This window comes from Danio aesculapii, chromosome 19 (assembly GCF_903798145.1).
Source record: "Danio aesculapii chromosome 19, fDanAes4.1, whole genome shotgun sequence".
NCBI classification, from domain to species: domain Eukaryota; kingdom Metazoa; phylum Chordata; class Actinopteri; order Cypriniformes; family Danionidae; genus Danio; species Danio aesculapii.
In genome coordinates this window covers 32,635,446-32,779,624 of record NC_079453.1, presented here as the reverse complement: position 1 = coordinate 32,779,624, position 144,179 = coordinate 32,635,446, and the positions used below count along the sequence as shown (strand labels likewise).

Sequence of the window (144,179 nt, the reverse complement as noted above, 5' to 3'; positions counted from 1 at the left end):
TTTTTTTTGTTAATTTATGAAAACACACTTAAAACACAATTTTCCTGCTCTATAAAAGACTTTAAAGTTTAGTGTTAATGCTAAATACTTTAATTCATCAATGCCTTCATTTACTGTGTTTAACCCCTACAAAAAATGTACATTCAATAAAATACTTGGCTGTAACCAAAAAATAAATAAAAAATTTTATGGATAATATTTATAAATATTTAATAATTACTTTAACTATAGTCTTTCATTACGTTCAATAAACTGGAACACCTACTTTGCAAATATACCAAATATTGGTTGTTAATCTAGTCAGTGACACAAACCGCTACTGTAATCAGGTGTTCAATGTTCATTTCCAGCACTCCTAAACCATAGATATCAGTAACAGTGACTCACTGTCAGCCAAATTAACACAGTCCGTCAAGTGGATGACGTGTTGCAAAGCATTCAGCTAGTATAAAGACATCTGCTCATAACCATCATAGTCATCACCATCACAAAAAAAATACATCAAAAGAACAATTAATTTACATATGAATCATCCAGTGAATAGATTATGCAAACTGAACGCATAATAGTCAAATGTTCCAACAACAACAAAAAAAGATCAACCAGTTCAAATCAAAAACTATACTAGCCTATATTTATTTATATATCTCAAATCTAATTTAAAATGAGCATATGTAATCTTTTAAAATGTGACTTATGGACAACAAAAAAACTGAATAAGGTATTGCTTTCGAATCAGTCTAAAGGGAAAGAGCCAATTTTAGGTGACCAAACCAAATCATTTACATAAAATTCAAATGTAATCAAAAATCACTTATAGAAGCCAAGAAAACTTTACAATAAGGTTTCATTTGTTAATGTTAATGTATTGACATGAACTAAGTATGAACAGTACTTGAGCAGCATTCATTAATCATAGTTCAACATTTACTAATGCATTATAAACATCCAAATTCACGCTTGATAACATTAGTTAATGCATCATGAGTGAACTTGTACAACTTTATTTTCACTAACTAATGTTAACCAATATGAACAAATACTGTAATAAATATTGTATTGTTCATTGTTTGATCATGTTAATAAATACCTTACCTAACATTAACTAATACAATCTTATTGTAAAGTGTGTGAAAATCCCAGTAGATCAGCAGTTTCTGAAATACTCAGACAAGCCCATCTGGCACCAACAACCACGCCACGTTCAAAATCGATTAAATCACCTTTCTTCCACATTTTGATGCTCGGTTTGAACTGCAGCAGATCATCTCGATCATGTCTACATGCCTAAATGCCTAAGCTGCTGCCATGTGATTGGCTGATTAGAAATTTGCGTTAACGAGCAGTTGAACAGGTGTACCTAATAAAGTGGCCGGTAAGTGAATATAATGTGTGCCACCATGTTTAAAGTTAAAACTGGGTTAGTAATAATTCATCCAATTCTGAGTAAAGCTAAAGGAGACGGCAGATGCCGTGGTAGGCATGTATCGCTGTTCATTACTGTCCTCTGTCATTGTCAAAGGTTACAGTTTCTTTCTCATGTGTGTCAGCTAATTAAAAATGTATTATGTTGGCAATGCAAAGAGTCTGAAGGTAATATTTCAACGTACACAAAGACCTGTCTCTACCCTTGATCTTTCGTGAGGAGCAGTTGCGTTTGATTTAAATCTGGCTCTGAGCAGGAGGTCTTAATTGTTTAAGCCCGGTAAATCTGGATAAAGCCACCTGGATGTCCCTTAAAGATTAACAGCCAGCTCAATGCAATTAAACAGAGACGTCCGTGTGCTTGGTGGCCTTTTACTGGGGTAAAAATAAAATAATGCATGTTTGTTTCTACTCAAAACTCACTATAATTTAAAGCACTAAAGCATCAATTTACACAACACGTCTGCCCTCAATATTAATTTGACCAACTGGCATTCTGAGTGTGATATGAATATAATAGGAAGGAACTGGGGCATTACACGGTTTGTGATTTTTTTTTTTGTGGCTTAACTATGTTCAGAGTCTTTTTAGGCACTGCTGTTGGCAAAGTAAAATCCTGAAGCTCGAGCTTTTTTCACTTCATGGTCGCTCAAATTGAGGTTTCTCCCATCGGTGAGAGAATTTAAAACGAGGAATGGATTTAGAGTTTGAATGCTTGTGAAAATCTCATTCAACTCATACAGTAGTTCAGGTTAGAGCTGCACAATACAGTGCATCTGGAAAGTATTCATTGCGCTTCACTTTTTCCACATTTTGTTACAGCCTTATTCCAAAATGGATTAAATTTATTTATTTCCTCAAAATTCTACACACAATACAAATTTTTTTAATTGTTGCAAATTTATTAAAAAAAAAAAAGCTGAAAAAAAAAAAAAAAAAAAAAAAAAAAAAAAAAAAAATCACATGTACATAAGTATTCACAGCCTTTGCCGTGAAGCTATAAATTAAGCTCAGGTACATTCTGTTTCCACTGATCATTCTTAAGATGTTTCAGCAGCTTAATTGGAGTTCATCTGGGGTAAATTCAGTTGATTGGACATTATTTGAAAAGGCATATATCTGGCTATATAAGGTCCCAGCGCATGTCAAAGCACAAACCAAGCATGAAGACAAAGGAATTGTCTGTAGACCTCCAAAACAGGATTGTCTCAAGAAACAAAGCTGGAGAAGGTTACAGAAAAATTTCTGCTGCTCTGAAAGCTCCAATGAGCACAGTGGCCTCCATCATCCATAAGTGGAAGATGTTTGGAACCACCAGGACTCTTCCAAGAGCTGGCAGGCTATCTAAGCTGAGTGATCGGGGGAGAAGGGCCTTAGTCAGGGAGCTGATTAATAACCTGATGGTCACTCTGTCTGAGCTCCAGCATTCTTCTGTGGAGAGAGAAGTACCTTACAGAAGGACAACCATCTGTGCAGCAATCCACCAATCAGGCCTGTATGGTAGAGTGGCCAGACAGAAGCCACTCCACAGCTAGAATTTGCCAAAATGGCACCTAAAGGACTCTCAGACCATAAGAAACAAAATTCTCTGGTCTAATGAGACTAAAATTGAACTCTTTAGAGTGAATGCCAGGCGTTATGTTTGGAGAAAACAAGGGACCGCTCATCACCAAGCTAATACCATCCCTACAGTGAAGCATGTTGGTGGCAGCATCATGCTGAGGGGATGTTTTTCAGCAGCAGGAACTGGAAGACTAGTCAGGATAGAGGGAAAGATGAATGCATCCATGCATAGAGACATCCTGAATGAAAAGCTGCTTCAGAGTGCTCTTGACCTCAGACTGGGGCGATGGTTCATCTTCCAGCAGGATAATGACTCAAAGTAATTTCAATGGAGTGGCTTCACAAAAACTCAGTGAATGTCCTTGAGTGGCCCAGCCAGAGCCCAGACCTAAATCCCATTGAACGTCGCTGGAGAGATCTGAAAATGGCTGTACACCATCGCTTCCTTTCCAACCTGACAGAGCTTGAGACGTTCTGCAAAGAGGAATGGGCAAAAATTCCCAACGACAGGTGTGCCAAGCTTGTGGCATCATATTCAAAAAGATTTGAGGCTGTAATTGCTGCCAAAGGTGCATCAACAAAGTATTGAGCAAAGGCTGTGGATACTTATGTACGTGTGATTTTTCAGATTTTGTTTTTTTTTTATAAATTTGCAACAACTTCAAAAAATCTTTTTTTTTCACATTGTCATTATGGGGTATTGTGTGTAGAATTTTGAGGAAATAAATGAATTTAATCCATTTCAGAATAAGGCTGTAACATAAAAAAAATGTGGAAAAGTGAAGCGCTATGAATACTTTCCAGATGCACTGTGCATCATTTCAACATTGATATCGCAATGTGTGCATCTCAGATCAATGTCGAGTCAAGATTATGGTTGACCAGGAACCACAGCTCAGAACATGTCATTAGTGGAGTCATTCATTGCAAAGTTTAACCATAATCAAGAGAAAGTTTATAATTGTATGTGTTTTAGGGCCTGTGACTGTGTGAGCATTTTAAACAAGTGTGACTTTAACAACGAATAACTGTATTTATTTATTTAATGATGATGAAGAAGATAATACAGTATTATTTTACATTTGATTATTCAATTTATTTACCTGAATACAAGTTACTTACCCTAACTGTTAGACTATATAACTGTTAAACAAAGCGCTGTTTATTTAATTTGTATTTTTTTCACTTTTGAATTTATGTGCTTGTGATTTGTTTGCTATATTTTATGCAGCACGCCTACAAAATCAACTAAACAATGAAAAATGACAAGTTAATTCTGATAAAAAATATTTAATTAATCTGGTGAAATTGTATTTATAGTGCATGTCACAGAAAAATCTACATATCTCAATGTCCTTTCTTTTTTTAAATATCATGCTGGCTTAATTCAGGTTATGTAAAAAGAATGTTTTGATATTAGACATTTCTTGATAATTCCAAAGCTAGGATATTTAGCTATATTCCGGTTTGGTTCATAGCTTATAACACTTTAATAAAGGCTTATATATATATATATTTTTTTTTTTTTTTTTTTTTTTGACTATAAATATGATTTTAAAAAAGTCCCATGGGACAAAACAGATGAGAAAAGTACTTGTTTAAAAAAAAATGTAAAGCAAAATTAACAAATTTAAAAAAACAAACACCGTAAAACCTGTTTTACATTAGCTTGTTGAAACTTCTTTAGGTAAAAAAAAATAACTAAAATGTAACAAATGACTAACTTAAAAAAAACTGACAAATAGACAGATAACAACAACATAAAGTGACAAAACTAAATCATAAAATTTTCATAATTCATGGGTGAAATTATAAAAACAAACTTAATTAAAAATATTAATAAAAATTGCAATCATATATCACACACACAAATAATAAAGACGGAATAATAACAGTGTTGACATTATGAATGACCGAAACACACTTACCGAGAAGACCGCGTTCTGCAGACCGAAGGGGATCGGCGTGAGTCTCGCTAAGGCCACAATTTTGAGTCCACTTCCACCCTCCACCACCCGGATAACAGCGCTCAGCTGCTCACTGCTCCCGATCTTACTCAAAACCCAGTTCGTCAGCAACCGCTTGCACACCACATGTGCAATAAAAGTCCCGATCAAAACCCCAACCATCACCAGTCCCATGCCCAACACAAACCCATACAAATAGCCCGCGGCCACGTTGAGCACAATATACCCCCATCCGCAGGGGAAGGAGACGGTGATCAAGCCCACAATGAAGAGCATGGCTCCCACGAGACTGTCCAAACTCTCCACCCACAGCAGCACATCCTTCAGGTACTGGCGTACCAGAGCCACTGACGAGAAGCACACGGCGGTCAGGACGCACGCCAGCAGGGCACTTTTAAAGCAACAGGTGGTAATGCAACACGGGTGTCTGAATTCGGGGGTGAAGGACGAGGCGGGCTCGGTCAAGCCCGCGGGGTCCGCATCTGTTTTGCCTCCGTTCGCTCTCTCGTCAAACACGTTACAGATCAAGATGTCGATCTTGTCGCAGTCAAGCGAGTCCGGGGTCCTCTGGAGCCAGCGGCTCAGCTGGATGTGCCCCTTCCCCGCGGCGTGCTTCAGGGCTTTCAGCACACCCTGCACTGGCCCCAAGCTCCACATATTCACCCCTTCTTCATATGACTTAACCCGACTGATCGATCGGACGTCCAGTCCAAAACGCTGACCCTCGATTCCACACGTAGCAACCCTGAATTCCCTGAATAGTCCCAAACAGATTTACAGTGCACTAGTTTATCTGGGAAAAACCGATGTGGAGTCGTGCCACTTCAAGGACTTGAGATGCAAGCGTGTCGGCTGTGGTTCACTTCTGAACGCCATGCTCTCCTTCCCAACATCTGACGAGTGAAATCCCTTCAAGCGTGTTCAGATTGCTCCTGTCACCGGCGGATAAATCACACACACTCACACACACGCTCAACTTTCCCGAGCTCACTGCAGTGCTCCCATTCAGGCTCCGGTCCAAAGTCCCGCCGCTCGTCCGCCTCAGCGTGTCACATCTCGTGGGCCGGAGGACGACGACTGTGAAAGTGTCGTATTGACGGTCGGTGTCTTTGCTGGACGGATTTGTTTACATTCGCACCGCAAGCTCTTGCCCACATCGGTAAGGGATGTTTACGCCAAGCGTTATTCATGCCAGTGTTTGTTTCCCAGTATTCTGTGCGACGTCATCACGTGATCTCACAGGAGAGTATCGCGATAACACCACACAGGAGCGCACTTGCAGTTCAGAGGGACATGATTAAATCAAAATATTTTACTCATGGATTTATTGATCGTTTGTAATATGTCGTATGATAGTTTAATCAAATATAGCCTACACACACTCTTAAAAATTAAGCTTCTTTATCGTCATTGGTTGTTCCATGAAAAACCATTAATATTAATTTCACTCGAGGCTTTTTTGTGTAAATTTTTTCTTTTTTTTAATTATTAAAATGGTTATTACACTAACAAAAATGGTTCTTTTAAAAATATTTTCTTAAAGTTTCTTTTACAAACTAAAAATAGTTTGATACATTGCTGCAAATCACAGTGGCACAGTGGGTAGCGCTCTCGCCTCACAGCAAGAAGGTTGCTGGTTCGATCCTCAGCTGGGTCAGTAAGCATTTCTGTGTGGAGTTTGCATGTTCTCCCCGTGTTGGTGTGGGTGCCCCCCCACAAGTCCAAAGACATGCGGTACAGGTGAATTGGGTAAGCTAAATTGTCTGTAATGTAAGTGTACGAATGTTTCCCAGTGATTTGCAGCTGGAAGGGCATCTGCTGTGTAAAACATATGCTGGATAAGTTGGCGATTCATTCCGCTGTGGTATTAATAAAGGGACTAAGCTGAAAAGAAAATGAATGAATGAGCATTGCTGCAAAATAAATAGGCCTGAAAACATTTTGGAATTGGACCCTTTATTTTATTTTAGTGTAAATAAGAAACTGATATTAAAACATTTCTTAAAAATATATTTTTTTAAAAACTTTGGTTTTAAAGGAAACTAATGGTCCCTGTGTGTCTCTAATGACAATTTGCTGCCTTCAATTTGTTAAATATAAAAAATCCTAACGGAATATGTTCATACAAGAAACGATTAAAATTATCTTGTTTTTAAAGGTCAAACATCATTTTTTAAAACATTTTAGCAGGGCTGGAATAATAACTGTTGTATTGTATGATGTTATCATACTTAGAGGCCAAGTACAAATGTTTATGAATGGCACTCTCTTTTTTTCTTATGCTGTAAATTTTATTAATGTGAACAACATTTTAACCTATTTAAGCCCACCGGCAAACTATTATTGCCAAAGTTCATATTTGCATTTTCCTTGTATAAGTATATATATATATTTTTTTTACATGTTATCTATGTTTAATTTCTCCATAACATGAAAGCAAACAATCAAATAAAAGCTTTCAAGAAATAAAAAAATGAAATTGACTTTCTTCCTGTCACATGAGGCTTTCTACTTCCAACATTACCAACCATAATAAAGGCAATCCCAAATACCCCCCCCCCCCCAAATAACGGCAATTTTCATTTAAGTTTTTTTTTTTCATGAAGGTCTTTAGAATCACACAAACGAAACAGATTTTTCAAGAGATCTATGGTTATTGTATATTCTGGCAACAGTCCGGCAAGTAGTTTGTGTGGGGAATTAGGGAATACTGTGTTAATAAGTCCATAAACCAAGGATATTGGTCTTGTTGTATGTTGTTGTTTTGTTTTTTTTCATAACAACCCACCTGGGTGGCACAGTGGCTCAGTGGGTAGCACTGTCACCTCACAGCAAGAAGGTCATTGGTTCTAGTCCTGGCTGGGTCAATTGGAGATTCTGTGTGGAAGTTACATGTTCTCTCTGTGTTCACATGGGTTTCCTCAGGGTTCTCCGTTTCCCCCACAGTTCAAAGACATGCGCTACACACTGAAAAAAAAAAGATTTCTGCAATATTGTTGCAAACAATTCATATGGGTTGAATTTAAGCAAACAAATTAAATTGAGCAATGTTTAAATTCAGCCCAAATAAATTGTTTACAACCACCTAACTTAAAACAAATTTGTAAATGCAAGGAATCATCTTTGAATCATTTTGAATCAACAGGTAAAAGAAAACAATAGAAGAAAACATATTAAAACAAAGACCAAAAAGATGTGTCTTTAAAGGCTTTATAAAAAGTTCAACTGAACTTATAGGTGAATGGAATAAGCTAAATTGGCTGTAGTGTATGCATGTGTGTGAATGCAAGAGTGTATGGGTGTTTCCCAGTGTATGGGTGGAAGGGCATCCGCTGCTTAAAACATATGCTAGATAAGTTGGCGGTTCATTTCGCTGTGGCGACCCCAAACTAATAAAGGGACTAAGCTGAAAAGAAAATGAATAAATGAATGAACATTCCTAAAAGAAAACTTAACCCTTAAACATCTTTACTGTAAAGTAGACTTTTTGATACACAATTTGATGCACAGAAAAATCCCCAGAGTAAAATTAACTTCTCAGAGAGTATTTGGTTTCACTCCCAAAGGAAGTTAAAATAACACTGGAGCAGGTTTAAAGTGCCGATTGAAAAGTAATGATAAAATGACTGAAGAAAAACACAAAACTACAACTGATTTCAGTCACAGTGTTAAGGCCCTGCTATTCACAAGTAGTTTCAAACGGCAGCTTTTTTTTACATTATTTGTCCACATAAAAAGGCAGTATTGGGTCACACAAACCAGTTTTTGAAAACTCTTGTCAAGGTGAAGATTTTCAAAAGTTGAAATGGAGGTGAAACTTTCTTTAATTTACAAAAATACCTGCATGTGGACATGGCCTTAAATGAACAACTAAAACAAAACACAATAAATCTCTCAAAATCTCAGCAAATCAGGATCATAAAACAACTTTACGAAGAACTTGAACTTTTTAAAAGCATTTAAAAACGCATCTTTTTGGTCAAGCTTTAAATTAACAGTATTTCTGTATTTGGATTTTTAACTTGTTTTAATATGTTTTAACATGTTTTCATTTATTGTTATGTCTTCTTTTACTTGTTTTCTCTTATTGTAAAGCCCTTTGTGACTCAATGTATGGGAAAGGTGCTATATAAAGAAACCTTTACTTACTTACTTTACATACTTACAAAAGCCCTTTGTGAGATTTTCTGAAAATACCCGTTTTGTTAGATGTCCCCATTGTGGAGAGCAGTACTTGCTTTACTTGGGCTCTTTGACTCAGTTTTTATGTTCATTGTCTTGATGACTGTTGTAACTTTGTGTGGGACAAAATACTCTCTACTCTGAGGATTTTGGTTGTGTAGAGAAAAAGAAATTAAAATTGTTTCATTATTTTTTAAATATCTGTATTAATTCAGTCTTTTGTGTTTGAGTGGGTTTCCTTCGGGTGCTCCAGTTTCCCCTACAGTCCAAATGCATGCTCTATAGGTGAATTGGGTAAGCTAAATTGTCCGTAGTGTATGTGAGTGAATGAGAGTGTATGGATGTTTACCAGTGATGGGTTGCAGCTGGAAGGGCATCTGCTGCGTAAAACATATGCTGGATAAGTTCGCGGTTCATTCCGCTGTGGCGACCGCAGATTAATAAAGGGACTAAGCTGAAAACAAAATGAATGAATGAATGAATTGAGTCTTTATGTCAAATGTTCTCCTCCTGTTCAAATTTTATTGAAGGGTGCATACAACATATAACATAACACAACATAACTATAATTGCAGCATATTCAAATTTGATTAAAAAAATTATAATAATTTGGTTTTATGGATGTTAAAGCTTTATTATTAGGATTGTGGAAGCACATTTCTGCCACAAAGATTTATGCTTTGGTAAATCATCAGGAAATAAAATCATAATTATAACATTCAAAATCTATCTAAATATTAAAAACATTGTGACAGTAACAATGGACATGCTTTCTTTGGACATGTTTTTTCATCACATTGAAATGAATGTCATAATTATAAAGAAAAATATTACAATTATGACAAATGATTTAATTCTATAATGAAAATAACATTTTTATTTTATTATGCCTAATTTATCAAATCTAATAGCTGGCATAATGATATTCTAATTTTGACTTTTGAATGTCCTTTTAATCTAATGGTGCATTAGTTCAAGAACTTTGTCAAGACAGTACATTCAGCCTTCACAAAGACACAGTGCATGCTGTTTCTTGTGCACTGATATAACGACAACAGGAAATCCGCTCTGATATATAGCTTCAGAATCGGATTTAAGTCAAAGCTTACTTAAACTCCAATGTTACCTAGATCACGCTTTTAAATGAGGAAATAAATATATAGTTTGCTTTGTAAATCTACTAAAACACTGGAAGGTTGACATATCTCACTTTTCCCTTATAGCATTAGATAAACCTATTCATACAACAGTTCTGTCTGGTTCTCGAATCTGATTGGCTGATAGCAGTGTGATATTCTGCAATATCAGAACTCCTACAGCCTCCTCACCCTTCTGTATTACTCAGCCCAAATAGAGTGACAGCAGATTAATAAACTCTCTACAGTTTGACAAATATTGTAGCTGTTGGACAGCATAATGTACTTTAGAGTCTTTTTTAGCCTAGAAGGTAGGTGTTTAGATTTCAACTATGCAGTTTATTTATAAGGATAGTGCCTATTTTAAATATATATAATTTCTGAGATACATCGCCATCCACAAGTTTTAAACTACAGCTGATCAAATTCTTATAAAACTGGTGAGTGCCTTTCTATGTCGATCTCTCTTTTTTGTATGTTGTAGTGCTGTATTTATACTATAGTAATTGTAGTGTATTGAGTGTGAGCTGACTGGAATGTATGTATTTTGTGTTGTGCTGCGTCCCAATTCGCATACTATCCGTCCTTAATAGTATTTGAAAGTAGAATGTCCCAAATCGTTGTATGTTGAAAAAAGTATGCCAAGGGTTCCCGTATGGTTTACTATTTCCGATAAAAACTCGAAGTGTAGAAGCGTCCATACTCTAACCGCTGATATTGCCCACAATACATTGCGTGTAGGACGTGAATTCAATTTAGAACTACAAACGCGGGTGAAAAGGATAAACAAACTACAAACATTATGGATGCGCGAGACCAACTGTCAAGTAGAGAGGCTTTGGTAAAGATGTTTGTATGACTGTTAATTAATATCTAGCCCACTGGAACATGTTTTAATAGCATTTTCTGTGTTATATTTCATCTGCAACAACAATCCTGTACTTATATAAAGACGTGTTTGGACATTAACGTCTGAATGCAGAATTATCCAAACACCTGAGGAGATTTCTCTGCATGAAAGACTCGTGAATGGGAGATTCTCCCCTGCTGCTGCTGCTGCTTCTCAAATAAGGTAGGAAATTAAACATTAAAAGAAATGTGGATGATGTGTGGATGATTGACAGGGCTCGTAACTAAGCAACACAACGATCTGTTAACGAGGAAGTAGTATGTCCCAAAAGCTTGCATACTCTTCTGTTACACACTCAAAAGTGTATACTTTTCCTTCACACAAAAAAGTACATACTTTTACGGTGTAGTATAAGTATGTGAATTGAGACGCAGCATTGGCTAGTCTTTGTGTAATCCTGAGTTACTTTTTGGTTGGCCATCTGCAGTGTTGCCAACTTAGCAATTTTGTCGCTAGATTTAGCAACTTTTCATACTACCCTAGCAACTTTTTTTTTTCAAAAAGCACCTAGCAACAAATTTAGCAATTTTTAACATACATTTGGCTACTTTTAGCAATTTTTAAAAAGTGACTCAAAAGAGCAGTGGCTGCAGGCTTCACTCAGTAGAGTTAATTGCTAGCTCAGATTGTTTTTTATAACTGTTAATTTACTGATATTTGTTAGCATGTATAATTGTTGGTAATTTAGGTAGCAATAAATTCCAGTAGTGCTATAACTGCTGTCATTTTCACAAATGTGCTAATTTCACAAGTTAAAAAGAGTAAGTACACAAGCTGTGATTGATTAAAAGATTGTAACGGTTCATTATCAGTGTTATATTTGAAAATAAAAGATTCTTATAAAAAAGTGTTTGCATTACTTTTACAAATAGTCAACTATATTTTTCATACAAATCTAAATGGACATATTTGAAATAATGTTTTTGCTGAGATAGCCAGTCAATTTGAGATAACATTAATTATTTTGTAAATTACATAAAGATGTAGTTTTAAGTTGCGATTACGCAATGACATCATCACGTGAAGTAATATGTTAATAAGAACCTATTTATTGTGCATCTGGATGTAATGTTTTAATACAATATAATACACGGCGCCTCAGAGAATAAAAACATGATGGGCTTAAGCTTGTCAGATACTACATGATGATGTCACTGATAGGCAAATTAGTGCGTGACGTCATCTGGCAACATTTAGCTACTTTTCGGGCAGGCTTTAGCTACTTTTCATTGGAAATAGTTGGCAACACTGGCCATCTGTTTGTCTCTAATGAGTCTCCTGTTTTCATTACTGCATACTAGTTCAGTAAACAGAATGAAAGAAGAAATGTCCGCATGTGTTTAGTGTATTTCCTTATTGTAAACACAACAGTAATCTGGTAGTCATTGAGCTGCTTTAGGTTTTTTTAAATATTACATTTTTTTAAAAATATTTAAATATTGTGATCTCCCGATTGCAACAGAGAAATACTGGGAAATCCCTGTAGACTGATGGCATTTCATGGTGTTCAGCCTTATAATTTTAAAATGTCAGCAAAATTGCCTGTTTTGTCATCACTTTAGACATTACACTGGAGAATCATTCAAATACTATCTCTAAAGTGACGTTGGTGAAGTAGCAACAGCTTCTGCTGTTCTGACGTCAGCTACAGATGTGAATGAGTGGCAGAAGAAAGTAGTTCCTCAAACAAAAGTATTTTGAGACTGTGTTTGATTTTCGTCTTTTATATACACGATTATGCTACTGAATTGTTGTATAAATGCAATATCACACACTTAGCAGTGCGATGTGGTTGAATATCGTCACTGGTGGGACACTAAGCACGCCTCCCACCAGTGCCGATATCTAGCCACATTGCACTGCTACTCGTGTAATATTGCTCATATATCAATATAAAGAAATAAAATAAAATTGATTCAACTAAATTATTAAAAAGATGCTAAAATCTATCAATTTCCAATATAATCCCAAGCCATGAAGTCTCATTCAATTTCATTTTTGAAGGACATTTGACACTCTTTACTATCAAAACAGATCGTTCCCTGTTGGAATGTTGCCACACAAGCCTTTGTAGTATATTTCACAATGAAGACTAACAAAGAAATCAAACATAAGATAAAATTTGTACTTCGCACACCAGAATGACCCATAACACTTCAGAGATGAAGATATACTGAGTGGAGCATTAAGGAGGCTTTAGACTTTACACTGTTTTCATGAATTCTGGGGAAAATATTGTTGATCTGGAATATGAAAATAACTCGAAAGATCAGGATTGCATCATAACCATTCAAGCAGTCATTAGACCTTTCAAATGTTTCATTACAGATCGTCTGCGAGATTTAGAGAACAAGACAATATCTGGCTTTGTGCATGAATGTAGAATGCTGACTCATCCAAACTCATATGCACTCAAGGGTAATGTGTTTGTTTTCTTTACAACAGATCATGTGTTTTTGTGCACTGGCTTTGGTCAAGGGGTTTCTGAATGGCAGCTTAGTCATAAACCACACATTTGTTTAATGTGGATGGGCCACCAAGTTGCCTATTTACATGCATGTTGGTTTTTGTGGGTGTGTACATTTGCTCGTTTTACATTTAGTCATTAAGAATGGACTTTTATCCAAAGTGACAGTAAACATGAGAAGAACAAAGCAACCAAAACAACAAACAGGGAACAATCAGGGATGGGCAGTATTTATGATTCATGTGTTTCAAATACATATTTCAAATACAAAATAGTATTTTGCAATTTGTATTTGATAGAGTTTATAAAAATGGCTTAATATTTTGTATCAAATTACTTTAGTGTCTTGTATTTTTGTAGTTTCAAAATACTGTAAAATACTTTGTAAGAAGTATTATATTATACGATGAAATCACAAAATGCTTTTTCAGTTATTTGCCTAAGCTTGAGATCAGAACAGAAAATGTATTTATTTTTAAAAAGGTGCATGGAGTATGGATGGAAATTATGCTTACAGAAAGTAACAACCATTAAAAACAGAATGCCGAGCAATGCTAAGACCTTAAATATATCATATATGTATAGTGTACAACTCAGCATCTTTGCTTAAGGAATGAGATGGGGAAAAAAATCTCAGTCCTGAAGAACAGGACGTGGACCCCTTAGAACATCAGTCTGAGTGCTGTAGGTGGAAATTCAGAAGAACTTCAGAAATATAAAACATCAAAATATGGTGTACTGGTGTTTTTTTAAGAGGGTAAACCAAGACTCTTCCAGAAGAACTGAAAAACTCTTGGGAGAATGAGTTCACTGTACAAATAATCGATGGATTGCTGATTTTGATGGCAAAAAAATAAGAAACAACATTGTTTTATTTCAGCTAGAATAAAAGCAGTTTAAAAAATTTTTAAATCCATTTTAAGGTGAAAATTATTAGCCCCTTTAAGCTAATTTGTTTTTCAATAGTCTGCAGAATAAACCATGGTTTTCCAATAACCTGCCAAGTTAACCTAATTAGCCTAGTTAAGTCTTTAAATGTCACTAAGCTGTATAGAAGTGTCTTTAAAAATATCTAGTAAAATATTATTTACTGTCATCATGGCAAAGATAAAATAAATCAGTTATTAGAAATGAGTTATTAAAACTATTATGTTTAGAAATGTGTTGATAAAAGAAATATTTTCTCTGTTAAACAGAAATTGGGGAAAAAAAAATCAGGGGGGCTAATAAATCTGACTTCAACTGTATATACTCTTCATATAGGCCTGTTACCTATTTAAAATATAAGACTGTTAAGAGGTTGAATAATCATTGAACAAAGATAATGGCAATATTACTGGTTGTATATATACATCTTTCAAAACTTACCCCTACAGGTGAATGTGAAGTGGCAGAGAAAAGTTGTTGTTATCAAACTTTGTTTACTTCACAGAGTCTGTTAAATGGTGACTATATGCCTATTAATGGAAGGTCTGGAAGAAATTTCATGCTCCATTTTAAAAGTGTTTTGTAGTTTTATTTTAATACACTTAAAATTGGTGTATTTGGTATTTTATTTTAAAATACATTTCAATGTATTTTTGCCCATCCCTGGGATTAATATGCATTATGCATATCTATGTCAGTCTTAAGTCTTGGTCTTATACAGCATTTGTTTTAATAATAAGAAAAACATAAGGACACAGATGTGTGTGTAGTACTGAAAAAATATTCTTTAGATGTTTTTTGGATGAGGCTAAAGACTTACTTGCTTGGAACGAGTTGGGCAAGTTATTCCACCAGCAGTGAACAGTGAAAGATCAGTGAAAGTATTTTTGTGCCTTTTGGGCGAAGGCAAGTCCTTGAGAGTGCATAAATCTGAAGTTGTGTGGTATTTGCAGAGATGGGCAGAATTTATGATACAAGTACAGTATTTCAAATACGTATTTTAAATACAAAATAGTCTTTTGTAATTTGTATTTGATAAAGTTTATGAACATTGGTTTATTTTGTATCAAAATACTTTAGTGTCTTGTATTTTGTATTTTTAAAATACTGTAAAATACTTTGTAAAAAGTCTACATGATGACTTCATAAAAATCCAATCTCTGACTGGTGCTTTCTCAGGTATTTTCCAAGGCTTGAGATCAGAACACAAAATTGATTAATAGTGAAGAAGGTGGCTAATGCTTGGAGTATGGATGTAAAATATGCAACACGCATAAAGAAAATAACAGACAAATGATATGGGTAGGTTTGGGAGCAAGTTCGTAATCATTGAAAATAATATACTGTATGCTAAGACCAGTGTTGTGCAAGTTACTTCCAAACTGTAATACATTACAGATTACTTATTACTGTGATTTAAAAGTAATCCCTTACCTTACAATATTACTGTCTCAAAATTGTAATATGTTACATTACTCTTATATTACTTTTTAGTAACTTTCACCAAAATAACTACAGAATTAGAACTTAACATTCTAAAATGACTAAATGTACTGCAGAGCATTTTACATCCAGTAGAAAGCGATATTGATGTAGCAGAATGACGGCGACCTATCCAGGCTACTAACAATATAGTATATATTTGGCAACGTGAAGGCTCAAGACAATGCAAGAAAGGATAAGAGCCAGAATCACAAATGATCAAAGTCTGTTGAAAGTAAGTGATTATCTGGCAATATCTGTGAATAGCTTGCCTATTTTCATATTAGACACAACAGGCCTATATGTAAACTCCAATGCCATGACCAGATGCATTTTTTTCTTAATCTTGCCATTATTCTATTCACTTTAAATTCAGGTTCACAACACAAAACTGTCATGCACAAAGTGAGCATGATGAACATAGCTTTCTCAATATAATGCTCGTGCACCGATTTCCTTTGTGGACAAAACTGCTTGTGAGCTCTCAAATATACGCTGCTCGCGTGCAAATTTTCTCATGCTCTCTCAAATATGCACTGCTCACACACAAAATTTCTTGTGCGCTCACAGTACACTACTCGCTCAGTGAGATTATATGCAGACTCACAATTTGTGTCTTGTGTTCCCTCTTCCTTTCATGCTTTTTGATATAATTTATATTGGTACACTATTTATTAACAATAACCAAAATACTAAAATAGACTTACATATAAAATGTTTAATCTAATCCACTTTAACCTTTTTTGTTGTTTGTTATATGATGAAATATTTCCAATTTCAAACACTTAAGACACAGAGAAAAGAAGTTGAATGCAAAGAATACATTTTTAAAAAACATTTATTAAACATCCAAAAGGTGCACCATACTAATCAAATAAAACAACATTTAAGCAAAAATATAACGAATGCAAGCAGAAATGTAACCGATAAAAATAGGGGAAAACTTGATGAGGTATTATAGCCTACTGAACTATTCACTCCTCAAATAAATCTCACTATCAATCCCATTTTATCATGGCAACTAAAATAAATTGAACACGTCTCTGTTGTCTTCCACGTTGCTGATGAGATTGTGGAGGACATTTTCCCTGTCATGTACAGTGTTTTGAACAGTTCTACGGTAAAGTACTTCAATTAATCAGTTGTGCTAATACTAGTTGCTATGGTAACACAAGCGTAATATAAACAAATTACCCAGTGCTGTATTTTTTTTTTACAATATAGGGTATACTATACTACAATTCACCACACTTTACTGTAGTAAAACTACACTTTGTATTTCATTTTATCAGTTCACTATTCTTAATACTACAGTATGCTAAAGCATTCATTAACAAATTGTAAATAATACTAGCCTAAAACATAGGCAGTATATCTAACACTCAAAAACACAAGTATTTATTATAGAATTTATCATAACCTTTTAGTGTTTCGTGTATTGCTAATAAATACTGTAGCAATATATAAACCATATCAACATTCTTGGGATAACCAATTGAACAGGAGGATCTCTGGAGAGCAAAAGCACGAAAAGAAGAGGAAACATGAGGCACAAAATGTGAGTCTGCATCATCTGACGGAGCCAGAGCAGATCATTCGCACATGAGCAGCCGTGTTTTGAGTGCGCGCGACTGCGAAAAAAAAATTGCGGTCGAGTTGTCCACGAACAGAGAATTACATGAATGCGCTCTTGTAAAACTGCGCTTACGACTGTTGTCAGTGAAATAACGCCATATGCACATACGTCCATCTCGCGAATGTACTGTCTTCTGCTCATCTATTTTGCCACTCTTCCGCTGCACGTCAGGGCTTGACCTTACTGTGAACCGGGCTGAGCCAATAGCCTCGGACCTCGAGCTCAGAGGCTGAAATCATTCCGCGTTCAAAGTAAAAAAGTTCCAATAGCTAGAGGCATATTAATGACAACACGCGCATATATTCACTAAGCACGAACAGAAAATAGAACTTACTTGCGGTATTTTTTATTTGGTAATGTCTTGCGGGCGAAAAGTTTGTTGTAACGCACGCGTTACTAAACATGTACCGAGTAAAATATTACTGAAAATGTATAAGTAATGCCTTACACTACTGCGTTACTGGAAAATGTAATACATTACTGTAATACATTACTTTTGTAACGCATTACTCCCAACACTGGCTAAGACCAGTAATATTTAATGGCAGTATAGTGTACAATGCATAAGCTTTGTTTAAGAAATGAGATGGAATAAAATATCCTGTCCCAAAACAGAAATATGGAGCCCACAGTACATAATCCTTCTCAGTCTTAGTGCTGCGGGTGGAAATGCAGAGGAAGTTTAGAAATAGAAAACATAAAGATTGGGTACTGGTGTTCACTAAGGAGGTAAACTGAGACTCTTCCAGTTAAAAAAGAACTCTTGGCAAAGTGAGTAAACTGCACAAATAATAATAGTTTTGGATGGATTGCTTATGTAGATGAAAAGAAAATAAGACAAACAACATTAAAATAAGTCCTACAGTGGTGATTCCTATATTTATTGGCTGGTTCAAATGCCAGTTGATCTGCAGGTGCTCTGTACAGTTCATGAAGAGGGAACATGTCTGTCTATGAAGAGTTTATTTGCAAAAACTGATAACTCCATTTTTAGAGGTATAATGTTTTATGTTGTGCATTGATGAGTACAACAGCAAAAAAAATAAAATAAAATAAAATAAAAACATGATTTATGGTTTTCAGAAATCATGTTTTTACATTAAGTATTTAAGATTTCAATTGCAAAAAAACTAAATAAAAAAAAAATTATGTGAGCAAAAAATTTAAATAACCTCTTCATATATGACCCTTTTAAAATAGAAGACTGTTAAGAGCTGGTGTTAATTTCACTGGCCACCCAATGGATGGAAACACAATGAAGAGATATACAGTAGTACTATATTCTGTATATATTCTAGATACTATATATATATATATATATATTTGCTCATTTTCTGCATTTCATGGTTTTTACCGTGATTAAAGAGATCATCTTCAAGAGAGGACTTTCTGTATGAAATTTGTACAAAATGTATACTAAAATGAAAGAAACAACGGTCTATGAATACCTACTCATGTACAGGAGTAGAGGTGAATGAGGTGGCAGAGTAGCTGATTTAAACTTGCTGAGAAAAAAAAATGTTGCTGTCAAACTTAGTGAACTGTTTACTTTGGCCTATTGATGGAAGGTTTGAGAATAAATTTCATGCTCCCTTGTAAAAGTATTTTGTAGTATTTTCAAAATACAGTATTTTATTTTGATACTTGTTTTGGCTGCTGTATTTTGTAGTTTATTTTGATACATGTAAAATTGAGGTTTAATAGAAATATATTTCAATGTATTTTTTCCCATCCTTGGTTATATGGGAGTGCAGACTGCAGAGCCATTGGTTGTTTTGTAGGCAAACATGAATTTGATGAGAGCGACTATTGCCAGGGAGAGCACATGGATGAACTGAGGTGTGATGTGTGCTTTTTTTCAGCTCATTAAGGACCATTCTCACTGCTGTATTTTGAGAGTCGGATAATGGCTAAGGAGGAGTTGTGATGAAGTGTTAAATTGGCTAAATTTACAAACAGATCAAAGTGACAGTCCAGCAAAAGAGATAATAGGCAGGCTCAGATGTTAGAAGCTGCAACCATATACAGTTTTAGGAAAAGCAATGGTTCTGAATTACCAACACCATCTCACGGCAAATCGTAACTTTTTGATTTAGTGGCTAATTCATATGAATTCGTACGATATAATTTGTACAATTTAGTACAGATATGAAATGTAGATGTAGAAGAGAAGTGCTCCAATCACTGACAATTGAGGCACCCCATTAGCTGAATGATGGGATCCCTCCCGTATAGACCTGTCTGTTTGTTAAGACCTGGTCCACTGAGGTGCCCTTTGTGTTGAGGGTTGACAGGATAATCTTAGTGTGTTAAAAACCTATATGTACATCAAACAAGATGAGTCTTTATGGTAATAGTGAGTATGATTACTTATAATGATCTTGTGTTAATTAGATCACTTAGTATATTTTAAAAAGGCATGGTATAGGCAAATGTCCAAAGAATCGAGAAACCTGGTGCAGATGCAAACTGAGCTGCATCCAATGCTTTTTTTTTATACGGTCACATATACCCTTTATTTATTTATTTTTTATTTTTTTGTTGTATAACAACAATAGCATACAAAAAATTAGGAATACAATGCTTAGAATTTTCTTTTTACATTAAAGGGACAAATCAGTAGAGGAAAAAAAAAATTACAGGGGATATATAAATTACAAAAAAATTGCATAAGAAAAGGATTCCAAAATTGCATACATCCTTACAGCTTTTTTCTTTTTAATGTCTTTTAGTATTTCGATATAATGTTTAAGATGAATTTTAAACAAATAAATGTTGGGCTCATCATTGGACCATTTTTGTTTGTGTACATGGTACTTCCATTATATTATCAATAAATTAATAAACAAATTTTGCTCCAAAGTTTTGTTATTATTATTGTATACAAAATATCTTTATAAGAAAACTGAATTTTTTATTTTGTTAATTTAAATATAAGATATTCAACATCAATCCAAAACATTTGGGTATATATGCATTCAAAAAACAGGTGTTTTATCGATTCCTCCTCTAATTCACAAAAAGTGCACACAGATTTCATGTCTCTAAAAACATTTTTAACATGTTTCACTGGATAAATTAAATGAATTAGTTTATAAGTCACTTCTTTAACTTTATTGGTGAGACAGTATTTAGGTTCCAAACTTTTTTCCACTCAATCATCTCATATAAGGAATTCCAAAAAGGTTTGCATTTAGGCAACAATGTGGTTCTGCATAACTTTTTAATGTAATAGTTATTAAATTTATTGTCTTTAATTTTCTCACCATTGATACTTAACTGATTAGTATGTAAAAGATTTAATTTAGAAGATAAATCAAGGATGAGAGCTGAACAAGTCCACTAGGAATTGCATGAAATACCATTGCAAACTCTTTAGCAGTTACAGAGATCTTGTAATAATTGAGAAATTCAAAATAATTAAAAGGTTTTCCATTACTTTTGAATAACTGTCTCAACAAACTAATATAGTTATTGTACCAATTTCTATAAAATAAGGATTTATTTTTAAAGGTTAAACATTTGTTGTTCCATATTACTGATTTATGTGGAGAAAAATTATGCTTCTAAATAAGCATCCATAGTAAGCATACCTGTTTATGAAAAGAAGAAAGTTTTATAGGCACCTTGTTAATATCAAAATTACACCTTAAAAACATTCTATACCCCCTATTCTATACCCCCCCCCCCCACCTGGTCAAAAACTAATTTAGGGATGATGCTCCCAATTTGGCCTTTAGAATTCAGCTAATTCTTAATCTATTTGTTTTTAAATACACAATTAGAAGTGGTGAGGTCAAGAACATCGAGAGCACTATCTTCAAATGAATTGCACAATATCATCTTTTTTAAATAATGTGGTATGTTCCTCCATATAAAATTTAACAATAATGTATCCACCTCTTTTATAACTGATTGTGGAACATCTAATGCAAGAGATGTATATACTAAACGTGACAAACCTTTCATTTTTGGCTAATAATATTCTTCCTTTAATTGACAGATCTCTCATTAACCATCAGTTTAATTTTTGTTTAATGCACCCACCTATACCCTTTTTTTTTTTTTTTTTTTTTTTTTTTATTAACTTCAAGAAACTGTATAATATAACTTAAAATACAGTAAAAGATAACAGTTCTTTTACACAATAATCACATTAGATGCACAAGATAAAGAACAAAACCAAAATACAATACATAAAATAAACAAATAAAATTAAATAAATACAAAAAAAATTTAAAAGACAGTGCAATAAAAGAAAATAACTATTCAAGTAGCAAGAAAGATCTCATCATATTTGCTCAAGAGAGAAGCACATTTCTTATTTTCAATTAATCTAAGCGATTTAATTAAGTGTTCTATTTCACATAGGAAGTCTATAAAGATTGGATTTTTTTTAAGGAACCTCTGTTTGTGAAAGTAAAATTTCCCAACAAGTATAAAAAAGTTCACAGTGGCTTCTAACGACTTGTTTTGGTTTTCAAAATAACAAATAACATCCTTAAGGTGTAAATTACCACTCATATTAACCTTGGAAAAACAATATGAACTTAAATCATTCCAAAACAGTGATGACACGTTACAAGAAAAAAATAAATGACAAATGTCTTCACGCTCATTCTTACAAAATGTGCAACTATCAGTAACATCACAAAATTTGGATAAAAGTGCATTACATGGGTAAATATTATGCAGAATTTTAAAGTGCACCTCTTTCATTTTATTAGGAATACAGAATTTATATGGTAATAACCATGTTTTTCTCCATTGAATATTAACAATTATGGAACCCCAAAAAAACTTTCCTCTAGGAGTAATTGCATTATGTGACTGGGACACTTGACGTATGAACTTATTATTGCATTCTTTAGTAAGAATAGATTTTCCTCCTAGGTATAACTGTGATAATTGTTTGGAACTTGTCTCATAACTAAGAGCTGCTTTCATCAAACATAGTAATCCACTAGGTATAGCCTTTATAATTGACTTAAATTCCATGTATCGAACAGGGAATTGATTAATGTTTATAAAACTCTCATAAGTTAAAAGATCCCCGTTACAATCAAAAAGATCAGAAACAAAAATAATGTTTTTGTTAAACCATTTATCCCAGAAAAAAGATTTATTATTCATCTTAATGTCTACATTATTCCATAAAATGGTTTTGTGGGGTGAGAAATTGTGGCTGTAAGTCAGTTTCCAGGCTAATAGAGCTTGTTGATGGAATTTAGCTAATTTAATAGGCAATTTACCAACAGAGTAATTGCATTTCATTAAAAAAGAAAGGCCACCAATCTTTTTAAATATATTATTAGGAATAAAATACCACATAGAGTCTGAGCTAAGCAAACATCTCTTTAGCCAATTGATTTTAAATGTATTATTGGTGTCATCAAAATTTAGGACTTCAAGCCCCCCCTCACTCCTTTTATTTGATAACACATGTTTCTTCAATTTGTGAGGTTTATTATTCCAAATAAAGTCAAGAAAAACTTTATCAATTTTTTTAGAGGTGTGATTATCTACTGCTAAAGATAATGCGGGGTACACAAATCTAGATAATCCATCTGTTTTGGTTAAGAAGACTCTGCCTAGAATTGATAAATCTCTTTGGAGCCAACTGTTAAAAATATATTTTACTTTAGATAATCTTGTTGAAAAATTCAGAAACTGTCTGCTAATTAGATTTTTTGTTATATTAATTCCTAAGTATTTTACTTCATTTTTGATTGGTATATTTTCAATTTTTGCATCTAAGGTGTCGTACAAGCAAATAATTTCACACTTTAATAAGTTTAGCTTGAGTCCAGAAGCATCAGAGAATGCATTAATAATGGTTAAAACTGGAGACACTTGATGTTTATCCTTTAAAAATAGTGTAGTGTCATCTGCTAATTGTGATATGCGAATCTCTCTGTTAAAGATATTAATACCAACCAAATTATTATTGTGTAGAATATCTATAGATAGAATTTCTACAACAAATAAAAATAAGAATGGGCTCAAGGGACAGCCCTGTCGTATACCACGGAGCACAGGAAATCTTGGTGAAGTACATGAATTTAAAATTACACAGCTATTAATATCTTTGTACAACATTTGTACCATATTAAGAAATTTTAAGGGGAATCCGAAGGCTTTCAAAGAGTCTATAAGGAATTCGTGCTTTACGGTGTCGAAAGCCTTGTAAAAATCGAGAAATAAGATAATAGCATCAGAATCAATTTCATTTTTATAATCAATTAGATCCAGCACCAATCGAGTATTACAACTAATATGACGTCCTTTTATAAATCCAGTCTGTGTTTCATTTATAATATAATGTAAATGTTGTTTTAATCTTTTGGCAAATATGGAAGCAAGTAATTTATAATCAAAATTTAGAAGAGTAATAGGACGCCAATTGTCAATAATAGTTGGGTCTTTGTCTGGTTTGGGAATGAGAGATATCACGCCTTGTTTCATAGTGGGGGTCATTGATCCATTTTCTACACACTCTTGAAGCATTAAAAGAAAGGGTTGCTCCAAAAATTCCCAAAAATGTATAAAAAATTCTAATGTTAGGCCATCAGAGCCAGGCGACTTCCCTTTTTTCATTAATTTCATTGCATCCCTAATTTCATTTAATGAAAGTGGAGCTTCACATAATATTTTAAACTCATTGCTTATCTGAGGTATGTAGTTTTCTATTTGTTGTATGTAAGATCTATTTTGGCTTGCCTGAGAGTCAAGTGAATATAGGTTTCTATAAAATTTTGAAATAAAATTTCCAATTTCTTCAGGATTTTTAGATAAGGAATTATTTATTTGTAGAGCAGAAATACTCTTTCTTTTAAAATTTCTTTTCTCAAGTGAGAAAAAGAAACTTGTATTTTTCTCTCCCTGCTCAATCCACTTTGCTCTGGATCTAACGAAAGCACCTTTAACAATTTCTATATACAACTGGTCTAATTCTAATTGACAGGATTTTAACTGAGTAATTTCTTGAACAGTGAGATTTTCTTTTCTAATCAAGGCATTTATATTATTTAATAAATTAGCTTCTTTACTGGCATTAACCACTCTTAAGGCTTTAGATCGGTTTATAGCTAGGGCTCTAGCTTTAAATTTAAAATAGTCCCAACTAGCAGCATGTGACTTACTCACACTTTTTGAAAATATTTCAATAGCTAAATATTTAATCTGATTATTAAAAATTCTATCGTTTAACAAATTATTATTCAATTTCCAGTAACCACGTAAGGTATTCTCCTTACGATTCGTTTGCAAAACTAGTCTAATTACTAAATGATCAGAAAAAGGAGCATACTGGTGACTTACATCAAATACAAATTGTAACAACTGTTGAGAAATAAGGAAAAAATCTATTCTAGATTTATAAGTTTGTAGATTATTACTCCAAGTATATTCCTTCACATCAGGATGAAAATGTCGCCAAGCATCTGTTATTTGAAGATAATCACACAAAGTATAAATAATGTCATTACTGTGACTCATTTTGGGGGGATATCGGTCAGATGAATTATCTAAAACCTCATTAAAGTCTCCAGCAAATATAACAAAGGCCTGTTGATATTTATTCTTTAAAGCTTCAATTTTTATCTGTAATAGTGAAATAAGAGCTTTGTTGACAGAAGTTAAATTGTGGCCATATATATTAACTATTATAAAGACTGCGTTATCAAGTTTAGTGACAAGAATAACCCATCTACCCTCTGTAGAGGCCAGAGATTCAACAATATCTCCTTTAAATTTATTAATGAGAGTGATAACACCCGCTGAATGATTAGACCCATGACTAAAATAGGCCTTATCACCCCACTGTGATTTCCAAAAACGTACATCATTCTCACAAGAATGGGTTTCTTGTAGAAGTATTAAGTCAGCATTCATTTTCCTACAATATAAAAATAAAGCTTTTCTTTTAGTAAGATCTCTCAAGCCACGGGTATTTAACGAAATAATACTCAAAGAGTTAAACTCAAAGTTTTGCATTTTCATATATAAAAAAGAATAACTAGAAACAGAGATTAAAAAAAAAAAAAAAAATACAATAAAGTTGAATGCAAGTAGAACAAAATTAACAATGCTCACTTCTTGAACTTACCGCTGTAAACGAGTAACGGCAAAGAGGAGGATAAAGCTAACATGAACCTTAGCCAGTGGTACAATTACTTATTTAGGGACAAATTACATATAAAATATAGTCGTAACAGTCAATAGGGAAAAAGAAAAGTCTCGGAAATAACGTTAGATATTCTTCAATTGGAGATTGCTTAGATAACTCAAAAGTTACGTTCGGCTACATTCCGTGAGATTTTTAGGAGATAAGTTCAAGCTTTTTTCCAGCAACAAAAGCAAAGGGGCCATTCCACGAAACCTTTTTGCCTTCCTCACGAGCCTTCTTGACTAAAGGCCATAATTTTGCTCTAGCATCCACATCCTGTTTGATTAACGCCTCCTTGATGCGAATTTTGTTTTCCGCAAGATAGCGAGAGTCTTTTGCAGCTCGCCATACAATGTCCCTGTACGTACGCATAGTAAAACGCATCACGATGTTACGAGGTGCTCCGTCAGATCTCCTTAGCCCCAGGCGGTGAGCCACATCAATTACATCTTCCATCTTCTCTTGTATACCAGGAACCACCTGTTTCAGGATGCTGATCGTCACGCTTCTTGTGTCTTCTCCGTCGCGCTCTGGAACCCCTTGTAACTTGAGATTCCATCGCCTGGAGTAGCGCTGCATTTCGTCAAAGTTTTCTTTAAGGCGTAGGTTTTCTGCCTGCAATACTTTATTCTCCTTCTCAATTTGAGCTATTCTTAGGCCATGCGACTTGATCTCTTCACTCATGTGGGAGACTTTTTCAGACAATTTATCTAGTTTTCCACAGGAGACTGCGACCGTGTTATCAATGGAAATCACCTTGTCGTGCGTTTCATCCATTTTAGCGGTTAGCCTCTGAATCGCGTCAAGGAGTGTAGATAAGGAGATTTCATCCGTACCTTTTGACCTCGTAGGATTCTTTGATGGAGTAGAACAAATAGGCTTTGCAAAAACCTCTTCATTGGCACCAATTTCTGTCTCAAGATCTATGTTCTCCATGTTTGCAGACTCCATGCCCCTTTCTTCCACGAGGTATCCAGCCAATATAGCACTTTCCTGGAGGGACTGATTCTTTCTTTTTTTCCCCATTGTCACGTCAGAGAATAAATAATGTCCGTGAAAAAATTTCAAGAACAATAAAACTATCAAAATTTAGGACATTACATGCTAAATAACTGTTTTGTTAACTTTAAAACTCCTCGTAGTACCTAAGCGCTAAAAACCATGACCATTCACTCCGCTGCCATCTTGGCTCCCCCACCCACCTATACCCACCATTAACCCTACCCCTCACAGTGACGTCACTAGCTCTATTGAGTGCATTGTGTCTGACATTGCATCACTGAGATATGCAGTCTCAGCTTGCATCATCAATGCTGCATCCACATACTGTTGGAAGAATCAGCTAATCACAATGTTTCTGTTAGTGCTATGTTTTACCACAAGACGTCGCTGTTACCTAACATTTGATTCAAGGAGAGATGTCTGTGTCTCGAGGCGTCCTATCATTAAATAGATCATTAAAAATCATGACAGGAATGTAGAAATAATTTTTAAAATAATTAAGTGTACTTTTCTCTGTATGAAATGCTGCGTGAACAGTCCTAAACTCAGGAAAACATTAGGAAATAGTTCACGCAAATGAAAATAATCACTATTTACTAACACTAAAGGGGTTTAACAAGAATTTCTTTATTCTGATGAACACAAAAGAAGATACTTTGAAGAAAGCTGGAAATCGGCAACCATTTACATCAATGCAAATACATTGGAAGTCGGTGGTTATAGGTTTCCAGCTTTCTTCAAAAGAGCTTATTTTGTGTTTAACCTAAGAAAGAAAGTCAAACAGGTTTGGAACAACTGAAGGGTGAGTACGATATGATTTTTACTTTTCAGAGCTATCATTTTAAAAATACTGTTAAAGTAAATTAATATACATTAGCATAATTCTCAAAATGTTGTGTACAAACAGTTTATTTTTCATTTCATGCAAAAAAAGGAGGAAAATCACATTTAGAACGACATGAGGTTGATAAACACAACAAAATAACCTATTATTATTGTTGTTGGGGTGAATTATTATGCTTTAAACTTTCACCTGTTACACTTTATTTATAATGACCTGATGGCTTCTGTATCAAAACGGCTACTGTTTGGGTAGGTTTTCCATTATTACATAATAACAGACATGAAGAGCAAAAATATCCGCATGGTGAGAGACATAACAGAAATCGCCGCAGGTATAGAGGATAATGATGACAAGCTCTGATAGCGGAGCACAAAGCGAATGTCATTGGCGCACAGCTCAGCATCAGAGACCTGTGGCTCATCACTGGAGTACAGCGGGAGATTCCTTTCACGCGCATTACAGCGACACACAGCAGAACGCGCGCTCCTTCTGTCCGCACGCATTAAGTGCTTTTCTGTCAGAAGGGAAAGTTAAAGAGTTATTTATCACTAGGATTGACCATGGATTGCTCTGAAGAGGTGCAGTCACTCTCGGATGAAGCCAGCACTCCCATCGAGTTAAAGAAAGGAATGTCAATATTTTTGGACGTGAGTATTTTTAAGTAACTATTTTTAATATATTTTTGTGCTGAATAAATGCATGGAACGATAAAAGGAAAATGGAGACCTGAAAGAACCTGTTGACTGATTCACAATGATGTAGGATATCGACTGATATAATCTTCATTGCTCTAATATATTCTTATTTATATTGTTTTGATATTCTGTAATTTGCCTTTTATAATATGCTTAACGTTAATTATTACATTTGCTTTTTTTATTGCATTGATGTTTTATATTTGCCTACTAGGTTAAAAATAAAATAAAAATAAGTTTAACTATATATATATATATATATATATATATATATATATATATATATATATATATATATATATATATATATATATATTCAGTCAAATATGTCAAATACAGGTTTTAAAATTGTATTTTTAAATTAATTTATTTTTCAGCAAAATAGTGACTCTTATACCTTTTTGTACCAAGGACTTTGCAGAAGACATCAACTAAAATGTCATTCAGTGTGACAAACGATCACTTTAGTCACATTAAAACGAGACCATTTCAGAATATATTACAATATTTAAGGATCACAGTTCTGCAAAATACTAATCAAATGTAATTTTATATCTTTGTATTTTGCCAGTATCATTAAAAGTTGTAGTATTTCTCAGTAATGCATTTTTAATAATTTCAAATCCAACAATATTTAGTATAATAATTTCTTCTTTTATATATATTCAATATACATATTGTATAGATTAGAACGGCATTTTATGATATTTCATTTTCACAGAATGTTTTTCAAAACATTAGACACTACATTATAGCTCTTATGCACAGCAACATAATTGTGTGTATTTAGTTTGATTAAGTATATGAATGGGAAGGGCATCTATCACATAAAACACATGCCAGAGTAACTGGTGGGTCATTCCGCTGTGGCAACCCCTCATAAATCAGGGACTAACCTGAAGGAAAGCGAGTGAGTGATGTATATTTGAATGTGCAAATGTTTAAAGTCTCACTCATTCAATATAAAGAAATGTTACAGAATTCAGTGGCTGTAATTTTAGGTATTGATCTTGAAGTATTCAGGTGATTTGAGACTTACATTCTTCATAGCCTTAAGCATAGGCTTATGTAATGCACCATGACTCATATTGCATTGCGTATTTGCAGTCATCATGCATAGTATTAATTAATATAATGTTAATTAGTCATTATGCATATTGCCAATTAAACACATTAACATTATTTGTTCTCTTTTCTGCTTTAAACGGATTCAGATCCTCTTCAACCACAAAGCCATGCTGGCTTAAAGGCTGATTGTAACTGCGGTTTTAGTTGCTAATTAAATTGTAGTAAGGTGTCTAAAGAGCTTCCGCTGGGATCAGAGGTGTGTATTGTTAATTATCATACTGGAATGAGGAAGCACTAGTCCCTGACAGATCGGTGGCATAGTTTTTCACTCCTCTAAGGAGGAAGCTAAATTCAGCCTAGACTTGGCATGCCTAGCAGCGGACCACATTTAAAGTGTGAATATTCTTGCTGTGAAATGGGACTTTATTTAACAGACCGCTGCGGCGTGCTTGGGTTTTCAAAGTCAACACAGCATCATCACGTTTTCTTTCATCTCTGCTCTTTTTAGGACTCGACCTAAATAATTTACACTGCTAGAGTCCCTTTACATGATCAGCTGAGCATTTTTTTCTATGCCCAGAGTCTGTGAATTGATATTGTCCTGTTTTCTTTTAGATATTGAGAAGAGCTGACAAAAATGGTAAGCATTGTCTTCCTGGCTTTTAAAGTTCACCTGTAGTTCACCTGTATAATTAACCTTTTGGTATGGATTAGTGCATGTTACGACACCATGTTTGAATGGGTGTCCATTCTCAGGCTTTGCTGGTACTCAGTTGTCATGGAAACACTAGACTTGCCATACGTTTCCTAATGATAGTCAATATTTTAGTAGAGCGATACTAAACAAATGTCACTGTGCTCCAACTAATTCAATTGAGGCAACCACAGACTTTTAAAAATAGCCTTCATTTACATATTGTTTTCTATATGTTAAAGCTCAGTTATATTGTTTTTAAGAATCTGGTTTTCTAAACACTAATTTCATCCAATTAACTCAATACTTGAGAAAGCCCAGACATTTTGGAGCTATTCTTTATATATTTAATCTAGATTTAAAGGATGTTCCTAAATATTCTTAACAGAATTGTACGTTTGTGCCTGACTGGTGTGAATTTTTTTACATTTTCCTTAAATTATGTTTTTAATTAACCATAGTTTTACAAAACACAAAAAGTCATTAAACTATGCTAACCACATAACCACATGGTTTTGTCAACGCAATCTCACAGCAATTTGTAACTTTCTTGATTTAGTGGCTATAATTTAAATGAATTTGTATGATTTCAGGCTTACATTTTAATATGATTGGCTCATCCTCAATGAGGGGTATGTTTAGGGGTGGGCTTTGGGGAAATCGTATAAATGTGTACAAATTAGCCACTTTGTAATTGAGTGCGTACACAAAGGTAAAGTTCCAAATGCAGCTTTTATTGAAGCATAGGGATGGTCAGACAGGCAGGAGTCAACAGAAGCAAACAGTACAACATGGGTAATCCAGTAGAGAAATCCATAAAGACAGGCAATGGTCAGGGCAGGCAGAAAACACTTAAAAATTCCCAAAACAATCCAAAATCAAAACAAAGGTAAATACCAAAAACAAGAACTGAGAAAATGCTGAGTGATGCACACTAACAGTGAATAAGTTTACATGAACACCAATAATCCGATTTTAACAATATTCTGATTAAGAGACTACCATGTAAACTGCGATTTTTGATTAATTTAATTCGATTAAACTCATAATCGAATTAAACAGAAATCGGATTTTAAGACATGTGGAGTATGTCAATTTTAGTCGCATTATCGAAGTGCGGTACAGACATGTAAACACTGCAATCAAACTATTACCGTCATGTAGGATTTTCACAGCATTTTGCAACAGGATGGTCTATGCACACACAGCTGTTTGACACTATTCTCTGCACCTACCGAGTCAATGAAGGACCACAGACACCGGCATCGTGAAATTCAGTATCAAAATCCATTAAAACAACACTTTTCCGGCAGTTCATACTCACATCCAATATCTCGTTTGTCACGGGGGCATGTATGAAATGTTCCTGAATGAAAGTGAAAGTGCCGATCTGCAGGTAAAGTAGACAAATTAAAAATGAAACACCTGAAATTACGGCTGGAAGGGCATCTACTGCGTAAAACATATGCTGGATAAGTTGGCGGTTCATTCCGCTGTGGCAACCCCTGATTTAGGGATGGCTAACGTGAAACTGATGTTTCGACACAGTGTCTAGATCCCGAAGCGCAAGTGTTTTGAAACACTGCAGCGAAGCATGATTTGAAACACCCAGCTCACGTGACTAAAGTGTTTCGAAACACCAGGGTTCGTGACTAAAGTTTTCATTCGAATGTCAGACGAATGTTAAAACAAAACATATTACAAGAACAGAGCATTTAAAAACTATATATTATATAGTATAACTATAAACTATGTAGTCTATATAGCTGCATCACGCTGGATTTGAACCCATTATCTCTGCATGCTAGTCTGGAACTCTCACCGCTCCACTACATCATTTGAAACTTCAATGCAAGGTATAATTCCTCAGTTTCTTTACTGAAGCTGTTTCAGAGCAATACATAAAAAATGCCCACTAGGTGTCACTGTAGAGACGGGTTTCGAAACGTTTAGAAGCTTCAACACATTTGCTTTGACTGTTTCAGTGTTTCATGAAGCCTCACTTTGCCCACCACTACCCTGAATAATAAAGGGACTAAGCTGAAAAGAAAATGAATGAATGGATAAACATTTAAAATAGGATCATGAAAGGAAGATTCAAAAAGCAACTCGTGTTAACACCTTAATCATATTATTGTCTTATTCAGATTAGGGCAAATAATTAGATTACTGATGTCCATGTAAACGTAGTCAGTGATACAAGACTGAGCAAAGATGTGTTGAAGGTAAGGTGTAGTCCTGTTAGTCAGTCCTCATGAGATTCAGCTGTGTGATTGTAAACAGTGGTGAACTGGAACTGGTGTGTGTGAAGTGCATGATGGAATACGTAGTTCAGTTCAGTGGCAGATGTGATGTGTAGAGTGCTCTCTAGTGTGCCTGGTGGGCAGTTAACTTGGTGACTGCGATTTTTTTCAACCATTGTGACGCTTTTTCAGAGTAGTCCTTGTGGTTTTGCTGCACTCTAAAAAATGCTGGGTTTTTTAACCCAATGATGGGTCAAATTAGCCTGATCTCACAAGGAAACATAGTTTTGTCAGTTTAGTGGCTAAATGAGAGTTCAGTCGTATGGAAATGTACGATTTTAAAAAGGTTGCATGGCACCCAACCCCACCCCCAAACCCAACTCTCATTAGGGGATAAGCAAATTATACTAAACTGTACAAATGAGATCATATGAATTCTTACAAATTAGCCACTAAATCAAAAAGTTACAAATTGCCGTGAGATGGTGTTGGTCAAATTCAACAGTTAGGTTGAATATGTGATTTTAATGTATTTCCTAGCTCTTACCATGAATAACTATAGAAAACTACGTAAATAACACACTTTAAAAACTGCTGGGTTATTTTAACCCAACATTGGATTTGATATGTAATATAGAGTGGGCAGAGTGTGCTCATAATGTTGCTATCCATGGTAATTGTTGTAAAACGGTGGTTATACAAATGCTCATCATTACACCAGAACCATGGTTCATTTTTGTAAGTGCTTCAAAATTCTGCGTATTGAAACACAAATGTAAATTAAAATGAAATGCTCTAATATATGCATGTTTTTAATATATGCTAACAGTGTTCAGTGCAGATCCGCTACTCATATTGTCTTCATTCTAAAGCTTTTTCATTGCATTTTATTTCATGTCCTATAAAGCACACCACATGCAGCAGTATTTATTCTATTTTAAGTAAAGCCTGGCATGACTCACCTGCCACTGTTTGTTTAAAAACCTCTGGGCGTCTGCATCGACTAACACAAGCCCTGAGCTCTGTCGTAAACATTATCTTTCACCATCTGTGTGTGTGTGTTTCCACCAAATACCTGATATCTAATATGCATAATCTAAACTAGATGATTAATCTAAACTAGATGAACTTCTCATTTGTCTCTATTAAATGGGAAATACTTTTTTTCAAGGCAAACCTTTTAACCACATTTTCCTCTCAAAAGATGATGGGAAGCTGTCCTTCGATGAGTTCAAGGCTTATTTCTCAGACGGTGTTCTGTCAGGAGATGAATTAAAGGAGCTTTTCCATACGATCGACACTCATAACACAGAGTAAGTATTTCTTTTCATGATCCACATAAATATATGCAGGACAAAGACACAAGTTTGGGTTCCATTTTGACATTTTGAAGGTCTCTGTAGGTAAAATAATGTTTCTTGTTTTGAATCCAAAACAACTGCAAAATGAAACAAGTTCATGGTCATATAATAAGTTTTGAATGCTCTGAAGTCAGAAATCAAATAGCTGGAACGTTGTGGCCACATCCACATCACTTGCAGCAATATCCATGTTCAATACTCTGACATAATCACAGCGGTAATATCATTGTTTCGGCTGAAGTGCTGTAGTTGAGACAAAATTATTTGTCTAGTCGACAAAGATCTGGGTCCAGTTGTACCAGCTGCATGTGCAGAAATTGCCAATCTGATTAAGAGCATATAGTATGCTTCATCTTTTTTTTATTACTTTATTTTAGAATGTTTAATACCATATATATATATATATATATATATATATATATATATATATATATATATATATATATATATATATATATATATATATATATATATATATATATATATATATATATATATATATATATATATATATATATATATATATGGTTATATAACTTATATAACTTATATAGCTTATATAACTTAGGGTATATAACTTAAACTGAGGTCACTGGATTGTTCTTGAGATATAAATTTATCAAATGAATTAAGAAATTGCCCTCAAGTAGCCAAAATCTTTCTTTTGGAGCTAATAAAAATGTGTCTCTCCATCTGAATAACTGATATCATGTCAGAAATCCAGTTCTGCAATGAGTGGCATAAAGGTAATTTTCAATTGTTAAGCAGCAGTCTTTCAGCCATGACCATGCCTCTCAATACAGACTCGCATTGTTTGAGGGAAAGAAGATATTTTCTAAGAAGCCAAATGGCAAGTTCGGCATCTGATAGAAAAGGTCTACTATAAGTCTTGGAGTACCGGTCAAATATGCTTGCCCATAATTATTTAGTAAGGGACAGAGCCATAAGGCGTGAGCAACCATCTCCTCTGCCATCTTGCACTTTTTAAGTGTACATTAGGGTCTTTTTACAGTGTCTAAATGACTTATTTTCTTCAAATGAGTCTGTTGGCATATGAGTATAATCGAATACACAGTCTTTGTGGAAACACTTTAGTTTAGGTCACAATTCATGCTATTAACAAACCATTAACTAACTACTAATAAACGACTAATTTGCTGTTTATTAGTTAGTAAGGTAGAATTTGGGTTTAGGTTTTGGGTAGGATTAGGGATCTAGAATAAGATCATACTTTATTACTACTAATGAACAGTTAATATCTTAATAATAGGCAGGTAATAAGCCATTACTTAATAGCATGAATTGTGACCTAAACTAAAGGGTTACCGTCTTTGTAACTGTTTTAAATGAGAAGAAAACATTTTCTTGCCTATAAATTCTGCTCACAAAATGGCATTTTTACAGTTTTACTAATGCTATTGTTGTCAAAATATGAATGTTTTCAGGCCCCCAAAATACCACCGTTGTGTGAGTTAGCAGATAAAATGCAGGAAAAATGGTTAGTTTATGGTTGAAAACAATGTTACTTTACATAGAACTTACTAGCATGGTATGATTGTAGGGGCGCCACTAGCCGATTTGGGACAAAAGTGAGGAGGGGGTTGTTGCGTGGGTGCTGGGATCTCTAATAGCAGCTTTGGGGAGCCCAAAAGTGTGTGGGCCCTTAGAATTTCCCAAAATTCTGTAGAAATTACCTAATCAGATGATGACTTCAAAAGGGTTTCCCATTTTTGTGTGCCATAAATATTAGACATTTAGCCAACAGTCCATGGCCTTGTACCAATAGATCTAGGTCATGCTAAGACTTTTATAGCACCATCTAGAACCACATTTTTATATGTGTAGCGATTTTATACTGGACTCTGATGTGACTAGTCAATTCCTTGGGTTAATTACATCTAAAAGAAGCTTTTATTGCTAACCTTTTCATAGTTCCTAGATCTATTGGTCAAGTACTTTGTTTTATGGGCATGTTTGCACCTTATAAACTGCCTGGTAATTATTTTAGATAAAGGAACACTTTATTTATAGCGTTCTATAATGGAACAGGAAAAAAATGATTCTCATTTTTATTTTTGTGTGCCGTTGTGACTATACAACAGCAGCCATGCAAGAGTCTGACTTTATCAAGCAAAGCCTTCACCCAGCATCCTCTCTGTCCTGATGATGTCATTCCAGCGTCTGCTATATGAGTAACATCTACCGAGGGCGAGGGTGCGCCGTCTCTCAAACATCAGCGACTCTTGTCAAACTGATGCTTATCATGCTTCTGGCTTGTTAGACACAGACACATCAATGCTGGTTTGTTGATGTGCATGTTTGTGTGAGAGCGATAAAGACGTTTGGGTTCTTCTTCTTTACCCAACTTAAATCATCACCCTTGTTAAATATGAGCAAAGAAGGCTGTGGAATAACTAAGAAATTCCTAGTTGACATGAATCAGCCTAGAAAAAGACATTTTTATGTATTTATCACTGTTGGTATGATGGTTTGAAGGAGAAAAGTTCAATAATCACAGCTGGAGAATTGCGAATAAAAAGGGATGGTTCATCAAAAATCAGAATTCTGTCATCATTTACTCACCCTCCAGTGATTCCAAACCTTTTAAAGCTTATTTCTTCTGTTAAATACAAAATTAGATATTTTGAAGAATTTTGAAAATTATTGACATTCATAGTAGGAAAAACAAATACTATGGAAGTCAACATGTTTCAAACATTTTTAATGTTTTTTTTTGTGTGTTTAACTGAAGAAAGAGTCTTTGTAACAAGAGAAACGTGAGTAAATAATGGCAGAATTGTGATTTTTGGGTGAACTGGTTCTTTAAATTGGGTCTTGAGGTAAAAAAGTGTCCAAAAATACAATCCGACATTACCTACATCATAACAAATTATTTGGGTTTAAAGAAAAAACTCTCTATTCTATTTAAAACAAACACACATTTGTTACCTATACTCAGCAAAGGTCAAAAAGTTTGCTCATATTTTTCAAGGGTGTCAATATTAATAGAGAGCAATGAAATGGGTTTTAAATAAGGCATGGCGTGCCAACAGGCATTTTTTAAAGTTTGTTTTAAAATTTTATAGAATAGTTTACTGAAAATGAAAATTGATTATAGAGCTATGGAAACAATTATGGGATATATGATTTAAAGCTATGCGTTTAAGTGAAACATGATGTTTGTTCTATAATCTGCTGATGACATTTCATCCAAATTAAAAATCAAATGTAATTTAAGGCATTTTTACAGCATAAAATAAAAAAGTTGCTTGTTTTCGGACATGTTTTTATTTAATTTTATACAATGGTATTTTTTTACTTCACAAATAAAATTACTATTTGATGAATAACTAATAAATTAATATTTGATAAATAACTATTTAGTCTCAACAAACAAAAACATTTATTCTGACTAAGTGTCATTAAAAAAATAAATTAAAAAATCTCAAAATGTCATGTTGAAATTTTAAAGAAATGTCATTTGGCTTTTGTAATGTAAAATATACATATATTAACACTTGTGCACTGTTCAAAGATTCAGTTCAGGATGAAAACATCCACTGAATTAAACTGCTGTAAAAATGCATCATGATAGTATTTTGTTTTCAAATATTTTGGCATAAATCTGTCAATCAACCTTAGCCCTGATCAAACCTGCTAAATTATTTAGAAAATTACAGGATTTTAACTTTTTAATTGCCAAATTCATAAATGATGTCACTGATTTGGTGGAAAAAACACACACAAAATGATGTATTTTCATTATAAAAAGTAATTGCGTACTATATTTTTTCACCTTTTATGACAGTCTTGTAAATGTGAACAATTAGTAACAAAATTGATTTTGATGCATTGTTGGATTTTAATTTTTTCTCCCTAATTTACTGTTGGTGGCTGATTTTGCCCCATTGATTTCCATTATAACCACATTTGATGGTGCATAAAAACACACAGTCTTCTGAGTCTCAATCTGAGATGCTTATTTTGATTTTCTCAGAGATAACAAGGTAAGTGCGCAAAGGTCACTCTCACACACTCACAGACACACATTTGCTATATTATGCTATAAAATCCAGAAACCTGTTTTTTTTTTGCACAGGCCTATATAAAGGGTTAATGGTGCCAACGATCAACAGTCAAAATTACCACATTTACCTCTTCCCAACAGGGAAAACCAACAACTATCAAAAAAGGCATGATTACATGGTGTCATGGTTTTGCAATCAAAACATTGTGGTTATAATGGAAGTCAATGGGGCAACACCCACCAAGAGTAAATTAAGGAGAAAAAAAAATTAATTAATCGAAAACAATGCATCATAGGCAATGTTGTTTCACATGTCCAAGACTTAGATAAAAGGTAAAAAAATCCAGTCCACAATTACTTTTTACATTGAAAATACGTCATTTTGTGTGTGTTTTTTCCACCAAATCAGTGACATCATTTATGAATTTGGCAATTAAAGAGTTAAAATTCTGTAATTTTCTAAGCAATTTAGTAGTTTTGATCAGGATTGTGGTTGATTTACAGATTTATGCAAACAAATTTGAAAAACATATTTATCTGATGCATTTTTTACAGCAGTTTAAGTCAGTGGATCTTTTCATCCTGAACACAACAAACAGGTAGTAAATTTGCCCAGAGTGTATTGACTTTTTTTTTTTTTAGTATTTTCTCAAAATGAAGTTTATTTATAAACTAATTTCGAGAGGATCACACTCTTATGATTGACACGGCTGGGCTAACGTATAATCAGACGTTTCCTAACATAGTATGAATAACCAAAGCATCTTACTTTATTTATCTTCGTCTTTGAAGAATCCCCCCTTCCACCCTCTCTCCTCCTCTCTTTCCTCTAAAGGGCAGCACGGTTTTCCCCAGGTTCTCCGGTTTCCTCCCACTGTCCAAACATGAGACATAAGTAAACTGACTAAACCAAATGACTGCACCATAGTCGAATTCCACCAGCAGCATACCCTCATAGCAATCCTTTCGCAGAGGAAGGGGGAGGGGGTTCTCGAGATCTACCTGAGCTCAAACTCCCCTCTCGCCCCGCAAATTGGAGGGAGCCCCGGGCTCGAGGATCTTATGAGCTCAGGGCTCTCTCCCGGGACAGCATGCCAAACAAGCTTTATTACCAATCATCAGATTGATAGAAGTGCGAACTCTTGAAATATGTGTCAAAATAAGATTTCTCACCAAGAATCATTCTGCTAGCTGAAACACAGAAAAAGTTTTGGCCAAATTAATACTCAAAATCAATCCAGAGTGGATGAACACATCCCCAACAGCACAGGGTTACCATTTTTTCCTCAAACCCATACCTAATAAATCCAAAGAAATTGATAATTATCAAGATTTCTATAATTTGTTGTATATAATCCAGTATTTAGCAATGCGTGTATGGTGTGACTGTTGCAGTGCAGCTGTAGCGAGTCGGTCTAGCGTGTGTTATATGGAGTAGATGGTGATCTTGCTTTCACCTCCTCACCGAATGATTTCATGTCACTTAAGTCATCTTGGTTTCCTAGCAGCAGCTCTCCTGGCTGCTACTCACTCCCTTTGTAGTAGGTGTTTGATGAGAATGGGCTTCTGATTTTATTTTGCATTTATTGTGCGGCTGGTGCAGATTTGGTTTGATGTAATATTTCAAAGCCAAAATCGCTTTAATGTGCTAACATAATGGTCGGCTCTTCCCCTGAGCACAACCATAATATTGGTTTGGGTTAAACATCAATTATTCATTATGAAAGATAGCGATGATTAAAGTGTAATCCTGATACTTTCCTCATAAAATAACTCTCTGCTTGTCATGCAATGCTTTTTATATGAAGTACAATAGCTGACTTGTTGCTTGAAGAAGGGTTTAATGTAATTTTCAAAGCATTAGAGGCACAAATCATATTATTCTAACCTGATATAAAAGGACATAACATTTCTGTATCCTTATCGTATTTTGGAATTATTTGTAGAACAGATATTTTGTTGACTGATTATATAATGCTATGTAACAGCATCATTTTCTATCTATTATCCTACAAGGAAAAATAAACAGTCCTTAAAATGGTGACACAAGAAGTTATATGATTTGCACTGTTATTATAACACGACAGAAAGAAAAGTAATATATTTTAGTTTGTATTGTGCTAAATGGATTTATCATGCTTTGTTATTCACTATTTAACTATTTAATCTTGTTACCAAACTTCCTATAAGAAAAAGAAATGATACAAATTTATAATTTAAGAGTAATTTCTGCCCATTAAAAGTAAAATTTTCCCTATTGTTTTGAGTAAAATGTTAATTTGTGTTTAATTTTATAATACTAATAAATAATTTTTAATAAATTAATAACATATCTTTGAGAATACTTCAACTTTAAAATGTTTGTTATTTTTAAATAATTAATTTTGTATTATGTATTCACAGTATTGTTTATCATAAATTACAAAATTAGGGTTTTTACAATAAACCTTTTATATAAGAAATTATACTTCAACTTGAATTGAATGTTTTATTATTTATAATAATTGCATATTTAAATTTCTATAAATATTGAACAAATAAATTGAAAGAAAAAACAATTTTTATATATAGTATATTAATAAACTAATATAATATAGTTAACATAATTTTTGACATCATGCTTCACTATTTGCTGTTTTATTTAACCTTTATGTTCACCTTTTTTAAATATACAGGCAATTAATAGTCATACAGATTTGATACATGATAAGATATCTTAGTGCATGACTTCAAATGTACTGATCAACGAAAAGAAGTTATGTAAAAATATCCACTCTTCCATGACAGATCATTATGCTTTTAGATCATTAGTGTTTATGCTTTACTGCAGTTCAAATAATTTCACCTCATTTAATTGATCTTATTTTTAGGTAAGGTTGGACATTGCCATTATGGCTTAATTGTGTCGAGACTTCCGGTCTCATTTACTTCCACTGATTTTTGGCAGTAAGAAAAAAGCTAATTATGCTGCTTAATGTTGCATTGGTATTTTCTTATTGTGTTATTTTAATCTTAAGGTAATGTCATGAGCACACATGTTTCTAGTGCAAGTAGTTTGGACATTTATTGTCATTTGATGTTGTCATTTACCCATAATCCATGAGTCCAAAATCCTAAAATAATAGCAAAAACAATCTTAATTTCACATTGCAAATAATAATAATAATAATAATAAATATTTTTATATTGTTTATTTATGCTTTTAAATGTAAGTTTTTAAAAATTAATAAAAAAAATATAGAAAAAATAAGTTTTTCCAACAATCTTTAACTTTGAAAGTTTCAAAAAAGGGACTTTTATATACATTTTTAATAGTTTAAAGTGATATGTTGTCTGGGTTAGTGTATTATGGTACAAAAACATTGTACTAAACCATTTTCTGTTATTTTACACACATTTCTCTCTATATTATTTCTAATACATTATATTATTTCAAACTACTAAAATGTCAATAAAAGTCACTTGGAAACGGCCAATACATTTTTACAATGGAGTGAATCTAAACCATTAAGCAGTTAAACATTTTTATCCACTTAATGATCTGAAACATTTAGAAATGATTTACTGTTAATTACCCAGACGTCTTTGTTGTGGTGCTGTAATGTCTGGAGGAGCTGGCAGATATGAGATGAGATATGAAGATTATTGACAGCCGTGCAGCAGGTGCTTCTTCAGGCTGTATTGATGTGTTGTCTTGAACTGTTTATCGAAGACTTTACCTCCCGCTACGAGGTCTAGCTCAGCCAGTTAACAGTTCAGCCATGACGCGAAGCCCCCTGTGACTGTGTTTTTTCCCGTAGGTCTAGCAATAGTTTTTGGTGTCCTGCCCCCCTGTAAAGGCTAGACAACCACTTGAATGCAGTTATTGCCTCCAGACAACTGCCAAATGGTGAAAATCTTCCACCCACCAGGCTGAAAAGGATTAACACAGCTAATCACTGTCACTCTGTGAAATTGCAGTTAAATTTGATATATTTCTCACAATATTAAGACGGTTTGATGTTTGGTTAGTGCCAAAGTAAAATAGGACACTGAAGAATGTTCACATTCGTCAGCGGTACAATTTGTCCACATCATTTAGAGTTTTATAACTTTGAGTGTGTGTGTGTGCATTTTCAAGATACTTCATTCCCCACGCGCACCGAACCCAACGCGCAACCGCAGAATGTAGATTTTTCTAATGAATCATCTGTTGATCTCAATCCCAATCATCACAAATACTGCAGAAGAACTATTGGAAGCCTCATGGACCCAAGATTCTCATAGAAATCAGTAAAGTTTGGTGAAGGAAAAATTATGGTTTGGGGTTAATTCATGAGAGAGATCTGCAAAGTGGATGGCAACATCAACAGCCTGAGGTCTCAAGACATCTGTGTTGCCCGTTACATTACAAATCACAGGAGAGGGCAAATTCTTCAGGATAGCGTTCCTCATACTTGAACATTAACATTATTGAGCATGTCTGGGGTTAGATGAAGGAGGAGGCATTGAAGATGAATCCAAGATCTTGATGAACTCTGGGAGTCCTGCAATAAAGCTTTCTTTACCATTCCAGATGACTTTATTTATAAGTTATTTGAGTCTTTACAGAGATGTTTGGATGCAGTCCTCCAAGCTCATGGGTTTTTAGTGTGTGTCATACACAATATTAATTTTTTTTGACTGCACCATGACTTTATATTCTACACTGTACATTATTTCTGTTAAGTGATAAGACTTTTGTCTAAGCAAAGTCAGACCTTACTGTCCTAATTAAATAATTAAAAATCAAGGCATGATCATATTTTATTTTGGTAAAATAAGCATAATCTAGAGGCTTTTGCCTTTCATATAAGCCACTTCTGATACCAAATGATCAACTAGAAGTCGAGTTATTATTTGTTGTTCCTATGATATGATGATACTTGTGTGTGTGTGTATATATATATATATATATATATATATATATATATATATATATATATATATATATATATATATATATATATATATATATATATATATATATATATAAATGAATGATGGATCGCATAATACTATGCATTGTGACACATTACATATCGTATATTCTGACTTCTCCATTGTCATCCTGTCTGATGATGACTTTAGCTCACAGCGCTTAGCCTCTAATAAGAGCAGGGTTGAGACATGGAGATGTCAGTGGACTCAGTGTTTGGCTGGTGGCTGTTATGTCGGGCTAGAGTATAGCTGTCGAAAGATGACCCTCTCTCATTAGGCAAACATCACAGTCCCGAAGGACCTGCCTTTGAGCAAGATGCTGTCTGTATAACCCTACATCAACACACAACATTAGATAATGCTGAGATGCAACTTGCATGTCTTTTAAAGTGCTCCTGTTATTTATTTATTTAATTCTTTTTAAAATATTACATTTCAATAAGGCTCTAATGCAGCTTTTAGGGAATTCAAAAAGCCTGAATTGTTTCAAAGATGAAAGTGCACAACTAATAAAATGATTGGCTATTTAAAAAAACATTGTTTCCAAACCTGAAATTAGTTATCAGCTAGTACACTTTCACTTCTGTAAATGATTTAATTGTAATTGATCCATAATAATTGATTCTTCCTGTAAACAACAGTTGTATCTTAAATGATTCACTGTACACCATGTTCTTATGCACTATGGACTTAACGTCTATTAAATAAACACATGATGTACTATGTGACTATTTTATATTGTGTACAGTAGCTGAGGAAACCTCTAGAGCTGAAATCCAGATGGCTGTTTAGTGTTTGACACAGCGTACGAATTGACCAATCACAACAGACTTGGTTAATCTGACCAACCAGAGCAGAGGAAAAATCTCAGAAAGGAGGATTTTAACATGAATGTTTCAGCAAATTGTTTGAATATTCATTTTCGAAGTCTCCTTTCGGATAGCCTCCTCTAGTGTACATTTTACATTCCCACATTTCGAAAATGAGTATTCAAAGAAATCATTTGAGACTCTCTGAGAATAGGAGACCTTGAAAACTAAATAAGGAACCCTTAAAATGTCACAATAGGGGCACTTTTATAACATTCGTGTTAAATGAAATTAACATGTGGTTTTGGTCTGCTTTGCAGCAACGTGGACACGGATGAGCTGTGTGGTAAGAGTTAACTCTTATTATTGACTCTTTTTTTTATTACTGGGAAGCTATGTGTTGACTGTATAGATGAAAAATACCCATGTTTCATCAATAGGGGAGAGCGGGGCACAAAGTAACACTTTTGGTTTTGGCCAAATAATGAACAAGTAATGGGGTTAGACAAACCATTTGTTTTTTACCAATAATACACAAGTCTCTCCTACAAATCAGCACTGGTTGGATGATTGCCGGACTTAAGGTTTCTATGCAGTATTGCCACAAGTGCCAGGAGTACAAAAGTTACAATTTACTCCTCCAGTGGGGCAAGTTGTAACAGACAGAGTGTTAGTTGTAACACATTCTTACAAAGGCAGATTTCACACAGTTAATTTAATTTCTGTTTACTTCGAATAGTAGCTATATTTCCTCAGTACTCAGCTCAATTATTTTTTTATTCCACATAGCACAGTATGTTTATTTATTTATTTATTTATTTATTTATTTATTTATCTACTGGATCAACACATTTGGATTTATTAGCATTATTATCCATTTATCCATTATTATACAATGCATTTATTTGCATTATTAGCAATAAAAAAAAAATGTCTATTAAAAAAGAAATTTCTATTAAAAACATTTTTTATAAAAAGTTCTCAACATTACACTCAAAATTAAAAATATATGGTAACACTTTATAATAACTACACACTATAAATCATTTATTAAGCATTAGCGAGTAGTGAATTCATTATCTGTTAAGCATTAACTCTACATTAATAAGCGTTAGTAAGCAGTTTATAACTGCAGCTACAAATGCTGTATTCTTGACTTACAAACATATTTATAATGTGCTTAATACTTGTACTTTCATACTTTGTTAATGATTTTATTTTTCATTACTAAATTAAGTATCGCATTATTTACAAACCAGTTGTATTTAAAAGTAGTTGAGGGTTTTTAGGATCATTCAGCACGAGTTAGTAAATGATTAATAAACTACTGAACTCAACGTTTATATGTGTTATTATTCAGGCACATGTTAAGGGTTATTATGTATGTTAATAAATGCTTTATTAACTCAACTTCATCTAATTTTGTGAGCTAATCTAAAGTGAGGACTATATGTCAAGCTGACCTAATTTCCAAACAAAATGCAACATTCCCACAACGTTGGGGTACAACGTCAATTTGATGTCATATTGATGTCTTATGCCTGCTGGGTGTTAAAGGCTATTTGGGCAACATAAAGTAAACATCTATCATCTTTTCATCAGTGTCATGCATCTAAACGGTCTTTGGGTCAATGAATGTCAAGATTTTGGGCATCTTCTCAGACTCTTTTAATGCTTCCAAACAGTTATTGCCATTATAAATCACCCATGTCTTGAGGTAGTTCATGATGATGTGATTTACCTTCTATGTGTGATTTGATTGGACAGAAATCACAGCACTGATTTTTCTAATCCCCGCAGACAAGAAAAAATAAAGTCTTGACTGCAGGTTAAAGGAAAGTAGTGGAGTAAAGTATACCGATACTGCATTAAAAATGCACTCAAGGGAAAGTAGAAGTACACATTTACTACTTAGAAAATTACAATTTCTGAGAAAAAATACTTTGTAATTTGTTACTTTACACCACTGTAAAAGGCATTGTTGATAATAGATTTTTTTTTGCGTAAATTACATTAGCTTTACATGTGTTCATTATGCATTATTGTAGTCAAATATTTAATAGATATCTAATGCTAATTTGTTTCAAAATTATATCTAAGCTCTTATGGAATTGCTAATATTTTCATGAAATCGTGTATGTATTATAATCTTGTCAATGGTCTTCTTTTCTGTCAGAATACTTCTCTCAACATCTTGGAGAATATGAAAATGTGCTTGCTGCCTTGGAAGACCTGAACGTATCCATACTGAAAGCCATGGACAAAACCAAGAAGGTGGGTTGCCTTCCTACTTTGTCTTGCATCAAAACGAACATCATCTGAATTGCAAAGCAGACATGAGAAATCATTGTCTACGTCTCCCCCCATTCTCCAGCTGAAAGCAACATTACCTAAGCATATTTGAACCTGCATAACCTTTTGTATTTATGTGGGCGCTGTCTCATGCATATGAGAGAAGGGCAGGTATATACGTGACAAATATAAGCACTAAAATTGATATTCTGCATCCATTCCTGGAGGCCGTCAGAGTCTTATCTTAATCACTCTCAGCATGTTCTCTGGCTCCTGATGTGGCTGTAATATGTGTATAATTTTCTGTGAGTCGTAATAAAGCTGTTCCTGTTGTGCACTCTGGGAGCTGTTAGTGTGGACGAAGATGGATCTGTTCGAGATCACACTCACATCGGTCTGACACAAAGCCTGCTGCATTTGATCTCTATGAGATAAAGCACTTTTCCATTTTTTTTCTAATTAATTTCTGTTTTTTTATACTGTGGGTGTAAATGCTATTTCTAATTTGTCAAGATGAAATTGCCCAAACTAAATCAGATCAAAGGCATTTTGAATGAACTTGTTGGGTTTTTAAAACTAAGAGAACCTTTAAACGCTGCGTTTTTGATGCCATTATAAAATAATGCTCACTGATATGTAGGCTGGGTGATTAATCGAAGGTGATTTGCATGCACATTTTGTCAGCAAAGACGTTCATGTTTCAGTTGGAGCTAAACAAAGCAAAAGCTAAGCAAAATCACGTTCAAAATCATTCAATTTCCTTCAGCTAAGTCTCTTATTTATCATGGGGCACCACAGTGGAATGAACAGCCAACTATTCTGGCAAATGTTTTTTACGCAGCGGATGCCCTCACATTCACACACACACTCATACACTACGGCCAATTTAGTAAATCCAATTCACTTATAGCGCATGGCTTTGGGCTGTGTGTGAAATCAGAGCACCCGGAGGAAACCCATACGAACACAAGGAGAACATGCAAACTCCACACAGAAATGCCAACTGGTCCAGCCAGGACTCAAACCAACGACCTACTTGCTGTGAGGCGACATTGATAACCACTGAGCCACCGTGACGCCCTATGTTCAGAATCACAAAATCGATTAAATCTGTCGATAATGACATTGAGATTATGATTCTGCCATAATGACAGCAGTTTCCTCCCTTTTCACTGATAGGGTGGCACGGCGGCCCAGTGATTAGCACTGTTGCCTCACAGCAAGAATGTCATTGGTTCAAGTCTTTAACAGGCCAGTCGAGTTTACATGTTCTCTCTGTGCTCGCGTGGGTTTCCCCCGGGTTCTCCGGTTTCCTCCCACAGTCCAAAAACTTGCCACATAAGTGAATTGACCAAACCAAATTGGCACCATACTGTAGATGAGCTCTTAGTCAACAGTATATTTCTCCTTAGCAATCCCTAATATGTTATTAGCCATAACTAAGCAGGGGAGTTCTCAAGACCTACCTGAGCTCAAACTCTCCTCTAGCCCTGCAAACAGGAGGAAGCCCCAGGCTCGAGGATCTTATGAGCTCAGGGCTCTCTCCCAGGACAGTTTGGCAAACAAGCTTTTTAATCAATCATCAGCTAAGTGCGAACTCTTGAAATGGGTGTTTGCAGTTTCTGCACAAGAGCAACTTCTAACCTTTGTCGGAGATTTACTTCTCTGACAAGATGTACATGACAATCACAGTTTGGCTCAATCATATTTGCAATTTGATTCTGATTAATTGCCCAGCCCTGTAAAGATATTCCTCATTAAAGACACAAAGGTGTTTGAGGTAGCTAATTTAGAGTTAATATTGTCTGTTTATTTATTTTAATCAGTAGTTAGAAACAAAGCTGGAACAGAACATTTGCGACTCAGATCAACATGCTAGCGTATCATTTTTGAATGACTGTGTTTGAGTTGAAAGTTAAAATGAAAGTTAAGATAATTTGTCCTCTATCGTGACATACATCCACTTGAAATGCACTATACATACAGTTAGGTCCATAAATATTGAAACATCGACAAAATTCTAACATTTTTGGCTCAATACACCAACACAATGGATTTAAAAATAAAGATACAGTATGCTTTAACTGCAGACTGTCAGCTTTAATTTCAGGGTATTTACATCTAAATTAGGTGAACGGCGTAGAAATTACAACAGTTTTAATATGTGCCTCCCAATTGTTAAGGGACCAAAAGTAACTGGACAATTGGCTTCTAAGATGTTGCATGGCCAGGTGTGTGTTATTCCCTCATTATCCCAATTACAATGAGCAGATAAAAGGTCCATAGTTCATTTCACGTGTGCTATTTGCATTTGGAATCAACTCTCAAGATGAGATCCAAAGAGCTGTCACTATCAGAAATCCATCATTAGGCTGAAAAAACAAAACGAGTATCATATAGTTTCATATTTACTTACATATTTACATGACAGGCTTAATATTTTGCTGGTTTTTACATTTATAGTATATAGGCACTGTTTTGCTGGTCGTTTCTATATCGCACACCCTGGCCTCAACACTAGCTACAATGAAGAGTTATTTTATTTTTAAGATATGATTTATGGTCAGTAATTACTTGTCAATAATTTATGGTGAAAGTAATTATCTTCAGTAAATTATGCCTTGTCGCCTAGTCTTTAATCTTTAAAATGGTTTGTAGATCAGATGCAGCAGAGTGCCACACAAAAGAGATTTGTCTTGTGAAACACATGAAGATGCGCTCACAGATGTATTGATTGAGCTATTGGCTGCATGCTGTGGCGCTCATCCTGTGCTGTCTGCTGTTATCAGCTCTGACATTCTGCTCTAAACGGCAGTATTTATCTGTCTGAGCGTCTGATGCCAGTAATCAGCACAGTCCACACGGACTGTCTGAGGAAATCTCAGGTATGAGATGTGTGCTTTAGTTACCAATGAGCCATTTAAGAAAAGACACTGCAGGTGAATAGAGTAACTAAAACAACTAACAGTCATCATCTTAATTCTCCAGTAGATTGATTACATTAACAATTGTAATTGTGATACACTGTGGAACCCCCTTGGAAATGAGATGGTACATCTCAAGGTGTTAGTTCTAATAAATAGATAAATTAAATTGATCACAAAATTGAATTAAAGTGGACCTATTATGCCCCTTTTTACAAGATGTAAGACCACACCGGGTGCTGCTCCTGTCAGCTTAGCTCCTGTCAGCTAAGAAAACTGAGGCTACATGAAAACATGGATCCATCCTTCCTTGTTTCAACAGTTTAGGCTGGTGGTGGTGTAAGGGTGGGGGATATTTTCTTGGCACACTTTGGGCCCATTAGTATCAATTTAGCATTGTGTCAATGCCACAGCCTACCTGAGTATTGTTGCTGTCCATGTCCATCCTTTTATGACCACAGTGTACCCATCTTCTGATGGCTACTTCTAGCAGGATAACACATCATGTCATGAAGCGTTTATCGTCTCAGACTGGTTTCTTGAACATGACAATGAGTTCACTGTACTCAAATGGCTTCCACAGTCACCAGAACTCAATCCAATAGAGCTCCTTTGGGATGTGATGGAACGGGAGATTCGCATCATGGATGTGCAGCCGACAAATCTGCAGCAACTGTGTGATGCTATCATGTCAATATCGACCAAAACCTCAGAGGCATATTTCCAGTACCTTGTTTAATCTTTGGCATGAAGGATTAAGGCAGTTCTGAAGGCAAAAGGAGGTCAAACCTGGTACTAGTAAGGTGTACCTAATAAAGTGGCCGGTGAATGTATATGGCAAAATATGCAATTTCATAACTTTCTGTAAAAACCTTCAGAATGCAGATATGAGAATTTGGTGGATTAAAGTTTTGCTTAAGTGGAGATTTATGGTTGAGTGCAGAAAAATAAAACTAATTTTAGGAAAAATGTTATTATTATTGACAAGTGTGATAAAGTGTGACTAAATAAACATTTAAATGTATTTTGGATGTTGTTTTTTACATTACCTACATAAAATAAAATCACTATAAAAAGCCAAAAATCTCAGAATCTCAAAACTGTTATTGCCTTCAGAGTCTCACCTTAACCGAGACTCTTGTCTGCTGGCGCACACAGATAATGAATTTGCAGAGCGTTGAATCCATGCCACTTAATGCATGTGAGCGTCTCAGAGATGAAATGGCGGGCACGAGGGGCAGCGATGTGTCATTTCATTACGCCGCCTTGATTAGTGAGGCAGACAGAGGGAGTGAAACGCCATTAATGAGTTCAAGGAGAGGTTTTTGTGAAACACTGGTGGCATTTGCATCTGTGGTTTATTGTATGTTCTTAAACCTTCATCATTACTTTGAGCAAAAGAGCAGTGAAAACAAATTCTCCACAATGAGAAATGGTTGCATCATGTGGAAGATGGTGAAAAATGTGACTGTTTGTTTTTTGACTGCGTGGTTTAAAGGTTTTGATATGTTGACTGGTGTCAGAAGTTCATTTAGATTTGAAATGTTTTTGAAATGTTTAAAGAGCATCAGGAATAAAAGACTTCCCATTTAAAGGCCCAAATCCCAGATATTAATCCTCTCAGACAAATAAATATTGTGAAATGATAGAGAAGAACAGAATACATTTGAATGCTTCAGCATGCTTAAAATATTTAAGCAATTTTGAGCCTTCACAAATATACTTTAAGGCATTAAAACACAAAATAATTGCAAGAAGACTGTATTATAATGGTAAAAACAAAACCGAACAGCAAAGCAGTGGAGAGAAATGATGAATGACAATATTGTAGACATGCTCTAAAGTTATACAAACAATAAAAACCCTGTCAATCTTTGATATGTCAATGAATAATGAATTGTCAGGTGAATTGCCAAAATACATGAAATATTTTTAATTTTGAAAGAATAAATTGCAGAAAAAATGCAATTTTTGTCCACAGTGATAAGAAACACATCCATCCAATTTGTTCTCGTGAATAAATGTAAAGAAATGCTCATAATCGGTTGACGTCACTTTGAATTCTTCAGTCCTAGCAGCTAATCACTACTCCAAAAATCAGAAAAATCGCACACTACTCGAGTAGGTACTACATTTGAATTTATTTTACAACTATAAGAAAAATTCACTTTAGTATGTGTTGCATAGAGGAACATCGTGACAACAGAATGGTCAAAACAGGCAAGGATCAAAAACCAGCGAACACAACATAAAAGGTAATCCACAGCGTAACTCAAAAAACAGGCAATAGGTCAAGATAGGAAGCAAAGATTTGATGAATAGTCCAAAGACTAAAAAACAGGAAAGGTAAAATCAAGGAAAAAATGGTTTGTGGTGCAGCAACAGCTAACAAGACTCAGCACTGATGTGTGTGAGTGGTGTTTATACACTCTCAGTGTATAAAAGCTACACATATGTACCCAAAGGGTCTCTATTAATACCTCAAGGGTACATATTAGTACCCAAAAAATACAAAAGTGTACCTCTTAAAATGTTTAGGTACAAATATAAGCTTTTGAGGTACCATTATAGACCCTTTAAGTACAAATGTGTATCTTTTGAAAAGGTACCACCCCAGTGACAGCTCTTGTACCTTTATTTCCGAGAGTGTATAGTCAAGTTGAATTATGGATAAAGTACATGCAGGAGGTTGTTATCAAAGGATAAAGATTGACAAGTTTTTGACAGCCTGACGAGAAGAGGAGGGCAGTTGTATAAGACTAAAGAGCTTAATTCTGCGAAAACAACCATCCTAAATGTACTTTTCTCAGTTTATTATTATCATTAGACAGCCACTTGCCACAAAACATAAAAAATCTGTTCTGAGAAATAATAGTTTAATTGTTTAATTAAATGCAGAGCTGACATAAACAAAAACAGCTGAACAGAGTTGATGGAGCATACACTAACCTGTGCATTATTCAGTCACAAGATGGTGCCTAACAGTCAAAAATGCAAAGCTGACAGAAACTAAACCAGTTCACTGGAACATGGATTACATACCTATTATTCATTTACAGGATGACTCCAAACAGTCAAAAACAGTGGCGTGACAGACAAGTAGATATATGTGAATGTGGAATTAAGTATATAGATGTGAAGATAGACCTATTCACTGATGCTCGAGGAGATTTGAAGTTCCCGAATGAGCCTGTGTTATACAACGGTTATTATCTGGTAATAACATACCTTCAAATATTGCTACTGACCTATCAGAATCAAGTATTCCAGATAGTTGTGCAATAATGAGTGCACTTAAACAACAGAAACAACACAATTCTTAAGATTTCATTGGGACAACTTAATTTTTAATATTCAATCCACATAAGTTTGTTAAAAGTGTTAAGTTAACTTAATCGATTTGTGTTGGGACTAAGGCTGCATGATTCTGGCTAAAATGTGAATCACAATTTTTTGTGCTTAAAATCAAGATCACGAGTTTCTCATGATTCTTTAGATGTAAAATAAAGGTTAATATGAGTAGGCTATTATTGTTAATTCTCAAACATATCGTCACCTTGGAATAATAAGGTTCTATCTGCGTTCTGAATGATTTTGAGATATTGAACTTCAAAGTTTTTGCAATCCATATAGCAAACAGTATGTGTATAACATTTTTTTAAAGTCTTAAAATGTAAACAACTCATAAAAAACCCATATTGTAAATAAGTTATCATTTAATAAGAATATGTCAATAACTCAATTTTGACAAAAATGTCAGATAGAACTTTGTAATTCTAAGGTGACGAAATGGTAAAACAACACTATTAATATTAGGCCTATTTGTAGGTCTACTGTTGCTTAAAATGCTAAATTTTAATAAAGTCATTATGGTGGACTTGAACAGACTGTCAATATGTCCTGTTTGTTAATTCACAGTAAAATGATGACATCAGAATACAACTATTCATAATTATAAAGTTGAATTATTATGTTTGAGACATATGCTTGTCATTTGTCATTGACAACATTATTGGACCATTTGTTTTCACTGGTAAAATGAGACATTTGTCATGATCAGATTTCTTTTTGCATTATATTCAACATTATATAGGCTAGAGTAGTTATACTGACACTGTTAAACATTTATTATATTATTAAAGAAAAATCATATCAAATGCTTGTAATCATAACTGTAAAATGCGATAGGATCATTTAAATGATGTGCGTCCAGTTTCATTTTCACTTCAGAGTGCGGCTCATGGCTGCCGTCACTGTGATAAAAACACACACACACATGCAAATCATTCTTTCAGCGCAGTTCTCAAACAATCGCTCTGTGCAACAAACTGTCTACGCAGGTTCTGTTCACTAAAGTAGCCGTCATTGCCGTTAACGCATGCGCGTTCTCGGCAGTAAACAAACAGCCTCGCTGTCAGCTCACGTGTGATTTCGCGGCTGCGAATACATCATTACATGAAGACAGAAACGACATTTCTGGGTGAATTATACCTTATAAATACAGTATGTGACTTTTAACAACATTGGAAGGTGTTCCTGTGTGACTGCCTTTAAGTTTCTCTCCTGACCTTGAAAATTTAATTGGCTGAATCGTGGAAAAGCTGAATTAAGATTGTGTGTAGGGTCGAATCGAGATTGAGATCTTTTTTGATTAATCGTGCAGCCCTAGTTGGGACAACATGAATGAATTGTGTGGAACCCAGCATTTTTTGCAGTGTGATAATGACCTGTAGTTGAGTGTAATCAGAGGATGAACTGAGACAGGTGTGTGGGTGCAAGTCACAATGGTATTTGTAGTCTGGGTGAATGACTGATGGAGTACTCACCAGTGACCCACGAAAGGTACCCTGCTGGTGATCACAAAAGTATGGATATGAGTAGTAAATATGTACTACATTTGCCATTTATCATTATCACATATCAGTTGTGTCGCTTTACTCCCATTTATAAACTTTCTCCTGTGGCCTTATGATGTGATAAAGTGTCAACTAGATGCGCACTAGAATCTCGCCGGAAGTAGTAGGTCATCCGGGTAATTCTTGCCTACTGTTTTTTGAATCCCATGAATTTGGACATACTGTACTCTGGGTGTACACTGTTTTGTTCACATACTAGAAATGAAGTTTGCGATTTTGAACACACCAAACTACTTTATCTTTGCCTTTTAAACTGGAATAAATAATTACGTTAACTTATATATGCATACCTTACCCTTTAAAAAATGTGTTTGGGCATTTTCAAAAACCTTTAACTGCAAAACCAACGTCTTAGATCATTGTGACTGCAAAGGTCGACTTCAAGAGACAAATTTTGCGCTAACAAGTGCTTATAAAGAAAAAACAAGGTGTTATAACAAAGGGATTTTCTTAGATCTGTTTATCTCCTTTCACACCTTTGAGATGTTTTCCTCTCTCTGTTGGTCATGATCAGCAGCAGATAGTGATGCTGTATGGAAACAGATAGTATTGTGTTTATAACGTGGGTTGGCAAAGCAGCTGCTGTGTTGCGAGTGCTGTCTGCCCTCAAGACACCACTATAAACAGAAAACACACTTCTCATCGGCATACTCTGGGTGCTTGGATGTTGGATCATCCAGCCAATATCCCGTGCCTTCAATTTGCAGTTGACTGGTCTTGACAGGTTAATAGTTCAAATCTTATTTAATAATGTAATTTATTAAATAATCTAGATTTTAATGCCAGGAGATACAAAAGGAACGATAATTATTGCAACCATTTGTCCCTCAATAAAATGTTAACATGTTTGATATATATTGTTTATGCTTTCGTAGCAGTTTACATGTGGATTGATCTTGAACCAGTCACATAACATGGATTTACCATGGTTTATGCAGCATCAGTAACTGCACCGTTTGTGGCAGGATTGGAAGACACACATGAACTTCATTATATTAGACGTGTATTAAATGTATTATAAGTGCAATGGAAAATAATTAAAGTAATTGTTGTAATGAAGAGACAGCATTTGTGCATTTGTATTTGAAGAGTTTAGATGCAAATACTTCTGCAAATATTGCTGTCTGCAATTTTCATCAAAAATTTGCATTTTTCTTTTATGTTTGTGTTCAGTTATTTCACTTTAAATGCAAGGAAAATGGCTTTTTCTTTGCTATAAGAGCAAAGTTACTGAACCCACACACAACAGCCTGAGAAAACAGCTAATTTTAGAGGAAAATGTCAGACTGCACTTAGAGGTTTTTGCATCTAAACTCTAGATGAACAGTTCTAAAATCTAAAAAACAGTTATACATATGCAGTTATTATATGGTAGGGCTGCACAATATTGTAAAAACCTGATATTGCAATATTACATTTTTCTGTGCTATATATTGCTATATGAATGCAATTATTTAAGGTTATTTAAAGGTTTTTCTGGGGAGTCTAATAGTATTCTGTTGCTGTAATTGATCATAATGATAATGCAAACAATGCTTTTCTCAAATATCTAAATTCTTAAATCAAGAAACATTTTCTAGACAAGTAAAAATATTGTTTTGCTTACAGAAATAAATGTGAAAATTAAGTAAATTTTCTCAAAAAAAAAAGCAAAATAATCTACCAAAGTGTTAGGTAAAATACAGTTTTTCCTCAGTGGCTTTGGGGCATTTCTCACAACACTATTTGCACAACAGTTAATGCATTTCTCAAAACGATTAGTCATTTGTGCACATCATAATACCAGTTCAACACCTTTCAACAAATTGCAAATTTTGGACATGCATCATGCAACTCTCTGCTGTTTTATAACATTATCACTAGCTTATGTCATGTCAGTCAAAATCAACTAAACTTGTGAATGCTGAATAGTCGTTCCATATAAAACTAATAGTCCTCGTTTCGTTACTTGAGTCATTACAAATAAAAATGTTGAACTAGTTGTCAAAATCTGTCAAGCAATTTTTTTTCCTGAAAATGTGTTCTAAATTGAACAATTTTATGAATGATTTACAGACCTATAAGGTTCAGTTCCAATATACTGCAATATTGTTTACAGTTGTGCACAGCTCTATCCAAAGGAAGTGTATGTTTGTTGTAAATAAGGGTGTATTTATACTTTTGCACAATGCTGTGAATGAATTAGATTTGCAAAGAGCAGTAAAAATGTAAAACATACATATTCAGTGTCTTGTACTCAGATACCTCACTAAATGCAGTGATGTCTAACTTTACTGTAGTTTTTAAATGGCTGTGCAAATAGTATTTAGTGCTGTCTTGAGCATTTTTAGGAAGTATCACCAAAATCTTCCAATTTTTTGCAATAGAAAAAATGTACAGAGTAAACTGTCATAATGAAAACATGACAAAGCCATTTGACTATCTTGTTGATAAACAATGGTGTCAAGACATTTCATCTTGATGACACTGACACTTTCATTGACATCAATACTTGCGTTTAAGGAATGAGCTCTCCATTCTGAGCAAGTGACACGCTTTTGCAGATTATCAACTATATTTTGCAGTTTGTACTAATTGTTTTGAGAAATGCATTAACTGTGTGCAAATGTAAATAGTGTTGGGAGAAATGCACTAAAGCGACTGAGAAAAACTGTAATATTGTTTTTGGTTTGATATTTGGACTAGAAATAAGACAAAAATTGTAAGTATAAAAAGTAATTTTTTTTTGCTGTGCAAATGTAAAATAACACTGTATAGTCTTTATGGACCCTTTTCACAAGCCTGTTATGACGCAGTTAACAGTCATCAGCATCTTAAATCCTTGGAAGTTTTTTATATTTTTATTTTTTTTTAAAACATTTGAACATTTATATGCGTTTATGAATATATTATATCATCTTTGCTTCAAATTACAAAAAACGAATTAGCGCTTGTGCGAGGGGTTTCTAATGCAGCATCTATGGGACAGGACAGCAAATTTGATGTTATTCTTTCCTCTGGTTTCCGTCATCAGTCTCACACAATTTTTTCCTTTTTCTGAAAGTCTTTATAACACCATCGTGGAGCTTTTCTTTTATTATTTGAGCAAATAAGATTGTAAAAAAAATATTTGTTGTATTCTCCCATTCACTGCGCTCTAAGTTTTCCCAACTATGACCACTTCCGCAAATGAGAAACCCGGAAGTGTGAAAAGGGTCTATTGCAAAAATGATTAAATACAATTAATGTTTGTTACTAAATGTCATATGACTGTAAATGTCAAATGACTGTAAATGTCATAATCTCTTGTGCCCAAATGTCTTGAAATGCTCTTACAGTCACAGCCTTACAAACACATTCCAATGATATACTTTCACTCTATTTATGGTTAAACTTTGCAGTGACTCTACAAAGCAGCTATCATTCAGACTCAAAATTGTATATGCTGCGATGTGATTATTGCTGATGCACACATTGCATATCGATTCTGAAGCTATATATTGTACAGCCCTATTATAAGGTAATGAGGTGATGTATGCACGGTTTTGCCTATAGGATTATTTTGATCTAAATTAATTCTAATCTTTCCCAGTGATGGGTTACAGCTGGGAGGGAATCCGTTGTGTAAAACATATGCTGGATAAGTTGGTGGTTCATTCCACTGTGGCGACCCCTGATTAATAAAGGGACTAAGCCGAAAAGAAAAAGAATGAATGAATGAATTCTTTTCAATTTGTCAGCAATAATTCCTTTAGTAAAGTCATGCAGTGTGTATCTTCTAGTTGCTGATCCATTATGCAATGTGAATAAAGCATTAACTGAATGCTATCCCAGATAGTGATGCAGTGTAAAAACAATAGAGATTAGATGATTTAAGAAAAGATGTGGTGTGAACTCAGCATTAGTCAGCCATTTTGAATGTTATCACTCGATTGAATGGGCATTATCAGTGAATGTCAGCTGACAGATATGGGCCAGTATGGGCCTTCTGCACCTACTAGTATGCTCAGAAAGCTGTTATTATCCATCCACATGCTTAATCAGCAATACTAATAGAGAAGATTCCACATCCAGATCTGTTTTTACTGTGATGGTTGGGTTTAGGGTTGGGGTGGGGGTAATGAAATACAATTAATGGGAAATTTAATAAATAATATAAATAATTCTTGTGGGTAATCAGCTATACTAATAGAGAAGACTCCAAATCAAGATCTGTTTTTACATTACTGTGACAGTTGGGTTTAGGGTTGGGGTAGGAGTAGACGTTAATAAAATACAATTAACGGGAAAATTAATAAATAATATTTATAATTCTCGTGGAAATTCAGCTATACTAATAGAGAAGACGCCAGATCCAGATTTGCTTTTACATTACTGTGACAGTTGGGTTTAGGGTTGGGGTAGGGGTAAACGTTAATAAAATACAATTAACAGGAAAATTAATAAATAATATTTATAATTCTCGTGGAAATTCAGCTATACTAATAGAGAAGACGCCAGATCCAGATTATTTGCTTTTACATTATTGTGACGATTGTGTTTAGGGTTGGGGTAGGGGTAGACGTTAATGAAATACAATTAATGGGAAATTTAATAAATAATATACATAGTTCTTGTTAACTTCTGGCCGCAGCCCTATGTGACTTATAGCTTATTAACCATGTGTATGGATGATAACATCCTTCTGTGCCTACTAGTAGGCGCAGAAGGCCCCTACTGGCCCATATCTATCAGATGATAGCAACTGATAACGACCATTCAATCGAGTTATATCATTTAAATAATGCACGTTCTCTCAGGGCTGGGTTTCAACAGGACAGACAGTAAAACCATGTGGCAGAGCAAATGACGGTTCAACCCACTGTGAAAAAAGCTGAAGGAAAGTCAGTGAGTGAGTGAGCGAAAGAGTGAGGGAGGTTTAAAAAAATAATAATCTAAAGAGACCGAAATTAACATCCATAGATGATTAGCACAATCAGTACCATTATTCTGAAGATTAAACTGTGGTTTTTGATTAGTAAACAAAGCTGTACAGATTTTCTTTGCACACAGCACAGAGTTTGCATTGATTGCATGATTGACTGATCTGTAAACAGCTGAAATTGTTGGACAAAAGCAAAGGCGCTGAAAGCAAAGTGTTATGTGCTCTGTTTGTTAAGCAACCGCAGGTTAAAAAGGTCTTGGATGCTGATGTTTATCGTAAAGGTCTGTCTGTTTCAATCTCATGTGTCGGTGGATGTGTTGGATTTTCCTCTCCTCATTGTGAGCTTGTTCAGCACCTGTTTCATTACTGCATGCTCAGAAGAGTTCTGTTAGATGAGTGCTGTTTTCAGCTTTAATAATAGCTTTTCTTATACTGGCAGAACATGTTTGTTTCGGCATGGTACATAATTATACAGGAGGCTGTTGATTTCTAGAGCAGAAAAACTGACGTGCTGCCCACAAATAACATAGCCACGCAGGCCTGCCTTTAAAACTGAGGGTGTGAAACAAAATCTCAAATTAAAAACACAGAGACTCCTGACTTCAGCTTTGAGATGTATTTTGAAATTGAATTTTCAGGTATTGCAAAAGTAATTTGTGGTTGTAGTTGTGTTAGGTTAGTTCATTTGCATTTATTCAGTTGTCTAGATGCAAAAAACCTACCCTGAGCTTTTTAGCTCCCTTTTAGCTGCCACCTTATGTCCTGCCACTGCGAATGAATGTAAATTAAGTAATGAACAAAAGATTTGTGTATGGAGTAGGCATTAGAGTACATCTGTTGAAAACGCTGGGGTCAGTAAAAGTGACAGTAAAGACTTATAAAATGTTATAAAAAAATCTCTCTCCCTCTTTTAATTCAATTCAATTGCTTTATTGGCACGACAAATATTACAAATGTATTGCATAAGCATTTCTTTTCCTTCACTTTCATCAACTGGTGAAGTTTGTTTCTCTCCACTGTCGCCATTGTCTTGCTTTGTTTGGGACTTGTGGAGCTACACATCGATGGATTTGCTCATCAGTGTTTGAACTTTCAGCAGTGAAATGTAAACCACATTGAACTACTCTGTAAACTGGACTGACACAGTTTCAATAAAATTTTATGTATAAGCTGCTTTGACGCAATTCATTCATTCATTTTCTTTTCGGCTTAGTCCCTTTATTGAACTGGGATCGCCACAGCCCTTCCAGCCGCAACCCATCTCTGGGAAACATCCACACACACTCATTCACACTCATACACTACGGACAATTTAGCCTACCCAAGTCACCTGTACCACATATCTTTGGACAGTGGGGGAATCCGGAGCACGTGGAGGAAACCCACACGAACGCAGGCAGAATATGCAAACTCCACAAAGAAATGCCAACTGACCCAGTCGAGGAACGAACCAGTGACTTTCTTGTTGCGAGGCGACAGCTCTACCTACTGCGCCAATGCGTCGCCCGCTTTGACAATCTACATTGTAAAAGCGCTTTAGAAATAAACATAAATTGAATTGAATTATAAATTTTACATTGAAAAGAACATGCGTATATATTTAAAAAACAGTAAACACAGGATTATTAAAATGAATCAATAAAAATAAATAAATAAAATCTCTTTCTCTCGCTCACTCTCTTTCACTTACATACTGTAAAAAATGCAAGGTTCCACACAATTCACTCATGTTTTCCCAACACAAATTGATGAAGTTGACTGAACAAATTTAAGTGGATTGAACATAAAATAATTACGTTGTCCAAAAAAAATCTCAAGAATTGTGCTGTTTCAGCTCATTTTAAATAAGTAGTTTAAACACGCAGCAAAATGTTTTTTTTGAATACACACACACACACATTTTAAGCACACATTTATTATATTATTATATTATATCATATTGATTGATTCAATACCATTATATTATATTATTATATTGATTGATTCAAACCTTATTCAAAATTGTTTGATTTCAACATAATTTTTCCAATTTTCAGTGTCTCATGGTACTTGTGCTGCTTTGCTGCTTAATTACGCTAAATTATTATTGTTGCTCAATCATTGCTAACGTTCCTTATTATCATGCAAAAACTTTGCTCCGTACTTTTAAATGGAACCGATACATTTTACATTACATGTAGAGAGAGGTAAACATTTTGGTACTATATCATGACTTCCACGAAAAATACCGTACGCAACTGTATATGATTGTACAACATTTATAATAACAATACAGTATATATTTTACTGAGTACCATCTCAGCATTTTAGAATCAGCTTTGAATCACAGAAATAAATAGCATTTTATATATAACCCATAGCTAAATATCTCTGGCCCAGCTGTGGCCCACACAACTAGCTTTTGCTTTGTCCACATGCCACAGTGAATTATGTTACATGACAGGACCAAGTCTGCCTTCCAAACAAGGGCCAAATATGGACCAAGTCTCAGCCAAGTAATAACCCATAATTGGGCCAGAACTAGGCCAGATATGTTGGTGTGTTACGAATGCAGTGAAATTGATAAACCCATGAAGCATTGTTCTTTAGGTGCACTATCGGCATTTTTTTTCTTGAAGCGACCTGATTGGTAGAATTTTTTTCCTTAATTCAAAAATAATAAAAATGTATTTTAAATGTGGGTCAAGATAGGCCAAACTTACATGGCCCACATATCCATTATCAGCATCTGGGCCAAATACTACATTTGATACTGGGCCCAAGTATTGTGAAGACAGTGCCACCTCTGCTAAACCCAGGCCATGTTTGGCCCACATGCTGCATGCCAGTGCCGGATGAATGCCTGCTGTGCCAGCTTTATGCCAAATCTGGGCCAGAATACTTTGCTACCTAGGAAATATATTTAAGTATATACATAATAAAATAGTTATAAAACCTAACAACAATATTCTAAATTTAAATAATATATGCTAATTTTACTGTTTTTGTTGTACTTTTATTTATATAAATGCGGTCTTGTTTCGCAGATCAACATTCATTTATATTCATATTCAGCGCACAACTAAGAGGCCAGTGTATGTTCAAATCTCATTGTGGAGCAGCAGAATGATGATGAAAACTCTGTGTTGATATTTCAGGACTATCAGGAGGCCACACATCTGCAGCAGTTTGTGACACGTTTTCTGCTGAAGGAGACCACCAGTCAGCTGCACTCTCTTCAGAGCTCTTTGGAGTGTGCAATGGAGACCACAGCCGAGCAGACCCGGCAGGACAGGCAAGACACATACAAATACACACCTACAGATAAAAATGCAAAATAACTCTCTGTCTACATCGCTAAAACTGTCTAAAGCAACAAATGGATCATACAAATTTAAACTGTGAAATTCTTAAAGTCCCTAAATAATTGTTTAGGATATTATATAAAAAATAACAAAACATTTTGGGACTTAAGCTCGAGGAGTTGAAGTAGATAGCTGGACCCAGGTCTGCTTGGAAAATGCTCTTTTACTCAATTTAGGATAACTTTAAACAGGACTAAGCAGTGACCTAGAAATTTAGAAAATTGTCTAGTTTTGATCTCATCTGTACATAAGATTACTTCACTGACCACATACTGAAAGCATTCAAGCTCCCAAAGCACCAGAGGCATTTCTTCTGCACCACCGATCAAAACACAGCATTTCACTCTTGAAAATGCATGCAGATGGCACCTTGTGCACAGATGCAAATGTTTTGGGCACAGACATCTTTGGTACTGAATATCTAGAGCATCAGACACATTCATTGTTAAATAGTCCAGATGAGCAGTAGACTAATAACTCAAGTCTTAAGTTTTAGTGCAGAAAGGGGACAGATGCCAGCTTAAATCGTCACTGAATCAACAGACTCAAGAGTTAATGTGTATTACAGCTCATTTAGTCTGTGACTTACTGCGTTTGTGTGCAGAGGAGGGTCTTCGTGGCCCACCATGGGGGTCAGATTTTTATAGAGCACACCATTGAGAATGCAAAATAAGCTGTTTTGTTCCAGCACCTGGATGATTGCATGCTACAGATAACTCTGCGTGTGTGTGCGTGGTTGTGTGTATAAGCATGTGAGTATGTGTGTGTGTGCAGCTGTGCAGCTTCGCTCACCTTACGATCTCAAGAAAATGAGCAGGAGCAGCTGGCATAAAGAAATGATGGATGATGAGGTTGAGCTTTAAAAGAAGGATTTCTTTTTTTCTTTTTCTGTGTTCTTAAAACCCACACCGGCTCTGATATAACCAGTCGCATCCTAATTAATTGGTGAATTCAAATTACCTCATTATCGCCTCTGCAGGTGACAGAGTGTGTCTAACTTAATAACTGTGCATCACTGAAACACACAGCTTTTACTGAAGTTATTTGTAAAAACAGAGGCAATAATAGACTCTGTTTGAGGCCCTTTAGTTATATTTGTTCTATATTCATAAAACATTTAGAATATATTAGATTAATAAAGGCTATTAAACATTGCGCCTTAGTTTATCTTAGTTAATGCATTAAATTATGTTAACAATATAGACATTTTTTACATTATTTTTCAATTGTCAAGCTGGATATAATTGTACATTTGGTAATACTTTATTTTGATGGTCCATTTGAGTATTAATAGACTGTCTGCTTAATATTTGTTGATACTGCTCCTTCAACAGACATTTAACTGACTATAAGAAACTTTGCAAGTACATGTCAACTTACACTAACCATAACCCCAACCTAACAGTCTATTTATAATCTAATGAGAATTAGTTTGCATGTAGATGCAATGTAACTTAAATTTAACAAACAGACCATCAAAATAAAGTGTGACCGTTCATTTTAAATAGAAAGATTAAATTGATTACTGTTTAATCCGACTGCAAATTTAATCATGACCTCCAATAAATTTAACTTAAAATTTAAGAAAGCAGTTATATTGTTTTGTGTAAACGTAAATTTGAGCACAATACAAATGTAAAACGCAATAAATTTACTTTATAAACATGTCTTTATAATATCTCAGTGGAAATAGCTGGGTTTCCATCATAATTAATCTTTGTAAAGTTTGCAAAAAAGAAAGGAAAAAAAATAGGTGTGATTACGTGAAGTTTTACAAACTAATTTTCAGAGGAGCATGTGATATAATTTATCGTGGCTGGTCTCTCATATGTTCATTCATTTTCTTTTTGACTAAATCCCTTTATTTATCTGCGTTCGCCACAGTGGAATGAACCGCCAACTTATCCAGCATATGTTTTAAGCAGCGGATGCCCTTCCAGCTGCAACCCATGACTGTGAAGCATCCAAACACACTCATTCACTCACACTCATACATTACGGTCAAAATTAGCATATCCATTTCACCTGTACCACTTGTCTTTGGACTTATGGGTGAAACCAGAGCTCCCGAAGGAAACACACATGAATACGGGGAAAACATGCACAGAGAACTCCACACAGAAATGCCAACTGACCCAGCCGAGGCTCGAACCAGCGACCTTTTTGCTGTGAAGCGAACGTGCCACCCACTGCGTCACCACGTCACCTGTCTCTCATATGTTATCAGCAATAATGCAATCAGATTGATCCAAGCCTACAATAAATACACTGGTTTTGCCCCACAGCCTTTTCTTCGTTTTGGAAAAATCCCCCCTTCCACCCCATCTCCTCCTTTTTCTCCTTTTACCAGGGGGAGCTCTTGAGACCTATCAGACATTCTAACAGAAACATACATCATCTGTCCCTGAAACAAAAACATAAATACAGTGAATAAACAGTATTTCATCCTAAACATTTCTAAAATGGACTGATGGTTGATTTCTGTGAGTTGGTCTGTAAAGGAATATGTCATACATTTGGTTCTCAGATTTGTTTTTCTTCATTAAAAACATTTTACAAATGTACAAACTCTGTCATTCTCCTTGTCCTCATCCTAATTGAACCTACAGCGTTAATAATTTGTTATGCTAAAAACTGTTATTTAGAAAGACATAGTTCACAAATAGCAAGTTTAAGTTGTTGTCATTCACATGAATAGATTAAAAACATGAAATTAGAAATCAATTCTACAAATAAATACTACAAATACATTTACAATTGTCCCCATGTTTCTGTCAGTCCTGTCACATTTGCATGAAATTTAACATAAAATACGTGCAATACACATTTAAGGCAATGACTCAGAAGTGACATCATTTTAAGGAGGAGAAGCTGACAGTGATCAAGGATGAGCTCTATCATTGAATTGTATGATTTTTTTTGAGTACGATAAGCTTAAGTCAGGCCCTTTCACAGTTTTTATAAGCGAAAATGTCAGTTTCTGGTAGAATGTCCCCTATGCTTATGGGCTCAATTATGTCCGAGCTCAGGATTCTCTCCCGGGACAGCATGCCAAACCTGCTAATAGCATCAAGCAATATCTAAGTGTGAACTCTTGAAGTGTATTTTCATTAAGTTGTTAGAGCAGCTGACAGTAGTATTGGTAACCTAGCAACCAACAGTACACAAGGGAAGCACAATGGAAACAGCTGATTAGTCACAAGAATGTAATGCTTACTGCGTCAGAGTTTATTTGGCAAATGTTTTTCCATCTCCCATTATTAGCATTAACACTTTACAAATCACAGAAAAAACAAGTAAAAACCTTTTTTTGCTAATTAAGGGTTATTTCTTAGCTTGTTTCTCATGCGATACTTGTAAATGAGCATTAACACAGGGTGATGGAAACCCAGCTACTTTCTGAGCTGAAGAATATCTCTCTTTGGCCGGATCTCTCCTACTTTTAAGTCATTTTCAGTCAGGGTCTCACTGATCTTGTCTCCGCTAATCTGGCTCTACCAAGTCTACAGCCTCAATCACATCCCATGGGCTCACTCAAAATATCTCCACTTCACTGCCATGCCAAGTCCCTTCTGACCTTAATCTTGGTCGAATGACTTTTGACAGAGCACATATTTAGACATTTAAAGGCAACTATGTCATCATTTGCTCAACCTCATGTTATTCAGAACACGTCAAAGTGTAAATAAAATCTGTTCATTATATAAAGTGATTTTGTCTATTTGGATTAACCTGTTTGATTCATATGCATTCCTTTTTTTTAAAGAAATGTCTTTATAAAGGGCGACACGGTGGCTCAGTGGTTAGCACTGGATTAGCGAACTAAATTAGCTGTAGTGTATGTGTGTGAATGAGCATCCACTGTGTAAAACATATGCTGGATAAGTTGGGGGTTCATTCCCCTGATGAATAAAGGGACTAAGCCAAAGGAAAATGAATGAATGAATATCTTTAAAAATGTTTTGAAGCACCAGCATTTTTTGTTGAATTGAATTACAATGAAAGGACAGAAATCTCTTATTAAGATTTGATTAAAATAAATCCTAAAATAAATCCTGTGACTTCACCAAAGGCTTCAAACATAGGCTAAAAATAATCTTTTCTCTGTAGACTTCAATTGTTTTTAGTTTTATGGCATTTGTCAAATGTTTTGTGGTGCAGTTGACGTGTGTGTTTCTGTTCTAGAAATTAATGATTGGTTGCAAAATATATTTCCATTTGTGATCCAAAGTTTGGAATGACATGAGGTAAATGATGACACAATTTGCATTTCAGAACGAAACAAAGGGAAATTTCAAAGAATTTATTTTTATTTCCTTTTGAATTGATTCTCCTTTTGCAATTTAATTTTAATGTAATTTTAATTACTTGACCTACAGACTGTCTGTAATCAGCACAGCTCTGCACATTAGTTTCTTGGATCTGTGCCGTTTCATTATATGTGAACAAACCTATATTTCATAAACGTCAACAAGCAAACATGGCAATTATAATTTGTGAAACAGCCCACCAAACTAAAGCTAACGATTGCCACAGCTGGTTTAAAATGAAAAAGCATGCTGTGTTCATTGTAGTTTTATTACTTGGATAAGAGAAGCATTAAAATTTATTTCCTCACAAAAAAGAAAGTCTTGGAATGACTAAATAAATGATGACCGTATTCCATCTTTGACTGAAACACTCATTTAAAGGTATTTCTCTAAGCACAGAGCATACCTTTGCATGTCATACACACATGCCTACACACGTGTAACTTCTTACATCATCATAAGAGGTTTCATAACATTAGTGTTTTCTATGCGCATATTGAGCCTAAAGGCTTGGAGACGGTTATCCAGCCGGCTCATTGTGTGTGTCGGTCAGGAGGGATTGATTCCCACTGTTAGATGTGCTGAAAGTGGCTGGTGGCCAGAGCAAATTGAAATAGTGCGGCCCATTCTCTATTCCGTCTGAAGCGTGGAGTCCGGCTCTCTGAGGAGCAGAGCCGCACACAGGGATGAAACAAGGGAGATGAGCATAAATCTGAACCCTATTCACAGCACCGCTTTCATCTCGCTGTGTGAAGAAGACCATTACCAGCTATTAGAAACACAGCACTGTTGCTAGATGATGCCGTTTTGTTTTCCACAGCGCATCATTTTTATATTTTGGCCCATATAAGAGGCGGCGGATTTGAGCATTTTTTCTACATAGTAAAAACCAGGCAACCTCACCCCAGCCGCTCTTTAGTTCACGATTTTCCAGCCCATGCCCCTTGGAAAGTCTCTGCACGGTACTGGTACAGACACCTGCACATCCACCCCCCGCCCAACCACGCAGCTCATCGCTATTGGTTTACAGAGAAACATCACTTGCATGTGTACAAGCCAGAAGAAGGAAAACATACAAAGCACCATTTTTAAATAAACAGCCGAAACATTACACCGTAATAAAATAAACATTTAATAACGAGCAATAACAAAAAAACAAAAGGAGAAAACAAAAGAAGAAGCCTGAAAAAAACAAAGCAGCAAACGATTCTTTCAGCAACCTAAAACATGAACAAACTGCCATCTTTAACTATTATCATCATCTTTTGGACTATTATGAACTTGGAATGACAGAATTATTTTTTAACAAGAGGTTACATGTGCTGGTCCGTTTATGAACCCAAATAAGGTTGAAATGTATATTTGGGTATTTTTTGCAACATTTCAGAGACCGTAAGGCTTTGTATGTGTTCATATAGGTTTTATTATTTTTATTTTATTTTATATAATCACAGACATTACAGTAGGCTATTTCGCATTATTAATCTGCAGCTATACATAATAATGTTCATAGGAAGGTTATTTATTAACAGTTTTATACAAGTAGGCCTATTTATGTGTATAAAGCATCTGTTATGTATATGATACGTGAACGACTCGCATAGCTTTACTTTGATCTCCTCGAACGAGAATGACGTCGACTGCAACTTTCTGCCATACACCACGCCCACCAAAAGGGTACCCTTGGTGGTATCATTTGGCAGTGGAGACACAAGCCTGATAAAGGTGACCCATATCGTACTGTACTGAACTGAACCATACCACTTAGTGGAAACGAGGCATAATTCATACGTAACAAAAAATTAATAAACTGCATTTTTGCTATTTTAGCTGCCAACACCCAAAGCAAAGGATTCTTCTGCAAGGCGGTAATATCAAAATACAAAACACATGAAAATCTTCTAAATCTTCAAACTACAGTGAAGATTAAACTAACAAGTCTTTCTATTAAATTTAAACACCTAAGATTACTTTTATTGTCAACATTTCCTTCTCTTATTTCAATCCTATGCAAAGCATGCTGGGAAATACAAATCCCCTACAAGGTAGTTGGACCAACACAATTCCTTCATGTTGTCCCAACACAAAACGCTTATGTTAACTTAATGGTTTACAAATTTAAGTGGACTGAACGTAAAATAAAGAAATTTGCCAAGGAAATGACAAAACTTTTTTTCTGTTTTTTCAGCTCATTTTAAACAGGTAGTTTGAACAAGCAGCAGTAATCATTTTTTGAGTGTGGCTCCTGGTAACATGAAATGAAATAGTCTGTGTAAAAAAATGTAACATTATTTACAATATTATTAGCTTAAATCCACAGACTGGTCAAAAGTTGTTGCTGCATATGCAACTCGGTTTTGATGACAAATGTGCAAACCCAGGGTGCGAATTACAGGGGGGTTTGGGGGGGATTAACCCCTAATTCATGCTTGATCCCCCCTGCAGGGCATCAAAACAAGAGGTAAAGGGGCACAGCCCTTTAATATCGAGATATAGTTTGCTCTGACCTGTATTTTAAATAATATTATTAATAATTAAAATAATGGATAATATAATAGTTCGTACCACTGTGGAAAATATTCATTCAACAGTCTGAAACCACAGATGTAGACCACCGATGGACATTGTAAGTGTTCAAAAGACTGTTTTCTCATAAAATAGTTTGTTTCTTCATACAGCCTAAAAGTAAAGTCAAATTAGAAGCATAATTAGTATAATTTGTCTTACAGTAACTTCTAAATGAGCTAGTCAGGGGATACTGTAGGGCAGAATACAATAAATATCCCTCACAACACTGACAACTTAAACATGCTTAAATACATTTTTATTATTATAAATTATTATTATTCAATTTCTTTTCGGCTTAATCCCTTTATTAATCTGGGGTTGCCACAGCGGAATGAACCACCAACTTATCCAGCATATGTTTTACGCAGCGGAACCAATATCCATCAACAATCCCCTGACCTCCCCTCCACGCGTCCTAGTGCTTTCGTCATTAAAGCACAAGACCTACAGTCGCACATTTTTGCAGAGAGAGCTGTACGAGAATTGGAGTATGGTGGACTTTGTCTTTTATCAGTTGAATTCATTACCATTCAGACACACCACTTATATCTGTGCTGCAGTGTTCGCCAATGTTAAAAATCCTCCAGATAACTGGCAGGGTTAATGGTTGAAACAGACAGGGCAAGAGACCTGCTGTATGGCTATCCACTGTGTCTGCATTCAGTCCTGCATTCAGAGAAAAGTCCTCCTCATTTATAGTGTTTATATAAACATGATTATCTTTGTGATGATATAACAAATTGTGGTTTGTGTATATGAAATTACGAATAACAAATGTAGCAGGGCAATAAATTACTTTTTATTTCTTTGCATTTTAACTTTGTAAACTATAAAATCATGGGTCTCCTCACCCCTCTTTTCCCCTGCTCTGCTGGCTCGAACTAAAAAACTTGAACTAAAAAAGGGGTGGGGTGGGGGGATTCATGGCCCTTTAAAGGCGAGTCTTCCTTCATTAAAGTGGACATATTGACCGTTACATTTTTTCCCATTAAAACTATACGAATCAAATGTTTTATGTATTGCATAGTCTTTGATGAAATCGGAATTCTCATTAATGTCACACAAACCATTGCAGCGTGAACATACACAGTCTGCTTTAGCCAAGAGACACAATAACAGAGTATATCATATACATGACTTGACACATATCACAAAACATATCGGATCCATCTGAATACAACAGTGAATGGTGTATTTTAAAGCACAGAAACAGACAGACTCAACATAACTATTATAGGCTGTGGCTGACAGGAGTCAGACACACTTTAGCTCAACAACTTTTACTGGGAGAACTGTGATTAGAACAAAATGAAACTGACTGTTTTTAAAAAAAGGCAAGGAGCTAGTCAATATTCCACACCCTCGTCATGTTTCAATTGAAATTATGTCACATACTGACAAAAAAAAATGCTCATTTTCAGGCATTTCAGGGGATGTTTAATCACCTGTGTGGCTCTGGATGATTAACTTGCTGCAAATTTTTTGGGTGCTGATGCCGTTGTGCCATTTTTAACCATGGAGGGTAAAGCTCCCCTCAGGACGTGCGTGTCTTTAGGGATAATGAGCAACCAACTGAGCTTTAATTCTGACACCTGCCTGCCTACATTTATTTCATTGTCCCCCGAGTTAAAAATAGATGCAGCATTCCTGTTCTGCTGGAGAACAGCTGAACAATATAATTAGATTTACTGTTATATTGTTCACTCTCACTATCGAGTTAAGGCACCCTTGATGGATAATAACATACGGTTATCATAAAAATGAGGGGTGATGTCCAATCAGGTGGCCATTATTACACAAATAAACTTTAATACTCCTGTATCGGCATAAATTGGCTTGGTGAGGATCATCATCAATACACATTCTTCTTTTGTGTAGACAATAAAGTATTTTAAGAAGAAAAAAATAGCTCTAATAAAAATGCTAAGAAAGCATCAATAGAATTTTTGAAGATATTAGATTATTCAGTGTTTTGGGGTTCCCCCTGTGAACAATAAAAATGGTCATTGGTTTTAAAAGTGTTATAACAAGGGCTTTTTACTGCAGAGAAATCCGAAATGCCAATGCTAATATAATTCATCCATTGCATCTAAATGAATAGGATTAGCAGAAACTCTGCATTCACATGCAAATAATGTTTCAACATTTTCATGCACCATCACAACACAGTGCTTCAACATCACTTTGATTGCACAAGACCTTTCTGTCCTGCTCTTCATGCTACTAATTAAAATCAATCCTGCAGAAGGATGCTTTGTACAGATGGTTTACTTTTATATTATTTTAATGTTTGTAATAAGAGATTCAGTAACATAATTGCTTTATATGATGGACAGATTTAATTTGGGCTTTTATTCACATATATACATCGATCAGCCAAGGAAAGAAAATGTTTCTCAGAAAACTAAGACCACTATTAGAGACACAGATATTACTGCAGTATATTTTACAACAATGTTATTTCACTGATCCAAAGTGTTCCTTGGGATTTCTTGTGAAATTTGTGTGTGATTACAGGCCCAAAGCCCTGCGTGGGGGGTTGGATGGTTTGAAAGATCCACCCCTTACTGACAATAGTCCAAAATTTGTCCCATATAGGAGTTCATTTGTCCTATTTAGACTGCTATATCATCACAAATTGTGAAAATAACCCATCAAAAAAGGCTATTAGTCCAAGCAGAATCATCTGTTGGCTGTAGCTTCGGTGTGACTTCAGCTAATTAGTTTTGCTCAATGCAAACAATCCAACATTCAGCTGTGCAAGAAAACATACAATCTGACATAAATGAAGTGACAATAGACTACAGTTTTTAATTTAAAACAGATTCCTATTTTTTCCCTAATGATATATGATGTAATTTGTATTTTAAAAATAGTTTTTTCACCATATTTCTTTATTCTAAATACTCAGGAAATATTTTTTACATCAAAAATTGTGGTTATGAAGACCATCCAACAAGCTAATCCAGCAAAAAAGTGCTTATAATGCCACTTAAAAGCAGTATTTAAATCATATAATTAAATAAAAAATGGAAGCGAATAACTCCAAAAAGTCCACTTTTGAGAAAATGAACCACCCCAGGCTGGCTACAGGCCTGAATTAAGGTTATTTAAAATTCTGGATTAGGGCTGTTATATTAACAGATTTGCATTTAAACTTTTTTTTTTTTTTTTTTTTTTTGCCGAAGCTTTTAGTTAATCTATAATATATTAGAATTTGTAATAATATTTATTATTTACATTTCAGAATAATATTTTTAAATATTAAAATACGTAAGTAAAACGTGTTTATAAACATAAATAATAATTTATTATTAACAGTTCATAATGTATTCATGTGTTATTTGAAACTAAATAGAAAATGCATTCATTTAATGTATTAATCATTATGTATTTTTCTTTTATTTTTTTATCACTTACTACGTGTAAGCCAGGGGTGTCCAAACTCAGTCCTGGAGGGCTGGTGCATTGCAAAGTTTAGTTCCAACCCCAATTAGACACACCTGAACCAGCTAATCAAGCTCTTTCTACAGTAGGTATCAGGGGCGGACTGGCACTGTAGCCACACCAGCCCACATTACCACACCGACACTGCCCCACACACGGACATGCACAGTCACTACTTATATTGGTGTACAGATGGTGAAATTATATAAGCAGTACCATATGTAATAGACATGTAATAGATATTCCATCTCTGACAATTAGCTTGTGTTGCAATTACTTTTTGTTTGACATTCTTTGCCAGATTTTCAATACGTCTGCGTAACCTCTGATTGGGTTGGCCCCAATCTTGAACCCAGCCGGCTAATAATAAAAATATTATTATTATTACTATCATCATCATCCTCCTCCTCCTCCTCATCATCATCATCATATTCACATCTTGCAAGAGATAAATGCTGCCTGCACGTAAAAACAATACATATTTAAAGAAAAAACATTTAAAAATGGTCCGGCCCTTCTGGCATTTGTCAGAATTGCCAGATGGCCAATCCGCCCCTAGTAGGTATCCTAGAAACTTACAGGCAGGCGGGTTGAAGAAAGTTGGAACTAAACTACACAGGACACTGGCCTTCCAGGACCGAGTTTGGACACCCCTGGTGTAAGCGGTCATACTCTCAAAAAAATTACTTTTGCTGGTTGTTCAAAGTACTTAATTAAAATGAGTTGAAACAACACAATTCTTAAGTTTCTTTGAGACAACTAAATTGTTTTATGTTCAATCCACTTAAATTTGTAAAAAGTTTGTTAAAAAATAATTTAACTTAATAGATTTGTGTCGGGACAACATCAAGCATTTTTTAAGTGTAAGTAGTATGATTATTTAAGTTAACTGAAACTAAAACCATAAAAAACTGAAAACTGTCTTTGGCTGGCAATAAGATAATGAAATGAAAAGCTTTCAAAGGCATTTTAATTACTTGGGCAATTTACATGTATGTAACTATATTTTTGAAAAGTATTTTAGCATATTTTATGACCAATTTTTATATATTTTGAATCATTTTTAAACCTATATACTTTAAAATACTGTAGAAGCCACAATCTGAATAAAAGCTATAACTATTTAATTATAAAAACAAGTCATTTGTTATGCGTGAATAAATGTTACTTTTAATGTTCCCCTTGCCTCCTCCTCTGACAAGCTGTCACTAAATCTGATGCGTGTTAAACTTCCGTAGGATATTTATCAGTCATCCATTCCTGATATTGAAGGTTTCGGTTATTTAGGACTTCCAATACCCAGGGCAGACTTATCAGAAGCTAATAATGAGAAGAGCATCTGTGCTGTGTGTTTTTTGTGTCTGGATTGCAGACAGGGGCCGCTGAAGCCAGAGGTTCTGCCCATTCAGTGGTGCGGAAGGAGATCTAATCGAAGACTTCAAAGGAATAACAGCTTGTCTCCGAACAACCCGCTCCTCAACCTTGTCAATTCAGGTGATTATTCTCAGTCTCAGAGCTCTAGAGGACCGAAAAGCCACATACACATATACACACAGTGGCCAAGCAGATGACAGCAGATCTGGAGATGGCAGGGATTGTATGAAAAACATTGGTATAGACTGCAGGGTAAGAATATAGCTGGTAGACATTTTTAAAATAAATGAGTAATAAAGTAAAATAGAGTGTTAGTAAAGAGTAAAACAGTGTATTTTATACATGATGGTCTTTTATTATTATTTTATTGATCCATTTTAGCAGTTTTATTCATGCCTGCTTTGAATTTTGAATGCATACAAACATTGGTAGCTTTATTAGGTGAAACTTGCTTGTTACATGTTGGACTTTGTTTTGCTCATTATTTGCTCACTATTTCCCCAACCTTTAAGTGGTTTCAACTCTTTATGAGCTTCTTTCTTCTGTTGAAAACGAAAGAAGAAATTTTTTTAACACAGGCTCATTGGGAATATGTACCCAGGGCTACAATTTTGAGAACCGAGAAATATGTACCAATTAGGGGTATAACGCTACACTTCGGTATGTACCTTGGTTTTGGGGTCATGGTTCAATACGGGTATGATACAACGAGAATAAGCAACAAATCCCCAGTGCTTGCTTTTTCTGTTTATTTTGAACAGGCAGACGTGTTTTGTCACAATCAGCTACAGAACTGAAAAGCTTCTTGTGATAAAGTACAAAATAAACAGCATAATAAAAATGAAAACTTTATAATTTGACTGCATATTAAACTTTCAAACAATTCAACCCTCTCCTAACAACCGAAAAACGTGTGTATAAATTCAGTAAGCTTCTAAACTGATATGTTTCATGAAAATGCAGCATTGACTTGGAGGTCCATCCATAACAGCGGACAACAACTCTATAATCTTGTGCGTGTGTGTGGAGAAAAAACATTCACTTGCTTTTCTATGTAAACAAACATGTGACCATTGGCATTTTCTGCATTGTTAATGGCTGCTAAGTTGTTGCATTGCTGTGGTCTTTTCTGCCTAACTCCAGTGACAGGACTGTTTGTATTCGTTGTGTGAGCGCATGAACCGAACAGTCACTTCCATACTGTGACAGTTCCGGATGAATATATATACACCATTACAACACAAGTGCTCATGGGTACATATGGCTGCATTTTGTGTGTAATGCTTGCCTCATTATGGACTGCTTTACCAGCATAATTGGTTTGCTCAGTAGCTCACTCCGAATGGTGTCAGACTTGAGAGGCGAAGTTCACCTGGATTTACCTGGGAAATATGTGCCCAGGGCTGCATTTTTGAAAACCAAGAAATATATGCCCTAGGGCAGTGGTTCCCAAAGTGGGGGTCATGGGATATTGACAGGGGGTCACTTGGTGATTTCCAAAAGTCAAATTCATTTAATTAAACTATTAGAATAACCATATTTTAACCATAACCCACAGAAGATGAAAATAGTAGTTTTTAATTGTAAAAAACAACAACATGCAAATGAAAAGCCATCAGCCTTTAAATTATTATTATTTTTTTTTCATAAGACTGGTGTGTTCATGTTAGATTAACAACACAGCAATGGCATCAGGTAATCAAATACACTAAAAATAAATCCAGGCCACAACTGAACATTGAGGGTGATCTCTGATTAGACAAGACTTGTGCTGAAAACATTGTGACCAGCAGTTTACTTAGTTGAGGTTAGTATTAAATTAAACTAATTTATAAATGACTTTAAAAATGATACGGCTGTTAGACTGTTGCAATTTTTTGTGTTGTCAATATTCTGGTGTTAATGAAGGCCTATTGTTGTGTGCACAACATTGATATATTTATAACCATCTCTAAGGAATTTGGGGGTCACGAGTCACTAGCACTTTATTTTAGGGGTCACGGGCTGAAAAGTTTGGGAACCCTGCCCTAGGGTACATAATGGCTGCACTTTGCATGTAAAATTAATACTGTAAAACGTTTCACTTGGTTAAACTTACAAACTCAAGTTCACCAGCTGCCTTGAAAATGTGAGTCTACTGTGAGTCGCTGGGGTGTTACTTTCGTATGGAGAACTTTTCAGGTGTGACTGGTTTGCTCGGTGGAAGCGGCACTAGACTTGGGCGGTGGAGCAGAGTCCAGAGATAGACTTTTCCAGAAACCATGTAAAACAAAACTCCAAAAAAGCTGTGTAATACCATGGTAAAAGCAAGTAGTCGCGGTGACTTTCTCTTCTAATTTGTTTTTCAAAACACTATCGGTGGGTCAAAACACGGGTGGGTCGGTCGATATTAAGCTGATATATTATGCAGGACAAGCCGACTGGCTACTCTCATGGACATGTGCGAGAAGGATGTTGAGATTGGCAAAAATGTACAGAGCAACCTCTGGTGGATTTATGAAAAATGACACGTATGAGAAAACATGCCCCAGTAACGTATTTGAGATTGTCAAAAATGTACACTGAGCACACGTACCCCAGGGTCCATACTTCTTGGTTCTCAAAAATGTAGCCCTGGGCACATCCTATGGAAGTCAATGGTCACATTTTTTTTTAAATATCTTTTGTTGTTTTCAACAGAAGAAAGGAACTCATAAAGGTTTGAAACAAGTAAAATCTGAGTAAATGATGACAGAATTTTGTTTTATTTTTAGGTGAAAATATGCCTTTAAGAACTGCCTTAATTATCCCTGGCTTTGATTCAACAGGGTGCTTCCGCAATTCCTCAGAAAATTTGGTCAATATTCTGTTGCTTTTTGCAATATAGCAGTGAAAAAAAGGTGAGAGAACTGTATTTCTTGCTGCAGGTCTGTATGAAGAGGACAACCAGTGGATAACACAGGTCAACAGGCTGCAAAAGCTGATCGACCGTCTTGAAAAAAAGGCAACAGGCTACACACATGATTTCTGTCTTATTAATGACTTTGTTCTGTCTGTCATCACTCTTCTTTCATACCATCAAACTCATGTGAGAAAAAATCTCACCAAAACTGTCAAGATGATGTCCTGGCGATTTAAAAAAAATCTGAAATCCTTGCTTTTTGCAAACAACCCTTATTACTGAACATTGGCCATGCAGTGAACGGCAGCCTGCACTGCGAATATAAATATACATAATATAAATACAGTGCTCAGCATATACGAGTACATCCCCCCACAAATCTCTTATTTAAACTAATATTTTCTATAGGATGCTTTACAATATTATATTTGTGCATATACATTAGTTTAGTCAGTATTTATTTAGCCATATCTGGAGCTAATGAACCAAAATATATTACCTTTGCTCACTGAGAAATTGATAAAAATATTCATTTTCAAAATGGGGTGCACTCATTTATGCTGAGCACTGTACATGCATAATACACACATAATATAAAATAGAGTTATTTACATTCTTTAGGAGTAAAAAGTAGTAGGAAATACCTTTGCATCAGTAAACTGAATATGAACATTCAGACACCATCCACAGTGCTGAGAGTGACGTTTAGATGTTGATACTGCATGTGCTGCACTCTTTCCTCTCACTGACTAAATAAACACAGAATGACAGCAGTTGAAAAACATCTGATCACCACAGTATGATAATGTTTACACAAGCTGTGCAATTCAATGGCATCATGTCAACAGATGTAGTCATTCAAATTACACTGTTATGAGAGTTTGATTGTATATTAATAGCCAGTGATGTAAAGTAACAAATTACTAATACTCAATGAACTGTAATTGAGTAGTTTTTCTCAGGAATTTTAATTTACTAAGTAGTTTTAAAAAGGTGTACTTTTACTTTCCCTTGAGTACATTTTTAGTGCAGTGTTGGTATTTTTACTCAACCTACAGTCACTACTTCATTTTTTCTTGTCTATGGAGAATAATAAAATCAGTCCTGTGATTCCTGTCCAATCAAATCACACATAGAAGGTAAATCGCATCATAATGAACTACCTCAAGACATGGGCGATTTGTAATTTGGCGATTTCGCAGCAAACTGTTTGGAAGCATTAAAAGTGTCCAAGAAGATGTCCAAAATCTTTACACGCAATGACCTAGAGACTGTTTAGATGCATGTAACAGATGAGAAGATGACGGATGTTTACTGCATGATGACTGAAATGGCCTTAAACACCCAGCAGGCACACAACGTCATCATGATGTCAGATTGACGTTGTAGCCCAACATCATGGAGACGTTGAATTTTGTTTGGAAATGAAAATCGGGTTGACATCCGAACACAATGTCAGGCCGACGTCTATGTCCAACATCCAACCTATAATCAACCAAATATCAACATCTAATTATGTTACAGCTTGACGTTGTGAGGACATTACCACTATGACGTCTATCAGATGTTGGATTTTGGTTGCCATACCTGATGAATAATGACATATGACATTGGTTTAAGATGTTGGCTCAACATTGGTTTTTGGTAACTTTACAACACAACCTAAAATCAACCAAATGTCAACGTCGTTTGACGTCGTTATTAGACATCAAAATAACCTTGTCCTTAGATGCTGGCTAGATATTGAATTTTGGTCACCTGACGTCACAAGCCGTCAATATTAGGTTAGATTTAGGTTATGATGTTGTGTGCCTGCTGGGCAATAACTAACTGCACTACAGAATGTTACGTTTACACAAAATTACAAGTAAATGCATCAGCTTTTTACAGCGTAATACTCACTACTCTTGAGTATTTTTGAAAGGTCTACTTTTAACTCACACTTTGAGTAATATTTACAACAGACACTTTTACTCTACTTGCTGTGAGGCTAGTAATGGTACTTTTACTCAAGTATGATTTTTCAGTACTCTTTACACCACTGGTAATAGCATATTTGAGATTATAGATATACGAATCTGTCTTTGTGAGACTGAATTCATCACTTTGCATGAAAAAACTGAACATTCACTGTCAATCCTTTTGCAGAATAATAAAAAAATTAAAAACACAAAATGTTTAGATGCATCACACTTATAACAATTAGATGTTTGTTTCTTTGATAACACATTTTTATTAATATAATAATGAGAAAATGGGTGTAATGGTGGCGCAGTGGGTAGCACGATCGCCTCACAGCAAGGTCTCTTATTCGAGCCTCGGCTCAAATCTGTGTGGAGTTTGCATGTTCTCTTCGTGTTTGCATGGGTTTGCTCTGGGTGCTCCTGTTTCCCCCACAAGACCAAAGACGTGGTATAGGTTTTTCACAGTGATGGGTTGCAGGTTGAAGGCCATAAAACATAAAACAACAAGTTAATGGTCTCATAATGGTTGCTAATAGTGTGCATTTACGTTAAAATAACTAAAATTATTACATGTACATTAAAATGAAATGTTAATTATTAGGAAAATGATTATGCTGCATTGCTTTTGATGATTTCATTTATCTGTTTTTGCATTTTAGTAATGACCTTTTAGAGAAAACTGTAGTTGGTTGTCGTGCAAAATAAAATCAACAACAACAATAATAATGATGATGATGATGATGATAATAATAAATACAAATAAACATTACAGCTTTTTATTCTTTAAAACTATCAAAACATTTCTAACATATGACCATTGACCCTAAAAACAAAATTGCATGGGCATGTTTGTGTAGATATAGACAAAACAATTATATTGTTAAAAATTATACATTTTTATTTTATTCCAAAAAAATCATTAGAATATTAAGTAAAGATCATGTTCCGTGAAGCCATTCAGCACATTTCCTGCCATAAATATATCAAAACTTAGGTTTTTAATTAATAATATACATTGCTAATAAATTAATTTGGACACCTTCATAGGTATTTTCTTGTTATTTAGATTTTTAAACTCTCATATTCCAGATATTCAAATAGTTATGTATGTTATTTATAACCAAATATTGTCCAGTCCCAACAAACCATACATCAGCAATGTAAAGCTTATTTATTCAGATAATGTATATTACTGTTTTTGTGGTCCAAGGTCACATATTTTAATTCAGTGTAAAATGTCATCCTAACGATTGTCATGAGATGAAACTGAGACCGTGTTTCTTTCTCAGGAGCTGCGTTTGGAGCCGGTGGAAGAAGAGGTGTTAGAAAGCTCCACCAAATCAGTAAGTCATTTATGTTCTCCCTGTCGATCACCGTATTCTCAGAAACCACAGTCGCCTGTCGTCTAGGAAACTGGGGGAATCAAAAAAAAAAAAAAAACTTCCAAGTTATTCTTTTTCATTTCCTTTTTTTCCCTCCGTCTATCACTCTTCCCCTTTCCTTTGGCACGCCATCATTTCTGCACAGCACTTTCAGAAAGCTTTTCTCTCAGGCGCACAAGATGTTGTCGATGGACTTTAAATAGGCGGTTTGCGTGTCTGTGATTTTGTGCTTGTGAATAGAGACCCCTGCAGAGACTGGCTGTAAACACAGTAATGCATGAGTGCCGATACAGACACAATACCACATGCTGAAGCAGAAAATGGCACACAAATGAGCAGTTCCTTTTTCAAATAACACTCCCATGCAAAAACATTCTCTGCAGAAACAAACCAGCGATCGTTCCTGGATTTTGTTTTTTGGATTTATATTGAGCAATATTTCAAGTTTATTACATTCACATTCTCTCGTACATCTTAATGAGGAGTCGTTTATCTCCGCATGGTCTATGAAGCTCTATTTCATGGCTCAAGTTAAATGGTGTCTCATCAGTTTGTCATTTGTCTTTTATCCAAACAGACCGTGACATTCACTGTATGCGTGGAATAACAATTTCAGCATGGCTAATGGATCTCAATCATTTCATCGGGTTCGTTTATCATTCAGGTCTCACTTCAGTTGTTTTTTTTATGTAAATATGATGGATTGTGTTCAAAGATCTCCTTTATTTGAGGGTACTTGTAAAGGACACTCTTTGTACTAGACATTACATTTTTTTTTTCAGCAGGTAAACATGGGAGTTGTGTAATAGGACACAAAATTGCACACAAATACTTAGAAACTATGGCAAACTGTTTTCACAGAAACTTAGGTATTAAATATGTACTAGTGCTTATTCATTAGAAAACAAGTTGATATTTATCACGATCATTAGTACTATTTATCACTGTCAGGATGCTGGATGACAAAGTTGAGGATCCAAATGCAGGTTCATTTAAGAGAATCGTTTTACAGTCAATGGTCGGAACGGGAACAAATGTGTACGAGAAATCCAGAGTTTAGTCATACACAGGCCAATGGTCAGTTCAGGAGGCAAACAACGTAAACAAAAAAACAAAGCAAGGGTCAAACACGGCAAGGCAAGACGCATCCTAATGCTCACAATACAGATAAACAAGACTCAGCCATGATGTGTGTGTGTGTGTGTTGTGTTTATAGTCCATCTGGGGTGCGTTTCCTAAACAACGACCTAACTCGCGGCTGAAATATCATAGTGCGATGCATCGTATGGTTAAAAAACAATGTAGTGATCAGCCTTTCCCAAAACCGTAGTTGCCTTGTTGCAGATCTATCATTTGAACCATGTTAGTTATAACGTAAAACGTCCATAATGACGCTTTAAATAGGGTGGAGTAACAACTTCTTTAAAGAAAACCCCCATATTTCTTGTGCAAATTATGTTGTTTTACACATACACGCATTAAAAAAAATCCAATATTAGTTTTGGTAAAAGCATGCACTCGTTTTTCATATTAACTGACATATATGTAAACGACACATATAGGACCTATATATGTTTCTTTTACAAAGATTATTGAGAACATTCAATATAAAATCATTAAGCTAACACATATTCTAATCTCATATTTAAATAATATAAATCGTTAATAGTTGTAGGCCTAATTTACAGTAGGCTATTTATTAAGAAAAAAAAAAAAAAAATTCTACTTGATAATAATTATAATGATAATAATAATAATGATGATGATGATAATGATGATAATAATAATGATGATAATAATAATAATGATGATGATAATAATAATGATGATGATAATAATAATAATAATAATAATAATAATAATAATAATAATAATAATGATAATGATGATAATAATGATAATAATGATGATGATAATAATAATAGTGATGATGATGATGATGATAATGATGAAAATAACAATAAAATTATTGATGATGATAATAATAATAATGATGATGATGATAATAATAATGATAATAATGATGATGATGATAATAATAATAATGGTGATAATGATGATGATGATGATGATAAGGATTATGGATAATAAAAATAAAATTATTAATGATAATAATAATGATGATGATGATGATGATCATAATGATAATAATAATAATAATGATTATGATGATATTATTATCATCATCATCATTATTATTAATAACAATAATAATGATGATGATGATGTTGATTATGATAATAATAATAATGATTATGATGATAATAATAATAAAATTATTGATGATAATAATAATAATAATAATGATGATGATGATAATAATAATAATGATAATAATAATGATGATAATGATAATAATGATGATGATGATGATAATAATAATAATAATGGTGATGATGATGATAAGGATTATGGATAATAAAAATAAAATTATTGATGATAATAATAATAATAATAATGATGATGATGATGATGATGATGATAATGATAATAACAATAATAATGATGATGATTATGATGATAATAATAATGATTATGATGATGATGATGATAATGATAATAACAATAATAATGATGATGATTATGATGATAATAATAATGATTATGATGATGATGATGATAATAATGATGATTATAATAATAATGATTACGATGATAATAATAATAAAATTATTGATGATAATAATAATAATGATGATGATAATAATAATAATGATAATAATAATGATGATGATGATAATAATGATAATTCTTATTATTAAGTAGAATATTGTTTATTTCTTTTTTTATTTATTTTTTTTAAGTTTACTTTTACAATTTGACATGCAAATCTCTGCAGAAGTGTTCTAACCAACAGGCCCGTGTCATATACAAATACATTTCTTAATAAATATCCTACTAGAAATTAAAAGCATTAATTTATGCTACATAGTTTAGCTTTGAAGACGTAACGTAAACTCCGCTTTTAAATAATTGGTCACCTATAGCTTTCGTCATGAGCCACGGCTGTGTTCAAAGTGCCATAAATGTTTTCAAAGTGCACTATGAAGGGAGAGCAATATGAAGATTAATAAAACTGAACTGTAAAAATACTTTGAAAGCAAATTCCCCTTAAGAGACGACGGATGTTTTTTTTTATCATTCTAAGTTTAAATGTTAGAATGTGCTAAAGAATAGGGCATAGGGGGATAACTGGGAATAGAACACAGCCAGGAACTATGTTTCTTACTACAGCTCTAGAGGTGTAGTTGCAAGCGTACAAGTTTGCGATGCAGTTTGCGAATGTTCGTTGGAATGACAGATTTGGAAAATGCCAAACCAATTAACTACACTGAAAAAAGTGTTGCATGCAAAACTGTTTCAAACAATTTATTTGTGTTAAATTTAAACAAACAAATTAAACTGAGCATTGTTCAACTTAATTTGTTTGTTTAAATTCAGCCCAAACAAATTGTTTACAACCACTTAACGTAAAAAAATTGAGTAAATCCATGGAATCATCTTTGAATAATTTTTTTAGTGTATGTTTGTAATGACACAACTTGCAACCTTAGTTGGCTAACGATGGTTTTTGCAATTAAGGGGGATCTGGACCAGGTGTGTGAGTGAAGTGCATGATGGGATTTGTAGTTCATAACAGTGGCAGTTAAAGTACCTTTAAATGCTTTCTAGTAATATAAAAGCCTTACTTATAACAATTTTAAAAGTACTGGTATCTAATAACCATGTACTATTATCTACCGGCAAATAATGAATGTGTATTAGTTTTTATTTAATAGATGCAATTGTCTTAAAGGGCCATGAATTCTTATTCTGAATCAGGGCCACCTGATTCTGATCATCAGCTCATTAGAATAGACTGAAAGAGCTGTAATGGGTGTGACAGACAAAGGAGACAAAACCTGCAGTGTTGGTGGTCCTCCAGGAACAAGGTTGAGAAACAAAAAAAAATATGCATGACAGATCACCATAGAATCAATGGCCATTTTTCACTTGAAAGCGTAGAGTAATTACAAATCACTCCTGAAATATCTAGATCAGGGTTGCCCAAAACTTGGTCGCGGAGGGAGAGGGGTCTGGCTGCAGACTCTGTGCAGTGCAATCTGAGCTGCATCCAATGCTTTTCAATGGGCTCACCTAACCCCACCCCTAACCCTACCCCTCACAGTGACGTCACTTGCTTCAATTGAGTGCATTGTGTCTGACATTGCATCATTGAGTGATGCAATCTCAGCTTGCATCATAAAGGCTGCATCCAGATACTGCAGGTTTTAGCTCCAACTTGCCTCAACACAGCTACATGGATGTTTCTAGAAAGCCTAGTAAGGGCTTGATTAGCTAGCCCATGTGTGTCTGATTGGGGTTGGAACTAAACTTTGTAGGACACTGGCCCTCCAGGACCGAGTTTGAACACCCCTGATCTAGATACTAGTATGTTAAGAGTATGCACAAGTATGTGTACTACTTTCTATTGAATAATATAATAAATAAGTGCCCAATAAGTACTCCTGTGATGAAATTCGTCAAATATTTTTAGTTAAAAGTTTAAATGGCTCATCATATTAAATCAAAATGCAGTTTTGTCTATTTGTGTGTATTGGTATATTGTAGTGAGAGATGTGAGATGGCAGTAGCACAGGGTCAGTAAAGAGGTCAACATTTCCCACAGGGTGAGATCTTGCACTGCCTTCAGCTCTCATTTACCTGTCAACATTAGTATTTTTAAAAAGAAGCTATTATGACGCATGTATTCATGATTTTACCTGACACTTAAGACCTGAAGGGTTTCTTCTTTTATTCTGATCTGAGTCATAAAAACATGACTTGAAGTTTTAGGCTTTCGTTCTTTTTTATATTCACCTCATCAACCTAACTATCCTTACCTAACCTAACTAAAAGTATTCCTGAATCTCGTCATATTCTGTATAAACAGAAGTTAATTAAGCACAGTTTATCAACGTAAATGAATAATAGAAAATAGAATATTATTCCTGTTAAAAGCTTGAAGCTACCAGTTGAAGCTGCCAAATGAATTTTTGTTTTTAGCGCAGAATTCATTCAATAAATGCAAGTGCACAACAAAACTTCATCATTTACAGCGGTGACTAATCTAAACGACTCTGATTGGCTACTGCATTGATAAACTCACCAGAAATGAGAATGATTGGTTATAACATTGAGCCGCAGAAAAACGTTTAAAAAGCTGCTGTGAATGCTGGAAAATGAGTACGTTTACATACACACCAATAATCTGATTTTAATATGATTAAGACAATACTCTGATTAACAGTCTACCATGTAAACAGCCATTTTTGATTAATTTAATCTGACTAAAGTCATAATCAAACTAAACAGAAATTGAATTAAGACATGTCGATTTTGGTCGCATTATTGAAGTGAGGTACAGACCTGTAAACACCTTAATCAAACTATTACCGTCGTGTAGGATTGTCGTTGAATTTTGCAACAGGATAGTCTATACATACACGGCTGTTTGACACTATTCTCTGCACATACCGAGTCAATGAAGGACTACAAACACCTGCATCATGAAAGGCAGAGAATTTTTTTTTCTCCCATTCGGCATGCTGTATCAAATTTCAATACGACAACACTCTTCCAGCAGTTCACACTCGCACCCAATATCTTGTTTGTCTCGGGAGGCATGCAGGAAATGTTCCGGAATGAAAGTGAAAGTGCTAAACTGCAGTTAAAATTGACAAATTAAAAATGAAAGACTTGAAATTACATGAAACTCTGGAGGAAATGTTGATAGCGTGGTGACGCAATGCTGATAATCGTGCTATAACATGTAAAATGGGATCATGAAAGGAAGATTCAAAAAGCACTCATGTAAACACCTTAATCATATTATTGTCGTAATCAGATTATGGCAAATAATTTGATTGTTAATGTCCTTGTAAACATAGTCACTGTCACTTTTTTATAAGCTTCTTGTTTGACTTGAATTGCAAAAGCTGTAATATTCTCATTATAGTGAATTATGCGATATTTTGGAGGTTAAACTGTCAATTTGTGCGAGTAACTAAACTTATTACTGAACCAGATCTGTGGCTGAACACATAGTAATCAATAATAGAAAAAAAGTTTAATAAAAAAAGTTTTTCAAACAGTTTTGGTAATAAAAACACTGATAATAAAAATGTATGTCTATTGAGCATACTCAGCATGTTAAAATAATTCCTGAAGGATCTGTGACACTGGAGAAACACTTAAATTTGAAAAAATGATTATGTTAACTTAATCGATTTGGGTCGGGACAGCATGAAGGAATTGTGTGGAACCCGGCATTTTTACGGTCTTCTCTTCTCTTCTCTGTCCTCAGCACATCCTAATAGTTCAGAGGCAGCTGTCGGTCCTGGAGGAGGACGTGGAAGAGTTTCGTCTGGCTCTGCGGCAGTACATCGAGTGCTCCAGCGCTCAGACCGGCTGCCTCCAGTGAGTTCACTACAACATTGCTCTTCTGAGTCAGTTGAGGCCTGTTTTTTACATTTGGATAATCTCCCTCATGTCCGTTTCACAGCCACGTGTTTGAATATGTTGACTAAGATGTTGTGGTTGACTTGGATGTTATGATGTTTATGGCAGGGTCACAATATAACATTAAGCTAGAGAGCACAAATTCAAGATGAGATAGGGAATACAGTGCATCCGGAAAGTATTCATAGCGCTTCACTTTGTCCACATTTTTTATGTTACAGCCTTATTTCAAAATGGATTAAATTCATTTATTTCCTCAAAATTCTACACACAATACCCCATAACGACAATGTGAAAAAAAAGATTTTTTGAAATTGTTGCAAATTTATTAAAAATAAAAAACCTGAAAAAAAAAAAAGTATTAGATATAAGTATTCACATATGTATTCACAGCCTTTGCCATGAAGCTCTAAATTGAGCTCAGGTACATTCTCTTTCCACTGATCATTCTTGAGATGTTTTAGCAGCTTAGTTGGAGTTCACCTGTGGTATATTCAGTTGATTGGACATTATTTGAAAAGGCATACAACTGGCTATATAAGGTCCCAGGGTTGACAGTGCATGTCAAAGCACAAACCAAGCATGAAGACAAAGGAATTGTCTGTAGTCTGTAGGTGATCAATATCCCAATGGTCACTCTGTCTGAGCTCCAGCGTTCTTCTGTGGAGAGAGGAGAACCTTACAGAAGGACAACTATCTGTGCAGCAATCCACCAATCAGGCCTGTATGGTAGAGTGGCCTGCCTGGAATTTTCCAAAAGGCATCTGAAGGACTCTCAGACCATAAGAAACAAAATTCTCTGATAAAACTAAAATTGAACTCTTTGGAGTGAATGCCAGGTGTTACGTTTGGAGAAAACCAGGGACCGGTCATCACCAAGCTAATACCATCCCTACAGTGAAGCATGGTGGTGGCAGCATCATGCTGAGGGGATGTTTTTCAGCAGCAGGAACTGGAAGACTAGTCAGGATAGATGGAAAAATGAATGCAGCAATGTACAGAGACATCCTGAATGAAAACCTGCTTCAGAGTGCTCTTGACCTCAGACTGGGGTGATGGTTCATCTTCCAGCGGGACAATGACCCAAAGCACACCGCCAAAATATCAATAAGGTTCCTTCACAACAACTCTGTGAATGTCCTTGAGTGGCCCAGCCAGAGCCCAGACCTAAATCCTATTAAACATCTCTGGAAAATGGCTGTACACCGTCTTTCTATCCAACCTAATAGAGCTTGAGAGGTAATGCAAAGAGGAATGGGCAAAAATATCCAAAGACAGGTCTGCCAAGCTTGTGGACTTCAAAAAGACTTGAGGCTGTAATTGCTGCCAAAGGTCCATCAACAAAGTATTGAGCAAAGGTTGTGAATACTTATGTACATGAGAGTTTTTAATTGTTAATAAATTTGCAGCAATTTAAAAAAAAGATCCTTTTTTCACATTGTCATTATGGGGTATTGTGTGTAGAATTTTGAGGAAATATATTAATTTAATCTATTCTGGAATAAGGCTGCAACATAAAAAAATGTGGAAAAAGTGAAGCGCTATGAAGACTTTTCAGATGCACTGTATGATGCAAAATTTTGATGAGGAATTTTGAAGAAAATAAAGTCAGAATTGTGAGATGTAAACTTAAACCTGCAAAATATAAACTCTAGGAAAAAAATTGAATTGTGTGATATGAATAATTCTGAGGAGAAAAAAAAACAGAAAATTACCCAATATAAACGCATTCTAAGAAATGCTGGGTTAAATAAACCCAAATAAGGGGAAATGATGGAGTAACTCCAACATTGGCTTAAATTTGGTCCTATTAATTAAATATAACAAAATTAACCCACCAGTTGGGTTAGTCCATATTATGCTGTGGTCACACTAGAGTTTGTGCGTGTGAAATTCTGTTGTACGGCACTGCGAAAAGGGGCGGGATTAAACAAGATGAAGAGACATTAAAATAGCAAGTGACTGGTCCATGACTTAAAATTCTGTACAGAGAAGTCATGTTTTGATCTTCGATTAGTCTCACGCAATCATGTGTTGCGATTTCACATGCAGGCCAGAGTTTACCAAGCTTGAATGACACAGCATTTTTAGAGTGCACATTTCTGGGACAAATACTTTATTTCCAGCAATTGCAATTTAGAGGTTTCTTTTCAAATCTTTCTCTACTTTCCATTTCTATATATTTTCTTGCAATTCTATTTATTTTTCACAATACAGAATTTCTCACACAATAGAAAATGTTTAGTTTAAAAGGTAGCAGATTGAAGTGATTAAGTTTACATGAACATGCGCGCGCGCACACACACACACACACACACACACACACACACACAAGTATAAAAAGCTGCCCTTAGATAGTAGAATATAAGGGTGTTAAAATCTATTCTAGGCACATTATTTTGCTGGGCTTGTGGAAAAACGTTTTTTTTCTGCACGCTGAAAACATGATACCTATAATTATTATCATGAAACTCCAACTAAACTTTAAAGTATAAACAAGAAAAAAAGTCCTGCTCACGCGGCAGAGCTCGTGTAACGTCTGCAAACTTGACAGTGGTGCGTGAATGAATTGCGTCAAGCTGTGATCATGTGGCCGTGTGTTTACAAGCCCTCAGTCCAGCCTTGACTTTTAGCAGAGACATACCAAAAATGTCAGTGATCACATTAGATAGCAGTAGATTTCTCTTCAACACTGGCCAATAAAGGTGAACCCTTTGTCTGGTTCAATATACTACTGGATTTTTACTACTGGATAATTAGCTGAGGGAGTTTTGTTTTAGATTATTCAACAATTTATTCACTTCAAGATTGAAGTGTCATATTGTTCAAAAACAAAAGCAGTGTCTAAACTAAATATCTGATGACTTAATTATTATTATTATTTTTGATTAGGGAAATAGTTTGATAAAAATATATAATTCTGTCATAATTTACTCACTCTCAGGTCATTCACACCTATTTTTTTGCACTGCAGAGGTGGCATAGAAATGCATGGAAGCCTGTTCCTGCCACTAAATTAAAAATAAAGGTTATTATGACTTTTTATTCTGAGAATTGCATAATACAAACTTGCAATTCTGACTTTAAACCTGGGAACTGCAACTTTTTATCTCAGAATTCCTCACAAATCCTTTTTTTATTATTCAGTGGCAGATTATAGAAATGGGATATTTTGGTTTAATTGTAAGGTAATAATCTTAATTAACAACCTTAATGGTAACACTTTACAATAAGTTTGTATTAGTTAATGCATTTACTAACATGAACAAACAATGAACAATACATTTATGACAGTATTTGTTCATGTTAGTCAATAAAAATACAGTTGTTCATTGTTAGTTTGTTAACTTGCGGTGTAATAACTAATGTTAACAAGCATGGATTTGGATTTCAATAAGGCGTTAATAAATGTTGATCAATAGAGAAACAGTTTGTTGTTAAGAATCAAATGAGCTAACTGATTCAGTTTACACAAATTATCAAATTATTAAAACACAAATACACAATTATTATATTTTGTATCACATTCACACACATAGAAATGTATGTTTGTTAGGGTTAGTGTAAATTGACATATACTTGCAAAGTTTCTTATAGTCAGTTAAATGTCTGTTGAAGGAGAAGTATCAACAGATATTAAGCAGACAGTCTACTAACACTCAAATGGACCATCAAAATAAAGTGCTAGCGAAAGTGCACATCTTGTGGTTGAGTTGTGTTTAGGAAATATTTTCGAAACCACTCTGACCAACACACAGTAATCCTCTAGTGGCTCTGTTTTTTTTTTGGCAGTGTTGCAGTTCAGCGACTCTCTAACGAATCCCGCTTCATTCTCTATGAGTTCTGGGAGCAAAGCAACGTGTGGAAGAAGTACGTCACTGCTTTGTTAATAGTAGAAATATGGTTATTTTAATGTCACTGCCTGAAAAAGTTTATTTGTGTTGTATTTCTAGTCACCTGCAGACCAACTACAGCAAAACCTTCCAGAGGGGAAATGTGGATTTCCTCGAGACGCCAGAGATCATGACGACTATGCTGGTGCCAGGTGAACTATAGTATAAACCCCCAATATAATATAATATAATATAATATAATATAATATAATATAATATAATATAATATAATATAATATAATATAATATAATATAATATAATATAATATAATATAATATAATATAATATAATATAATATAATATAATATAATATAATATAATATAATATAATATAATATAATATATAGTGATTTGCAATGGATAAAAACGTGACATCCTGCATGATATTTTAACTATAACTGACTTATTATTTAGTAATGATAAAGATTTTGTTTGCTTTATAACCCAATGATTTTTAAAATAATATAAAACCCTTGTGTTTCTCCAGCATCATGGTGGGTCCTCAACAATAACTAGAGTGTGTTGACGTGTGCTGGAAGACAGCAGACAGTAAGAGGAGCACAGGACAGAAGATCGCCATCAGGAAGAGCTCTTGTCTTCATATAGTGACTAGATCTAGCGTATCATGTCGTGACATTCTTAGCTCTGTACGAGTAGTAGAAACTGTAGAGGTTATCAAATAAAGCAATGAGATTCTGATGCATCATAAGAGCTGTTGATTAGTGCCGTCTGGTCTGTCTGTCAGTAGCTCAGGTCTGTGTCTCATCGTCCTGACGACAGGTTCTTTCAAAGATCCTACTTCTGTTGTTGTAGTTTATGTCGTTCGTCAACTCTGAATAAAACTGAATTCAGTGTGACCAACCACAGTTTTGTTTTCTCTTAAGTTCTGTCAAGTGCAGGTGGTAAAAAAACAAGGTGTGCCAGCTTGTATTTCATTGACATGAGAGAGAGAGAGAGAGAGAGAGAGAGAGAGAGAGAGAGAGAGAGAGAGAGACACACACACATTTCTAAATCTAATTTGTTATAAATTAATTCTAAAATGTTGATTGTTAAATATAGACTGTTAATTTTTTTTTTTAATCTCTACTGTCATTTGTTTTGATATGCCCTGTTTAATGTAAACATTACAAATGCTCTGGCAATACATATGTAACATTTGTCATGCCAATAAAGCAAGGTTGAATTGAACAGAGAGAGAGAGAGAGAGAGAGAGAGAGAGAGGGGGAGAGAGAGAGAGAGAGAGAGAGAGAGAGAGAGAGAGAGAGAGAGAGAGGGGGATGGAGACGGATGAACACCTCACCCGCTGCACACTATCAGCACATCAGAGAAACATTCTACCTCAAACTCCAGAGCATTTACCCTCAATTCACTGAGTTAGACAATAAAACACAACCTCAACGAACTATAGAGGAATTACCAGCCTACGTTACACATGACGTCACATGGGTCCCCGGTTGCAAAAAATGACCGGTTGCAATAGCAAACATTGCAGTAGTCGTGTTATGCGGTAGGATACTAAATTAGAAAACATAACTTTTACCCACACTGCTTTTAATGCCAACCGCAGACGTCTTTGGCTAAAAGGGAGCTTAATGGAGTGACAACCTAATTAAAAATGCTCGACTCTGCAGTTCTCATTTTATATCAGGTAGGTTCACGCTATGCTGCATCATTCACATTACTCATTTTTGATTGCAGCAATGATTTCAGCAAAAACTGTTTAATGTGGTTAATTAAACTGCGGACACTGCATGCTTAGAATGAATTGTAAAAATTCACATACCCTGCCGTACAGGTGCAGTTCATTGTCAGAATGCAGTTTTGCTTGTTGATGATTACCCAGGCCTTTTGCACAGTTCCTTCTTATTTCCTTGTCTTTGGCTAGCCAGAACCTCGGTTTTTAGCACTACAAAGTTTTGAATCTGGTAATCATGGAACATTATTTCTTGCACATGACCACACAGATCAAAATTGTTGGCATCCAAAGACTTGTAGGCCTTTAACTTCTCTTGTAAAATCACTTGGAATTTCAACGAGATTGTATATTTCAGGCTGGATGTTTGGCCATTTCGTTTTATTCAATATCCATTGGGACGGTGCTATCGCAAACGGACGAACGCCTCTCATTTTAATGTTAATTTTGCTCGGGGTGACAAGCAGTTATAATACACTGAAAGCTTTATGTAAATAATATGTAAAATATGTAATCATAACTTATTCCTAAGACAACAAACTCTGTTCTGCATCGGATGTAATTCCCTCGCTGTAACTGCTAGCGCTTCTGTTTTTTTTCTGCAACCTCTATGCGCGCGCATCCAGTATTGCCAGATGCACCTGACTGATTTCAGCTCAAAAACTGTCGTAAAACCACTGAAAACCAAATAGTGCCCCCCCAACAATCAGTAGACTATAATAACCTTTGAGGCTGAGGAGCGGTTTTGGGGGTGGGGGATTGGCGGGGATTAGGGGAGTGATTGAGATGTTGTATCGGGGAGGGAGATCACAAGCATTTCTACACTGTTCTAAGCATTTGTATATGAAGAACGGGGGCTATGGCATCTCTTTGGGAGATCAAAACAGGTTTATAGGGGCAGACCGGGGCTGGCGGGCATGCAGTTGCTAAACCGCCCAAATTTTCACTACCTGCCTATGTTATTTTTTACCTGCAAAAAAAAAAAAAAACACAAACAAAAAAAATCTGGCAACACTGCACTCATTCTGAATGTTTACAAACTGGTAATTCGTCTATTACCGTGGCCTTTGGGGGAGCCCACTTTTTTTTTTACAGGGGATAGTGGGTCACTTTGATCTTGAGAGTCCCTTGGCACAATGATGTACGCTATATAAGACACATGATCCCTGTCCTTAAACAGGAATATATTAACAAAAAAATCTATAATAATAAAACAAATATTTATATAATTGTGACTAATATTACAAAGTAATATTTTTCTATGACCCTTGACAATATCATTTGAGGGATTCGTTTTTTAACATGCACAAATAACAGCAGCCTAAACAACAGAACATCGTTGTCTAATTTTACCTGCAATGCTTCTGTGAGAGGAATACATTCATATTTTTTAAAAAAATCAACAAACACAAATATGTTTCACTTAACAACAAAAATAAATAACCTGGTCATGTAGCCTATTATTGTTTTGCTCGCTCTATAAGTTCAACATGAACAAGGACATCATTTGCTTTTTTATTTTACATAGGCCTATAGAATGTTATGGCATCTCACTTTAAACTGCAGTGAAACAATCGCAAATTCGAAAATAAAAGAAACACCATTGAAAGGGGTTCCGTTTTGTCAAGTTTACCTGCATTCAGCTTAATTGCCCAACATGTTTACAGCAATGTCACGGTGTTTAAAAAAGTACATTGTATTGGCCTACTGCATGAAGCAAATCAAACGAAACACAACGTCACATCCTTTGTTTCAGGAAATGAATAAGCAGCGTCTCCATGTCCAGATGAAAGCATCTGGCTGTCAGTCTTTGACATGACTGGACTTTGCACCACACCTTGATGCTCATGACAAGAATAGCATGTGTAGTTATCTTTTTGTAAGTGAGGTGTAAATTGTCGTCATGCATAAATGATATTTTTGCATTTTTACACGTAATAATACATGATCCTATTACATAACACTGAAACCGCACGTCAAAATAACACAGTCAATATTTTTGAGACCCCCCCCCCCCCCCCTCGAAAATTTCACAAATAGTTCGCAACCTGCCTGTCACAAAAAGAGAGAGGAGACTATTAAAATCGTCAGTGACACACACACACACACACACACAATTTAAATTATTATAAACCAATCATTGTAAATATACTGATTATTATGTTGCATTGATGATTTTTATGTTACAGTATACTCATTTATTATAAATGTTGATTGTTAAATGTACAGTTTATTCTGATTTATTATTTTTTTCTTTCATTATTTATTTTTATTACTATTATTTTATGAATAATATCATTAATATGACCTGTCAGTGTCAGATGACTATATGTGTGTGTGTGAGTGTGCTGGTTTAGCTATATTTGTGAGTGTTTAATTATTCTCACTTGTTTTTGTAATATCAAATGTAAACAAGTATTATTTGTTTGTGTGTGGGTTAGGTTTAGAGGTAGGTTTAGAACTATAGACACTATCTATAGATGATACAATGTGATACTGATATAGACTGTCTCAAAACCTGATATAAAAACAATGTAAATCTGTAATGTTCTCATCAAGATAGGAAAACAAACGTGTGTGTGTGTTTAGCTTGCAAGAATCAACACTGCCATCCAGTGGATGGAAAGGCTCGGGTCATGGTTTTATGATGTCATGGTTAAAAAATTACATATTAAAAGTGACATTTTAGCTTGTTTCTACAAACAAGTTAATCTATGAGTACAACATATCACACAGGTATATTTGGAAATCGCAAACATTTTTCTCAGTAGTTTTTTAAACCTTCAGATTCCAGATTTCCAAATGCTTGTTTATTGGCCAAATATTGTCCTTTCCCATAAACCATACACCAATAGAAAGATTATTTATTTAATTTTAATTTGATGTATAAATCTTAATTTCCCAAAATCGACCTTTGTGACTTGTTTGTGCTCAGTGGTCCCAATCTAAAATATATAAGCTCTCATACTTCATTTCTCACTTCCACCAATAAGGATAATTTTTTCTTTATGGCGTCATTTTAACTTCACATAGTCCTCTAACCAATCATGTGCTCTTTGCTACTCTAACACTTGCATATATAAGAAAATAACTTGTCTCAGTTTGTCCTGTCTTGTTTCAGTTGGTCCCCGATCTTTTTATCACAGTGAACCGGGGGTTGGTTGCGGTGGTTCGAAATTTGCTAGGCGACTATCAACAGTTTTCTCTGAGAATGACAAGATGACAAACATTGCTGTCACTCTGCTACAAGTTTTACTTATGGAGTAAATGACAAAGCATTAGTGTTTGGGTGTTCTTAGTCTGTCTGAGATAATTAGTCTACCGAACTATTTAATTCAACTGTGTGCACACACCTCCATTGGAAATAACGAACTTGTGAATTCTAGAAAAGACTTGATTTGCGGATGGTCCCTAAAAGGCCGCCATCATTTGCCTCCAGCAGTTGATCTTCTTGCACATAACTCAGTGGATTTACCTGATTTGTTGACAAATGGGTTGCGGATCCATTCCTTTGCAGTTCGCGAGTCCTTCGCTGGGCCTTTTCCCCTAAACAAAGAAACTTTCCAAAGACGTCTGTTTCTTACTCATTTTGCCGCTTGTGGGTTAAAGTGACTGAGATGTAAGCGAGAGAAACGGTCATTTTTCAAAATAAAAGATTTTTCAAAATAAAAGATCGTTGACTCAGATAATTAATGAGTTTTTGTGCGGCGCCGGCTCGATACAAATAATTCCACTGACCAGTGGCTGAGGACCACTGGGTTAATTCACTCAAAAATTAAAACTCTGTCATAAATTACTCACCATCATGCGATTCCAATCCTCTGTGACTTTGTCCATCTTTAATCCAAGAACACATTTGTGAGGCAAAAAATATATATAAAATGACATTGTTTGCTATTGTCTTCTCTCCCACAACAGGTCAGGGTTTAATACAGGCAATAAAACGTATTTGCAATTAGAGTCATCAGTGAAACACAAGAATCTTATTGTAGAATACAAAAGAGTTCATGGAGCTTCGTAGCCTATGATTAGATGCAATGTTCTAATAATGTTTTTGGTTCCTTTTCTGGACTTTGAATGTCTTGTGACCATTGCTGCCTATGGAGGATGAGGGAGCTCTAAGGTTCACCTAAAATATCTTAACTGGTGTTCTGAAGATAAAGTTTTCAGTGGATTAAAATGACATGAAGGAGAGTAATAAACAACACAATTTTCACCGTATTTTCACAAACAAAACTAACATAAAAGTTTTTACATTTGTCTAGGTGGTTATTTGGCATGGTTTTTGCATCTTTATGGTGGAGCTGAATAAATGTATAATCTATATATGCTGTATTTTGCATATGACAAGCATGTGAACTGATGGTGCCTGGAGTTATTGCTCAGTAATGCATAGTAAACTATCTGCATCTCCGGTTTTCTAAATAAGAGTCCCACATAAAGAGTAAGTTTAATATAAACTTTGATTAACTTAAAAATCACTAAGGGAGGAAAATAATCATTGTTGTCCCATTAGGAAATGTGGCATATCAAACGCAGCCTGAGGCATGCATATAATCAGCTACATATCAGTCTCATGTCAGTATTTTAGCTGGTGATCCCCTGATGACACGGCTGCCCATCAGGTGCGGATGACGTAAAATGTGACCTAAAGTACATAATCTTGAGGAAATGGCCCGTGAGTCACGCAAGAGTCTAGTTTGTTTTCTGATAGACTGATATTTTTCACTAGGTTTTTACACTCGCGGAATTTAAACGAGAACAAGGGAACAATGGTGTCTGAGGCTCACGGTGAGGCCATTGCCATTTACAGTGGTCTCTCGTTTGAATATATCTTAACTGGTGTTCTAAAGATAAACAAAGGTTTCAGAAGATTAAAACAACATGAAGGAGTCTAGTAACACAATTTTCACTCTGTTTTCACTAACACAGCTAACAATAAAAATTATTTTTCACATGTCTAGTGGGTTTTCGCCTTATTTTGCATAAGAAGAGCATGTAAACTGATGGTGCCTGGAGTAGTTGCTCAGTAACGCACAGTAAACTATCTGCATCTCCCGTTTTCAAAATAAGAGTCCCACATACATAGTAAGTTTAATATAAACTTAGATAAACATCAAGGCCATGGCCCGTGAGTCACGTAAGAGTCTGCTTTGTTTTCAAATAGGCCTATATTTTTCACTCTATTTTTCCTATAGTTTTTATACTCACGGAATTTAAACGAGAACAAGGAAACAATGGTGTCTGAGGCTCACGGTAAGCCATTTCCATATATTGAACTCTTATTAATCTTTGTCTATGTATACTCAGATTTTATTTAAACGGCACCTTTAAACAAACTTTATTTGGATTCCCTGATAAATAGGTTATCAATACAATCATCAGCTGCTCGAGCAACTTGGTGGAAACGCATCTAATTCACATTTGTTTTCTTTTCTTTGCTAACTTTGAAAAGATTAATTACACATTGTGATAGAAACTCTGCTATAGAACAGCAAAACAAATACAACAAAACTTTCTACAAAAAAGAAAACGTAAACAGCTAAAGTCTTGGATAAATATTAAATTGACTTATATTATTCAAATATGTAATAAGCGTAACTTTGAAGAAAATGATAGATATTATAAATGTTAGCTAAATGTCACAGATACAGAATGAATAAGATAATTATTGGTCCATTAAAATCCATATTTCCATATCAATTGGAGATATTTAAACTGTGGAGATTGTTCTCCATAGAAAATACAATACATGTTAATGTGGAGACAAGGCCAATCCCATTTATACAGTCTGTCATTTGGTATAAAGCACCAAATAAGAGAATGTGTGGAATGAAAGGCATTTAGGAGGCTATTGTGACATACAATAATAAACACTACACACAAAAATTGCACACATTTCACAACCGAAATCAAGCGAAGCATCAAAAAGCAAGAAATATTTTACCATTTTATTGAGAAATTATCATTTTAAAAAGACCCAAGCCATATTCCAACTTGAACTACAGACTTTGTGTGCTCAGTTTCCTATGTACAAGGACTTCACTGGCTCGTCACATTCAGAACAAGTTAAGATAGTATGGTTATCTCCGTTTGTCTTGACGAAATACAGAACTACTGTAAATGTAAGCTACAGCAACACTAGCCAGGTGAATGGTGAGATTGAGCGTGTTTTTACATTCTACACACGGGAAGAAGCAGGAGACATGTGGCTTAATATTTCCACTATGTCCTGTCAGTAACAGACCAAGAAAACACTGCTTCTGCATACAAAAGAGTCAAAGGAAAATCATGCACTTGTCATTTCCCATTCGGCAAGAGTCATTGAGCTTAATCAGTGAGGGAAATTACAGGAATACTCCAGGTTAACATCAGTTTCACAGCATTTGTAGTGTAATGTTGATTTCCACAAAATCATGTATTTTTCATCTCTTGTTTTCTTTAAACACAGGAAGAATCATGTTATGGTGAGGCACTTAGAATAGAAGTTTAGATGTTTTTTGTTTTTTTGGTCGCTAAAAGTAAAGATATGATGCACAACCTCTTATTAATGCAATTCTTTGTGTATTATTTGAGTTCTTTAAAATATTTTTTAAGTTGTTTCACAATTTAAGAACTTTTAAAATATTTCTTTGTGATGGCAATGAAGCAGTAAAATTGTACAGAAAAGAGTAGCAATTCTTTAAAAGTTTGGGGTCCAGTAAATTTTTTTTTGAAAATAAATAATACAAAAGGTTACAAAAGTGTTCTGTTTCAAATAAATGCTTATATATATTTTTGAAAAGCTTTCTCTCAATGTTGATAATAATATGTAACCAGTAAATTTAATTTTAAAAGATATTCAAAAGGTAACTGCAAGATTTAATCCCACAATTGTTTTTTTAATAGATATAGAACAGATATAAACATGCCATACAGATACACATGGAATTGCAAGAAATAAACTCAGAATTGCCTATAAAATCACAATTGGAAACTTGCAAGTAATAAAAGTCGGAGAAAGCAGAAATCAGGGGAAAAATCTGAATAAAAGCATAATTTTATTTAAAAAGTTAGATTTACAGAAAAATTAATCTGAATTTTGAGAAATAAAATATCAATTGAGAGCAAAAAAAAATGAATTTTGAAAAAAACTAAGAATATATTTGGACTTGCAGGAAATAAAATAAGAGGAAAATGCTATATTGTGAGGTATAAACTCAAAATCTGACTAAAAAATCTGAACTGTGAGATTAACAATAAAATACATCACCATTAAATTGCAGGAAATCAAATCATTTTCAGCAAAAACTTGAAATTTCACACATGAATTTGCAAGGAATAAAGTTGTAACGCAGAGAGAGAAAAAAATCTAAATTGCACTATATTATAGTCAGAACTTTAAACTCAACGTAAAAGTTACAAAATTTAAATAAAACAATTAGAATTCCAAGATTCTGAAAAAGGTCAGAATTGTGGAAAACAAAGAATTAATACTGCACTGAAAAATGTAGTAAAAAAATGTAGTAATATATTCAAGATGCAATCCCACAGTTGTATTTTCATTGATATAGAACAGATATAAACTTGTGATACAGATACACACAGAATTGCAGGAAATCAACTCCGAATTGCCTATAAAATTGCAATTGTAAACTTGCATGAAATAAAAGACGAAGAAAGCTGAAATCAGGGGAAAAATCTGAATAAAAGAAAGAAGTTTAAGAAAAATTTTGATGTGCAGAAAAATAAATCTGAATTTGAGAAATTATATGAATTGTGAGTTAAACTTGCAGCAAATAAAATAAGAAAAAAATGAAATATTGTGAGGCATAAACTCAAAATCTGGTTTATCTGTGAGATAAAAAATAGATCACCAATAAATTGCAGGAACTCAAATCATTTTCAGCAAAAACTTGAAATTTCACACATGAAGTTGCAATTGCAAGGAATAAAGTTGTAACGCAGAGAGAGAAAAAAAATCTAAATTGAAATAGGTTATAGTCAGAGCTGTAAACTCAATGTAAAAGTTGCAAAATCTAAATAAAACAATCAGAATTCCACAATTCTATCCTTTCTCCATTTAGAATTACAAGAAAAAGGTCAGAATTGTAGAAAACAAAGAATTAAAACTGCACTGAAAAAATGATTTAAAAGTGATTTTAAAATTACAAACTTATTTAAGCGATTGTAAACAACTTATTTGAGCTGAATTTAAACAAACAAATTAAGCTGAAGGTTACTTAATTTATCTTGTTTGTTTAAATTCAGCCCAAATAAATTGAAAAAAATTTTTTTTTTCAGTGTGTAATAATATTTGACAGTATTACTGATTTGCAGCATTTTGATCTAGTACTGCATTCCTCATTAACTATAGTGCCATCTCTCAAAAACATCCCACAAATGTTAAACCTAGTAGTGTAAGTGATTCATATCTGAAATCCATTATTCTCTTTATAATGTGCCAGTAGTATTTAAATAGTAATTTCAATGTTTATCTTTGTTCACTTCCATTAAAAGTGCCTCAGTATAACATATTTAGATATTGTAAAACAAAAAATATGCAAAACAATCAATATTACACCACAAGCACTATCAAATATACTGCGTGCCTAGAATATATTCGTTTCAGAAGTCCGGTGACTGTACATGCTGCTCTTTTTTATTCTTTTAAAGCCACAAACGAAACAAACAAAATGCATGATTATCGCTCACAGTGAGATTGAGCAGTCAAGAACGGGTTTGCTAAATTTCAGATCCTCAAACAACAGAAAAGGTTGGCACAGGATTTTAGAAACGGATATATATATATATATATATATATATATATATATATATATATATATATATATATATAAACATTTGAAATGACGCATCGTGCCACTGTTGGCAGAATTTCTGAACACATAACATCTCTCAGCTCACGACAGCTGTGGGAAATAGCAGCAACACAACAAAAGAATTGCATAAAAATTGTAGTGCAATGGGCAAATTGTTCATAAAAGATCATCTCTTTTGGTCAAGTTGGTAACAAAACGCAGTACGTAAAACATGTTCGACATCCACCCCACTAAAATGAAATATATAATAACTTATAACCTTTTAAAATCACAGATTCCTCCTCTCGTCGTCATATTGCGCATTCAAATCAGTTCAAGAAACATCCGAGCTAATCAATAACTCTATTTGAAGACATTTGCAGGGACCAAATCTCCTGGATACTCACGCTCTTGAAACAGGACTACGCATCCATGGGTTTACCTGTTCAAATCGAGTGAAATCAAACACTAAAAGGACTCGAAGGATGGATGCTTGTCTATGCGAAGGTGTTTTCAGGATAGCTGACTTTAATGGCTCCCCAATAGCAGGCCCGGACCAGACAGATGAGACCCAGCAGGTACGCGAAGGCCCAGGACACGTATGTTGCATGATAACGCCTGGCGAACTCTTGAGTGCCAACCTGAGAGGAAAACAAATAACATACACTGTGTATATGAGGAGTACGAAATCACCGCTTAGCTAGTGCTAATTTGAGAGTTACTTGTAAGTCGGCTGGTTACGTTTTTAGGAACTGCAACATAATATGTGCTTTAATGATCATCTGATCCTGATGTAACTTACAAGTGTGACTCAAATAAAAGTGTTACTAAAGAAAACCTGCGACTTAAAATGTATCCAAAATGTACTCCAGGAGTATCCAGGAAGAATAGTTTTTTTTTTATGAGTCTCAAGTGTAAAACTGTCCCAAATTCCTCAGTTATGAAATAAATCATTGATGATTATTGCAGGGCAGGGACAGTTTGACTGACACAGAGACTGTGATTATGAATAAACTATAAATGTACCTATAGTATAAACGTAAGGAGAGATGTGTGTATGTGAAATTATGTGAATGATCTCTTCTTTTATTTTATTTTCATTGTTATTAAGACCAAACCTACACTTGAATAATTAAATATTAATTTAAAGTACAATTTACATTTTCAGCACGACAAAAAGTAACAAAGATTTGCATTTATTTTGTTTTATGTTAAATATATACTGAATACATATTGTGTATAAACACTCACCGGCCACTTTTTTAGGTACACCTGTCTAACTGCTCGTTAATGCAAATTTCTAATCAGCCAATCACATGGCAGTAGCTCAATGCATTTAGGCGTGTAGACATGGTCAAGACAATCTGCTGCAGATCAAACCGAGCATCAGAATGGGGAAGAAAGGGGATTTAAGTGACTTTGAATGTGGCATGGTTGTTGGTGCTAGACGGGCTGCTCTGAGTATTTCAGAAACTGCTGATCTACTGGGATTTTCACAGACAATCATCTTTAGGGTTTACAGAGAATGATACAAAAAAGAGAAAATATCCAGTGAGCGGCAGTTCTGTGGGTGCAAATGCCTTGTTGATGCCAGAGGTCAGAGGAGAATGGCCAGACTGGTTCCAGCTGATAGAAAGGCAACAGAAACTCAAATAACCACTTGTTACAACCAAGGTATGAAGAAGAGCATCTCTGAATGCACAACATGTCCAACCTTGAGGCAGATGGGCTACAGCAGCAGAAGATCCCACCGGGTGCCACACCTGTCAGCTAAGAACAGGAAACTGAGGCTACAATTCACACAGGCTCAACAAAATTGGACAATAGAAGATTGGAAAAACGTTGCCTGGTCTGATGAGTCTCGATTTCTGTTGCGACATTCGGATGGTAGGGTCAGAATCTGGCGTCAACAATATGAAACATGGATCTGTCCTGCCTTGTATCATGTAATTTATTTCTGTGATGCAAGCTGAATTGGACATTTTCTGATAAATGGACATTTCAGAACATCCTTTTTGACATAAATACCTTTGCTCACCCTTTCGATCAATTTAATCCATCTTTGCCAAATAAAATTTCCTTCAAAGAAAAAAAATATTACTGAAACTAACAAAACTTTTTAAGACCAAGAAACATACTCACTGTTAAACCAATACCGATGAAAATGCAGATCATTCCTACTGTAATGTAGGCACAGCAGCGTCTTCTAGGTAAAGCACTGCCTACAGAGGATCTACAGACAAACACACCAAAATTAATGCCAGTGCTGAATAAAACACAACACAAACTTTCAGCTGCTCTGCATCAGCTCTCAGTGCAGAAATATAATGATTTCATTGCTGGAATGTATGAGAAAAGCAGATTGTATATTCATTGGATAATACCCAGGAATGCCAACATCAAAACTAGCTACAATACAGATAAAGAGTGGATTTTACATTGGTCTTTTTTTAAATCCTGTTTTTCCACCCACCAGCTTGTCTAAAAGCAAATTGAACTCCCCATAGAAAAAAATAAACTCAATTATTATGTGCACTATTTTCAAACGACACCAGAATGTTCATATGCAGAACACACACTGGCCTTACAAAAGACAGATTTGTTTTGTTAGTACCAAACAGAAAATTATGGATGTTTTAAGAAGTCATCACAATAAATATTAAGGTCCAAAGTGCCTTTATTAAATTACATTTGTTATTTATTGTTGGTAAACAAAATCAAACATTAACTTTTTGTTTACTTATTGTTTAATTTAGTAATTTTAATAATTGTATAAATAAAATAATAAATAAATAATAAGTTTAGTTTATTTGTTTACAGGGTCAATGTACATTAATATACATTACTGTAAAATGTGCCAGAATTAGCCAACAATGTCTATTTTTCATCTGTAAACCTCTTACCGAATGTTAAAAGGTCACAATTAAAACAGAAGCACAGAACATAACATAAAATACACTTTCATATATAAAATACAATTAAAAAGTAAAAAACAAAATCAGACTGATTGCAGCAGAAGAGGACAAAAAGTGTCAAGAATACAGTACTAATATATATGAGCAATATCACACGAGTAGCAGTGCGATATGGCTGTATATTGCCACATGTTATACAACAGTTCTGTCTGGTTCTTGAATCTGATTGGCTGATATTCTGCAAAATAACAGCACTCTTCCAGCCTCTTCACCCTTCACATTTGTGTATTATTACCCTCACATCCAGCTACAAGCAGAGGACACTCTACAGGTTGACAAATATTACTGCTGTTGGACAACATAATGTACTTTTGAGGCTTTTTTTAGTTGAGAATGTAGTTGTTTATATTGCATCTATGCAGTTTATTTATAAGGATAGTGCCTATTTTATATATTTTTAATTTCTGAGAAACAGCGCATTGGCGGCCATCAGCCTGTCTGAGCAGAGCAAAGACGGTTGATGTTGCTAATCCTCAAAATGGCGACTGAGGCTACATAATAAGCCCTTTAAAGAGAAAAACAGCGTAATTTCTAACTATAGCTGATAAAATCATTATAAAACTGGTAAGTGACATTCTAAGTCAATCTCTCTCTTTTATGTTGCAGTGCTGTATTTATACCATATATTTATAGTGTATTGACTGTGAAATGGGATTCACATATCAGAAATGTATGTATTTGGTTTTGGCTACTCTTTATATAAACCTGAGTTACTTTTTCGTTGGTCATTTGTTGTTTCTAATGCATCTCCTGTTTTCATTACTGCAGACTAGTTCAGTAAAAAGGAAGAAAAAAGAAATGCCCGCATGTGTTTAGCGTTTCTCCTTATTGCAAACACAACAGTAATCTTGTAGTGATTGCGTTGCTTTGGCTTTTTAGGGTTAATTATTGCGATCTTGTGTTTCAACAGAGAAATACTAGGAAATCTCTGTAGACTGATGGCATTTATACCGTTCAGCCTTATAATCTTGTAAATGTCAGCAAAATCACCTGTTTTCATTTTAGACATTACGCTATAGCAAATCATTCAAATACTAGCTCTAAAATGGCGTTGGTGAATTAGAAACGGTTTCTGCTGTTCTGACGTCAGCTACAGACGTAAATTAATGGCGGAAGAAAGTAGTTTCTCTAACAAAAAGGTTTTTAGACTCTCGTGTTTGATTTTCTTTTATATATACATGATTATGCCATCAAACTGTTGTATAATTGTAATATCACACTCGCATCAGTGCAATATGGTGGGATATAGTCACTGATGGGACACTAAGGCGCATGCCACCCACCAGTGTTTGTGTTTGTAAAATTCCAGTGTTTGTGTTTACAACATATAATATATAATTTAATATATTAATATGCTAAATATATTAATATGGCAGTTGTAAGTAAGTTGAAGTTAGTACGTTGAATTTGAACTAAATGAGAATGAAAGACAAATCTTTGGAAAGCAGATGAAGAAAGATTATCTATTTGTATAAAGAGAAAGATATTTTTATTTACGTTATATTGTTTTTATTTTAAGTAACAAAAATAATAAAATTTTTTATGTTTTTTTATGTATTTTATTTTTTGTTTCTGAAAGCTGTAAAAAACATGCTATTGACATTGTCAGATATTTGTTTTAAAGAAATAATATTTTGATTTAGTATAATGTAGTCGCTAAGTTAAGTTTATTTACAAACTAATTTCGAGAGGATCACGTGCTTATGATTGTTATTGAAGAATCCCCCCTACCACCTCTACTCCTCCTCCTTCCTAGATGGGTGACACGGTGGCCCAGTGCTTAGCACTGTTGCCTCACAGCAACAACGTCTCTGGTTCCAGGCTTTACCAAACCTGCAGACATTTCTGTGCAGAGTTTGAATTTCTCCCCGTGCTCACGTGGGTTAACCCCGGGTTCCCCGGTTTCCTCCCACTGTCCAAAAAACATGCAACATAAGTTAATTTACTAATCCAAACCGGCACAATAGACATGCTCCTAGTAAATGGTTATCTCTCAAGAGCAATCACTGGCTGTTCATTGGTTATTGCAGCAGGGGAGTTCTCGAGATCTACCTGAGCTCAAACTCTCCTCTCGCCTTGCAACGGGAGGGAGCCCTGGGCTCGAGGATCTTATGAGCCTAGGGCTCTCTCCCGTGACAGCATGCCAAACAAGCTTATAATTAATCATCGGCTAAGTGTGAACTCTTGAATATAAAATAACAAATGTTAGAGTAAAAATTAGGCATTTACCAAAGTACTTTTCATTGTTAGTTAATTTTGTTTAATGTAGTTTACTCATGTAACAATACAACACTCCTCTTTTATCTTTTTTTATAAATTATTTGCCTATTGAACTACGATTAAGTTTTAATATACATTAGCTATTCATATATTTTTCATCACTTGTCCTGTGTGAGTATGTAGCTTATATAAACATAAACATATATAAATATAATGTTCTAAGCCTTTCAGATGTAAGATCAACTTCACTTCTAAAACCTCAGAGCCCTACAAACACTAACAGTCAATAGAGAACTGTGTCAGTGAGTCACATGGCCTGCTCTTTTTCCTCTCTGCGACCCATTAAATCTCACCGTGACCCTTCACATGCCTCTCATGTGATCAGACTTTCAAACATTCTTCAAGATTCGCAATAACTCAGATAGCTTAAGGTGCTTAATTTCTCTCCGTTTGCTGCTCGTCTCTTCATCTCTGCCTCTTCAAATTCACTGGAAATGGACGAATTTCTCAGCATGTCGGATGAGCACTGGTCTCCATTCATGTGTGCCGTGCATCTGTTGTCATAACTCTCCCTTGCGGCGTCACTAGTGTACAGGACTCGTGTTTCAGTATGTCAGCATGGTGTGCCGCTCTCTCAGGTGACTGGCATCACATTGCCCCTCTTTCAAACTGCAGCTCGCAAGGGCTTATTTACTTTCACTTCTACAAACTCAAGCCTGACCGCAGAGATTCATGAGAACGCCACATCGCCGGTGGAGGATTGACACATAGATACAGTATATGGAAAATGATGGCGACTCACATTTTTTTGCAATGTGGGCACTTGGCCAGGGTATTAAATCGAAGCTCCATCCACTGCAAAAAAAAAGAGGGAAGTTAGAAGGGAAGTTAGTTCAGAATCAGCAAACATAGCAAAAAATGTAAGAAATTTGTTCATAATCTACAGCAGTCTTGATTCAGGGTCAGTGGACCCACTTGACAAATGATTTTTTGACAGTGTTCAAACATGATAGGTTCAGGTTTAATTGAACTTACTTTTACACTTTGGGTTAGTTTGTCTAAAAGTGAAACTGTTGTCATCATTTACTTACCCTCATTTGTTTCATTACAAACTCATAAGAAATAAATTCACCTTCAGAACACAAATGAAGAGATGTTTAATCAAATCTAAGATATTTTTGTCACCACCATTGAAAATCTATTCATCAAAACGTTCATTCACAAATAAAAAAGCAGTCCAATATTAAGTCTTTATATTAAAATACAAAATAAAAATAAAAGTCTTTTAAAGAGACGCAATAACATTGTATGAAAAATAGAGGCTAATTTGGGCTTTTATTTTGATATAAACACTGATCAGATTACAATATTTATATCCATCTAATTTAGTCAGGAAGTCTGGTCATTCTTCTTTTGCTTCTGGAAAACCAGTGAGCTTTATTATCATGATTTAAGCCAGAGGTCAACACTATTTACTTCGTCTCTGGTGAAGAGTTTCTGCAAATGTTAAAAGAAAAATGCCCTATATGAACATGCAGGTTCATAAAGTAATTGGTTTTGCTAATGTATCTCATATTTATACAATTAATATTTTTGTACAAGATTACAAACGTGGGTTTCTATTGTGAAAATGGTTATTTGTTCTTCATACAAACTGACCTTGTCTCTTTACTAAGAAACATAGCTTAAACATATTATATGCATACAGTTGAAGTCACAATTATTAGCCCCCATTTGAATTTTTTTCCTTCCCAAAAGATGTTTAACAGAGCATGGAAATTTTCACAGTATGTCTGATAATATTTTTTCTTCTGGAGAAAGTCTTTTGGTTTATTTCGACTAGAATAAAAGCAGTTTTTAATTTTATTAAATCTATTTTAAGTTCAAAATTATTAGCCCCTTTAAGCTATATTTTTTTTGATAGTCTGCAGAACAAACCATCATTATACAATAACTTTCCTAATTAACCTAGTTAAGCCTTTAAATGTCACTTTAAGCTGTATAGAAGTGTCTTGAAAAATATCTAGTGAAATATTATTTACTGTCATCCTGGCAAAAATAAAATAAATCAGTTATTAGAGATGAGTTATTAAAACTATTATATTTAGAAATGTGTTGAAAAAAATCTCTCCGTTAAACAGAAATTGGGGAAAAAAATAAACAGGGGGGCTAATAATTCTGACTTCAACTTCATGTTTTTGTTTTATTATTCAGAGAATCCTAAAAAAAAATTCACAGTTTTAAAAAAAAACAACAACATTTTTTTAAAACCATAATGCTACTAATACTGTATTTTTTGCACCAAATAAGGATATTAAAATGATTTCTGACGGATCATGTGATTTTATGCTGAAATTATGCTGAAAATTCTACAACAATAAATCAAATGTGTAAATACATTAAAATTAGTGCTGTCAAACTATTAATCACATCCAAAAGTAAAGTTCATATTTACAAAATATATTTGTGCATACTGTGTACACAGCGGAATGAACCGCCAACTATTCCAACATATGTTTTTTGCAGCGGATGCCCTTCCATCTGCAACCCAGTACTGGTAAACATCCATACACTCTCACAATCACACACACACTCATACACTACGACCTAATACATGATACGGACTCGAACCAGCGACCTTCTTGCTGTGAGGCAAGAATGCTAACCACTGAGCCACCGAGCTGCTCTAAATTGTTATATATAATGCAAATTATAAATATAAATATTTATTAATTCGTTTCCTTCGGCTAAGTCTTTTTATTCATCAGAGGTCACCAAAGCAGAATGAACCGCCTTTATCCAGCATATGTTTTACACAGCAGATGCCCTTCCAGCTGCAACAGAGTACTGGGAAACATCCATACATACTCATTCACACACATACACTAGGCCAATTTACTTTATTCAGTTCACCTATAGCGCATGCTTTTGGACTTGTGGGGGAAACCGGAGCACCCGGAAGAAACCCACTAGGACACGGGGAGAACATGCAAACTCCACATAGAAATGCCAATTGATCCAGCTGGAACTCAAACCAGCGACCTTCTTGCTTTGAGGCTTGCATGTAAATATATTTATTTTGAATATTTTTGCATTTTATGTACAGTATGTGTGTATGTATTTATGGGCGACAGTATGTATATACAATACAGTGTGTATTTATACATATATACATAAATATACTCAGTACATGCGTAAATATATTATGTAAAGACAAACTTTTATCTTGGATGAACTTTTATCTTGGACTCATTTTACAATTCTTCTGAACAGTTGTATTTTAACGCTTTTTAATCTATTCAGCCGATCTCTGAGTCTGGCAGGAGCACTTGTTCCAGACCTTCTATGTGTCTCTGTTTTCCGTAAAAGACAAAAGAAGATATTTTGAAGAATGTTGGAAAACTGTACGCAAGGAAACTAACAAAGCTTTAGAACCCACTCAAGGGTCAGTAAATATTGAGTAAATAAATTTGAGGGAACAATCCCGTTAAATTTAGCAGAAAAAACAATTTTATTCCATCCAGAAATCCATCAGAAATGTAAAATATTTAAAGTGAAAAAATGGTAATCAAAAACAAAACTAATTTATTTATATAGCATATTTCATAATTGATGGTGATTCAAAGTGCTTTTCATAAAAATTCTAATCAAAATTATTTCAAAATTTTTATAAAAAAAAGTAAAAAAAAATAAGAAAATAAAATTTATATCAGAACCAACATTAAATGATTTTTTTGTATTTATTTATTTTGAATTTTTATTTTAAGCTAGTTTTGCCCAAATTAAACTAAACTAAATCATAAACTTGGATGATATTGCATAATTACAATTAATCATTTGACAGCACTAACTCAGATATTTCTAAATCTTAAAATCTAACAACCTCTACTGAACCCTAAAGTTTGAACGGCAGTGTAAATGCGTTCTGTCCTTTCACATACTGAAACCGAAAGAAACACGCACTGAATAAATCAAAGATGAAATATTAATAAAAGGATGCGGGACCGTACAAGGAATGTGTTTCCGCAGTGGCCGCAGACCACACGCATACCCTCCGGCTGGACGGGTAGAGCTGGCTGAGCCGGCTGCTCCTCCGGGATCACCATCACTGGGCTCAGGTTGATGATGCGTCTGCTGGGGGCCCATACAAACAACATCAGCTTTTTTCACATCTTTAAAAAACTGAACATGCTAATAATAAGAATGTAAAACTTCAACTACTAAATCTGAAAGAAAAAAGGTCTCGAAATTATTAAGATGATTAGAATGCTGAACAGCTGTTGTACACAATCATGCTGCATGCTTTCAGTAAAAGTTGTTGTTCTTTTACAGTGATTACACAGTTATTACCTTGTAACAGTGTAACTATAAGTAATGAATTAAATTAATTAACTACATGTACTTACTGTACTTACTTATGTTCATATGTTTTGACCTCAACAACAAAAACTACAGAAATATTTTTTGAGAGAAAAATATGTATACTAATATTTAGATTTCTCTAAACAGAGTGAATGCCTTTACATTTTTAAGTGAGAATTTACTGTAAAAAGTAACATTATAGTTCCCTGTATAAGTATATAGAGAGGTTTTCAGATTCCTGTTGTTTTTTTAGACATGATTTTATTAGGTTTTGAATTTAGACGCATATAAATAAGTGATTTTTCAGGTTTTTAATTTTTTTATAAATTAGCAACAATTTCAAAAACATTTTTTTCACATTGTCATTATGGGGTATTGTGTGTAGAATTTTGAAGAAATAAATTAATTTAATCCATTTTGGAATACGGCTTTAACACAAAAGAATGTGGAAAAAGTGAAGCGCTTTGAATACTTTCCGAATGCACTGTACATTCTTAATGACAAACCATAAGACTTATTTTTATCAGGGTTTAGATATTTTAGATCGTTATCAGGTTTTTCATTATGATTACATTAAACATTTAAATTTTGTCAGGAATAGAACACATGCTTATTGCACATTTTTCAATCTGTATTTTCCCCAAATTTCATTAAAGCAGTTTTACCAGTTTATTCCTCTGTGTTTATGTGTGTGTTCTTAAATTTCAATAAACTGTTCTATTTAAAAAAAAATCTGACTGAATGTTTTTTCAAATGTCAGACTTTACAGGGTTCAGAGCTTTACAGTGCAAATCCCAGAGCCATTCAAACTGGAAACAAGCACTGTTTGTTTGAGTGTTTATGGTAGTGCACGTCTGCTGTAATATACCGTTGCAGATCTCATAACACATAGCGACTAAATGACCCTCTGAAATGTGTCTTCAACACTTACCAGTTGGGTCGAGGGCATCCTATCCTCCTAGACGTGTCTTTACAGATTAGCAGGCAGTTGCAAGGACATCTAACATACTTCTTTCCTGTTGGTGGATTCTTTATAGGCTGTAAAAAAGCAGACACCTCACAATTCAGATGAACCACAATATACAAGACATCAATCATGGTAATTTAACATAACTGAATATATTCCCTTTAATTCCAAATTTACAGGTAAAATTTACTCTCAAAACATTTTTGTAAACAATTTTTTATTTCTTAAGTTGTTTCAAAACCTACATAAATGTCCTCTGTTGAACACAAAAGAAGATATTTTGAAGAATGCTAGTCACCACGCAGTGAACAGTAGCCATTGACATCCATAATAGGAAAAAATTTAGTAATTTACTAAAACATATGCCAGAATAGTTGGCGGTTCATTCCGTTGTGGCGACCCCTGATAAAAATACTTTACAGTCAACTGTTTGGCAGTCGGCATATTTAAAAAAAATCTTCTTTTATGTTTAACAGAATGATGAAATCCTGCAGGTTTGGAGCAACTTAAGGGTGTGTAAATTAAAGAATTCTCATTTTTGGTTGAACTATTCCGACCCCTGAATAATCAGGCACTAAACCAAAGGATAGCAAGTGGGCGAGGGTTGAACTATTATCAAACTTCATCTGTATGTATTGAATAATGATGTTTTTATATGGAACAGTCAAAGGCTTTCTTAATAACTTCAGACAGAACAACCTTTTAATAATACCTCCTATTGAGGTCAGGTCTGCATGGCAACTTCTGATTCCGTGCCAAATAAAACTACACTAAACCAATATGAAATGTCAAATATGTAGCCATGGAAAGCCTTTTTATTGAAATCGTTTTTGTATGACGTAGCTGCTAGTTGTTTCCGAGTACTGGGTTGCGGCTGAAAGGGCATCCGCTGCATAAAACATATGCCAGAATAGTTGGCGGTTCATTCCGTTGTGGCGACCCCTGATAAATAAGGGACTAAGCTGAAGGAAAATGAATGAATGAGTGATGAATTCAATTCAATTAAATTCAATTCACCTTTATTTGTATAGCGCTTTTACAATGTAGATTGTGTCAAAGCAGCTTCACATAGAAGATCATAGTAAATTGAAACAGTGTAGTTCAGTTTTCAGTGTTTAAGCTCAGTTCAGTGTGCTTTAATATTCACTACTGAATGTAAAAAGAAAAATGGTCTGCAAAGATTCGAAGACCAAAGTGCATGATGAATGGAGTTACTGTCACCCAAAGGGAAAAATTCACATTATTCACAAACCTACGTAGATTTGTAACAACTTGATATTCATTGGCTGCCACTATCAACTGTACTGTGTAAAAATTATATAACCGAATGATAAGACACAGTGTGAAACCCTGCATTAGAGGGACCAGATCCTTAAACAATTTGCAATGTGAGAAATTGAAAGAGTTTGTATGCCTAGATTAGATGTAAACCGATTGTAGGAGCCCTCCAAAACAACATTAAAATCTTTAAAGGGATAATTCACCCAAAACCAAATATTCTGTCATTATTTATTCTCCCTTATGTTGTTCCAAAACTGTATCTTTTTTTCTGCTGAACTCAAAAGAGGATATTTTGAAAAAGCTGAAAACCTGTAACCATTCACTTCCATAGTATTTGTTTTCCTAGTATGCCAGTCAATGGTTAAAGGCTTTCAACTTTCTTTAAAATATTTTATTTAGTGTTTAACAGAAGAAAGAAACTTAAAAAGATTTGGAACAACTTGAGCAAATAGTAAGCAAAATTTAAATTTTTGCATGAACTATCCCTTTAAAATAGCATAATAAGGGGTATTATAAATGAACTGCACAGGTTTATGTAAAATAATACAAGATGGCACACAGTTTATGATCAATAATCAATGTTAGCTCTATTCATCAGTGGTATTGTACACTCTAAAACTGGGCTGGGTGTGGATTCAGATGTCCCGGTTTGCAAGCTATCAATTTGATTAGATCAATACAGATATCATTAATATATCTAAAAATGTACAGTGAACATTTGTTTACTAGTGGTGAATTAATGAAAAGAAATTGAGATGGGAATATTATTATTATTATTTTAATAATACATAATACAGTTAACAAAGTACACATGGGTAGGCATGGGACGATCACTGTTTTCAAGGTATACCGCGGTTTGAAAAATTCAAGTTTTTAAAACCACCAAAATGTTCTACTATACCGTTCATACGGTATGTGTAAGACATTTTTATTTACGTTTTTATTTCAGTTTTTCAGGACAACAGTATCTTCTGCAGAAAAGATATCCAAGATGCCATTTTAAATTGTAATAAAATCTGTTTTGAAACCTAATGAAGAGAGCAAAAGTCAATGATTTATTCAACTTATTTAGCCTGACATGTTTACTGTCCCAAAATATGATAAAAGTTTCTCAAAATAAAATATATTGTGTTCAAAGGGGAAAAAACAGACATTTAGGGTGATTTCACACCTTGACTTTTGTTACGGAACCTGGTGCGTTTCCCTAGTTAGCGCGGTTAGTGGATCCGTGCCAACACACTCGGTCCAAGAATGCCTGAATGAGGTGGTCTATGCTCGATTGAAACAAACTCTGGAGTGGATCGATTGTAGTGAGAAAGCAATACGATCCAACGAACTAACCAACCAGCTATACCACAGTGTGTTATGGATATGTAATAGGCATAAATGGCTATATGAAGAGAGAATGATGACTGGGACAGGATGTCATCATTCCTAATGGTAAATGTGCGTTTCATGTCAAATACGAAAGTCAAAGCATGCTGAACAATTAACGAGAGCTGTTTATCCGTTGAGTTGTTTCTCTCTATGTAAAGGCTATCATGCATAATTCTAGCGAAAAGATTTGTATGAGAAAGTTTTACCTCTGATATATATTTGGTGACGATGTCTGTTGGTGTCACCATTCAAAATTAAAGTGCAGCTTTTCATTTTATAATGTCTTATTGTTCATTGTCATAAATTAAAATAAGGACGCGTGACAGCTGAGTTGGACTGAAAAATAAACAGTAGAACTCTGACCAATGTGAGGAGAGTTTACCCGCTCGTGATTTGTTTTAACTATTTTGATCCATTTAGAAACTTTGCCATGTGAAAGCGAACTGCACCAAGAGCAAGGTGCAACATTGCAACAATTTTAATCCCTGTTTCAGAACAAAACAATCGATCTACAGGTGTGAAAGCACCCTTAAAAAGAACTTATTTTAGAGCAGTAATCACAATAACTTAAAACCGTGATATTTTTATCCAAGGTTATCACCGTTATCAAGGTTATTAACGTCAGAGTCTTATACCGGCCCATGCCTACACATGGGTACATTAAAACAAAACCCATCTTTTATTTCAAATGCATACAATGAGTAGAATGTAGAATACAAAAAACATAATATTTATCAAATCAAGCATATTTAATTATTCATTGAATTTCTTAATTTTTACATTTCTGTGCCCAGCCCTATTTCAAATCTGTATTTTTTATGCCATTAAGTAAATCAGGTCACTCAGCAATTCCATTAAGTGTCCACTTTTCATGCAAAGTGTTTCTCATGCAGACAACTCAATTAAGGTGCAATTCAGCCCCATTGAGCACAACACTTATAGCCGTGCATGTGGATCTATCATCTCAAACACATTTACTTTAAGGCTGTGAGGAGACATACATTCTGTATCTGATTTTTACTGTGGTCAGATGAGCAGGTAAAAGGATAGCAATAACTGCAGAATAGACAGAAATTGAATCATTATTCTCTGAGAAAACTTCACACTTGTGTTTAGTCCACATTCATGTTGATCATCAACTTTTCTATAAACTTATATGTTAAACATTGTAGTAAATGTAACTTCTTTTTAGTCTGGATTTGAAAATAGCCCAGAGATCAGATCAACATGTCACAAACAAGATTAAGAGATATGCCAAAAAACAGCATTTAGTAGTCTGTGGTTATTATTTATGCTTGCTTCATTAATAAACTAATGTGCAATTACATATGCTGTTTATACTATTAAAGTTGATTAATAAAGGCAATCTGTTTGATAAATGAGGCCATTTAACTAATTGCAATGTTATATAATGTGAAACTTCATTCGTGAACATTTATCTTTCAGCTGGCTTTCAGAAATCTGAAAGTCTCTTATGTTCACCAAGGTTGTGTCAAAAATACAGTAAGAACTGTAATATGTAAAATATATTGTTGTCTATTTTTTTACATTTTAAAATAAAATGTATATTTGTAATGGCAAAACTGAAATTTTTGCATCCATTACTACAGTCGTCAATGTCATGTGACCTTTCACAAATGGATAGAAAGCTCTGCTTACATCTACTTAAACAGAAATCTCTTGTGTTATTATACCTTGTGAAATTTTCATTTAATGTAGACTTTCACTATTGAAAGTAATTATTTATTTTTAAAATACAGAAAATAATATACAGTGGTGTAAAAAAAATGTTTTCCCCTTATTGATTTCTTTTTTTGTTTGTCACACTTTAATGTTTCAGATCATCAAACTAATTTTTATTAGTCAAAGATAACACAAGTAAACACAAATAACCCCCCCCCCCCCCCCCCCAACTAATAACTGGTTGGATTCCCCTTAGCTGCAACAACTGTAATCAAGCGTTTTCAATAATCGCAATTAGTCTGTTACAGCGCTGTGGAAGAACTTTGACCCATCTTTGCAAAATTGTTGTAATTCAGCCACATTGGAGGGCTTTCAAACATGAACCGCATTTTTAAGGTCGTGCCACAGCACCTCAATTGGATTCAGGTCAGGCCTTTAATTGGGCCACTCCAAAATCTTCATTTTACTTTTCTTCAGCCATTCAGAAGTGGACTTGCTGATGTGCTTTGGATCATTGTCCTGCTGCTGAACCCAAGTTTGCTTCAGCTTGAGGTCACTAACAAATGGCCAGACATTGTCCTTCAGGATATACACAGCAGAATTCAAAGTTCCATTTATTAAAGCAAGTCTTCAAGGTCCTGAAGCAGCAAAACAGCCCCAGACCATCAAACTACCACCACCACAATTTACTGTTGGCATGATGTTCTTTTTCTGAAATGCAGTGTTACTTTTATGCCACACATAATGGGACACAAACCTTTCAAGAGCTAAAGTTTTGTCTCATCAGTCCACAAAGTATTGTTCCAAACGTCTTGGGATCACCAAGATGTTTTCTGGCAAAACTGAGATGAGCCTTTATGTTCTTTTTGCTCAGCAATAGTTTTTGTCTGGGAACTCAGTCCAGTTTCTTTCTTATGGTGGAGTCATGAACACTCACCTTAACTGAGGCAAGTGAGGCCTGCAGTTCTTTGGATGTTTTTGTGGGTCTTTACTGACCTCTTGGATGAGATGTCCCTAGTAATTTTGGTGGCCGACCTCTCCAGTGAAAACTGTTCCATATTTTTGCCATTTGTAGATAAAGGCTATACTTTTGAGGATCTTTTGGTCTACTTCACTTTGTCAGGCAGGTTCTATTTTAGGTGATTTCTTGATTTCAAACAGATGTGGCCGTAATCAGGCCTAGGTGTGACAAGAGAAATTAAACTCGAGTTAAGTTATGTTAAGTTAAACAGGTGAGGGGGGCATCTGGGCAAACACTTTTACATTGAGGGCCATGTAGTTTTGTCTTTTTGTTTTCCCTTAATAAGAAAAGCCTTCATTTAAAAACTGCCTGAAATGTTTACTTGTGTTATTTTTTACTTATATTTAAATTTGTTTGATGATCTGAAACACTAAAGTGTGAGAACATGCAAAAAATCTGTGAAGTGGCAAAAGCTTTTGGTTATAAATCAAAGAGAAAGATGGTGGACTAAAGGAGTGCATGACTAAGCTCTATCTGCAGTCAGGTTCTCTTACCGTGGCCTCATTACAGACGGTGCACTTCACCACATGCTGATGGAGTTTGCCATCCAGAGTTATAAGAGACTGGCACACTCGACAGTTGATGACTGGCACTCCTCCTGCATCTGGACTGGCAATGGCTGTGTAGGGCGGAGGTAATTCAGCTGCAGAAGAAGACAAAAAACAAAATAAAGTCTTTCAGCTGACCTTTCACAATTATTGATCAATTGTCTGATAGTAGTTTTTTGCTGTGCAGTACAGGTTTCACATATAACAAATTTAAGCACATAAACAAAGACAATGATTTATGTTTTACTGTTTACATTTACATTTAACACTGGTTTAATGTCCTTAATCCTTCACACACAGTTAATGACAAAACAAGGACACACTTATTTATATGACCTTAGATTGTCAAGAGTCTTCCTTGAGCAAAAACATTACTACATTGCATTACAGAAAAATCTAATTTGCTTATATCTGAAAATCCTGTAAGTTAGAATAAGATATAAAAGTGCAAAAAATAAATCTTTGTTTATCTATATTAATAAAAAAAGCAATTTTTTTAAACAATCATTTGTTTAATAATTAATTGTTAGGACAAAATTCAGGGACATTCATGGTCACATGACATTGACATTTATTTGAAACAAATAAATTCCCTATATAATGCAGGTTCTGAACATTTTAGTAAAAAAAATCATTCAAAACAGATTTTTTTTAACAATAACTTGGAAACCTTTAAAGACAGGACCCCAATGTCAGATAGGAGCAATCAGGTTTCCAATCTACTGTTTCCTCAGTGGTCACTTCATAACCACAGCTGTTTCCTCCAGTGAAAATGTAACTCTTAACGAACATTTTTATATTTTTATTTTTATAATAAACTATCATTATAAAACACATTACAGTGCATATGGCATTATACCAGTCATGCACAGAAAGTATTAAACACAGTGACAGAACCACTTAGTGAATGTACTCATTTTAACTGTTAGAGTCACTGACAGAGATAGAAAAACCATGTGTTGTCTTGTATTAAAAATATTTCCTATTTTAATATTACAATTCAGTTCGTGAAATATGAGAATTTGCCTGTAGGTTAAAAAAATATATATATTTTTTTATATGTAGCCTATGCCATTTAATTAGAAAAGTGGCAGTTTTATATATTAAATTCATGGAAGCAAAAATTGTACTTTAACATATAAAGTAGCTTTTACTACTTGTTAATCGACTGTATGTGCTTTTGTTGAATGCATCTCTTCGCATTCAACTTATTTTAAAGCAATCTCTCAGTTTGCTGTTACTCTCTGACTAAGGAAAGTTTTATATTTAATCCTTTATTAGGTGAGGAACCCTAAGAATATATGGTTACCTCTGAACTTAAGTTTGATGCCCATATAAAGAAAAAGACTATTAAGACAAATTTGAACTACTTTCCTTTGATAAGACAATTTATTTATTTATGTATATATATATATATATATATATATATACCTTAAAAGAGTGCAAATGTTTGTGCATGCTATGATATTATCACGTATTGTGCAATAATCTGGGGTCAAGCTTCTCAATCAGTTGTTGAGCCTGTAACATCACTTTACAAACAAAGTAAGGGGCAGTAAGTGAGAATTGTAGAATCTGCAGATGCAGAACTTCTCTAGGTTAGTCATAGTTTTCTGTGAAAGGTTCACATCTATGGAATGTATTGCCTGTTGATTTAAAGTTACAAACAGAACTTCCATTTTTTCTGTAAAGCTGAAACAATGTTTTCACAACAGGAAAGTTGTGGACAAGTTTTATGCAGACTGTTTGGCACAAAGGACATTTTAAGGTGAGATATCAGAGTTTTATTCAATTTCCAAATCAATGTTCTCCATTTCACTAGAGCAGGGATGTCCAAGCATGGTCCTGGAGGGCCAGTGTCCTGGAAAGTTTAGTTCCAACCCTAATCAAACACACCTGAACCAGCTAATCAAGCTCTTATATACTAGGAACTCCTTGACAGGTGTGTGGAAGCAAGTTGAAGATAAACTCTCCAGGACACCGGACCTCCATGACTAAGTTTGGACACCCCCGCACCAGAGTGTTGGCTACTCCTGGTAAATTCAGTTAATGGTAGCAGTGTTTTTAGACTTGAAAAAAAGTTTTTTCTTGCTTTACAAGAATACACAAGTACTTGAGCAGAACCTTGAAAGGCAAGTGATGACAATTGCCATCACCGGTGATCAGTCTACTTTGGAATTGGACCACAAGACGGAAACCATCATGGTTGAGGAAATAAGAATCCTAAATGGAATGGATATCTCAAGGCACTGTGCTCTGCTGATGGGCATAATACTGAGAGTCCAAACACTGAGGAGCAGATCAATCGATGCGCAGCTCTACAGATCCCAAACCATGCAAACTAGTGATGATAGCGGCGAGGAAAAAACTTCACCAATTGGCGAAAGTGAAGAAAAAAAACACCTTGAGAGAACCAGGCTCAGATGGGTATGACCATTTCTCCACTGGCCAAACGTCTTGTGCAGAGCTGCAGTCTAAGCACCGGAGGCTGGAAGCTGGGCCTCAGCAAAGACTCGTCTGTCCCTGGAGCGTCACAGGAACAGCCTCATGCTCTCCACTCCTCCATGACCACCACAGCAGCTGCTCAGGATACGGCCTGGTCCAGGATTATGGAAACCTTGGGATCATCTCGTCGCTGGTTCTTGTATTGAATCAGTGGCGCTGCATAGGGCCTCGGGATGAGTATTCCCAGGTGTACACATTTTTGTTTTGTACAATACTAAAAAACTGTGGTATAACATAAATAAAAAAATTACTGTAAAGCAAAAATGTTGTTGTTAATTGTATTTCTTACAAGCAACTAAATGAACAGTAAGTTTGAAAACATACACAAAATTTATAATTTCAGCTACTTAATTTATTAGAGGTTCTAAACTTGAAAACTTGCATATCCAATTATGGTTTTAAGTACATAAAACTGGATTTATTTTAAAACAATTTAAACAACTTAATTTTAGTAGTGCTCAATTTAAAAATGTAGTTTATGCTATGTAATTGCAGAGAAAAGTTTATCTGAGTTTATGCTCTGATTGAAGAGGAAAAGGTCATTTGGCTAGCATAATAAAGTTTGTTGTATGAACTTCATTTTGTTAGATGTTGTCGTAACTTGAATATATTGATGTAAACTGCTGTGCAAATTTTTTTGTTTAGTCTAAACAATATTTTTAAGAGTGTAGTTCACTCCATAAGCCCACACTTTGTAACATTATCTGCTTATTGTCTGCATAAAAGAACCTATCCACATGTGACTTTTTAACTTTACACAAGTAAAGTAGAAACTGTATTGAGTAGTGCAAGTATTGCATTGTTAATGTACATTCAGATGGCCATTATTGCAAAATATACCCAGACAGAGTCACCAGGTTTTGTTTAAGAGGCTTATTTTGTCATTATGACCAGCTCAGTTCCATTATTCCATGTATTATTCCTCTATTACATGGCTATTTATCAAATACATAATTGAAAGAGCATGAAATATTGATTTGAGTTTAAATGACTCAAAATATGTGAAAAGAAAGAAACCACAGTGACATGAAAGAAGAGCAGTTCTGCAAGAATTTAGTGGTCATTAAACAAAAATCTTTGAATGCCACAATTGACCAATAACCCATGTAATAACCAAGGAGAATCATTTTTCTGAATGACAGAGCCTTAAAATAAATCAAAGTCATTTAGACATCTAGTGTCTTGTCTTTCAGGCCAATGCCTAGACAAAATATACATGTAATTTTTCTATTCTGTATGTGTCTTCTTGCTGGCAATCCTCATCCGAATAAATGGAGATTCACTGTGTTCAACAATAAGTGCAGCCTATTCACACTTTCATCTATTGTACAGTATCTGGGCCTTCAGCCAATCCCTGCACTCAGACTACTCGCGCCTCCAGAACTACTGAAATCCAGAGCTCAGCCACAACAGAGCTCAGCCTGCTGCTTATGCTAAGTAAAATTAAAGTATGTTCCTCCTACTGACCGTCACTTCTCATTTTGTTAGATCACGCCGGTCAGCGACACAGTCATAAGGCAGCCATATTGAACATATGACACCACAGCAAAGGCAACCAACAGCAGTTCTGGCCTCATGACCTCACTCAGCTGTCTGCATCATCCGGACTAGATACCAACAACACATATTGTCAAGAAATGAGATCTGTTATAAGGTAAAATGTCTTGCTCATTTTGGGTAGTAAAATTGATTTGTTTTATTAGAAAATTTCCCTTTATAATTAATAAAGTTATATTGTCTTAATGCTAAATTTAAGTTTTTTAAATACAGTAAAAACAGCAATATTGGGAAATAATATTGCAATTTAATAATAAAAATTTTTTTTTTTTTTTCTTATGGATACCCTGAATTTTCAGCATTCTTCAGTATCACACGATCCTTTGGAAATCATTTAACCAAGCTGTGTTGATTGTGTTGAAAATGTCAAGTTATTTTTAATTTTAACAAAAGCCGTTCTCACTCAGCTGTATTTGTGGAGACTACGTTACATTTTACAGGATTGTTTGATGAATAGAAATTTCAAAAACAGCATTTTCTTTGGGGGGGGGGGGGGGATCTTTTGTAACTTTAGAAATATCTTTACCATCTGCATCCTTGCTCATTAAAACTAATAATAAGATGGTTCAACCAAAAAAAAATTACCTCACCATTTACACTTCCTTGTTTGATTTGAAACGTACGTGGGTTTCTTCTGTTGAACATAAAAAAATACTTTGAAAAATGCTGGTTAAAGGTCCTGTGAAGTGCTTTGAAATGTGCATTTTCATTCGATATTTGACGTAATCTCAAACAAAGACTATAGAACACACAAGACATGTCACTCGTATCTTTTTGAATGGGGAAAAGTGTAACGGTCAATATGGTGAATAAAGCCCCGCCTACTAGTACAGGAGCCAAACGTTGGTCGCTATAGCGAATAAAGCCCGCCTTCTAGTACAGAAGCCAATCATCGATCGCTTTAGACTGACAGTACTCCGGGGGAGGGACTCGGACCAGACGTCAGTTTCTGCTGATTTATTGTGATTTGGGTGTTTGGAAATGAAACTAAAGAGAAGGTTGTTGTTTAATTTTATTTGTGAATCCTAATATGAAATTCACTGGTAGGCTTGGTAATTAGTTTTGGAGAATTTGATGTTTCCCCTTTCAGACAGAATGCCTGAGCATACTGCCCGAGAGGCCACTGAGTGAAATGACTTGCCTTAAAGGGACTTTGGCTGCATCCGAAACCGCATACTTCCATACTAGTGTTTCCTCTAGGATTTTTTTATCTGTGGCGGCAGGCCTTTTTTTTACATAGATCTACCAACTACCTGTGGCGTTTTTTCAATAACAAATGTCATGAGCGCAGTATTACAAGTCGAGATCGCATTTATGTAATAGCCTACAAGCATGCAAATCTCTTTGCTCTGCGCTATCCCATGATGCCCCTCAAGAGAATTCATGAATGGGAGTGAAGCAATGCAACTGAGGCAGGTGGGTCACGTGACCATGACAAAATGGCAGATGTAGTATGTCCAAATTACATTCGTCTTACATTCATACTGTATAGAACATACTTTTCTTAAGGCCGCAGCTCAAATCAGATCTGAATTTTCCGCATACGGAGATGATTGGAACTCCACACAGTTCCCGGACTACTCTCCATTGGAAATTAATGACTTCCGGTCTGTCGCTTGTCGTGTGCTGTGGAAAGGCGGCTTTAGATGTTTATATCAGTTTTATATCTTCTAAACATGAATTTTGTCAATGTTTTGTAGCACATTAGCTTATAGATATGTTTAAAAACTTTATTTTAATTTCATGGGACCTTTAATGGTATTATTTGGCTTCCACAGTAGGAAAAAAATACTCTGGAAGTCAATGGGTGCCATCAACCAGCATTCTACAAAATAATGTATTTTGACTTGAGCAGAAGAAAGAATTTCAAATAGGTATAAAGTGACAGGTGAGTAAATGATGACAGAGAACTATCCCTTTAAATCAATGGTTTTAAACTCGATTCCTGGAGGGCCGCAGCTCTGCATAGTTTAGCCCCAACCACCTCTTTAGCAATGGTCACACTGGACTTTTAATGCATCACAGCGGAAACGCATCCTTGTGCGACAAGTTTCGCAGTTCGCTGCGTTGGAAAGTTCAAGCTTGGTGAACTCTGACCAGTGAAATCGCATCACGTGAGACCAATCGAAGATCAAAACATGACCTTCAAATATGGACCCTTTTTTAAATGTCTAATCATCTTGTTCAATCCCGCCCCTTTTCGCAGCGCCGTACTACAGAATTTTGCAATCTCAAACTCTAGTGTGACCGCAGTTAAAGTCTTGAATGCTCTGATTACTTGGATCAGCTGTGTTTGATTTGGGTTGGTGCAAAACTCTGCAGAGCTGCGGCCCTTTAGAAATCCAGTTTGAGACCTGTGCTATAAATTATTTAATTAAATCATATATCAAATGTTTGAATGGCAGTGTTAAGTGCTGTTTGATATGATCCAATTATATAAAAAAACTATCATCAATAAGAACAACAAGTTATATACCAGTGCTTCCCACACATAGACTTTACTTGGGCGGGCCGCCCAGGTATATTTGGTGGTGACGCATCAATAATACTATTATTATCACCCTTTTACACTTTTTTGTATCATCCAAGAAAGCCAAACACTCATGATCGATTAACCAGTGGAAAATCTCCTCTAACTCTGCACGTTTCCTACTTCTGAATCTCCTAAAATGTCCGGGATTCGGGTTTAACTTTCACTTTTTCTAAAGTTGCCATTATTTATTTGCATTTTTGCATTACCTTTTAGCAGCTGACTGCGTGCGCACAGATGCGAGAGAAATTTTAAATGATTAATCATTTAATAAACGACTCAGAAAAACTTTACTAAACTCAGAGAGAACAAAATATACTGGCTGCAAAATATTTTGGCATCAGCTAATGGTGTACAAATAAATAATTTGCTTTATTTAAATAATCAACACTTTTTTTTGCAGCCTTGTCAGTGAGTGCACATGGCTCCTAAATAGAGAGAAATAGAGGATTTCTTTTATTTCAACAGCCTTTTAAAAATAACTTTAACCTATTAAAAAGAAAGGTGTATAACAGTGTCATAATAAATACAAATATAGTTAAAAATCACATTATTTTTTTGTTTATCACATGTAGTTGACCATTTATGTGATGGGTAAAAGTTGTTCAATCCGGCTACCACCACAAGTATATTTCAAACCTGTGGGAAGCACTGCATACCCTTTATGAATCTCATACTAAGAGCAAACCATCCTGTTAAACTAGTCCGGTGAAAGCTATTTTAATATTCTTGCCTTTTCTACCTTCAAGCTATTGCCGATGACACCAAGAAGTTCAGCATTCGAGAACAGTTGAGGGGAAAAAAGTGGAGAGATGAGGATCAAGATGACATAAGCTGAACCCACTTGAACCTGCATGTCTGAACAACAGCAACTGGGACATGAACAAGTGCATTCAATACTGTGCCACTTTCCTTCTTTTTAAGTATTAATTCATTCACCAATAGCACTGTTAAACCAAATATCAAAAATTACAACACATCTCCCATTGGCTGGAATAATAGATGGTCCCGCCCCAAACGCATGCCATTGGTTCAATATTGCTGTGTCAGGTTAATAGAAACTCAAACAATACTTCAGATTTCAACAACCAATTAAAATGTGTCTCTCCAAATGATGCCGTTACATCTGTCTCAGGTGTTTGGGATGAATTAACACAGTGATGTTTATTTTAGTAGGTGTCCATACTGACAGCTTTAAACTCGTATCCTTTATGCCTCACACACTAATATAGCATAAATCGTCTCTCCAGGGGGAAGCACAGGTCTCATTTCTCTGACACCAGTCCACACTGTTTGTAAGATGAGAGGCCTTTTCTAAACCCTGTGCCTGCAGACAGCTGTTGTTGCAACTCCCTCTCTCTGTCTTAATATCATATTTAAAATCTGAGAGAGGCTGAGCATTATGCGACATTAGCATGCTATGACAATGGTGAATGTGTTAACTGAATGTTCATCGATAAATTAACTTTTTTTTATCAATTACACACTTTCAATGTTTGTTCATCTTACATGTTACACAAATAAAGCTATGTTTAATCAAATCTGAGAAACTTTTGTGGCTTTGTTGAAGGTTTATTCACCAAAAACACTGACGATTCAGGCCCGTAGCCAGCCTGGTAAAAGTGGTGTTTTTTTTTGTCAAAAGTGGACCTTTTTGCAGTTATACACCTCATTTTCTATTTAATCATGAGATTTATTTACTGCATTATAGTGACGTTTTAAGCACTGTTTTAGCTGAATTAGCTTGTCGGATGGTCAGCATAATCACACTTTTTGATATACAAAAAATATTTCCTGAAGATTTATAATAAAGAAATGTGAAATAATACTTATTTTTAAAATACAAATTTATTACATCATATATTATTAGAAAAAAAGGAATCCGTTAAATTTTTTAATTAAAAACTGTAGTCTATATTGTCATTTATTAGGAAAATAACCAACTGGCCAGCACATTCAACTTTCCTCAGAAAGAATTTGACCATTTGAATAAAAAATTCATTAAAACATAATAATAATAATACTAATACTACTACTACTACTAATAATAATAATAATAATAATAATAATAATAATAATATAGACCTTCACAATTTTCCTAGCCTCTCTTGTAAAAAAGAAGTAAATTTGAAAACTCATGGATAACAACAACAGTCAAAATAGTATTCAAATCAATTTAAATATGGGCCACCTTTGGTGCTTCACACCTTTTTATTGCTCATTTTTTGTTTCAAGAATAAGGTGCAAGATTTAGAATAAAAGATAACTGTAAAATGTTTTCTCTGTTTAAAAACAAGTACCGAAAGATGACTTCTCTTATGTCAGATTGTAAAATGAAAATATTTGTTAGCATTGGCTAAAACTGATTAGCTGAAGTCACACCGTAGCGACAGCCAATTCAGCTTGGTCTTAAAGCCTTTTTCGATGGTTTATTTTCACTATTTATGATGGCATAGTAGTCAAAATAGGACAAATGAGCTCATGTATGGGACAAATTCTGGACCCTTGTCAGTGAGGGGTGGGTTTTCCTAACCTATAGGCTATGGGCCTGCGCTTCAAACCACAGACTAAGAGTTCAAATAATGAATCTGCCTTGTAAAGAGATACAAGCTCTTTTTTATAGAGAACAGCTCTTATTTTGGCTTTGAATTAAAGTTTTAATTAAAAATAATTTATTAAGTTTAATTCGAAAAGTGATTTGTGTGAATTTGTCGTTTAGAAAAAGGACAAATAAATTAATTAGAATAAGAATATCTTTAAATATATAATTTTTGTTCTGAAATGTATTTTGTGCTACATAAAAATTCGAGGGCAAGTAAACAATACATAATTTCTCACAAGAAGACATAGATTATAGAATATATTATATTGTATGAATAATAGCACTATACTATAATAATAATATATTAAAAATAATACTATAGTAATAACAAAAAAATGCAATAACTATAGTGTTTTTAGCATGCAATTCTGCCCAATATTGATGAATAGCATATAATAATTATTAATTCATTTTGCTTCGGCGTAGTCCCTTATTTATCAAGGGTCGCCACAGCGGAATGAACCGCCAACTTATCCAGTATATGTTTTATGCACTGGATGCTCTTCTAGTCGCAATTCAGTACTGGAAAACACCCATACATTCTCACATTCACCCACATACACTATGGCCAATTTAGTTTATTAAATTCACCTATAGCGCATGCCTTTGGTGTGTGGGTGAAACCGGAGCACCCAGAGGAAACCCACACAAACACGGGGAGAACATGCAAACTCCACAAAGAAATGCCAACTGGCCCAGCCGGGACGCGAACCAGTGACCTTCTTGCTGTGAGGTGACAGTACTAACCACTGAGCCACCGTGCCACCCTTTGTTAATAATTTATTTATTTATTATATTATTATTACATGTTTTTTGCCTTTATGACAGTTGCTGCACAGGTTGTTTGGTGGGGGGTCAGGAATTCGGGATGCCTGAAGTTCTGCTCACAAGGCTCTCATTATTACATTTAAAGAATCTCTCTCATTGTCTGAATAAATTAAATATGAATCTCTTTAAACTGCTGACCATGTCCTTCATATTGAAATGGAATGCAACATATTCTATAATATGCTTAATTTTCTATAATAATTAAAGTCAAAATTGTAATTAAAAATAAAATTCGATTAACAGCCCAGTCCTACAGCTGATCTACGTCTTGCCCATCCCCACCCTACAGCGAAACCTCAAGAGTAACAATCAGCTAACATTTGTTTATCTTTATTTATCTTGTGCGGACCTAGCAGAAATGGCATGACATCACCACAGCAGAGAGCAATATTTGGTCTTGTTTATGCCTTGCAGAACTGATCACATATCAACAAAATAAAACCCATTCACTGTCATTCGGACAAGGTCAAAGCTCTTTCTTATCCTTTGTTCTCTCACTCAGATGTCAAGCACCACTGATTACTACTAAAGAGCTTGCAGACTGTAACTTTCACGATTCTACAATAACAGGGTTTGATGTGCACAGGTGTTTTGCGATAAATCTAGCTTTAGCTTCCAAATGCAAATGCAGAATAAACAACAATCTCAGCACACTAAGCAATGCTGTGCACAGACTCAGCAGATCTTCCATCAACAGACCAGGCTAATCCTCAGTGAGTGCTTGCTTGTGGTCAAAAGCAGCGAAGGAAACCGTAATCCAGGGTTTTGAAATACTAGGCCAGATAATAAAGCTCGAGTACATTAGCACACATAGTTTACACCCTCAACATAACCTGATCATGGTACGGTAATAAAGCCATTATGAATAATGAGAAGAAGTATAAGCGGATCATTACAGTAAAAATGTACATTTTTTCTGCTAATCGGGAAATGCAATATGGGTAGATTTACAAATAATCAAAATCTGGCTGACAGACGAGACTGTTTTGCAATCAGACATTTGGTCATTTTGGAATCATAAGCAACTGGCCAATAACCATTTACACTTGGCAAACTAAAAGAAGCATAAGATGATTATTTGTTTTTAAATATTTAGTAAAATTCAAGGACATAATGCAATAAATGGGTTAATAAAAACCAAATTGATTAACTGTGTGTTTGCTGTCTTATCATCTGGTTTAGAAATATGATAGCACTTTTGTTCACAGGGCCCTTGTTTCCAAATCAACCTTACAAAACTTGCTTTACTATTAAATATACAAAATGATTATATGTAAAATATGCTATCAAAAGTTCAGTAATGCAAAGGTTGACCTATCCGGTCAATTTATGGCATGCTCCCTTGGTTTTGAATTCTCCTTACAGCATAGAAATCAAATGTCCAATTATTCATGATTAGAGGAAACAAAAATAAAAAAGTCTTAGAATTAATCACTAATCCCATATCGACTGAGCACTATATGTGCATTAGTGCATGTCTACTATTACAGCAACTTATTTGCAGTTTTCCCTTTCAGTTTTCACACGAGAATTTAAACAAAGTGTGAATCACAAGATTACAAACACTGATATGAAGCCAAGAATTAAAATCATAAGACAAAAGGTGCGAAACTGTATACATAACGGTTTTGATGAGGGAAAGAAACACAATTCCATGAAGCATTGTGAATTACACTATCAAAATATGAACATTTCCATTTAAAGTTATTAGGTGTGGCTTAATTATACGCAACTTTATTGCTTAATATCCATATAAAATGAAATATTTACATATTATTGACTACACTCTCAAAAAAAAAGGTACACGGTGGTACAAATAATGTTCCTTGAGGACAGTTTTGTACCTTTGTAAAACTTTTACCCTACATGGTACAGAAAAAACCTCTTATGATACTGTTATATGTCTTTTATGGTACAATTGAAATGAAGGTACACAACTGTTCCCATATAAAAGATACAAAAGTGCTGAACAACTCCCTTGAAAATAAATAAATACCTATGAAAATAAATATGACTGGAAAGGCAAATTGATTTTATGAATATTTTCCATATTAAAACATGAATTATCATTTAAAAGTATATGTTTAAAAAACTCATAAACAATAATTATTAAGTTCTATAATACAATAATACAAAACGACTGGTAAAACGTAAAACTATAGGTATTGCAAACTAAACATTTAAGGCATTTTTAATAAATGTATATATATATATATATATATATATATATATATATATATATATATATATATATATATATATATATATATATATATACACATATACTATTATTTAATAGAAAATTGTTAAGGTACAAAGTGTATTGTCACTGTGGTCGTACCTTTATGGATCAGATTTGTACCTTTCATGAAGATTGTATCATCAGGTTTTAAAACCTGGTACAACTCATGTCCTTAAAGCTACAAACTGCAATGGTACAAATTTGTTTCTTTGTCTTAAGGTACAATTCTGTTCCATAAAAAGGTACTTCCCCAGTGACAAGGGTTTTTACCTTTTTTGGTACAACATTGTGCCATTTTTTCTAAGAGTGTAGAGTACATCATTTACTGCTTTATGTAAGCTGAAAGTTTTTTTTGCTGAAACTCTGATTGGTGGAATTTTCTGTACACTTTATAGTAATGTTTTCTGCCCCCAAAAATTGTCACTAAACAAAAAGTTGATGTTATGCAAAAAAGATGCGTAAGACAAAAGCACAACGGATTAAAATACCAGAGTCTTTAAAGGTTTTGGTTATTGATAATCAATTTTCTCACAAAGAAAATGATTGGGCCTGACTGCAAGTCAAAAAGTGGCTCTGCTAACAATATATGAAAAAATTATCACAATTTCACCTTATTTTAAAGTGTCCCTGTGATTACTCTAAAGAAGTACAAACTACCTGAGTACCGATTAGCTTAATGAAGCATAATTTACTGTTCTTTCAATATGTTCGATTTGGTTTAAAACTGACCCTGTACAATAAAATATTACCAGCAATAGATATAGTTAATTAAGATTTTTACATACAAAAACTGCACAATTTTGACAGTCTATCTGCAAACCAAAACGTTGATCTTCTCATTCATATCTTTCCTGCCTGTGCATCTTCTGTTTTGTTTACCTTCAGCAGTGCCTCTTATCTAGGTGTAAAAGGGTGTTTTAACCCCTTCTATTGTTTAATATGCTTATAAAACCCAATATTATGAGGTCTGGGCCTATGTGATAACTGAAAGAGCTTTATGAATGAAAGCAAAACATAAATGTCAACAGCCTCATCCTAATGCAACAACCTCGAATAATGCAAATTTGCAGCTGGCTGAACCTGCATCAGTCGACCAAGATTTTCAGAATTTCAGTCTCCATTTAATAACCCACAAACCGGGTTGTTCACTAGCAGCGTGCCCTTGCCCAGGAATGCAACGTTTTTGTACCCATCACATGGAGGCTGCGATAGTAACAATATCAGCCAGCTCGAGGCCCGTTCTTCTAGCACTACCATTCGAGCTGTCGTCTATATGATATTAAACGGGCTGTAGTCTGCAACAGATCAACCCTCGCTACTATACGCCCTAAATGATTCAGCACTCCTCCGTCAATCACGGTTACCTCTTGAGCTTGGGTCCTGCTGGTACGGCGGAGCGGTGGGCGTGACGTTCCCCGAGTTCGGTGCCGACAACAGCGGGGAGCGTTCATCCATACCATCGGAGGCCATTATATCAGGGGATCGGCACAGAAAAACAACAGAAACCGCAGCAGCAGCGACGAATGGTGGTGGGCTCCGTCCGCTGCTCCGTCTGGAGGGGGCAGAGAGAGAGAGAGAGAGTGATTGTGAGCGCCGGGCAGAGGGAACGGAGAGGCGGAGTTAAAGACGTCAGCGGGAGGATGAGAAATCACTGCCGGACGGACGGGATCTCCTTCCCTGCTCCCTCTCCTCCTCCTGTGTCCACAGCAGGATAGTCTTTCTCGAGTGTGTTCATTTGACCTTGCGAGATGTAGCTAGGTTGTTTGCTCATCAAGGAGGAAATGTGTATTTTCTGTGCTAAAGAACACCCAGTTCCAGGAGAAACATTAATGATGCAATGTTTTCATTTTCAGTAAGAAGTTTTTTTTAACATACAATAATAATTCGACTTTCTTTCTTTCTTTCTTTCTTTCTTTCTTTCTTTCTTTCTTTCTTTCTTTCTTTCTTTCTTTCTTTTCCCCTGAAATTTGCTTATTGTTAATTCATTGAAAATGTATTATTTTACAATGTGTTTTGCACAATTAGAAAATTGTAAATATTAAAAAAATAATCAAAAAATAAAATAAAAACAAAACACACACAAACACACACACACACACACACACACACACACACACACACACACGCACACACACGCACACACGCACACACACACACATATATATATATATATACATACACAGTTGAAGTCTTTTTTAAATATTTCCCAAATTAAGTTTAACAGAGCAAGGAAATTTTCACGGTATGTCTGATAATATTTTTCCTTCTGGAGAAAGTCTTATTTGTTTTATTTTGGCTAGAATAAAAGCAGTTTTTAATTTTTTAAAAAACATTTTTAAGGTCAAAATTTTTTTAAGGCCTAATTACCCTAACCTGCCGATTTAACCTAATTAACCTAGTTAAGCCTTTAAATGTCACTTTAAGCTGAATACTAGTATCTTGAACAATAACTAGTAAAATATTATGTGCTGTCATCATGGCCAAGATAAAATAAATCAGTTATTAGAAATGAGTTATCAAAACTATTATGTTTAAAAATGTGTTGAACAAATCTTCTCTCCGCTAAACGGAAATTATAGATATACCAATGCAAATATGTGAATGATAACAACTTAAACTTGCTATTTCTGAACTATTTAGTTTCTAAATTACAGTTTTTAGCATTACAAAACTATTAAAGCTGTAGGTTCAGTTGGGATGAGGACAAGGACAATGACAGGGTTCTAAATGTGTTTTTAATAAAGAACAAAAATCTGAGAATCAAATGTATGACATATTCCTTTACTGACCAACTCAGAAATCAACCATCAGTCCATTTTAGAAATGTTTGGGATGAAATACTTTTTTATTCACTGTATTTATGTTTTTATTTCAGGGACAGATAATGTACGTTTCTGGTAGAACGTACCATAAAAATATGACTAAAATACAGTGGGCACATTCCATACACACAGATAAACACATATGTTAGAGCTAGAATGTTTTATACCATTAAAAGTCTCTTTCTTAAGAATCATGTGTAAGTATATTTACATACACACCCCTCTCAGGAAATGTTCTCTTACATTTTTAAATACTTAATTCTGTGTGCGCAATTTTTTTCTTGTGGAATACAATTGATCCTCATAATGTGCATGTTTACTCAGCTTGATGAAAATAAATTCTTTCAGTTAGTATTATACTAATTATACAATATTTATAATACTGTAATAACATAGTAGCTACAGTGGTGGCCAAAATTATTTGATCATATTTTTACCAGATAAAAACTTATTTCTATCTATATTTGCAAGCAGAAAATATCAGTTTACATAGTCAAATGTATTTTTGCTATTAAGAAATTCAGTATTTTCAACGTATGTTATTAAAAAGCAGAGTCAGTACAGTGGATTTTATTCTCAATTTAAAGTGAACTTTTCTTAGTTCACTTGTAATAAACATCTTTATTATTCTTCTACAACGCATTGATTTTCACAGTTATTCCTGCAATCATACTAAGGTGAAGAATGTTCTAATTAATATTTATTACGTAACTCGACGTTTGTCAAATATTCACTGCTGATTTGCTACAAGGGACGTTTTGTGGGCGGGACGTATTACGTGATTGGATGCCAATCAACATTAAAATCTTCATATTAATGAGCTGATATCTTCGCCGTAGTGTTTTTTGTCCAGGCATGGAAACGAAACGACGTACACACTGCGCATGTCGCTAACAACAAACGGCTACTGCATGAGCGCTCATCGAAACTATTAAATTCAGGTAAGAACATAATTACACAAGCAAGGTCAATTTTGATATTTGCTACTGTGTTTATCAAATGGTTCCGAGATGACTGTCCGGCTGCCACTTTGACCTGTTAGCTTTGTTTTTAGCCACCCAACCAGTAACGATGCTCAAACTCTTGTCACGGCCTACCAATGGCCTCCTGTTATTTTTACTCCGCATTTTCTTATAACTAAAAACTCAAAACATGACCTCCCTCAGGTCTATCAGCAGTAGTACAAAACGAAGGATGTCTATGTGATTATGGACAGGCAAACAGCCGTCGTGTGGGCAATTTCTCTCATGTTGGCACGTTTCCGTGTTTATATAAGATAACGTTATAGCGCTAAAGTGATGCTACATTCAACATTACGTAAGTTAAATATTTTTCTTTCAGTCTCAGCTGAGATAGCGACTTCTCAGTTTTTCATCGAATAATTCATTAAGTGCTCTTATCGATGTAATAGTAATAATGATTTTAAAATCTTTGTTAAATATTTTACCCTGCTCGATCACTTGTTGAAGGTTCGTTTTAAATATATTCAGTTCTGATTTCATTTTTAATGCGAGTCCCTTTTAAACATTGTATTCTGTTTTATACTTGAAATATTATTTGTTTTTTTCTTATGTATTAGCCTGTTATTAATCATAATGCAAAGCAGGGGATAAGCAGAAGGAAAGGTTAAAGTCTTCAGTTTATAATATATATATATATATATATATATATATATATATATATATATATATATATATATATATATATATATATATATATAAATCCTATTAACTCAATGGAATCAATGGAATTTATTTACATTTATAAATAAATTTTTATCTATTAATTTATAACTTATTTATAGCACATTAATGTACACATAGACATCACCTACAGTATATACTACATAACTACAGGTTAGATTTGTTTATATATAATAACTTTTAAGTGTTAAAAATCTATTAGTTATTTGTTAAAGTTATTAGTAACTAATAAAGTATGATAACTAATAATGCAATAATGTGCACCTTTTGTAAAAGCGGCTTTGAAACAATAATTATCGTGAAAAGCACTACATGTGTCATTATAACAAAACATCATGACGATCATTGCTCTGACAATTGTAATAATTAAAACAAAATAAATTTGTTACTTAAATTTTTTTTTTTAATTTTAAAGAAATTTACTTTAAAAATTTCAAATTATAAAGGTTTATCATTAGTTTGTTGTACATGTTTTATCAACAAAATGCAGCCTAAAATGTGGAGAGTATAGGGAAAAGCCTAAATGAATACTATACAGTGCTCAGCATATACAAGTACACCCCTCTTTCAAATTCATATTTTAATAGGAAGCTATACAATATTATATTTGTGCATATACACTAGATTAGTCAGTACTGAAGCCAAATCTAGTGCTTATCTAACAAAATAACTCACGATAACGGTCCAAAAACTAGTACACCCAAATTTATATGTTATAGTATATAAGTTTAAAGAAGAGAATATATATATATAAGTTTATATATAAGTTTATATATAAGTGTAAAAAAAGAGAAAAAAAATCAAGAGAAGCAAAAGAATTGAAAAATAAATTTTTTCAAATTTTGAAGGTTGTAATATTTTGCTTGATTTTAATTGTATTATCTTTCAATTTCTTTATATGTTTGGTGACTAAAATATTATTTTAATAAATATATCTGTTTAATAAATCTATTTTGTTTAAATGCACCAAAATACATTCCCTATATTCACTGAGAAATGAGAAATATATTTATTTATGTTTTAACACAGAAAGAAAACATTAACATATATTGATGCTCCATGCATACTGAGTTGAACGTTAATGGTTATATCTCATAAAAATTATTGTAAATGTTTATAAAAAACTGTAAACAAACATTTAAAATGCATGAATCTCTTAATGGTAAAACACAACACAATACTCTTCTCTAATGAAGGTTCTGTCTTTTTTTACATTGAAAACACTCTGGTCTGTCTGATTCTCTTTTAAAAAATTCTATCTCATTCTTTTCTTTTATAAATTCTATTCTGGTTTAGTGTTAATGATTCTGTACAGTTTGATTTGTGATTTAATATTATCTTCTATGTGGTTTACAGTTAGAGATCCTGTTTCATTTATTCTCAGTATATTATTATTTTTGTTATTACTTATTGAAACTTTTATTTCTGTTCAGTTCTGTATAATGCAGCGTTTGGTTTTCTAAAAGATCCTCTTGTATTTGATTTTCAAACATTCTATTCCATGTGATTCCCCATTCAAGACTGTTTTGTTTGTTTATAAAGATTGTACACCATTCATGAATTTGTTGAATTGTGTTCTCTGTTACAAATGATATCTCTATTCTTCAAAATCTGTCTATTAAAGATTCTAATTCTAACTTGATTATACTAGACATGGGCATTTTGTTTTTCCTAGAGATGTTCAGTTTTTGCTTGCAACATTTGCTCTGTGTGTATAATTTGGGTTTTTCATCCATATTCAAACTTTGCTGTGATCACCAGGTGTAAACAATGGGGAAGGCTCTTTCCCATGTGGCTAAGCATACCTGTCATGATGAGTGTCAGGACAGCCTGACCTCGTCCCCGGGTTACAGTGCCATGCAGACTGATGACAGCAAGAGTGGCGGAGACGTGTCTCAGTTCCCCTATGTGGAGTTCACTGGCCGGGACAGCGTCACCTGCCCCACATGCCAGGGCACTGGAAGGATCCCGCGAGGTGCATTTTTAAACTCACTTTCACCTAGACAGCACCTGTTGATTGAAATGCTTTTAAAGTAACCCAATCTGAAATGTAATCTATCACTAGATATTTACACCATGTGACAGACTCTGACATGTTTATGCAGGCCAAGAAAATCAGCTCGTGGCCCTGATCCCGTACAGTGACCAGAGGCTGAGACCAAGGAGAACGTAAGATCATTGTATCCTGATGCATTTAGTTACTTACTGTTAGGGCTGCACGATATTGGAAAAAGCAGACATTTCAATATTTTGTTTTGCCGCAATATATATTGCGATATGAGTAAAATTTCACCAGATGATTTGAATAGCTCTATTTGGAAAGATTTCATTAATTTAGATCGACTGGGATGATCAAATTATAATAAATTACAAGCAAAATAAATAAATGCTTAATTTTTTTCTGGGGAGTCTAGCAGTATTTAACTACAGAAATTGAACAACCAAATGTATTCGAGTTGGAGTTAAATATTGAATAAATATCTTTATCTTTTCAATCTAATCCTGCGAGGTGACTATTGCAGATACAGACTTTTCGATATCGATGCTCAAACGATATATTGCAGCCTTATTTACTACTATAGGCTCCATTTACATCTGGTATTGGATGCATTTTTGATTAAATAGTCAAGTCACCTTTAATTTCTATAACGCTTTATACAATTTAGACTGTGTCAAAGCCACTTTACAAAGATGAATGGAAAAAATTGCATCTCTACAACAAAGTGATGTCATGCCGCATGCTTTGCTGTTTCTGTGTGAAGTCAAGAAAGAGGTCTAACTCTGTGCCACCGCATAACTATAGATGTGTTAAAAAATAATGAGAATAGAAATATACATGGGGAACGCGGTGGCGCAGTAGGTAGTGCTGTCGCCTCACAGGAAGAAGGTCACTGGTTCGAGCCTCGGCTGGGTCAGTTGGTGTTTCTGTGTGGAGTTTGCATGTTCTCCCCACTCAAACCCCCACTCCCCACAACCATACCAAAAAGTGAATTTAGACAACTTTAAAGGTTATTTTCTCACTATTCTGATATTTTTTGGAACCCTCAGATTTCAGATTTTCATTTTATTATCTAATCCTAACATACCAAACATCAGTCAAAAGTGTATTTAGCATACATTCAGACAACATAGGCTCGTTCTGAAAACGTAGCCCTATATACATTTCGGGAGATCGCGAATTATGTTGCCAGAAGTACGTATAGCTGCATTTCGTCTTTAAAAGGATCGCTATGAGGTGGTATGACGCTGTTCCTTTTCGTGCTTTTCAAGCTAACTGCTTACCTCCATATGGATGGCTTTTTGCTTTTACCAGTTTGTCCAGTAGCTCGCCATGTACTTCTGTACCATGTACTAGACCCAGAGAGAAGTTGATCACAACAACGGAGTTTGAGTCCAGCGAAGAACAGTTCCTGAATGCAGATAAGACAAAAACAGAAGCCAAAAATAAAATAAACAAGTAAATAACAAAGTGAAAATGTGGTAAAATCTGAAAACTTGGTAAAAATCGAGGGCTTTTCTTTTTCTGGATTGCTTTTTAAAACTGTCGGTTGGGTTTAGGGAATGGGTAGGCACTGGTCATTCGGTGCTTTTGAAAACACTATTGGTTGGGTTTAGGAAAGGAGGAGGGTGGGTCAATCGATCGTCAGTCAGTCATTCAGTCAGTTGACAGCGGCCTTTGGTGGATATACGTAAGAACAGCAGGTGCAAATGGCACTTATAAGAGAAATTTGCGATCTCAAAAAGCGTACACAGTGGTCTCTGGTAGATTCGTGAAAACAAAAACTGCAAAACAACATAGCTCCTGGGACGTATTTGGCGCTCTCCAGAAATGTATATAGGAGATGTTTTCAGAATGAGCCTGGATGATATATACATCTCAATTTCCACAAATATGCTTATTATGCTAATTATTATATTATATTAATATTAAATTAGCTAATATGCTAATAATGCTTATTACTGGTTTTGTAGTCCATGGTCATATATGTTAATACCAATCATAAATGGTAATGTGTCTTGGCTGACCGGTGATTAGATCACAAAAAACAGTAATGGCATGAAGGAGGTCTCATTTCTGTTCTGGAATTTTGTTGGTTTAGGATTCTGATTGAGCTCTAACTAAATCAGTGTTATGTACATGTCTCACAGCAAACTATATGTGATGGCTTCAGTCATTTTGTGCCTGCTGCTCTGCACTCTGGCTGTGTTCTTCCTTTTCCCTCGTTCCATTGATGTCAACTATGTGGGAGTGAAGTCTGTCTACGTGTCCTACGACCAGAGCAAACGCATCGTGTATCTCAATGTGACTGTAAGTTCCAACAGAGCACTTTTCACTGTACACAGGTTTTAAAAAAGTGTTTGGTGTATTACCTGAGGTTCAGTTCACCCAAAAATGACAATTGTCCTAATTTACTGACCCTCAACTTGGTCTTTTTTTCTTCTTCTGAAGAACAGTACGATGAACTAAAAAATGTTTTGAAGAAAGTGTAACCAAAAGGTCCCCACTGACTACCATAGTATTTTCCCCCAAATATGGAAGCCAAATGGTATCATAAACAATTGGGTTACCAACAGTCTTCTTTCATGTTCTGTAGAAAAAAAGTAACTCTTAAATATTTCAAACAACCTGAGGGTGAGTAAGTTTTTCATTTTGGGGTGTACTATCCTTTTAAGAAGCTCTAGTTTTCAGCAGTGGTCAATATATGAAACCTGACTTCAAGCACATATAACATACAAGAAACTAAATATGACTCCAGACCTCAATTTGGCTCATGAATAAGTTAAAACTAATAAATAAATAAATAAATTGCACTAAACTGATATTGGACATCATTTCACCACATTGCTGAAAGCAATGTTTAGATGAATATTTTAATATGTGCCTCTCTCTCTCTCTCTCTCTCTCTCTCAATAACAAAATAAATACACAAGACTAAATCATTTAATTTGTACTTAATTTTCAATAATTAAGCCTGTTTATCCAGTTTAATGGTCTTTCTTTTATCTTTTTTAAGAACTCTCTGAATATTACTAACAATAACTACTACTCAGTGGATGTGGCCAACATCACAGCTCGGGTACAGTTTTCCCAGACCGTGATTGGAAAAACCCGGATCAGCAATATTACCACTATTGGCCCCCTGGATATGAAGCAGGTACAACTTTACTGTAACTAGTCATTAAACATGGTCAATTTAGAAGCATATGTTAACTTTGATTCTTATTTAGTCATTCTTGTTTTTGTTTGTTTGCTTTTTACAGATTGATTACATGGTGCCCACCACTATAGCAGATGAAATGAGCTATATGTAGTAAGTATACACAAATGTTTAATATAGTATGCTTAATATGTATATATTTCTTAAAAGACTGTTCAAATTTGTTTTACAGTGACTACTGTACACTGCAGAGCATCAAGGTGCATAACATTGTGGTTATGATGCAGTAAGTATTGTGGAGAATATATGTTGTGCTTTAAGTGTTTGGACAATAAGAAGGCGATTGAATTTTAATGATAACTTACAGAGACCTATGGGGAATTATGAAATTGCTAATGAAGGGTACATACTTTTGCTGAATCATCAGCATGCGCTATTTAAATTATTATTTTTTCAAGTAAACATGTTTCTACTGAAAAAAAATCTACACAAATCACAGATGTATTTGAATATATTGTTAATGGTGATAAATTCTAAATACATGTAAGCACTTTATTTTTACAAACATAAATTAAGGGTGAATTTATAGACAAAGTGTAGTTAAAGGCACAGTATGTTGTTATTTTTTTCAGTCTCAACAACAAACAAATGCATAGTTTGGTGACTTTTTCTTTATTACATCCTATGGGACCCCTGAAATCATGTTCACGGATGAGCTAAACTATTCAAAATGTATTATAATGGTAGTATGATGCAGAGTAAGGCTGTAGTATGATGCAGTTGTCTTTACTTCTTTTCTGTCCTTGGCCAAAAACTTGCTCTCACATTGTTAGTGCTGTGTAAGCATTATCAAAATCAATTTTAAAATCGTGTTCTATAATATGCTGTAATAAATTTGAACATCATGGCTTTTCTTATTATTTACCATGTATATTTAGATATTACATGAAACATTATGTCATAAAAGTTCTGGAAAAGTCTTGGAAAAGACATGAAATTTTAGTAGTAAAAATGTGTATGAACCCTGGACTAGTTAAAATTGCTTATTTCTCTGGATTTGAACATTCTTTGAAACATTTGAGATAATGCAAGTTTGTAAGTTAGCAAAATACATAGACGTTCCTGTGTGTTTTGGATATTTGTGTATTTTATTTTACCTGAGAGTGAGGAAATGGTGAGTTAGTTTTAATTTTGGGGTGTACTATCCATTTAAGAAGCTCTAGTTGTCAGCGGTGGTCAATATATGAAACTTGACCTCAAGCACATATAACATACAAGAAACTAACGTGACTCCAGACATCAGTTTGACTCATGAATAAATTCAAATGAAAAAATTATGAAAAAAAAAACAAAACGTCTTGTCCCTTTTTCCTTCTTGTTTTTTTTTCTTTGTAAATAAGTGGCCAAAATTCATGAAACGTTCTCAGTATTCAGGTGAAACTGTCATGTAAACATCCCCATTTGAATCTGAGAAGTTTTACTATTAAATATTGAACTGTATAATCAAAAAAAACTGAACTTGATCAGTGAGTGGCTACATCTTTTTTCAATAAGAAAAAAAAACTGGTGCTCATGCATGTTAAGCATGTTTGATTCAGCACAATGGTTGCACTTAAATGTGCTTGGTTAATTATGGTAACTGTTTGTGTCTTTCCAGGATTACCGTCACCACAGTGTATTTTGGGCATGCTGAGCAGGTGTCCCAGGAGATGTACCAGTACGTGGACTGTGGAGGAAACACTACAGCTCTGCATGAGTACAGTCTGAACACTCCATTAACAGGCTAAAGCTTACCCTAACAGTGTACACATCACCCTGTCCTAAACCTCTCCACCCCATGACTCATAGAACTAGTCAAGGGTTTACTGCACGTCTGCTAGTTAACCACCAGATGTCAGGGTGTTTGCAGTTCACAAAAATGATGCACTTTATTTTCAGTGTTCTCCGAGCAATATAAACATTACAAGGGTGGAGTAGTTCTCATTCCAGTTCACGTTGCCAAACGGACCAGCTAACAGAGTTCCCTTATTTTCAAACACTGCCCATTTAAAACCCCTTTAAAGGGACAGTTCCCTAAAAAATGAACATTTCTCAAATGGTTACAAACTTTTATAAAATCCATAGAAGTCAATGGCAGTTTTTTTCTACCAGCATTAGTCAGTATACTGAATACCAACTCAACAGATTTGGAACAAATGGAAATGATGTGAAAATGATGACAGAATTTTCAAATTTGGGTGAACTATCTCTTTAAGCGACTAGATAATGATGTATTCAAGTATTTGATGACTGCTGTTTGTCAGCTGCACTTATTTCTTTTTTCTTTTAATATTCATTAGCGTTTAGTGACACAATCAATCTCAACCCTAATGAATTATTTAAATGGAAATTTAAAAGGAATGATTTACCTCAGTTCCTGTTAATGTCTAGTTGTTCTGTTTTCCCACATTTTCTTTTTACCAAGGATCATGTGACTTCTGAGGGAATGTTAGTATATAAAGCACACCAGTCTGTAAAAAGTACGGCTGGGATGATAAATCGATGTTTTGAGATTTATGGATAGATTCTTAATTTTTTTAAATGCATTGCAGTTCTCTCTGGAATAAATTCAGAGCTTAGTTCTTAACAGCAGGTGGCGCTCTAGGCAAGGCATGGGCCTGTATAAGATTCTGACAGTATGATAATCTTGGATAAAAATATCACGGTTTCACAGTATTGTGATTACTGCTCTAAAATATGTTCTTTATAAATGTCTGGATAAAAAACAAAAACGTATTTCTCTTTTGAGCACAATATATTATATTTTGAGAGCCTCTTAAAATATTTTGGAACTGTAAATATGTCAGGCTAAATAATTCAAATGAATCATTGACTTCTGCTTCATTAGTTTCTTAAGTTTCTTTACCATGTAAAATGGTATCTCTGGATATCTTTTTTGCTGGAGATACTGTTGTCCTAAAAAACTTTTTAAAAATGTAAAAAACGGTAAAGGAGATTAAAACCTTGACTTTTCCAAACCGCGGTATACCTTGAAAATGGTTATCGTCCCATGCCTACTCTAGGCTAGTCCAATTTTTATGCCATTAACTTGCTAATTGTCACGTTATCGCGGATGTACGTCATTGTTTACATTACACAAGTGTCCATTTTAGGCTATATGCACAGCTAGTGTTTTTTCCCCTACCGATAAACATCAGGTGAACGGTTAGTGGGACTTTTTTCAATTTTATACATCATAAATATAATTATAATGTAATTAAAATATAATCAGTTAAATAGACTTAAGCATTTATTAAGTTGTTCAGGTGTCAAACGAGATGAAAAGCCGTTTACACGCACGCGCAATCAGGACCAGCAGGCTAGTGGAGAAACTCAATTGAAAATACTGGAGTAAAATAAATTGTCATATTTTAAAGACATGACCTGGAAAATTTTTATTTAATGTAGTGCTTCTTGTCCATTCTGAGACCCACTTTATATAGTATATCAATCAGGCAGTGAAGATCATTGAGTTTTACAGAAAACAGACCTTAAACGTGGCGATTTTGTAATGGAGCAACAGTTCACCAGAAGCTCTTTAACTGGGTTACTAAAAATTCAATGTCCTTCTGCATGTACCCTATTAGCAGTACATCTGAATGAGTTTAAATGGAATGCCCTAAACCCTTGAGCACTTGACAACTGCACTGTTGTGATCACATTCACATTGCTTTCTGGAATATATAGGTTCTGGAGTGGACATATTTGATCCTCTTTCAAAATCAAAGCATCGAGTATATGTCCGTGGAAACTTCCCTTGTTCTCTTGATAAAGTAGAACACACTTTAAAATGGCAGTTGGGTTTCCCCTGAGGGAACAAGGCAAGGGAAGTTTGTGAGTGTTTGTCTAAAAGTGGAGTGGAACGCAACCCTGTTAAGCATAAAGAGCTCCAATAGTATCTGGATGCAGGACTGCACACAGTGCTCAGCATATATGGGCACACCCCATATTGAAAATGAATATTTTTATACATTCTCAGTGAATAGGAAATATATATAATGGTGCATTTGAACAAAACAGATTTATTAAACAAATATATTTATTAAAATAATATTTCAGTCACAGAACATCTTTAGAAATGGAAGATAATCCAATTAAATTCATGCAAAATATTGCAAAAAAAAAAAAAATTCACCAAAATTGTATATATTTTTTGTTTCCTTGATTTTTGCTACTTTTGACATTTTATTAATATTTTCCCTAACATATAAATTTGGGTTACTAAATTTTGAACCATTATTGTAAGTTATTTTCTTAAATAACCTCCAGATTTGGCTTCAGTACTGACTAAACTAATGTATATGCACAAATATAATATTGTAAAGCATCCTATAGAAAATATTAGTTTAAATGAGAGATTTGTGGGGGGTGTACTCATATATGTTGAGCACTGTATATCAGACACATTGCACTCAGTGGAGCTAGCGACGTCACTGTGAGGGGTAGGTTTAGGGTACGGGCTTACCTTGCACCTGAATAGTGCTTTTGCTTTCTGTCATGTACTGTACTGTCAATGACACTTGCGCTACGGCTTTTATTTCACAGGATTAATGTAAACGCAGCTCATTATGAACACTGTTTTTAATTCACTTAAACATGCTCATTAAATCATTAACTTTATAAATGACTGTTTAATGTTCAAATGGTGTGTGAGGATTGGTAGTGTGGCTGTTTTTAAAGTAAACAGCGCCACCTAGTGGTAAAACTAAGCTCAGAATCGATTCAAGAGAGAATAGCAATGCATTTAGAAAATGTCTCCATTCGCAATGCATCGATTTATCGTCCCCAGCCCTAGTAATAGTGAAGCGCTTCACTTTATTTATTTTGTTGCTTATTTTTGAGTGTGAAGTGTCTCTTAGTTATAAGCTGTTAATCTCTCCCTGTGAAATTGCCTTAAATTAAAAATGGATAAAACACTAATTGTGTAAAACAACAATCACTGGGATCTGAGAAGATAATAAATGATCATTCCCTGACGTTTAGAATATAAGGGCATTTCATAT

General features: G+C 34.6%; 4 protein-coding genes across 4 annotated transcripts in view; 2 read left to right on the top strand and 2 right to left on the bottom strand.

The window, feature by feature from the left end:
* tmem64 (transmembrane protein 64) overlaps positions 1-6,166 on the bottom strand; it is an 18,225-nt gene extending 12,059 nt beyond the window's left edge. Inside the window, exon 1 of the mRNA XM_056479870.1 lies at positions 4,917-6,166. Within this exon, the coding sequence (XP_056335845.1) occupies positions 4,917-5,612 (696 nt within the window). The 5' untranslated portion in view covers positions 5,613-6,166. The remainder of the gene's footprint in view (positions 1-4,916) is intronic.
* A 21,939-nt stretch (positions 6,167-28,105) lies between these two features.
* necab1 (N-terminal EF-hand calcium binding protein 1) lies at positions 28,106-91,125 on the top strand. Its single transcript, XM_056479952.1, has 13 exons — positions 28,106-28,355; positions 30,087-30,111; positions 33,613-33,721; positions 43,885-43,910; positions 45,741-45,838; positions 61,737-61,873; positions 73,641-73,762; positions 76,549-76,625; positions 79,777-79,830; positions 86,216-86,328; positions 90,163-90,240; positions 90,324-90,415; positions 90,752-91,125. Exons 1-13 carry the CDS (start codon positions 28,269-28,271, stop codon positions 90,778-90,780), a joined length of 1,047 nt encoding a protein of 348 aa, XP_056335927.1. The 5' UTR covers positions 28,106-28,268; the 3' UTR covers positions 90,781-91,125.
* Positions 91,126-100,809: 9,684 nt separating this feature from the next.
* On the bottom strand, positions 100,810-131,125 carry pip4p2 (phosphatidylinositol-4,5-bisphosphate 4-phosphatase 2). The gene is made up of 7 exons (XM_056480554.1): positions 130,818-131,125; positions 117,136-117,284; positions 111,244-111,350; positions 109,961-110,084; positions 106,753-106,805; positions 102,898-102,988; positions 100,810-101,396 (listed from the first exon to the last, which is right to left on the bottom strand). Exons 1-7 carry the CDS (start codon positions 130,921-130,923, stop codon positions 101,253-101,255), a joined length of 774 nt encoding a protein of 257 aa, XP_056336529.1. The 5' UTR covers positions 130,924-131,125; the 3' UTR covers positions 100,810-101,252.
* Positions 131,126-133,118: 1,993 nt separating this feature from the next.
* Positions 133,119-141,247, top strand: LOC130247007 (transmembrane protein 106B). Its single transcript, XM_056480186.1, has 8 exons — positions 133,119-133,216; positions 135,740-135,953; positions 136,084-136,147; positions 138,128-138,287; positions 138,994-139,134; positions 139,241-139,290; positions 139,370-139,423; positions 140,795-141,247. Exons 2-8 carry the CDS (start codon positions 135,749-135,751, stop codon positions 140,922-140,924), a joined length of 804 nt encoding a protein of 267 aa, XP_056336161.1. The 5' UTR covers positions 133,119-133,216; positions 135,740-135,748; the 3' UTR covers positions 140,925-141,247.
* Positions 141,248-144,179: the final 2,932 nt, after the last annotated feature.

Excerpts from the sequence above, each read along its gene's own strand:
- LOC130247007 (XM_056480186.1), top strand. The coding sequence starts at position 135,749 with ATGGGGAAGGCTCTTTCCCATGTGGCTAAGCATACCTGTCATGATGAG. Across the intron at positions 136,148-138,127 it reads AGGCTGAGACCAAGGAGAAC|CAAACTATATGTGATGGCTT; the intron begins GTAAGATCATTG and ends CATGTCTCACAG. Across the intron at positions 139,291-139,369 it reads GATGAAATGAGCTATATGTA|TGACTACTGTACACTGCAGA; the intron begins GTAAGTATACAC and ends TTTGTTTTACAG.
- necab1 (XM_056479952.1), top strand. The coding sequence starts at position 28,269 with ATGGATTGCTCTGAAGAGGTGCAGTCACTCTCGGATGAAGCCAGCACT. Across the intron at positions 28,356-30,086 it reads GAATGTCAATATTTTTGGAC|ATATTGAGAAGAGCTGACAA; the intron begins GTGAGTATTTTT and ends GTTTTCTTTTAG. Across the intron at positions 76,626-79,776 it reads TCGACCGTCTTGAAAAAAAG|GAGCTGCGTTTGGAGCCGGT; the intron begins GCAACAGGCTAC and ends TTTCTTTCTCAG.
- pip4p2 (XM_056480554.1), bottom strand. The coding sequence starts at position 130,923 with ATGGCCTCCGATGGTATGGATGAACGCTCCCCGCTGTTGTCGGCACCG. Across the intron at positions 111,351-117,135 it reads CCGTCTGTAATGAGGCCACG|CCTATAAAGAATCCACCAAC; the intron begins GTAAGAGAACCT and ends GCTTTTTTACAG. Across the intron at positions 102,989-106,752 it reads TGCCCACATTGCAAAAAAAT|ATCCTCTGTAGGCAGTGCTT; the intron begins GTGAGTCGCCAT and ends GTTTGTCTGTAG.